Below are 144,179 nucleotides of genomic sequence, written 5' to 3' on the forward strand. Positions count from 1 at the left end.
TGGGTTGGGGGTCTCTGGGCAGAAGCGGCTGACTGGGAGACCGGTGGTCTTTGTCCTTGAGCGCCAAGATGCCATTGGAAGAACTGAGATGCAGGGGCATATGGGCTGGACTGGCCCACAGCCAAGAGGGGTGAGGGAGAGAGGCTCTGGTGGCACCCTGAAGGGTAGAAACTCTTGGTCACTGAGACTCACTTGGCTGGGTTAAGGCTGGCTCAGCTAGCTTGCTTGAGTTGGCAGGCCTTTGTGGCTAGAATGCAGAGAGGTCCTCCAGGAGAGATTAGACAGTGGCTCAGTAATGAAAGGCCTCTTCCACAGTTCTCCACAGTGGGCCCCAATGACACGAGGAAGTCCATGGTTTTAAAAGAAATGTATTGTCATGGCGAAAAGTAGATAAAGCTGTACCCTGTGTCCTCAGGGCAGGCTTGAGGTTAAATACCGTTTGTAAGGAGGAGGGTGTGGGAAGGAATGTTTAATTGGCTATGCCCTCTGGCCTTTAGGTAGCTCATTAATATGGAGGCTCTGAGGCCTGTAGTCATGCCCTCTTCCCATGGAGGGGCGGGTAGGGGTGTTGCCGTATACACACACACACACACACACACACACACACACACACACACACACACACACACACACAACTGAAAGGCACGGATCAATGGAGGTCTTCCTGTCAGGAGCCTGGAGTCTGGGAGCAGGACAAAATGCATGCTATCTCTTGCATGGATACCTGTTGGGTCTCTGGCCATCTCTAGCCACACTCCACCAGACACCAAGCTATTCTTTCAGGGTCTCACATGCTCCTATTCGTAAAAATAATAGGTATTTTTTTTTTCTTTCTGGTCACTGTATGTTTCTATAAACGTTTTTCCTCTGACCTTGTTCTCTAAATGGATATTAGCATCTCTCCCCTTCTTCACCCTTAGCAGATCTGCCTCCTGTGTTGGCAATAAATAGACTCCTTCTCCCTCTGATGGGGGCTGCCTTGTTTTCCTTTCTATCCACAGCTAATCTATAAAGAGAAGTCTCAGTCTTCTCCTCTCTCTTCCAGGTGCACCTTAGCCTCTTGCAGCCTAAGATGCCAGCCACTATTTCTCCATAACCATTATATTGACTTTGAAAATTTACCCACTTGGAACTGTTCATTTTTCTCTGAGTTCTCCCCTCCACAGTTCAATGTCCTCGTGGCCTGGTGTTGTCATATATGTGAAATGGGGAAATAAGTGAACCCACCCCATCTGATATAATAATTACATCTGTGAAATGCTCATAGTCTCCCATAAAGCAAACACTCAGCAAAGGCTTCCTGTTGCAATTGCAGGAGTTACCCTCAAGCCTGGGTGTCTGGAGATGGGTAAGAGATAAACCTAGGAAGGCTCTTCTCAGTTCCTGACAGTCCTGAAGATTTCCAGAATGATTCACTGGGCACCTTTTATGCACTAGACACTAGACATTTCAGTGTAAAGCAACAGAGGGTAGACATGTAGACTGAAAATTTCCCAGGCGCAAAGGACAGTTTTAAGGTCCAAGTGGGCTTCTGGAAATAGGACAATTTCAACGTGACAGAGAACAGGGTGAGAAGAAAAGACACACAAGAGGCAGTAAGAAAGTGAAGCAAGGGCAGGGTGTCTGCCTTTCACTCTGTATTAGAGCATTTTAGGTTTATTCCATAGCAAGGAACCAAATAATATGTTAGCAGAGCAGTGATGTGATCAGACATGTGTCTCTACTGTCTGCTGTCCCAACCCAAATTTACTAAGCAGCCTTGCCTCAAAACTTAACACGGAGAGGGCAATTTTCTGTGCCAACCCAAGCTATTTCATCTAGGAAATAAAAACAGAAAATGAACAGTGAAAGTTTTCCATATTTGCAGAAAAAAAGAAGGCACCTTGATTTGGGGCACTGGCTCTTGAATCACAGAGAGACACTTTATATACATGGGGTTCTTTGAATGACGGCCAGCTCTGGCTTGGCCCTTCTGGATCTTTCTCATATCATTTGTGTGTCTTTTCAGTTCACTTAACTAACAAACATTTATTATGTTAGACACTGCCTAAAGTATCAGGTGGCAACAAAGAATAAAATTGTCTGGATGGCTACGACTCTCTGAGTTAAGTGAACTGTATGGAGATAAAAGAATTGAAACAAAAAAAATAAAATGAGGCAGATTAAGAAAAGCCAGGGTGTCCATTCACCAAAGAATTAAGAGATTAAGAAGACTGGGGGTTGTTTCAAGTGAATGGACAGAACTGCAAAGCCCCCTTTAAGCACAACCTGCAAATTACTGGGGCAAAGTCCCTTCTCTGCACAAGGGCCACAACAGTAGCACCCCTGATTCACAGATGTGAATATATATATATATATATATATATATATATATATATATATGTGTGTGTGTGTGTGTGTACATATATATTTATGATTTATTAAGCTTCTTTTTAACAATGTAGTGTGAGTGTAAATAAAATTAGCCTTATATTTCCACAACAAACAATCACAATCTTAGGTTTTGGAGATTGTGGTGTGTGTTTGGGAGTGTGTGTTGGACAGCATCCCCTAGCTCTGAACACTGCCCACCAGAGTTCTGTTCCTTCTAACCTGTCCCAATAGCTGCCCAAACTGCAAGGAACCTCTTTTTTTTTCTTTTTCCTTGTCACAAAAATAATCCAATTCCATAACCACCTAGCATCACCGAGTGATGTCCTTGGTGATTTTTTTTTTTCACCCTAGTTCTGATTCCAAGGGAAGAATGCCACCTACTGAATCATTTACACCAGCAGCCAGCCCAGCAAAGAGCGAGCACTACTTAACCCTGGTCTGTTCCAAATGCCCTTTGATTATTATTTAGTCCAAAAAAGGGGGAGGGGGTCACTATTTGGGCCGTCAGGAAGTTAGGCTCTGAGCTCTGGGATATCTGATAAACACTTCCACATATTGTCGCTTTTTCATAGATACTATGCCAAGTTTCAACCTCCTCTCTGCCTGTATTTTCCTTTTAATTGCTCTTTCTCCTTCAGAATGCAGCGTCCCTGCAGCTTGCTGCCTGCGAAAGCCAGTGGTGCAAACATGCAAGGTTGCCTGTCCATGCTTGCTGCCCTCCCTGCAAAGCAAAGGCCTGTGGGTTACCCAGACTGGCTTATCTAGCAAGCATTCGACATTGCCCCCGAGGTCGGGCGATGCCACCAGAGCTTCCAAATTTCTCTCACTCCGTTTTCAGTGGAGCAGGGACGGGGTTAGGGGGTGGGGTCCCTTCCGCCGTCCGCTAAAGCGAGGCTAGACAGGCAGACCGCCCTTGCATCACCTTCGAGCGAGCCGCGGTCGCTGCGGCTCTCGCGCTGCAGCTGCGCGGGAAGGGACGCTGGCGGGAGCGAGCGGACAGGCGCGTGGAGCTGCACCGGAGGCCGTGCTGCGTGGCGCACGGCGCGTGGCGAAGCGAGAGCTTCGGACCGGTGGAGGCACCTCGTGAGGTTAGTGGCTCCGGCAGCGACAAGCCCGGGGAGCTCGCTCCCGGCGGCGCGCACGGGCGGCGCGGGGAGGGCGGCGGGGGCGGGGCGGACGCGGAGGGGCGGGGCTGCGTGGACGGGCGGCCGCCCCGAGCGCTTGCTGCAGCCGGAGCAGAGTGCGGCGAGCGCGACGAGCGCGGCGCGGGCGGCGGTCCATGGCCCCGACGGGAGGCGCGCCGCCCGCACCCGCAGCTCGGCGTCCGGCCTGAGCGGACCGCGCGGCGCAGCCATCCGGTTCTTGGCTTGGGCTTGGTTTGCAGATCTTCTTCATGGAAGCGATGTCTCCACAGCAGGATGCTCTAGGGGCGCAGCCGGGGCGCTCCTCCTCGCTGACAGGCATGTCTCGCTTCGCGGGAGGCCCTGGCACCAAGAAGGTGAGGACGCCCGAGCGGGAGGCCCCCATGGGCTCGCTCCTTCCACGGGTGCCTGGTGCTGAAAGGGGTTAACGGCCCCACCGTGGGGTGGGGTGGTCGCCTCCCGGGATCCCCCGCTATCTTCTCTGGTGGGAACGGGTCTCAGAAAAGCCCCTTGCCCCTTCACCTCTGACCGGGGGAGTGCCTCCCTGCGAGCCTCCCGAGGTAGCCTTAACCTGACAGCCGGAGGAAGGTAGGAGGCGGAGGGGAGGGATGATGCGCCCACCCAAGGCCTCCAAGGGGTGTCGGAGATGGGTGCCATGGGCCACACTGCGGGATTCGGAGGTTTGACTCGGCCTAGATCTAGGCTGGCGGTGGGTGGGCAGCTTCCCGAGGTCCCAGCGGGGCGTGGGGGGCTTGACTCAGAGCCACCCCTGAGAGGGGACTTTGCATGAGCCTGTGGGGGCGGTGCCCTTGTTCCCTGACACCCGAAGGACCGGTGCGGGCAACTACTTGTAGCTTTTGCTGGTGGTTGCCTGGTCCACGGTGCAGCGGGAGGATTTCGATGGAGGTCATGTGTCTGCAATAGGTCCCTGGGCAAGTGCACGTGGGCCGCGAGCTTCTGGGCTCCTGGGAATTGATTTGGGTGTTTCTGTAGCCATGTCTGCCCCTCTCCCTTCCTCCAGCACAAAACCTTCCGATATTTGGCCATATTTGTTCCTTACGGTGGTGTCGCCTTCTCTAGCTTCTCTGGAAACAAGTTGGGATGAGAGATCATTCTAGCTCTTCCCTAACAAATAATGTGAAAACGTTGCATTACTATAATTAGAGACTCAAAGGGATACACTGGCTCCCTGCATGTCCGGATTTTATGGCCTTTCATTAATCTTCCCACTAGGATGGTGGGTTGGCTGGAGGTCAAAGAAGAGAGGTGATAGCTGTATGGAAATGTATGTGAGCTCCCAAGGATCTTGGACCTGTCGCAGAGCCCTCTATGGGTGTCTGTGAACTTGATGTATGGGCAGTAGTGGCGGCTCAGCCTTTGATGTATAGAGGCTGATGTTTGCCCTTGTGGGTTTTTTTTTTTCACCCTTCAGAGACAGTGTGTGTGTGCGCGCGCGCGCGCGTGCCTGTGTGTGTGTGTGTGTGTGTGTGTGTGTATGGTGTGTGTGTGTGTGTGTGTGTGTAATCCGGTTTTTCTAAATAAAACGTTAAAATGTCAGGATGTTATTCTTAATTTAGGATGGTAGACGAACACTAGGCAATTGGCATAGATTTAAAGCGTTTTGGTTTCATAAACCTAAGGCATTGGAAAGAATCAAGCATTTGTTTTCTTAAAGACTGTGGCTCCGCCCCTGAGGCTGATTAAGTATGCTAGCAAGGGGCGGAGGGGAGGGGAGGGGAGGGGAGGGGAGGGAAGGGAGCCTTAAAGAGTAGCTTTATGATTTTCAAGCTGCACTTGTCCCATAACGGAAGGGAGGCTGTGTCCTTTTTCCCTATGCTCTGTTGTCTCAGAACAGTCACTATCTCTAGGATGGCGTCCTTCGTTAGAAAACACAAAGAGCTAGTACATTTCCACCTCCATCTCCACTCCCCAAGACTGTTGAGAAAATTGAGTGAAGGATGGCACATTGGCACAATAGTGTTAGCCGTAGTGTGCACTTTCCCATGTTTGTAATTCACAACGCTCGAGCTCCGGGTTATTCATGCCGTCATCTAGGATGGGTTTTCAACACCTTTCTTCAGTCTGCAACGGCTAATCCACCACCCTTCAAAAGCGTCCAAAACTTCTCCACTCAGTCCTGCACAGCTTCCACTGCAGTCCAGGCTGCCCAGTACCCATCTCTAACCTGTGCCTTTGCACAAACTCCCTCTGACACCTCCGTGTCCTTCTGTGACCTGTCTGAATTTAGCAGTACTAGAATGGGTGCTGGTGGTTTTTTTTTTTTTTTTTTTTGAATTGATGATGTTCATTTGCTTACAATTCTGAAGGAAATTCATTTTGCATGCCTAGTAAAACTTTTGATACTTTTCCTTGGTCCCTTCTACTTCTCTCATTCCTTTTCCCTCCTCCTTTTGTATGTTCCTCAGCCTCCTGGGCCTTCATTTTTATACCCTAAGTCAAATTCATTCCTATTTTGAGGAATTGGTGTTATTCCCTTTATGTCTGCCCAAAGAGTTGTTGGTTGGTTTTCCTTTTTTTCATGTTCAAATCTTAGGACTTCTAGAGGGCCCTCCCTCCCTCCCTCCCTCCCTTTCTCCTTCCTGTGTAAATGGAATCCACCTCCTGTCATGCTCCAGGCTTTCTGCTTTATTGGTTGTCCTAGCATTCATTGCACTTGGCATTTTCTCCTCTTCTTGTTTCTTTCCCAATACCTGCCTCCCTCCCAACTGTGTCTTCGCCCTGCCATATAGTAGTTGTTTCATAAGCATTCCTTGGGTCATGACAAGCAAAGAACAGGAGCAATGTGGCCCCTGCCCTTAGAACGTTCTCTTTAAGAGAAGGATCACCAAGCCTTAAGGAAACAGTAAATACTTAGGTTTGCCAGCCTTATGGTCTCTGCTTAAGTTTTCCCCTGCAGCTCTGAAGTAGAACAGACACTATCTAAGTGAGCCGGCTTGACTGTGCTCCAGCAGAGTGTTATGTATAAGAACATGTGGTGGAGGCCAGTGGGATGGCTCATCAGGTAAATGCACTTGATGAGCAAGCTTGAGAGCCTGGTTTTGGTGCCCAGAACCCACGCTAACATAGAAGAGAACTGATTCCACCAAGTTGTCCTGTGACCTCCACACACCATAGCATACAGGTGTGTGTATGTGTATACACATGTACCATATACATCATGCACACATACAAGAACAACAGAATAAACATATCCTGTAGTTTCCTGCCCCCTGGTCTGGAGCATTGTTGTTTTGAGTGAGACCTGGTCAGGTGATGAAGCTTGTTCATCCTCAGGGTCTGGTAGCTGGTAACCACGTGCTTGTCGAGCTCCTGAAATGTGGCTGGTACCCTGAAGATATTAACATCCCTCTTGAAGTTTAACTGATAGACAATAACCTCACATATTTAGAATTTATAAATCTAAGGTTTGATGTATGTATGCACTTAGAAAATATGGATCTTCCCAAGAAGTCACCCATCTGACTTCTGTCTTTATAGACTAAGTATGCATTTTCAGCTTATATAAGTGAAATCTTATTTTTGTTTTTGCCTTCCTTTCACTAGATATAATTTTCAGATCCACCTATTTTTTTTTTTTTTTTTGTATGTGTCTGTGCCTCTCATGGATGAGCTGTAAAGATTGAATATCGTAACATGGGAGTTTCAGATTTTATATGCTTTAGATTTTGAGTTGTTTGGTCATACAAAATGAGATACCTCATGGGTGGCATTCAAGTCTTAATATAAAATTAGTTCACATCTCTTACATGTATAATCTAAAGATAATTTTGTTCATTGTTTTTAGTGCACCTGTATATTGACCTCAACCCATCCCAGGAAATGTGGAATAGAATGTTCTTCTTCTGTCTTATATCAGCAAGCCGAAAGTTTCAGAGTTTGAGGCAGTAATTTTGGATGCCAGGGTTGGGAACTAGGGATGTTGAATCTATAATACACTTATCCATTCATTTGCCATTTATTTATCCATTCATTTGCTTCTTGGCTGTTACAAGTGAAGATGCTGAGAACCTTCATTCACAACTCTGCATTGACCTATGCTTTGCGGGGGAGTGTAAATATTTAAGCATGGATTGGCTGGGTCATATTTAGCCTTGCTTTCCTAAGAACAAAAGTTCTTCATTGGGTGAAATCTAACTTGCTTCTTTAATTTGATTTCATCATAATTAACTTGAATTTAAATTTATATAGTAGTGTTTATTCAGTGGTTGCCATGTTGGATAGCAGGCTTAGAAGGAGAGCTTAAAAACAGTAACAAAACAATTATTAAATTGTGTTATTAAATGGATCATTAAAATTCAATCCCGATTTGAACAAATGCAAGTATTCAGACGCACAATGCATTCTGCACTGAGCTGTTGAAGGGAAGGTCTGTTTAAATTGTCCTTTACCTCTGTAAAGGACAGGACTCATACATTAAAGAGGATTTCAGAAAGTAAGGGTAAAATTAAATCCAGAGGTCCTAGGGTGGGTGTTTTTGAGCAGCTAGCCTGTAGGTACGCAACAGAAGTCAGTCTCGTTGTTTTATAGCTTTATTTATTGTTTTAACCCCCAGAATTACCTAGCTGAAGAGCTCACCTTTATATGCTACACACAAGATACGATGAGTTTTAGAGAAAAATGTAGTCTACTCTAGATGATAGAGTTCGTGTAGTTGAGGGTCTCCAGAAGAACATACAGTAAATTTGTGTAGTGGTCCCTAGAATAGAGCTCTCAAATGCACTTGCAGCATACAGATGACAACTTAAGTTCTTCTGGGATAATGTGTTCTTTGGGGAGGTCCCTATTTGTCCTTCGCGTCCCTGGTACAGTAGAAGCACATATTAGAGCTATGTTGGTGTTAGGAATGGCTTGTGTCAGGCTCCAGCACACTGATCCTTGGCCGATGCTTGATAATTAACAACTTTTTTAAAGGGGGCAGTGGATATTGGGATAGGAAAGAGATTTATAGGCATACCAGTCAAAGTAAAATAATTTGAAAATCGTTGTAGCATCTCAAATGTCACAGCTTCTGTTATGAATTCTACTGTCTCCTCTTTGTGCATTTTAAGGGTCCGGATCTGTTTATAGCATTTGGTGGTAGAATACCACCAGCACCACTACCCTGTGCCAAGAGCTGACTACTTTAACCAAGCCAAGCATATGTGTGGCACTAGGCTTGAATGAAATGTCTTAATAGTAGGCTTTAGTTTTATTCTTCAGTACTGAGAAAAGCAAGCCCGTGCTTAAAACTGTGTCCTACTGAGCCCTTCTCTGGTGTTACTCACAAAGTGAATTGCATAAAACCAACTAGGAAAGATTCTTTGCTCCAGTCACATAGGTCCCTAGGTAATGTTAGGTGAACACTGACTAATAGTGGCCCTTCATGCAGCTACACGAGTCTTCTTATTTTGTCAGCTCACTAGGTGCTGTGCCTAGATGTCTGCCCCTTTCTGGTGTTTCATAGAAGGAAGACAGATTTCAGGAGCTTCTCAGCCAAGCTGAATGTCTGTGCTGATAGTTCAGCCTTGCCTGCTGTTGGAAAGGATATCTGCCTGTAGACTCAAGACTATAGTTTGAAGTTCTGTGTAGATGCACCAAGTCCTGTGTCTCTGATAACTCCACTGTGGAAAGCGATGTGTGGAAAATGCCACTGAAAGTTACATCAGTAAACTAAGAAGACTTGAGTCTGAGTTATTATTATTATTTTTTTAACCATCCAGGGGTGATTCTTCAAATGTAGCCCAATACTGTATTCTAACATAGCAAAAAACTTAACTTTTTGTGGCTCTAAAATTTCATGTTATGATAAAATCAGTTAGATATGAAATGAGGTATCTTTTATCTGCATGCATTTATTTAAAAGTGTGTGTGTGTGTGTGTGTGTGTGTGTGTGTGTGTGTGTGTGTGTTCGTTCACAGGCAGAGGTTAGAACAAGACATTAGAAGTCTTCCTTGATGGCTTTCTGCTACCTTCAGACAGAGTCTCTCACTGATCCCAAAGCCTGCCTTTCTATTGAGCAGACAGACTGGCCAGGCAGGGAGCTCACAGGATCTGCTGGTCCCAATGCCAGGGCTGCACACACAGCTGTGCTCCTCTTTATAGGTGGTTGCTGGGGATCCACACAGGTTCTCATTCCTGCAGCCTAAGCACTTAGCCATTGAGCCGTCTCCCCAGTCCCTGTTAGTTAAATCTGAAGAGTGAGCCTCAGGGATGAAGATGGGAAGTTACAGCACACAACCCATAGATACCTAAAGGTTTTGTGCAGTGGCTGTCATCTGTTCTGAAATAAAGATTGCAGCCAGGCAAGGGTTGCTCCCAGAGACTCCAGCATTCTCTTGAGTTACAAATTAGCAGAGTCTGTGAGACAAACTGCAACACATTTGGTGATTGAAGAGAAGCAAGAAAGCTGGAAAGGAATCCCTTCCTATTAATAACTGAGGAGTCTTGATTTTTTCATGGCCCTTGACCTTCTCAGGATATGTTGGGTTTATTTATTTATTTATTTATTTACTTATTCATTCATTCATTCATTCATCCGTTCATTCATTGTATTGTAAATGCATCACGTGTCTATACCACAGACAACTTACTGGAGACATACAACTCACATTGTTTTTCAACCTTTGTGGACACTAACACTTATTACTATTAAGTACTACCAAAAATAGCTGTATAAAGTCATGTATAGACATAATGGGCATACACTTATACCGTGATATATAGTACTTTGGAGACACACGTGTGTGTATATGTGTGTGTGTGTGTGTATACACATAATTTTGTTACTCAGTGGAGTGTCTTGAAATACACCCCTCATGTCTAAAATACATCTAAAATAAACTTGTACTATAGGAAAAGTCTGCTTTCCCGCTGTTCCTGTTAGGTTTCTCATGTTCAAGATTAGAAATCTGTGAGTCCCTGTCTGTTTAAGACACTTACATAGAGCAGGCTCTCTATGGTAGTCACAACTCTAATGATTGTCTGGAACTAGGGTAGGGTAATCTTTAGTTTTTGTTCCTTTTTAAAAAAAAATTATTTATTGCATCTATGTGGGTACACTGTTCCTGTCTTCAGACACACCAGAAGAGGGCATCAGACCCCATTACAGATGGTTGTGAGCCACCATGTGGTTGCTGGGAATTGCACTCAGGACCTCTGGAAGAGCAGTCAGTGCTCTTAGCCACTGAGCCATTTCTTCAGCCCTTAGTTCTTGTTCTTGTAATGGATGGCTCTGCCACAGTTTTGGAGGCAGGGAAAGCAGAAGGAGTTCCTCAGTGACTTCTGCCTTCCACCCCAATGGTGCTTGTAGGCAACACAGCCCAAGTTATTTTTAAATTTCTCCTCAGCCTTATTTTCTTCAGGACAAGTTTAGCTTAGAAACATCCAGCCAGCAGCAGAGGCAGCCCTGTCAGCACTGTGTGTCAATAGTGAGCTGAGCGGTCCTGACCTAATTTTGACAGACACCTGTCACACGGCATAACTGGACGTAAAAGCTGTTTTTAGATGTCTGGTCACTCAAGAGGACTCTGGGAATGGAAGGTATGTGTCACCACATCAGCTCACGTATCAAGATCTGGAACACCCAACTTCTCCACAGCCTGTGATTTCCTAATTTACCTGGGACCTCATTTACGGCAAAGGGAACCTAGTATTTCCTCTTCCCCACTCTAGTGGCCATTTTATACCTGACCGTGGAGAAGAACACTATGTCTAAGTCCAGCCATATCCTGATGTGTTTCTGTTGATTATAACACCTTTTTCCTCTGAGTGTGGAAAGTGAAAGACTAAGTTATAAGGCAGAGGTTCCCAGTCATTGCAGTATGCCTCATACCATTAAACCCTTGGCCCTCAGACAGGTGGGTATTGGGATAGCCCAACTGTACCTGTGATTATCATAAAGTGTCATGACTGTATGAATTTTGTGTTGGCCATGATGTGAAGAACTGCAGCAGAATCTTGCTCTAAGGCACAGAGCATCTGTGGTGGACCTGTGTGCTTGAGTGCTGCTTTTGAAAGGGAAGCGTGGCCAGAGGTTGAAGCTGGTGGCTTTGATAGAGACCACAGTCCAGCCAGTTCAATAGCCCATGTGATGATAGGACAGCATTGTGGATAGAGGCAGAGGAACAAAGAATATTTAAGGGACACTGTGGTGTTCCCTCATTTATAGGCATTACTGTAAGTCTTGAATGTGTGCCCCAATATCACAGTACTTTTCAGTTCAGGAATTTCTTATACATTCACACAGAGAGATAGGGCAGGAATTAGGTCTTAGGGAGAATCTGAGAAATTATGTCCTGGAAGTAGGGCCCAGTAGGGCTACATTATATAGACTCTTGATTTGTTGTTGTTGTTGTTCAAAGTAATGATATTGAGAAAATAGCCAAGAGTAAAAATGTTTCTATCCGACTGTCAGAAGGAATATTAGTCTTCTCACAGTAGTCTTTATTGTGATGTTTTGTTGAGCTAAATGTTCAGTCTGATTCTGGACAGCACTGTTTATGAACAGATAGAGCATTCTACTTAGTGTAGGCTGAACGGACAATAGCTGGAAGTATCAGCTCACGCAGCTCTCAAAATCTTGTTGTGATAGTAGGATCCAGAAGTAAGGTGCAGGGTTAAAAATAATTCTTTTCCCACTGCAGAGCCAATGTTTTTGAACTATAATTGTGCAGTGGCTTGAGCATGTCTCCACAAATAAATACTGCAGGCATGTGGGGAACTAGAGAGAGAGAGAGAGAGAGAGAGAGAGAGAGAGTTAGAGTTCACTGCTCACCAAATTGCACAGACTCATCACAAAAGGATTAGTAGTCAAATTTGAGCCAGCAAGTTTGTAAACTTGATCCAGTATTTTTATAGCTGTGCAAATCTGTAGGTCTTCAAACGATTCCCTCAAATCTCTCATTTTAACGTTGTTTTGTTAACTTTAAAAGCTCAAGGGTGATGTTAGCACTGTTTCTGTGAAGTTTGAAATATTTGATTTTTTTTATTTCTAAAAAAAAAAAAAAAAAAAAAAAACAGCCACGAAAAGTTGCAGTTCACTTCCGGCTTAAATCTTCCATGCTATCCCTTTCTCTTGATAGTATTTATTTATGTTTACTTTTGGAGAAGACTAAGAACGCCGGATATGGACTCGAGTGTGAGGTGATTAAATCAGGGCCATAGCTCTCGTTGGACATGCAACTAAAATTCTAATGACAACCTCTAGGTACGGGGGCGTTTACATAGACAGGGCTCCCCATATAGACCTTTGAAAAAGCCCTGTGAAGACTTACTACCAAAAGACCTTCTCCACATATAAACATAAACAGAATTTCAAAGAGGTTAAGTGGAGTTACCCTAGACTAGGGAGAAGGACAGCAGTGCCTCTCCCAAACAGTATCAGCTAGCAAATTCCGGTACCAGATAGGTCATTCCCTTTTATGAGCTGTTGATCATTAAGATCCTATAGACACCGTCACCACTACCACCACCCCTAAAAAGACAAAGCATAATGACCATCGCTGTTGCTCCTGGTTACCCTCCAGAAACGTAGTGGTAAGATCGTATTGCCAAAGACACTACATGGTGGAGTCCGAGAGCAAGGAGGAGTGAAGCTGACACTGACCAGGAAGTACTGTTCCTCCTGGCTCACTTTCACAGTGCTGGCGGGTGTTCTGGATACTTCAGAGGACAGAAGCAATCATCAGCTGTGCCCAGCTGTGACCCTTGTAAACTACAATGACAACCGGCCTGACAACACACGCCCACTAGTGAAATTGCGGCATGAGTGTTATGCAGGTAACCAACGATTTTCTGTTTGGATTTAAGGCCTCAGAAATCTCATGCCTGGTTCCTTGAACTGTCCCATGAACTTGTGAATGGGTAAGGCATAGGCTCTAGTAGAAATTCTACTCGCATTATCCTGCTAAGTGGACACACTATCAGACTGTTTTCTAAATGCTCACCCTACAGCAATAAGTTAATGCATGACTCAGCCCTCATCAGAGAACCTTCCTTCTGCAGTAATGACAGTTAGCACAGAGGCCTCCGATGGTCAACATGCAGAGAATGAAAGAATGAAGTAGCCAGCCCAGAATGGGACATCTGTATAATACCCCTTCCTCCCAAGCCTGGGAGATCATCGATTGTAAAAGCCAGAGATGGTAGATGACTGCAGGGAAAAAAAAAAAAAAAAAAAAAAATTCAGGGTTTTCTGGACATGCTACACATGAACTCAGAGCAGCTGTGACTGTATGCACAAGATGAAGCCAGACAAAATCAAATATGGATGGGGTCTTCCTCCCCTCAGAGCTGAGTGGCATCGGATGGCTGCTAGGAGGGTTGGGTCCCTTTTTTTTGAGTTGCTGCCCATCTCCAGCAGGTGGCCCTGCTTCATGAACAGGCAGCGGGGAAGTGGACTCAGTGGGGTTTTTTTGTCTGTTTATTTTTGTTTTGCACGTGAAGGTAGGAGGGAATAGTGTCAGGCAGAGGAAGAAAATAGAGGCAGATTTTATAATGTTTAAAATATTGAAGTTAAATAACTTTTTAAGAGAAGAAAAACACTTCTAATGACACAGCATTATTTTCTAGAAAACACTAGGAAGTGTATATTATTCCTCCCTTTACTGAATATATCTTTTTAAGCAATAAAACACAAAAAATTTCTGGGCCAAAAAAATTGTTTTCTGAGTTGATGAAAAAGCCAGCTTGGTCCTTCAGCTGCCTGTTTATAAATCTATTTCCCTACATAGGTACACTCACCTCCTGCTAGTCCTACGTGTAACCACTCTTACGTAGCTACTTCTGATGACTTGCCATGCAAACACCTAAGGGAGTGGGTGACAGCAAACCCTCACAAGTAGTCAGGCCAGTCCCAGAGTTTCATACAGAGCCGCTGAGCTCCCCACTGCTCCCACACAAACAGCAGTCAGTTTTACATGTCCATGTAGTATGCATTGGGTGGCTGTTAGAAAATTCTAATTTCTGGTTACAAGTCAGTTTGCTGAAACAGAGCCTAGTGGTTTAGTAGAGAGGTAATTAGTTTTTTTTTTTTTTTAATTTTGTTCTTTATTAAACGCACAGTTGAAATACTGTACAGTTCATCTGCTTCAAGTGTACAGTCATTGATTTTTTTGATTGGTTCTTTATGCATTGGTCCTAGGGCACTGTAGCAATATATTTTGTATATAGCTCCTTTCAGCGTGTGTTCACTATCTGCTTCAGTGGTTTAAGTTTCTGAATGAAAGACACACACTCAGCCTTTATATTTTAATATACCTTAAATAGCACATTAGCTTGGCTGGTTCTTAACCTCCACGCAGTTAATCCACCTCCCACTGATAATCCAGAGTTATCACTAAATTCTTTATTCTTCCTTGGCTGCCCTGGGCTCAGTTGGGCAACCCTCTGGGCCACACTCTCCTGGATCCTTCACATGGTTGCTTTACCCCCACCTTCTCCACTCTTCTCAGGCAGAGTGTCTCCTCCCTCACTCGCTCCCAGCATGGTGGCTCTCCTTCCTCTTTGTCACTAGCTGGGGAATCCTAAAAGCCCTGCCTTTGTCTGCCCTGCCCAGCCATTGGCTGCCAGCGTCTTTATTTACCAATCAGAACCTACTAGGGCAGGTTCCCAGAGGCTCCCTGCAGTCACTCTGAGGCAGTTTCTGGGAGCGTGATTAGCATTCATAACACAAGCAGCTACAGGGAGCACTGATTACCTCATCAAGAACCACCACAACTGAGTCATCTCCTGATGCCCTACCTTCCCCAGCTCAGGACAAACACTAGTCTACCATTTGTGTTCTGAACAGCTTCTGTAGTGGAATCCATACTACATGGCTCTTTGTGACTGTTTCCCCTAAATTGGCACGATGTTTTCCAGCTTAAGGCATGCCGTGTCATGGCGCCCATTAGTGCTTCTTTTATTACCAAGTAACATTTCATATGTAGCATGTGACATTGTGCTTACTTATCCTTAAGTGTGGTTGTTTCCATGATTCTGTCATAGATGTTGGTGTGCAAGCCTTGGCATGACCATGCATTTTCGTTTCTCTTGGGGGGGATATACTTCGGCATGAATTGCAGGATCATATGGAAAAAATTGTTTAACCATTGGTGGGACTTCGCACTTTCTTTGACAGTAATGGATCCAACTTGTAATGAGACAGCAGTGTGTAAGAGTCCAGTGTCTCTGTCAACAGCAAACTGTCTTTCTTAGTATTACCATCCCGATGTGGATAAAGCAATAGTTCATTGTGGCATTTATTTCCCTGGTGGCTAATGATGTTGAACAGTTTTTCATGTATGTTCATATCTTTTCAGAAATCATATCTTTCACCTTATTTCCACTTGGGTAATTTGGCCTCTATGACTAAGTTCTAATAGTGATTTATATATTCTAGATATGGGTCACTTAGCATAGGTATAATTTACAAATGGCCTCCATTCTGTGCAAGTATTCAGTGTTAACAGTGCACAGTCTACCGTTCTGGTCTTTTGTTGCTTGTGTTTGCAGTGTTACATGAAGAAGCAACTGTCTGTCTCATTGAAAGTGACCAAAATAGCTTGTATTTTGAAGGATTTTTATATTTACTCATTCAGTTCATCACTTTTGAGTTAATTATTTTGTGGCACGAGCTACAAACCCAACTTCATTTCTTTTCATGTAGTTATCCAGTTATCCTGGCACAGCTTGTTGACAGCTAATAAATTCTTGCTAAATCATTAGACAGGTATTTACCAAGGAGCACGAAGTGATGGTAGCAGGGTGTGTAAAGGATAGCTTCCTGCAGACAGGAGTGCTGCTTCCCGTGTGTGTGCCTCTGTGTGTGTGTCTCTGTGTGTGTGTGTCTGTGTGTGTGTCTGTGTGTGTGTCAATGTGGTAAATGATCCAGCTTAACAATTCCCATGCCCCCCTCTGCTGTTTATTGATTATAGTTTATGCCCATGTCACACTAAGCTTGGGAATACAAAGTTGAGTTTCAATAAATAATTGCTGAAGAAAGCGGGCACATTTGGAAGAGAAGGTAGTCCTGTAAGGCATGACACGGCATGCCTTAAGCTGGAAAACATCGTGCCAATTTAGGGGAAACAGTCACAAAGAGCCATGTAGTATGGATTCCACTACAGAAGCTGTTCAGAACACAAATGGTAGACTAGTGTTTGTCCTGAGCTGGGGAAGGTAGGGCATCAGGAGATGACTCAGTTGTGGTGGTTCTTGATGAGGTAATCAGTGCTCCCTGTACCTGAAAGGGGCAGACGGTGCCACAGCAAAGGCTGTGTAACATTTGCAGAGCATATTGATCGAGGTGGGAACACCGAGAGTCAGATGTCCAGAGGATCCAGCTGATGGCGATGACTTAGGGTGGGAAACATCATTGAAGCTTTGAGTTATTTTAGAAAAACATGAATTACATGCTTTTCATTCTCATCTGCAGTTCTAACCTCTGTCCATTTGGCGTTGGGTGGAATAGTTCTTTGACCTGCCAAGCTAAATATAGCTTCAGAGAGACAGCATAAAAATCAAAGCTTTCATTTCTCCCTAATTTACATCCTATGCTTATCAAGTAAGTGGCTGTTTGCAAAGATGAACAGGTTTGAAAATGTGCTCACTGTTTTCTATTACAGTTTCTTTTAAGAGCTTGTCCTGTTTGGGGATAATGGTGTAGACAGAGAATACTATTTCATGTTCGTTTGGTTTATAGCACACCCAAAATTCTTGTTAATTTTGGAGCTGCTTCACACTGGATAAACGGTACCATATAAAGCTCATTTCTAAAAGATGTATACAATTGATTTTTAATGTATAGTTTGTGCATTTTTTAAAAGGACTACTGCATCTTTTTCTCTTTGATCATCTTAATTTATTTTTAAGATAAAAGATGAGTGTTAAAAAAATATTTCCTTCCCACCTTGCATCCACTGTGATGTCATCTTGCTCTAAACATCAAACACTTGAATCCAGAAAAAAAAAATAAGAAAATAGTAAGAAACTGGATAGTAATTTGTCAGTTAAAAAAGCATACACTATTTGCAGTTTACTTATAAAACTAGGAGCCATAATTAATCTCCAAAGAGCTGTAAACATTGCTGGCCTAGTGCAGCCTGACCTGATGGGCTTGCACTACTGTATGTTTACAGAAGAATCTGTTCTTATTTCCTTCCAACCTGTTCAGTTCCATTTCCTTATAGACAAATAGAAAGTCCAGGTCCTTATTGCCTGAGTGAAGATCAGTGTCTTCAGTTCAGAGCCCCCATAGGCCTTTGGCTTTTACACATAAGCAACAGGATCTGTGGATCTGAATGAAATAACACTGAATTCTTTATCATTTCAGTTATATCCGCCACTCCTGAGACTTTGATTAATTGTGGGCAAAGTGAATCCTGTGAGTCTTAAACAGTTCATCTGATGCTTTTTCTTTTTCTTTCTTTTCGTTTACCAAATCCAGGTAGAATATTAGTTATAATAATGTCAAATGGCCTAAGAACCTGTGTAGTCCATATGTTCTTGTTTCCTGGACAGTAGAAGCCATAGAAGGGATCAAGTTGTCTTGGCTTGTATGACTTTGTTGGCGTAAGGTTTGAGTATAATTCTAAGACTTCAGTCAATAGCAGTATTCTCTCTGAGTTTACTGCATCCCTCTCAGTGTGAGTCTAGCTGAGTGAGGTGGATCGAATATAATCTAATCACTGTGCCTAGGAATGTTCTTTCATGTTGTTTCCATGAAAAATGTATTTAAAAATACAAAGGAATGTGTGTCGCCACTTTTTTTAAAATTACCCATGTTCATTTTTTTAAAAATAACTCTCAGGAAGATGTTCTTAAATCAGGTGGTTTCTTACACATTGGATTATTAAAGAATCCATTTCAGAATCTTGGAAATTCTGTGAAAAAAAATTAGTTCATAGCTTTTGTGAATTTGAAAATATATGTGTATGTGTCTGTGTGTGTATGTGTCTCTGTATGTGATATGGGTTTTGGGGTTTTTGTTTGTTTGGGTTTTGGTGTGTGTGTGTGTGTGTGTGTGTGTCTGTGTGTGTGTCTGTGTGCATGTGTCTGTGTCTCTGTATGTGATATGGGGTTTGGGGTTTTTGTTTGTTTGGGTTTTGGTGTGTGTGTGTCTGTGTCTTGTATGTGTGTGTGTCTGTGTGTGTGTCTCTGTATGTGTGTGTCTGTGTCTCTGTGTGTGTGTCTGTGTGCATGTGTCTGTGTCTGTGTCTCTGTATGTGTGTGTATCTGTGTGTGTCTCTGTGTCTCTGTATGTGTGTGTGTCTGTGTGTGTGTTAAGTTCTTTTCTTTACATTTCAAGGCTCTCTCAATTCTCTCCAAATTTGTCACCAACCCAGAATGTAGAGTTCAGAATTAGAAATCATGTACAAACGAGGAACTACTCTAGGACTGAAGTCGGCTGATAGTGACAGGAAGGGCCCCAGAGGTGACCCCACAGAGGTCAGCTAGTCTTCAAGGTCACACAGGTGGCAAAGGACTCCCTCCAGTAGGAACAGCAGGATTGCTCACATTTCAAATTTTACAATAACAAAAATGAGCAAGGGCAGATGGGGGAAAGGGGGTCAAGGCAAAGCCAGAAGAAATGGAGTCCTGAAGAACAAAAGTCTGAAACAGCTTTGATGATCTTAATAACCTGCACCTTTTTAGTGAAATCAACTCTGTCTTCTCGTCCTGTGGTTGCTCATGCAGAGAGACAGTCATTGCAGCCTTGGGATGTCAGACTGATGTGACTAATGGAAACTGGGAGATGCACTTTGAATGCTGCGGTGTACGAGCTAAGTTGTTGAAATTACTACGGTTGAGAATCTATGTGCTATTCCTGTGAGGAAGGTTCCAAACACACCATGTAGACTTTGTTTCGCTTAGTAGCCTGGAGCCTGTTACTGATTCATTGTCAGCAATGCCTGACCTGGGTATCTGATAGTCTCCATTTCTTAACCCATTTGTTTCCTGGTCTTTGTCGTTCTGTGTAATTGTTTCAGCTTCAGTGTCAAATGTGTTTGAGAGCTGTGAGGACAGAGCATCCACACAGGACAAAGGATTACTGGAGTAGCCCCAGTCATGAGGCCAGAGTGGCAGTGAAAGCAGTGATTTGAGAAATCCCTGTGAACGTGATGAATTTTGGGAGTAAGAATTGTAATAAAGAAGTGTATCATCCAACTAAAGGATAATTCTTCTGCCCCTGTGTTAGTATCTTAAGTTTTATTTACTAGCCAAGAAAGGGTTAATTCTTTTGTGACATACAATAAGATGTTGACCCTTAACCAGCTAGTTAGTTTTGTCTGGTTCCCAAACACGGGCATTCCAAGCTCTTGGGTAAGTCTGAGTTTGGGCCAGGCCGGGAGGAGGATATAGCAGGAAGAGGTACTTTTGTCGTGTGGCCTGAAGTTTAATTGTGGCTGTCTGTGACTCCTGTTAGTTAACCTTACTCACCAGTTTCTAGAATCAGGCTCTCTTAATGTATCCACAGTTGTTAACCTATATGTTCTTTTAATTAGAGAATAATTATCCAGCTAGCTCAGGTGCAATAGATTCTTATTCACCACAAAATTTTCAGTTATTAAAAATACAGAACTTGAAGTAACAAGCCTTACTCCTTATAAATTACCTAAATAGAGAATGAGTTTTTCTTAAAAGTTAAAGAAAGTACCCCTGTGTGTGAATATATGAATATAAAATAAAGAGTTGATTACATGTCTGGTAAGAGTGTTGCTGCGGTGGAGAGATAGCTCAGTGGTTCAGGGTTCTCCATGCTCTTGCAGAGGACTGGGGTTCACTTCTCAGCACCAACTTAATGGCTCACAACCACCTGTAACCCCAGTTCCAGGGGATCTCGGGCCCTCTCTGGCCTCCACCGGTGCTACATGCATATGGTATACAATAGGCTAACAAATACTCATACACATAAAAATAAATAAATCTTGTAAAAACGGGGGACCCTATTCACTATGGTTTGAGCTTTAACTGATTCTTCTTCCCTTCGTTTGACTTCTCCAGATTTAATCTTCCACTGAAGCTTAGTTGAGGACATGTGATCACCATGAAGTGGAGTCAATAGTATATCCCCCAATGATACCTTGGAATATAAATAAAAGGATTCATGTCTATGTAGCCCAATGGTTCTCAACCTGTGGGTCCTGACCCCTTTGGGGCATATCAAATATCCTGTATATTAGATACTTACATTATAGTTCATTAACATCAGCAAGTTACAACTGAGAGGTAGCAATGAAAATAATGTTATGGTCAAGGGTCACCAAAACATGAGAAACTGCAGTAAACTGTCAAGGCCTTAGCGAGGTTGAGAACCACTGACCTCACATTGACCATATAGACAAAAAGATATGATAGGTTTCTTTTTTTTAGTTTAATTCTCTGGCAATAAAAATGGCTTATACCTCACATTGACATTTGTGGTCCTATTTTAAAGGTTGTGGCTTTAGATCCATGAAGGAAGTTGTAGACTCTTTGATGGTCAATGTGAATTTTTGCTGAATTAGATTGAAAACCATCATTTAATTCCTTCACAGGTCATCTTGTCATTACTTTGATTTTTTTCCCCCTCAACAGAAAATGAAAACACTCGCAGAAAGGAGGAGAAGCGCCCCGTCCCTCATCCTGGACAAAGCCTTACAGAAGCGGCCGAGCACCAGGTGAGTACAGGTGTCATGGCTGCCCTGTGCTGGCTGGAGGCTGTGTCATCTGATGAGGTTTTCAGATCTTAGTAACTATGAGGTTGTTTGTCGCACCAGCATCTTCTTCTTGGTGATAGGAATTGTAACCCGTGACATCATTTCCTAAGAGACAGGTAGTTTTAGAGGTAGAGTGTGTACCCAGTTGCTTTAAAACTAAACTGAGTGACTTTCCTACAACACATCTCACAAGTACAAGCACAAAGTGTCAGTGTTTGTCTAGATAAATTAGAAATCCCAGTGTTGAAAACTGAATGTCTGCATTATATGCACAAATGTGCTTGCTTTTGCTCCCAGTGTTGCGCCTCTCCATGGATGTGGTAATCTTTCCCAATTACACTGATGAGTAAACAAACCACAGTAAGATTATTTTCTTTAAAAGGTTGGTGTCGTGGACTTTATTGTAAATTAGCAACAAGGCTGGCTAACTATTATAATGGCCATTTCATTGATTAAGTTTAAATAATTTTCTAGAGGGATTTTTTTAAAAGTCTTTTACAATGTGTATAAATTTAATTGATATTCAAGCACTAATTCAGGGTTTGAGTTTTTCTGGGTGTGCGTGTATGTGTCCGTCCGTCCATCCGTCCGTCCGTCCGTCCGTTCATCCGTCCCATATAGGCATAGCTGCATCTGTGTGCATATGTGTGGGGGCCAGAGGTTTACATTAGGTGTTTGCCCCAATCGCCCTCTCTTCACTGCAGAGAAGTCTCTGAGCCCAGAGTCTCACCAGCCAGTTTGCTCTGCAGTTGCCCTGTCTCTGCCTCCCAGCACTGGCATTAAAATGCAGGCCACCACTGTCATCATCTTCTCATATAAATGCCTGAGATCTGAATTCGGGTCTTCACGCTTGCCTAGGAAGCATTTTATCCAATGACGCATCTTCTTGGCTGATCCTCTTCATTCATTGTAGTGGTATTTTAACTTTGAGATATTCAGAAGGCAGCTATGCTGACTTTCTGCTGAGCTGTAAATCCTTCCATGTAAAGACAGTCTCTGTAGCCTTTGTTTAAAGCTGGAGTTTATCTGTAACCATGCTGCTTTTAGAAGTGGGGGACTGAGGGGGTCATTTAACAAAGAATCTGTATGGTCATGACAGAAGAGTTTGGTGAAAAAGATAAACTTCCAATCCTATTTAATGAAATACTTAAAATACTTTTTTTTTTCTTTTGCAGTTCTCAAACTAATGTCTTTCTGACCTGTGCCTTAAATACATACACTTTAGACATGGGGTTAATCAAGAAAGAGAAACCACTTTTATTCAATGGGTGCCTAATGAAAATTGAATTAGGAAGCTGCTCTTCCAAATAAAAATGCAGCCAAGTACTTCAGTGTCATATGTAAATGACTTTAGATACTTGCTTTAGCATACTTGTGTGTTTGTGTGGGTAAAGGAAAGTGGCCACATCCTGGTTACCTAGGAGGCACAGGAGGAGGTCTTTTAGGGGCAGTAGATGCAGAGAGGAATGTGGTTATCAGTACAACTTTCTCTAGTTCTCTGCATACAAAGATAATTTTTACAGGGTTTTTAATGAAATCTGTTACTGGACAATCGTGGGTTCCAAGTGTAGTCCAGTTGTCAGCTAAAAGAAGCCTTGAGCACAGGGTGGGGAGATAGACATCTTCTTCAAGCCCAGGCATGTATTGACAATAGCATTGGTGTAAGGCACAGACACAAAAATAGCATTTCCTGCCGGTACTAACCTCTAGGGGGCACTTTGGAATTGTGTGGAGGGTCCGATTTTCTCAGAAAATACGGAGATCAGCAAGCACAGCCAGTGTAAGGCAGAATGCAGCCAGTGAAGCAAAGGATGGTCAAGTGCTGGCGTCCCTTTCAAATGTCCCACATGCAGCCTATTTGTGAAGAGAAAAAAAAATGTTGTGTTGTTTATACCTAAGACCTGACTGTTTTATATAGAATCACAGTGTTTTTATTCATTTTAACTGATACTATATTTTCAAGAAATGCAGCTGTGTTGTACAGTGGGAGGTAATTATACTTTGTATCCTTTTGAACAATTTGGGGAAAAAATTATTTGATAGTACCACATTTGTAGGTGCTTATTTCAATGGAGGGCTGCTTATTCTATTGTTCTTAAATTTCAATGTATACATTATAAGCAGATGTAAATAAGTAGGTTTGGGCCCTTGTTGTGTTTTAGTATAGTCATGCTGGAACATGGCCACACTGAAGTACATAATTCATTAATTGCACTATGGTCTTCCTTTTCTTTGTTATTAGGGTTCTGCTTGATATTTTATAACTATGTTTAAATGTCATTTTACAGTACAAAAGGAGAAGTTAAAATAGATGGGTGTGTTTCTGTCAAATAGATGATCCATGTGATAAAAGGGCATCCAGCTTAGTATATCAAAAACCATAAATAGAAAGATGCAGGTCAATGACAGACCGTCCAGATCCAAGCAATCAGAGGGGCAGAAGTTACGGGGCTTTGTTATTATTTGTTTGTTTTTCAGAAAGATCCTGTTTCTTTAAGAAAAGAGATACAGTCTAATTCAATGGTTTTCTAATGCTCTGATCCTATAAAAATGACCCCCCCAACCATAACATTGCTTAAATTGTTATTTTGTAGCAGTAATTTTGCTACAGTCGTAATATAAATATGTCATTTGCAGAATATCCGATATGTAACCCCCTCACAATGGGTCCCAGCACACAAGTGGACACTGCTGGTCTAATTGGACAGTTTTTGTTATGTTTTGTTTTGTTGCCCACAAATCAGGAGGCAAACCACCAGTGCCCAGTTGCATCATACTACTTAAGCTTACTCATTCTTCTCCATCTTTCCTATTGCCAGTTCATTCATTTTGCTAATTCATTATTAATAGCCTTGGCTCTAAAACAAATACTACAAATTGTATTTTCCCACATCAGTACCAGTACCACACTGTCTCTGAACCTTGCTGGCAATGCAAGTACACAAGTGTCTCCTACTACACGCCAACACTACACCTGCTCTCGGATCATTCTGTGCGTCGTTGCAGTGGTCTTCTTAAAGAGTGGTAGGTAAAACCTCCCAAGTGAAGACAACTCACCACTTGGACCCACGTAAAACAAAGGAAACTAAAAGGAGGAAACAGAGATAGATAAGAAACCTGGAGGACACACCCTCCCAAAAGTTACAGAAAGTACAACAAATAAACACACAGAGATTAGACACCTCCACAAGCTCACAACCACTAAACATCGAACACCGAGGATAATTAGAAAACTGAAATCTCAGAAAAAGAGGTCAGGATGCTACTTTTAAGAAGGATCGATGACTATTGAGGGAACTCAAGTAGATGTGTGAAATCAATCCAGGACCAGGACAAGAAAGTTTCCACAGAGGATGAACTGGCCATAAGAAGAAATTCAAAATTATGGAGGAAAATACAGAAAGGAAATTGAGACTCACCAAAGAATCCATGTAAACAAATTCTAAAAATGGAAGACTCGTCAGATAAACGCAGTGGAAAGGAACACCCAGAAACCAGGGACAACCAGGAGATTTCAGAGGTGGAGAGTGTGGTCCCGACAACAGGTCGCTGCAATACGTGTGGAAAGCAGATTGATGGGTACTAGTAGATTCCCAGAACAAAAGAAGAGCAGACCTAACAACTCACGGTGCAGAAGAAATAACATCTAGAGACAGGAACAGTTTATTCAATGAAATTTTAGCAGAACATTTTCCAAACCTAAAGAAAAAAAAATGGATATCCAAACAGATTGGTTCTCAGTCTGTGGATCATGACCCTTTGAGGGGTCAAAAGATCCTTTCACTGGGGTCGCATGTCAGATATCAGACATTCACATTACAATTAATAACAACAAAATTATAGTTATGAAGTAGCAACGAAATAGTTTTATGGCTGGGGGTCAGCACAACAGGCGGAACTGTGTTAAAGGTCGCAGCCTGAGGAAGCCTGAGAACCACTGCACTACCACGTACCATGATTAAAATCTCAAAAACACAAAACAAAGAAACAGTAATTAAAAGCTATAAAGGAAAAATGCCGAGTCACATTCAAACGCAGAAATGGCAGATAACAACAACAAACAAAAAAAATCTCTCCTCAGCATCACCTCTCACCAGAAAAGCATTATTTCACTCCCTGGAAGTGAGTGACCCTCAGCTAAGATCTCTGTATCCAGGAAGGTTAGCCCTTAAAACTGAGAGGAAATGGAAACGGAACAGAAGATAGATACAAATGAAGGTAATTTATCACAGCCAAAACAATACTGCAGAAACGATTTAAAGCAATACTACAAAGAGAAGAATAAAGACAGCGTTATCCGGGATAGCATAGGAAAACAAACATTTCACAAGAGGACTGGCAGAGGAGAGCCAGGAAGGATTCATCCATTCAGCGCAGTGAGCCAGAAAGCCCTTGGTACTAACAGGTAAGGAAGAAGAGAACTGTTGCTCATCCAACCAGAACATGAAGCACAGACACTGCAGGAGATAGCAGAGCCCTCTTAATAATAGCACTGAGCACAAACAACCCTATCCCATTCGTCAAAGGCACACAGTAACTAATTAGATTAAAAAGCAAGACCTCACTGTCTCTTGACTCCAAAAATTACACTTTTCTGGATGGAAGTCAGTCCAGCAAATAAAGCCACGAACAAGCTGCTGTGGCAGCTGTCGTGGTTGGTAAGTGGGCTCCTAAACCACGGATCAGGAATGGCAAAAAAGGGCACTGCATTGTTTGTTTGTTTATCGAGACAGGGCTTCTCTGTGTCACACTGGCTGTTCTGGAACTCACTCTGTAGACCAGGCTAGCTTTGCACTCAGAGATCCACCAGCCTCTGCCTCCCAAGTGCTGGGATTCAAGGAGTGTGCCTCCACTGCCCACATGGAAACGATTCAGCAAGAGTGCATATAAGCAATTTTTATCATTTTTCACATCATGTGTCAGCACTCCCAATTTTCTAAAAGAAACACTGAAAAGCATGAGAGGTCAGCTGAGCCCCAGGGTTGTAACACTGAGGAACTTCTGTACCCAGCTCTCATATTTATATTAGTCTTCCAAACTAAAACTGAACACTCTACAGCTAACATGCCATAGATAGACTGGATTTCGCACAAAGCTAAAGAATGGTCTCTCAGTGAGGGGATACACATTCTTGCCACTGGCCCATGGAACCTTCTCTAAAATAGTTACATTAAAGACCACAAAAGCAATCTCTATCTAATACAAACCAATTAAAGAAATTCCTTGTATCTTATCAGACCATCCTAGAATAAAACTAGAAATCTGCAGTAAGCAAACACACACACACACACACACACTAACACTAACTACACAGCTTGCTGGAGACTAAACAGTACACTTTGACTAAAGAATGAATCATTGAAGAAATCTAGGAGGAAATAGTAAAGCTTCTGAAAGCAAATCAAGATAATAGAAAACCTACCAGAACTTCTGGGACACACAGCCAGGAAACTTCCAGAAGGAATGTGAATAGCTCAGGTGCTCATGTTTAAAAGAAGAAGAAGGAGGGGGAGGTGGAGGGGGAGAGAGGAGAATGAAGAAGGAGAATGTCAGGAGCTATGGTATGGAAACAGGAAGCCAAACACAGATGTGGCAGATGGGGGGAAGGAGTAATAAAGGCTAAAGCAGAGCGGGGTCTTTAGAAAGAGAAATTGGTGGGTCAGAATGCATCTGCAGTTGGGAAACAGAGGGTTGTGAGCTCACCTTCTCCTTTTTAGTCTTGCTATTGAAGTGAGTCTCCCCTGTCAACACTCTCTGTTCTTCAGAAACGATCAGACAGGTCTGTTCCTGGTGCAGTGCGCTGTTTCTTGTGATATAGTCTGGGGGATCACTAGAAGGATTTATTTGTTCTAGTAGTCATGGGCAGGACTGATCTAGTCTAATTTTGATCTTGCAGAATGGCACATCCATTCTTCATTCCAGTTTGACTTGATTTGTTCATTGAATCAACATTGAAGTTACAACTCAGTCTTATATTTGTTCTTGGTGCCTACAGAGCACTGCCTCGTGGGGAGCACTACCTTGTATGGAGCACTGCCTCACGGCGAGCTGCCTCATGGGGAGCACTGCCTCATGGCGAGCTGCCTCATGGGGAGCACTGCCTCATGGCGAGCTGCCTCATGGGAGCACTGCCTCATGGGGAGCACTGCTTGACTAGTGGATGTTGAGTTACTCTTTCTCATCTTGTCCACGGGGATATCAGGCTGTCCTAGGGTATTGTTGCTATATTGGACTGGATGCTTCTTTATCCTGTAAAGCTGAAAGCTAATATTTCCCAGGGTACTTTTGGTGGTTTATGATTGATTTTCCTTTAGAAACATGAACAAAAGGAAGCCCAAAACATTACTTGCCATAGTTGGGAGACTTTATAGTATATACCGAAAGTAAATGAACTGTGAGCTTCCTTTCTGTGCTTGAGCTATGTCTTCCTACAAGCTGTGAGAACTTTGGCAAGCTATTTCTCCTCTTTGGGCCTTATTTTCTTTGTCTATAAAAGTGAGCTAATCTATTAAAATAGCAATTATAATACAATTTAAATGCAGCTAAAATGTAAGCTTTTGTCAAACACATTTATCAATATATAAATAAATATAAATTAACTACATATAAGCCCATTTGGTCCCCTGTCACATGGTACCTTAGCATCTCAGTGATATAGGTATAGACCTTGTCTTTCCAATTTGACTGAGTGACAGGACCATATTTTCTACTCTTAAAAATCTGTGTGTTCAGTGCATACACATTAGTTGGATTAAATACATAATTCCTTTCTTGCCTAGCTGAGTAAAAGCCTGGCTGCCTGAGAAAGAATAGAATGATCGGTACCAGGAAGAACCCCAGGAAGGAAAGAGGGTTCTTGAGTAGTTGAATGTGTGTTAACTTAATGCTTGACTATTTATTACGCCCTCTGATCTGAACTCTAATGAATAAGGGTCCCAAACAGCAAGGTGTCAAATGGGAGGACCAGGGATGAGCAAACAAAGAAGGCAGAGAGCTGAGACCAGGAGGTCTTACATAAGCCATCCACTTATGGCCAGCAAGTTTATTAAGAAATACAGCAGTGTCTATGGGGAAAGTGGCCACAGTCAACAGAAAGCTAAATCCAAGCACACTGGCAAAGAGAACATAGGATACCTTAGACACAGCTGATGACCATGGCCCTTCGGGGGAGAAAGCAGAGGTTCTTGGGGCCAAATCTTGACTCCTTGAAGGCCCCAGCCTCAGCCCAGACCAAATCTTGCCAAGTCTGCTCCTGGGCAAGGACACAGACCTAGCATCCCCTTTGGTTTGTCGTGCCTCTGAGAAAGTCTTGGGTTGGCCTGGCTCCCAATAGTCCTCTGTGTTAGGGGCCAATGCTGTTGGTTCTCCTGTTCACTGTTTCTAATGTAAAAAGACACAGCTATAGATTCTAGTGCCCTGCCCTACTTAACCCTGGTAGAATTCCATATTCTTTCTATACCTGGGAGCGTTTCCTTATCATCAATTATATGGAAGACCTGGGGCTTAGAGGAAGCTGACTCTTTCATGTTCTTTCTAACGCAGCTCTAATTCTATGACTTTTAGTTTTAAAATTTCTCAGTTGCCAAATGTAGCAACACATACCTTTGATCTCAGCTCTCAAGATGTAGAGACAGGAGCATCTGTGAGTTTGAGGCCAGCCTGGTCTGCATAGTATGCATGCTCTAGGCCAGTAAAAGCTGGGTAGTGAGACCCTGTTTCAAAGAAAATCTCTCTCTCTCTCTCTCTCTCTCTCTCTCTCTCTCTCTCTCTCTCTCTGTGTGTGTGTGTGTTATGTGTGTCTGTCTGTGATATATGCATGAATACAGGTGCACACACCTGTGCATGCAAATGAAGACCAGAAGAGAACACTGAGAAGCCAGCTCTATTGCTCTTAACCATATTCCCTTGAGACAGGATCTCTCACTGTACCTGGGACTAGACTACCTGTAATCTCCTCCCCCCTCCCCCCCCCCCACGCACACATACATCCCTGCAGCACTAAGGTAACAGGCTCATGTATGGGACCTTACCTCATTTGGGTTTTAAAAATCTAAATAATTGACCAGGGAGGTAGCTCAGTTGGTAAAGTCCCTCCTTTGCAAACCATACCCAGCACAGTGCACTTATAATCCCAGCTCTCGGGAGATGGAGACATACCAATTCCTGGCGGTTGCTAACCAGCTAGTATAACTGAATTGTCTCGTCGAGCTCTGGGTTCAGTGAGAGACCTTGTCTCAAAAGTAAGGTGGGTGAGGAACACTTGAGGAAGGGAGCCAGCATCAGCCTCTGGCCTCTGCACACATACATGTTGGCATGTGCTCATATGCAAATGCATGCCCGTGTATACACACACACACACACACACACACACACACACGCATGCACGCACACACACTCAGTAACATACAGAATATAAATGGTATGGCTGGTTCTTGCATCTCTCTTACTTTATATATAAACATGTTTTAACATCTTAGATTTTATGAAAAATGTTTCATCTGCATGTATAAAATTGTTTTTATTTACCTCGTGCCCTTTAATACATTTGAGTGCCTCTTAAGTATCTGAGTGTGTGCTGTACTACTGAGAAATACATAGGAATCTTTCAGTGAAAAGGCTTCTGATAGGAATCTTTCAGCTGAACCTTGGTTTCTGTGAGATCTCTGGTCTGTTTTTGTCAGCTGGCTCCGGCAGTGCCCCTCCCCTGGTGACTTCTGTCTCTTTGCAGTCACTGGCTCATCTGGTTTTGTCATTGCATTGAAACTGCACTGTGTCACCAGTAGCATTAACAGAATGTGGTGGCTGTCCTTACTACAATGAGGCTATAAAGATGGACGCCCACTCTGGCTCCCTCTTACGATTTTCTCTGACCACTTGATTTGGGGGCAGCTGAGAAAAAGCCACGCAGTATTAGCCCTGTGGCCGCGACCCCCACCAAGGAAAGACGCCCCCCTCTTTGTGAGGGCAGGAAAATGCTGCTTGTCAGTGGTGCTATTTAAACGTGTTCTCCTCTGAAAAATGTCTTAAATTATTATGTTAATTTCTTGAATAGTTAATGTGCAGAATTATTGAAGCATTTGGTTGTTTCTCTGAGTCGGTTTTTGCCTTTGGAGGGATGTGCCCGTTTTATCCTTAATGATAATATTTTATTTTTAAAACAAAATATGCCTTGATGTTTTTAAGGTGTGTCAGAACTGTCACGATGCCCTTTTCATTCCCGATATTGATAATTTCCCGTCCTGTTTGTTTAGCCAAAGGTAATGTTTTGTTTGTATTTCCTAAGAACCAAGCTTCAGCTCTGCTGCCCTCCCTTCTCTGCTGAGTTCTTTGGGCTTTATTGGTGGTTTGTTGTTGTTGTTTTGTTCAGATTTGTTGAATAGCTGTATATAATAAAGCACACATACCTGCAACATGATGAATTTTAATTTGCTGTACAAGCATGAAGCCAACCCCACAGTCAGATAATGAACAGACATGTGACCTCCAGAGGCTGGGTGTGTGACTCTGTGCCCGCCCTTTCATGGCTCCTCCACCCACATGCAGAGTTTTGTTTTTATTTTGAGATATTAATAAAAGTACTGTACTGCTTTTTAGTACTGAGTAATTTTGGAGTCTGAGCTCACCTTCACTCACCCTTTTTGACTTGCTGATACATAGGAGAGGCATTTCTTCCACACAGCCAATTAATGTTGCTTTGAACATCCGTATGTGAGTATTTACATATTCTTGTATTCTAATGCTTTTATTTTCAAGTAAATATCAACAAGTGTAATATCTGGATTATAAGTTAGATGTATGTTAAAATGTTAAGTTATTTTCCAAAGAAGTTGTGCTTGGGACTGCAAAATGGATTGGTGGGGAAAGGTGCTTGCCACCAAGGCTGTTGACCTGGGTTTGATCCCTGGAACCCACATGGTAGAAGGAAAGAAATAACTCCAGAAAATTGTACTCTGACCTCCACTTTTTCCCCCTGGCAAAAACATATTCCCACAAATACACACACTACACATGCACACACACACACACAAAGAAAAAGCAAAAAAAAAAAAAAAACAAAAAAACAAAAAAAACAAAAAAAAACAAAAAAACAAAAAAACAAAAAAACAAAAAACACAGTAGCTGTACCATTTTTATATTCCCAGTAGCTACATGCATATGTATCCTTGTCAGTGGGGGTATGGTGAGGCTTCTTAATGTTGAGTATTCTTTGTATTGCGTCATTTTCTCTCCTGTTGTTTTAGTTGTGATCTATCTGGTTACTAATAAATAGTGTTAGCGTCTTCTCATCAGCTTATTTAATACCCGTCTCTTCTCTGGTAGAATGCTAGTTTATGTATCTTGATTTTTGATTTCCATTGAATTGTTTGGATTATTGTTGAGTTTTAAGTGTTAAATGTTCCAGTCTGTACTATCCAGTACAATAGCCACTGAAATACTATAGATTCAGTTTTCCCAGTCACACCAGCAGTATTTTAAGACCTTGTGGAAATGTGAACTGTTACTTTATTTTCCAATAAAATAATGTGATTGCCCATGATTCAATGCTGATAGACTGTTTTCAGAATCTCCATGCAGTTCCCTGTATGCTAATCTTTCCCCTGGCATATGCTTTGTGATTTTTTTTTCCCTCTGAACAGAGCTGGCGATTTTCTCCTCATAGCACTGTCCTTGAAAGAGCCAGATTTTAAATTTTAATGAAGTCCAGCTTACTGCTTATTTGTTTTTATACCTTGTTTTTTGTTTTGTTTGTTTGCTTTTTGTTTTTTGTGTTGTTTTTGTTTTTTGCTAGACATAAGGTCAAGATACACTCTTGTGCCTTATTTTAGACATATTTACATTTAGGAAAGTGGTCTACTTTGGGGTATTTCTATGTATCATATACAATGAGACTCAGGATTCGAGTTCATTGCATATGGTTATTCAGTGACTTCCACTGAGCTTTTAAAGAACACTTTCCCTACTCAGTTTTCTTCTTGGTCACACAGTCATTTTGCTGCGTCCCAGACGGATCTCCAACTGTGCTCAGCACCACTCATGCCGAAACCACGCTATCCCAATAATGAGTGCTCTGAAACCTTTTCAAATCCAGGGGTGTGAGTCTCTCAACTTCACTGTTATGGTTTTTTTTTTTTTTCCCTTTGTTTCTGGTTATTTCAGGCCCTATGATCATCCATGTAAATGTGTTAATTTGATTGGCAATTCCAATAAGACTGGGGCTGAGGCAATAGTGAGAGCTTTTCACTGATAGTGCTATAGGCAAAAAGTAACATTTTTATTTCACTTTTGAATGTTTATTGTCTCTACGCAGAAATGTACTTGGCTTTTTATATTGGTCTCATTCTAAAGTATTTCTACATTCACCTATTAGCTTGAGTAAATTTTTGTGGCTTCTGTGGGACTCTGCCACCCATGAACAGAACCCTGTGCTGCTTAACTCTGATCTGAATGCTCTCTGTCTCCTTCTCAGATTCTGATTTCTCTAGTCAGAATCTGCAGTATAGCAGAGAGACATCTCCTCAGAAGCAAGAGGAGAGAGAGAGAGAACATGCCTCCCCTTCCTAAAATGACTTCTGGTGAATGTTCAGATCTATCAGATACATTTTAAGCATCACCATAAGAAGGGTCATATTCCTTTCGTTACTATGTAGCTTACATTGATTTCATGTGAAAACAATTCTATATTCATGAGCAAAGCCTACCATATCATGATATATGCCATTTTTGTGACTCACTGTTGAATTCAATTTGAAGAGTATTTTTAGTGTCTTTAGGTCTGTATTTCTAAAAGATAATTGATCTGGTTTTGTTTTGTTTTGTTTGTTTTCTTGTTTTGTTACCTGCAGTGTCTTTGGCTTTGATACCAAGGTAATGCTAGATTTTGTGAATAACTTGGGAAATAGTCTTTCCTCATTAGTTTTTTGGAAGAGTTTGTGCAGAAGGTAGTATCTCTCTCAAATGTTTGACTTCACCTTTAAATCTGCTTGGGCCTGGAAGTCTGGTTTATGTGTATGTGTGTCATGGAAGTCTGTAGTGATATTAAGTTTCTGTATCAAGAATATTGATATATTAAGGATTTTTTCCATTTCCTCTAAGTTGTCAGTTACATGGTGATATAGTTCCTCATATTATTGTCTTACTCAGTTATTGTCTTTGAAATTTATAGTCACATTCATCAAAATTAATTATGGGTTATGTTGATTATTTTATTTATAAGGTATATTTCATATACATTAACTATGACAGTACTACCTGATTTTTCTTAAACTATACTGTGCCTTCAGGCAACATTTGCATATGATAGTGGCATTAAGAAGTAAAATTTACTAAATTTGCAAACTCTAGGCATTGTCTTTTTCAGTTAAATTCTGAGTATGAACTTCTTGCCATACTGCTTATTTTATCCAAAGGTTTGCCCCCGTACATCTTGGATAAACGTGTGCTTTTTGTTTATTGTATAAAAATGAATTTAGGGTCATGTTTATGCACCTGGGCACTGAAATGGATTAATTACTTTTGGGCTTGGAACCGTCTGGTTTTTATTAAAAGAAAAAGAGATGAAGATGGGAAAATGAGAAGAAGGTCGAGTCTGTGTCTTGACCTCCAGCAAACACTGGGAAGATGGGCTGACTTTGTAGTGGGATGGCCGAGTCGTCACGGTGTGCTGTGTTGGAGCTGCATTTGCTTCTGAACAACAGATCTGAAGAGATCTCCAGTGTAGTCTCCCGTGTAAACACCATCTGATAGACAATGTGGTAGACGTTTATACCCTGTCACTTCAGGGATCACATTAATCTCAGGTCGTCTGACCTGGCCAAGGGGACCTCATATGCTTTATTAAGGTGGTTTTCCTCCTTTGCAATGATCAGTCTATAAGTCGATATTATAACACGTACCAGATTTCCTGTTGATGGGGCAAGATTTTGAATTTCAGATGATTTTCAATGTCTGTAACTTAACTTCTTGTGCCTTCACTATCTGCCACATTCTATAAACCCCCCCCTTTTTTTAAATTTTTACCTCAGTAAACAATAAATATTCTTTAATTATTCTCATCTGTATACAAGAAAGCATCAGTTCATAGAGTTTAAAGGTCAAAGTGCACAACTCATAAATAACAGAGTCGGGATTTAAATTTTGACTATAAATCTCACATTATTGACAATTGTGCTGGATAGTTTTATGTCAACTGGACACAAGCCAGAGTCATCTGAGAGGCGGGAACCTCACTTGAGAAAATACCTGCGTAAGATCAGGCTGCAGGCAAGCCTGTAGGACATGTTCTTAGGGATTGAGGGGGAAGGACTCAGCTCATTGTAGTTGGTGCCATCCCTGGGCTGGTGGCCTTGGGTTCTATTAGAAAGCAGGCTGAGCAAGCCATGGAGAGCAAGCCAGTAAGCAGCACCCCTCCGTGGCCTCTGCATCAGCTCCTGCCTTCAGGTTGTTCCCCTGTTTGAGGAGTTCCTGTCCTAACTTTGTTCAGCGATAGACTGTGATGTTGAAGTGTAAGCCAAATAAACCCTTTGCTCCCAGCTTGCTTTTGGTCACCGTGTTTCATCACACCAGTAGTAACCTGTTGTGGTCATAGAAAAGAATAGACTTCAAACATCTGCCTCGTGTGCAAAGAGGCCCTTGAAAATACCAAGACAAGCCTATGAATGCAAGGTCATGTTGTTCGTCTTTTGTAACCGCAAAGATTTTTCTAAGGTATTGAAGATCACCCGATACTTAACATCGTGAGGTCATTGTGACTAAACTCTTCATAACATCAGCGTGAGGAAGAACATTTTGAGAATAATGGATTTAACATGATGGTTCCTCATAACTGATAGTCAAAAGTAATTTTCAATAAGTGTGAGATCTGGAGGCTGGAGAAATGGCTGTGTGGTCAAGTATGCTCAAATGTCTGGTGCAGAAGACCCGAGTTGTTCCAAGTGCCCCGTCTGTGTGCTTTCTGCTAATGTTTCTACAGTCTTTTGTGCTTCCATACAAATGTTAAGATTGTTTTTTTTTTTCTAGTTCTGCTAAGAATGTCACTGGACATGTAATGTACATTGTACTGATTCTGTACCTTGCCTTCGTTAGCACGGCCCATATACACAGCGGTGATTCTGATACCAGGAGGTCTTCCCCTCAGCTAGTACTGCTTCTGTTTCTTCTCTTGGCACATTGCAGGCTTCCTTGTCGAAGTCGTTCACCTCCTCAGTCAGCCTTATTATGAATGGGCTCTTTCTATTGACTTCGTTCTTACCAGCTTTGTTGTTATATATGAGTCTTGGTATCCTACAGCCTTACTGGAGTATTTACTACATCCAAAGCTTTTATAAAGCTTTTTTGATAATAGAATCATGTCCTATGCAATTTTTGTTGTTTGTTATATCCTTCTGTTTTTTTGTCATTCTATGTAAGACATCAAGCACTATATATATTGAATAAGAATCAAATGTGGAGATGTCCTTTTCTTAATTTTAGATCTGTGGGAAAACGATCTCAATTTCCTCCCATTTAGTAAACAGTGGCTGCTGCTCTTCATCATATTAGCTTTTACTGTGTTGAGATACAGTCCATCTGTCCCTGGTTTCTTCATAACTCTTATTCTGAAGGGCTGTTGAACTTTTTCATAATCTTTTATGCATCTATCAGAATGATCACATGATTTATGTCTTTATTAATATTGTATATTATACTTATTGATTTGATGATGTTGAACCAACTGTGCACTCATAAAATAGAACCAACTTGGCTGTATTGTATGATTTTTTAAAAAAAAATTTTATTATCCTCAGATAATTTACTACCTGAGTCCAATGTGTCTGGATCACATCCATCCTCTCCAGCTACCACCAGATCACTCTGTCCATATACCCTTCCCAGCTTCATGTCTTTCTGCTTTCAAAATTTATTTTTATTCATTTAAAGTGTGTGTGTGTATGTGTGTGTCTGTGTGTCTATGTCTGTGTCTGTGTGTCTGTGTGTGTGTGCCTGTGTGTCTGTGTGTGTGTCTGTGTCTCTGTCTGTGTGTGTCTGTGTATGTGTCTGTGCCTGTGTCTCTGTCTGTGTGTCTATGTATGTGTCTATGTCTCTGTCTGTGTGTCTGTGTGTGTGCCTGTGTCTGTGTGTGTGTCTGTGTGTGTGTGTCTGTGTGTGTGTCTGTGCACATGATGAGGTCCTAGGTATCAAATCCCTCAGAGCTGGAATTATAGGCACTCATGAGCATGGAGACTGAAAACCAGTATTTGATTTTCAGCAGATGAATTCTGGCTCTCAACCACGGAAGCCACCTTCAGCCACTTCCTTTTTATAGTAACTCATTTGGTGCAGTTAGTACTGCCACTTGAATGTTAGTTAGGATGCCAGTGTTGCATGGGTGTAAACATTACAAATCTAGTAAATGATAGCTTAACACATTTTATTAGGGCACCCCTAGACTTAGACACTTACATTGTATGTTTCTAATTTTATTTGATAACTTTTAATATTTTCCCAAAATTTGTATATAGTGGCCTTGTAAAATCATCAGTAAATGAAAGTTTTATGTTAACACAAATTGACATAACTGGTTCCTATAGGCCCATCAGAATTACGCTGTTCAAGATCACTAGAGGTTGCTGCAGTGCTTGGTCTAGTAATGGGCATTCCATTCCCCTTTACTTTTGGCTTGACTTCTCCTTACTTTGTTAGTGTTGCCTTCCTTTCCTGAGTTTTAAATTAGTGCACCCTGGTGCTCATTCCTTGAACCTTCTCCCCATCTATCCTTATTCCTATATGAACCAATATCCTTCTGTAGCTTTAAAGCACCTGTTTTGACAGCTAACTTAGCATGTCAGAAGCCATATTTCTTATCTCTACCTCCACAGAGCTGCTGATGCCAAATCTTAGTTTATCATCAAACTTTCTCAAGCTCTAGCTATGGCTACCTCCACAATAGAACAATTTCTTTACAAGCTATCCATATATGTATATGGATATCCATATATATATATATATATATATCCATATGGATATACATATATGTGTGTATGTATATGTATATATAAACTTAGTGTAATATATATGCATATTACACTAAGTTATATTTATGATATAGTTTAATTCATATATTAGGTATAGCAATATGTTAGCAACAGCTAGTAAGGTGATTATAAAATAATTACAGTGGTACATTATAGTTAAAACTATGTGAATGCAATCTTTCAAAATGTCCTTTGTGCTGTCCTTACATATCTTGTGACATTGTGAGATGATACTGTATCTGTGTGGTACAATGAATGACATGGGCATTGTGACACAGCATCAGGCTGTTACACAAAGGCTACTTGAACACTGCACTGAATTTTCTGACATTAGTCTGAAAAGGAAGGCAAAGTGACTAAAGATACATAGTATGGATCCGAGGTGGAACAGAGTCAGGTTTTATGATACTGCTTAGGATGGCGTGTGGTTTAAACTCAAGAACTATTTATTTCTTGGATTTTTCATATAACTATTTTGGGTCAGGGAACTAAAACTGCATAGCAAAACCATGAAGATGGCGGTGCTTGCCATGAGGTTCCTCCTGCCCTAAGAGGTCCTGTGTGAGCCTGGGGCAGGGAAGTAGATAAAGCTTCTTTCTTGCCAGCCTCATTCTTTCATAAGCATCCAGCTAATTGAATCAACTTATTTACATATTAACTAAATATTGACATTTTGCTATATGTGAGCTGAACATCATAGGCAGCCTCAGTCACAGCCAGTAGCACACCACCTGAAAGGCCTTGTAATCTGTATTCCTTAATCTACTAGTTAGAAGTTGTTATCTGCACACCAAACCACACGCTTATCATGCAACTTGAAAGACTGAGGCATGAGGGTCACTGGAGCTCAAAATCAGCCTGAGCAACATAACATAGCAAGCCTGCCTCAAAAGAATAATTAAAGAAGTTATCGGGTAGCATTTTTAACTTTAGGATATCCAATATCCGTAAGTTACAGACAGAATGACTGAGTAAACTATAATTGTTTTCTTCCTTTCTACATGCCATTCATTATATAGTTATTACCTGAACCAATCTGCTCACATATTGGAGAAATATGTCAACACGGGAACGACCTGGCTTACTGCTCAATCAGCAAACATTCTAACGTGTGGCCCCATCACACTAATCAGTACATGTATAAATTGCTTAAGCAGTTGAATGTGTTTGGTATTCTCTGATTCAGTATGACTGAAATTAATCTTAGTTCATAATGGGGATAGGTGGTATTTTGAAGTCAACAGGCCACATAAAAGTAACAGAATCAGTGTGATGTTTCCTCCAGTCCTCTCCTGAGGCCTACATGCTTCTCCTCATCCTTCCATTTTGCAGTAGAACTGTTCTTGCAACGTTACTGCCTCATTTGAAGTTCTGAAATCCATGTTTCTTTCTGTTAAATGGACTGCATCTTTGAGCATATTCTGTGGTTTAAGACTTTGGATAAGCAGCAGTTCTCAGTCCCTGCATCATTGAACCCTTTGGGGGTAGAACAACCCTTTCACTAGGGTCTCCTAAGAGCACCTGGAAAACAGATGTTTACATTACAGCTCATAAGAGTTACATAGTAGTGGTGAAATAATGTTATGCATGGGGGGAGGGGAGGTCTCCATGACAGGAGGAACTGTGTTAAAGTGCTGCAGCATTAGGAAAGTTGAGAATTGCTGCATTAGAGGTACCAATCACAAAGCTTCTTCTGTCACTAACATCTCATAAGTGCCTTAAACTCTAAGTTGATATTGTTGGACCACTTCTTTGTCAAGGCTATGAAGCTGTGTGCTTTACTCTTAGGAGATACTCTCTCTTGTGTGGGGGGGTCTGACTCTGTTAGTGTAACTGTTTATTGGTGTCAGTCTCTCCCTCACATCCTTCTTCCATCTTGCTACTCTGTTTTACTTATCTGTGCTCCTTCATTTTTTAATATTCATATCATATAATTATTAATGTACTCTATATGATTTATTGATGACTGTAATATAGATAGATACAGCCTACTCTAATCAATGTTTTGCTGATTATAGTGCTCCTTTGTATATTTTTTGCTCTTAAAGGCTCTGCTCATTCTGTTTATTCAAACATTGTCCCATTTGTCCTTCTAAGCCCTTGTCCTAACTTAGTTCATGTTTATTGTAATATTAGCATTATCACTAGGCTCTGTTATCACAATCCAAGACATTTCTCTGTTCATTATGTTGTCTAGTTAATTTGGGTATGTATATGTGTGTGTGTGTGTGTGTGTGTGTGTGTGTACTATCATTTCATAGTATAATTAGTTGTAATTTTTCAGTAATTTGAGTGTGATTTTTATTACAGTGATAAATATTGAGAGGCATCAGCACCTGTTATTTACTCATCAGTAAGACATAAATGCTTTAGACTAGATTTCCAGGTTTTGTTTTATTGCTGAAATGTTCAAGATGGCCACAGATAGACCATAAATTGAGTTTTATTGCGACCGACATGGATGAGTAGCAGTTGTGATTCCACAGCCTCATTTCAACGGCTGTGCTCTTTTGTTTCGAATTACTTCTGGCCTAATTTATTTGGAACAGCTCAGCAGGAATACCACTCAAAGCTGATATAGGCATGTCATAACCAAGTTGAGCTTACTTATTAGACGGTTTACATTCTAAGATCACTGGCACCATGCATTTCAAAGCTTCACTTTGATAAAAATATTAAGTGCAAATTGAAGAATGGAGTCAGAAAGAATGCAGAGATCATTTTAAGGTATCTGTTACAAACTATAGAAGTGGAAAGCCTTACTGTTCAGTGATTACTCAGCTTTTCTTTTTTTTCTTGTATGTCTTGCTGGGCATTGAACCTAGGGCCTGGTGCATTCTAGGCAAGTCAGGGAAATATCCTTTGCCAGTCCTATAATCCTCCTGAATGTCCCTGTTACCAGAACACATAGTTTTGATTGACAGACTTTCTTTTCTTGAGTGCCCTTTCACGTTTATTGATCTGTTTGCCTATCTTTTAAGACTTTGGGTCCTCCAAGAAACTATGCTAACCTATCCAGTCTTGTAGCTTTGCTGGGCCTCAGTACTCTGGGTGTCTGACATGGCACTGGTTTCTTATTGTTTTCTTTTGTCTGATTTCTCTGTTGGATTGCCGACTTCTTGAGGGCAGGAACCCAACTGGATCTGTCTTCCATGAATGAACATGGCAGGTACCCGACAAAGCAAAATTTAACACTATTATATGCATTACATGTTATTCACAATAAATGCTGAATGAGAATATTAAAGAAGCAGAGGACTGAGTGTTCATCATGTAAGAGATGACAGGCAAGACTAATTTAAAATTGAGAATGCTGTCATAGAAGATAGAACATTTGGAATGGGTTGAGAGTTAGGGGATTTTTGAGGAAGTACATTGTGTTCAATAATTATTGAAAGGTAATTGTATACTAGGTAATGTGCCAGGACTTGAGGTTGTATGGATATACTTAGTATACTGATTATCACTTATGAACATAGGTGTTTCCAAAGAAGAGTTGAGAATTTTTTGTTTATCTTACTTTGTAGTATATTGTGTTGGGGGTGTGGGGTCAGCAGTGAACAGATGATACAGCATTGTGTGGAGGTCAGAGGACAGCCAGCCCCAGGTGTCAGTCCTTTCTACCCTGAGGCAGGGCCTTCATTACTAGCCTCAGCAGTGCAGACACAGGGGAATAGGCCAGCCAACATCTGAGGGTCCCTTGTCTCTGCTCCCATCTCACTGAGCGAGTCCTGGTAACACAGATGAGTTCTACCACCCCCAGCTTTCCTTGGGTTCTGGAGATTCAAACTCAGATGCTCATATTTGCACCCCAAGCCCCTTTCCCTACTGAACCATCTCCCCGGCCACTGCTTTGTGATTTAACATGAAGCAACTATCTCTTTCAAACTTAATCTAAAACTCAACTTGATTTTTAGCATAAGCCAACTAGAAAATATTAGGGAATATTGCTATCCCAGGTTTTGGGGAAGTTCCCTGGTTTTAGTAACAAGTAGGCCTTAAGATTCTCTTTGCCATTCAGAAGTAGCTTCATAAAGTCTTTAAAATGGTATGTTCATGCATAAGTCACAGCAGGTTAGTTTTTATACAGTTTGCAGTACTTGTTAAATCAGTTTAGAGCTCTGTTAATTATAACTTGTAGATCTTACTCAGGCTAAATGAACTGTTAACTAGAAGGCTATGATCGTACCCTCCTCCCATTCCTATACTATAAGAGACAAAAATAATCACACCTCTGTTGCACTCAGAATAAAAATAAATACTTCATCATTGTCTGACAATGCATTTTAAGAAAAAAAAAAAAAAAACACCAAAATGGTAATTTTAAAAACACCAAAGTTATGTGTTAGTCCCCTTAGATGAAAGTTTTTAATTAAGTGAGTGCTGAGTGATTTTGATTTTCTTTAGATGTACTATAATATGTATTTTTTTAACCAAGGCTCAGCTTGCTAAGGTCTTGAAGCAATTCTTGTCATACATAAAAAAGTTCAAAATTACAGACAGTAGACAGTAGACTTGCATGTTCCTAAATTCAAAACAGAAAAACAATCTTTCTTTTTTTTTTTTTGAGGGTTCTTCCCAACAGTACCACCAAATACTATTTGAAGGTATATTAACTATGAAGTAAAAAATTTTATTATGTGTGGAAATTCTTTGCTTTCAAAGGTAAACCCTTTTTTGTTTGTTTGGTTGGTTGTGGTGTTTTGTTTTGTTTTGTTTTAAATCGCCTAAGTTAACCCTTGGCCTAAGCTAACCTCAAGCAAATAATGAAAGCTCCTGAGTTGCTTCAGGTTAGTGGCTCTTGTCCTGAATTTCTGCATTTTAGAAGTAAATATTTCAACCAAAGCTTAGAACAAACTATAGCCGGGACAGGACGCTTAATTTTGTATAGCATTGCTAGGACAAGACCTCCTCTGCCCATTCAAGCATTATCTGTGGTTGATTCTGCTGTATAAGGGCTGTGGAGATGTCCTCACCACCTGAGATTGGCTTATGGAAAGGAGATGCCATCCAAAGGGAACCCCCTAGAGAGGAGAATGTGGGAGAGGCGAGGCTGGGGCTGCAGGTGCAGCTGCTGTTGCTGAGAACGTGGAAGTGGGAGAGAGTTCTGCTGCCACTTGGACTCCCATAACAAAAGACTCTTGATTGGCCAGCAGATGCTGGGTGTGCAGAGCAGGCAGGCTAACAATGGCTAAAATGTGCTTATGTGGGGTAATTTTTCTGTCATTGGTGTATAAAATTATATTGAACTCAGCATTAGTTTCAACCTGTAGAGGGTGAAACCACCCAGGGACCCTTACATGGCCCCATACAGTGACTAAGAGGGATGGCCTTTTGGGGGAGGGGGGGAATGATTGCATCTTGATTTGGGAGTTCAGATTTCACAGGTGAATGCATTTGTCAAAACTTAGGGTATATGCACTGGAGATTTGGCCTTGTACATTTCATTGTTGCATAAGTTTTAATTATGAGATTACTGTTAAGTAAACATTTGGGCTCTGATTAATGACACACGTGGTCCAAAGCAGGTAATACTGAAATCCCAGAAAGGAAATGAGCCAATGAATGCTGAGGAAGACAGTGGGATTAGGGCTGTGGGGAACCAGTGCCATAAAACATTCATGCCAATGTCTAGTTCAGTTGGACGGGTATTTATTAGGCAGCTATTTTCGATTTTAAGATTTTTTTTTTTTTCATAATGAAGTTCTAAGAGACAGCTGTGTGCAGAATTAGCACGGAGACCAGAAAAGATACTAAGCTGCTGCTTTAAGAAAAAGAAAAGAAAAGCCCTTGGGTTCCACGTTCATAAACAACTGTCAGCTGCAACTGTAGAAACCTGTCTCGAGGATGCACATTTGACTGACGGCTTTGCCGCCTGTGGTCTCTTTCAGAGACAGCCATTCTGCCAGCATTGACAAGTGTGCATTTCTGTCGTCGCTCATGTGCTCCAGTAGGACTCTGCTGATTGATGGTCCAGTGGAACTTAAAAGAGGCCTGCAGAGGCAGGAGAGGCATCTTTTCCTATTCAACGATCTGTTTGTCGCAGCCAAAATCAAGTAAGTAAAGGGTATACGTTGTGAGTAATTGTTATAAAGCCAAATTTCCTACAACGGAGACCACATTCTCCACTTGGTCTGACCTCCATTAAATGGCTAGTATCTTTTTAAAAGCCTTATTCATCTTTGTACATATATGGATGTTTTTGCCACATGCATGAAGTGCCCAGGAAAGCCAGAAGATGGCGTCCTCCACCTCCACCACCCCACATCCCCAACCCCTAACTGGAGTTAAAGATGGTTGTGAGCCAACATGTTGGTGCTGGGAGCTGAATGAAGCTTGGTCCTTCAGAAGAGCAGCCAGTGTTCTTAGCTACTGAGCCAATTCTCCAGGGCCCAGAGCTAATATCTCGAATGGGGAGCTTGGTTTTTTTAAGTTGTTTATTATAGTGTTAATTTAGGTTCCTGTTTGTTCTACAGGAGGGACGGCAAGAATGTGATGGTCTAATCCTCTGGGGCCTCCACCCTTACAGGAAGGGATATGAGAGCTTGCATCCTTATGTGTGTGAGACAAGTTGATGACAGTGCCCAGCGCTCAGAGCAAAACTTAGGTGCTAGAATAGGAAGTAGAAGATAAGGGGTGTGTTGTGCACATAGTTGGGGTAAAGAATTGTTAAAGCATGAAAAGCAACCAACCATTAAAGACCTTGAGCGGGTGAGCTAAATAAGTAACAAATTCCTCTGAAACATAGCAGTTTAAAACTACCAGCGTTTCGTGCGATCAGGACTCGAGAGAATTAAGTGGGTAGCTTGAGCACAACAGCCCTCCTGACCCTGATGCTTGGCTGGAGGATCCACACACAAGCAGCAGCAGGAGTTTCTCCCTGGCTATTGGCCAGAGATGTTTATTTCCCTTCATTTTCTCTCTCCCAATCGTCCTTCTCACAACATAGTGTTCACAGTGAAAAGTCTTTCAAAACTGATAGCACCGTCGATTCTGACTTGTGCTGTTGGCTACACAGACCAACCCGGGCATGGTGTATCAGGAAGCAGAGAGCATCGCAGGACTCTGGAAGGTTGCAGTCACAAAGCTACACTGGAGAGTCTGGAGTTTAATCTTTAGATTCAATTGAGGAGTGTCATCATGTGATCTCTTCATAAAGAGTAGGTTGTAGGAAAATCAAGAGTAGAAGCAAGGTGATAGACAGGAGGTCACTGCGGTGGCCCTTGGGGGAGACAATGGGGCTTTCACCTGGGGAAAATGGCAGTTAAGGTTATAGACATATTAGGGCTGCTGGGTTTACACCTTAGGGGTACCTAGGAAGATTCTCTTCCCGCCCACCACTAGCTCTCCGGCAGCTAACATAAAGGCTATGGCTGTAGAGACTGCTCCGTTCTGCTTCCTGGCTATTTATAGAACACCAACAAGGATCAGACTGCTTTAACAGATCCATTCTCTACAAAGTGATTTTTCAGTCACTAGAGAAAAATAAACGCTTGTTAAATCCACACTAAGCCATGATGTGTCATAAAAATAAGACTCCGGCCGAGCTAGGTATTAATTTGGCAAAACTAGGTTTAATTGGAGAAGTGTACTTGTGGGAATAAGAGGGAAGCATTTGATAGCACCTGTTAGTAATTAATCCAAAGGCTTCAACTTTCAGAACCATTTTGAGTTGAAGATTATTTCCTCATTGTAAAAGTAGAAACTGAAGTGATGCCCCCATATTGTGAAGTCAGTAACTGGCTGAGCCTCTGTGTGAACTCCCTGCTGTGGGAAGCCTAGGACTACTCCCTCACTCTTCTGGAGGAAGGGCAGGGTGGTAGCCAGATGACTTCATCTGCTGAAATAACTGAGTGTGGCCCTTAGTGTTTAGTTCCCTTTCGTGTAACTCCTTCAAAGTCCTTGAAGGACCAGTATACATCTCACTTGAGCTTCATAACCTCTGTAGTAGATAGCCTTGGGGTGCTCCTGTCCCTGTGCGGAATCTTTGATTTCATTGCAGCCTTTATGTTTGGTTCTGAATGCTAGGAGGTCTGTTCCCCTGGGCTAGGAGATCCATTTCCCTGGGCTAGGAGATCCATTTCCCTGGGCTAAGAGATCTGTTTCCCTGAGCTAGGAGATCCATTTCCCTGAGCTAGGAGATCTGTTTCCCTGGGCTAGGAGATCTGTTTCCCTGGGCATTCCCTTCATAGTTCCCACTGCCCTCTAATTACTTACGTCTCAGAACTACAATACTAAATATATTGTTTAGGTTAAAATATATTGTGCTTCTGGTCAAGGGTCTAAGGAAAATTAGAAATTGCCAAACACAGTCTCAGCCCACTAAAGAACTTAGTGTCTCAGTCCCCAGAGCTGCCTGCTGACTGTCTTAGCCCTCTCCTCTGTTTTTGTTTGGTTTGCTGCTGTTCTCTAGATTAGGCTCTGTTATTCGGTTCCAGTTTTTCAGTGTTTGCATGAATATACTAGAAAATGATTGGGGGAAAAACACTTAAGAAGTGAAATTTAAGGTAATCCGAAGCCACAAAGTCTTAACAACCATTCTATTGAAAGCTTATAAATTTCTCTAACTCCAGGCCCATTTTCAGTATCTCCTAACACAGAAGTACTCAACACTTTATAAATCATGTTTTTGTGTATATGCGTTGAAATAATTTTGAGAGTAAACAAGTTGCAGATATTTTATCACAAGAATAAATTTAAGTTGGGTTTTAATCCTAGTATAGCAGTATTCCACTTATGGAAAAGGTCAGTTTATAGATATTTTCTGCCACTGATGCAGGCATGAGAACTAAGCCTGCCCAAATGTCTCAAGGGCCTGGATAACATTCTGGTACAGTCTGGTGACTCAGGAACTGGAGACAGGAACAATAAGACTTTCTTCACCCACAATGCGTGGAAGCTGCCCTCTCAGGACAAACACAGAACCTCCTGTAAGACTCAAGAAACAAAATAACAACAGCACCTGTTTTTGGTTTCTGTCTCACTAGATATAACAACAATTTTAAGATAAAGAATAAAATAAAGCTAACCGACATGTGGACAGCAAGCTGTGTGGACGAAGTGGGAGAAGGCAACACGAACACTCTGAAGTCCTTTGTCCTGGGCTGGCCCACAGTGAACTTCGTGGCCACTTTCAGGTAAGAGCTGCAGCTTGTCCTAAGTTTGCCAGGGTCAGCTACTGTTAACAATGTCTAGGCCAAAGAGATGAAGTTTTGCCAGCTTCATGCCTAGTGCTTAAGGAAAATATTCAGCTGTGATTATGCATTGAGCAATTCTTCCTTTGCCCATACAAACCTTCCAATGGCTGACTGTTCCTCTGAAGACTATTTGATTAGAATATGTAAAAATTAGTGATAAATACTGGGGATTAGAAGGGCAGTTTACCTTGGGCTAGCCGGTGGTTTTAAAGAAAGTTTTATGGAAACAATTGACAGGAAATTAATTTATGAGATTGTGGAAGAAGAACCGGTGATCCAGGAAGCCTTCATTCTTAATGTCTAGAAGTTTGAAATATTGAGACTGATCAAGTTGATCAGCCTTTTCAAACCAAAAAAAAAAAGCACCTTTACTGTCAATAAACTAGCATAGTTAAGTTTAAATATGGGGTCATTTTGAATAATGTTAGAATAACTTGTTTACTCTCAATTAAAAAAACAGTAGCTTTTTGTTACACAGATAATGTGTCAAAGTACTCTCTCTGTATGCTAGGTTCTGATTTGCTATCTATAGAGATATGGTAATCAGAAGCATATTTATTGTTTTCAAGTGTGTGAATTAGTTTCGTAAGACTCATTCTGAGGCTGGTGTGTGTTTAGAAAATGTATGAATACAGAGTATGTCTTTTAGCCTGACATGGTTATTTGACGGCCTGGCTCAGTGACCAACTCCAGTACCGATTTTCACTTTAAAGATTTTAGTGTTCATCACATGGCACAGGAAGCACCAATCTACTCCAGGCAACATTTTGAAGCTAGACTGCTAAACCTCTGCAAACTGTTTTCTGTAAATCAGGAGCAGGCACGTCAGGCCGTGCCATGCCATGCCCTCTTGTGCACTGAGGACCTGATGCAGGACCTGTTCAGAAGAAGCACATTGTTTCATTTGCTGTATTTCTTCCTTTCTGTGGCAGCTCTCTGTAGATAATGTCCATTCCCAATGTTTAATCTGCTTGGTAAAAGGAAGAAGTAACTTCACACATGGGGGTGACTATGTGTTACCAAGAATCTCCACGCTTTTTAAGAAGGATGAAATGTGCGATCATTTTGCTTGGGAGAGAACCGTGGTTCTTTAACCACTTGATGAAGGTTAATATCCCCAGTAATGTCATGTAAATGCCTCAATTTCCTTTGAAAAAAGCAATTCACTTCTATAATATTTATTTATATCCCCCCCAAACCATAACTCTAATCATAAACGTCTGTCAAATGCTAGAAAAGCCCATTGACTTCCCAGCCTCTACTTCTCAAATATGCCAAAGGAAAACAGACTAAGAAATTACTATAGACCTTCCCTGAGGAGACACAGTCCCCAAAGGCCATGCGTGGCCCTGAGTTGGCTTCTAGAACAGAAAAAAATTTTTTTTCAAAAGAATTGATGAAATCTGAAAAAACAGAAGTCAAGATTTTGGTTGTTAGTGACTGGCAGTCTTGTGACTGTGGTAACAGCAGTACAGAAGATGAAGTGGCTGGCAAATTCCAGGAGTTTACTATTCTCTGTATAACTTTTTGGGAAACAAGATTTTTCCAAGTTAAGTATCTTTCACAAAATTAAAATTATTGAGAAGGTCTGCCTGTAGTATAAAAAAAATGCAATCTTAACAGACTGGCTGTCCTGTAGATAACTGCTTAAAAATCCAGAGCAAAACACAAACAGCAACGACTTGGGGGTTCTGGAGATCCCGTGAGCATTGGAGACTAGGAAGAGGCAATAACTCATGAAAGAAGGCCCAGCAGGTCCCAGCGCTCGGGTGGGTTCCTGTTGTTTTAAGGCTCTTGCTTGTCCTGCTGTGGTACAAGGGGACTTTTGATTTTATAATATGGGTGCTAGAACTTTTTTTCTAAATCAAGATTTTATGTCACCAAATCTAGCAATTTCTTGGGGTGGGGGTATACAAAGGACGGGACTGGAGAGACGGCTCAGTGGTTAGGAATACTTGCTGCTCCTTTAGAGGATCCCAGTTCAGCCTCAAACACCCACATCAGACGGCTCACAACTACTTCTAACTCTACTTCCAGACGACCCGGTGCCAATGCCTCTTCCAGCCCCTGTGGTCTCCCACATACATGTGCCGTATAGCCACACAAGCATGCACACATAAAGTTTTTAAATGAAAAACTGTAAGAAAGATGACGAGGAAGAACTATGAAGATTTTATGTTCCAGTAATGCATAAATATACTTTCTGATTACCAACCTGGAAGTTGTGTGAAGACAGCACCAAGGTTACAACAAATTATAAACATGCAGTAAACATTTTCTGGAACAAGAAATGTGTTTTTCAACTTCTTTTTATTTTTATTTTTTTGTTTGTTTGTTTTTTGTTTTCAAGACAGGGTTTCTTTGTGTAGCCCTGGCTGTCCTGGAACTCACTCTACAGACCAGGCTGGCCTTGAACTCCAAAATCTGCCTGCCTCTGCCTCCCAGATTAAAGGCGTGTGCCACCACTGACCAGCTCCAACTTCTATATAGAGACTAGAAATATTATTTTTTATTATTTTTATTATTTTTTATTATTTTTAAAGTTTATGATGGACAGGATTATATACGAAGAAATCAGATGAATTTTAACTTTAAACATCAAATTAGAAACAATATTTAATTATACATATATCCATATTAATCAAAATGTTTTAGCAATTAAAATAAGTTTGCTTCAAACCAATCTACTAAATTACTGTTTTGCCTTGTGTGTATGAGATGAAAAAAGAAAATGTTTCCTTTCCTGACAATAGACTGGTTTCTGGGCCAAGGCATGTCTTTCCATCTGCCAAAACTCGCTTTGATCTCAGTATTAAGCATACTTTGTGTTTTCAATGAATGGCAATTTAAGCTGAAAAACAGAACTTGGAGAGAATAATTAACCCAGTTTTTCAGGTATAAAAACTGCAGTTTTCAGACAAGTGGCTTGCCCATGATGCTCACTTGCATGTAATTATTTAATTTCCAAATCAGTTATTTGTTCCACTAAGGACCTCCTTTCCCTGTGACCTAATACGACTGGTGAATGAGCAGTAACACATTAAAAAGAATGTGCCTTGGATCCACCTAAGTGGGTTTAATAAAGTGACTCTGGACTGTGTGATCATTCCAAGGGCCTGCAGCATCTTTTAAGCAGTGATATGAAGCTCTCAACATATATGCACAACTACATTTATAGCAGCAGGCTTTGGTATAGTCCCCTGAATAGCAGGCTTTAAAATGTTGATATTAATATTTTATATGGCTTTTTCCTCTTCTGTTTTCTGACTGCAGTTCTCCAGAACAAAAGGACAAATGGCTCTCCCTCCTTCAGAGGTATTTTTCAATTCACATATTTTTAATCTTATTAGCCTGTGGTTAAACCAAACATGTTACTGCAAAATGTGTCCCAGGGGTGCCCCCTCTTCTCTATTTGTCTGCTAAAAATAACCTACTGTTCAGATTGTATACCGGCTAGAACACAGTGTAAATAACATTCTCTCACTACAAGCACTTCTTTCTAGGAAGAACACTGGGGTCTGATTAGATCTCATTAGATAGAAAGAAATCACCAGTGTCTCTCTGATGTCTCCAAGCTCTGGGCTAGTTATTTCTTCATAGAGCATTTCAAGACCCCATGATTGCAAGGTTTTATTCAGAACACCTCAAAAATGTTTATTATCCCTACCATTGACTATACCAAATAAAATGCTCAACATAGGTTTACCACTTACAAGCAGAGTTCTTCCCTCTTCTCTTTTCTCTCCTCTTCCCACCCCATGGATAATCAAGATTTACACCATGCTGAGCAGCTAAATGGGAGTGAGTTCATTATACAGTGTAGTATGTGGTCCGGCACTCACCAACAAGGTGAAGGGCCCGTTCACAGGAGACAGGAAGGCTGTGAGCAAACCGTTAATCATAGGAACCTTCACCTGGCCCCACCTCCAACATCAGTTAACATGGATAGCCCATTTGGTCCGTGCCTAATGTCCTGGGAAAATTTTTCTTCCCTTTCATATAATCTGATTGTGCTGAGTCTTACCTGTATCAAAAAGAAAGAAAGAAAGAAAGAAAGAAAGAAAGAAAGAAAGAAAGAAAGAAAAAAATGAGAAAAGAGAACATGTTGACAGTGTTATCAAAATAGGTTGATTTTTTTTTAATGAGTTATTAGTGAATCCCATTTGACTCTGTGTTGTTTTGGGTTGTTGCATTTGACTAGATACATTGCTCTAGAAAAGGAGAAAGACTACCCGAAGAGCATCCCCCTCAAAATCTTCGCCAAAGACATTGGGAATTGTGCCTATGTAAGTGTTTCTAAGCCAGAAAACTAAATCCCAGGTCCCTGCTTAAGACAGAAAACATTGTGGATGAAAAAGGAGACTGGCAGGCTGACAGACAGACTGTGTGTCCTACAGAAGGCAGGCATTTAGAGGTAACCATGGTGGAGGTGTGCATCTATATGGATCTTTAAATGCATGAAAACCAAATGCTTCAGAGAATGTAGTGAAGGAAATTCATACTAACTGCAATGTTTCACATGTAGCCCTGGATAGAACATTGCTGGTCAGAAATCTCTTCTCAGGGCATGAATATTTGTCTGGATCCTTTCTGGAACAGCTGCAGATGCTTGTAGTAAAGCCATAGGGGGGAATTTGCCATTTGTAGTAATCAACTCTTCCCAACTTGTCAGGTCTTCAATTGGGTGGTTTTGAAAATGTTTTCATTCTTTGAGTTCTTATGAATGAAATCCCTGAGATCAAGGAACAGATCTGGAAGAGATGACATGATCTAGGAATCACTGTGTTTCTATGGTAAACATTAAGCCGTTGGCCTCAGTTATGGATTCTTTGGCTGAAATTATAGCCCAAGAGCTGAGCTTGTTATCAACCATGAACAAGATGGGAATGTGTCTTCTTATGATGCTGTGGGCTGTAGACTCCACAGCAGCTCTCGGTGACAGTCACTGTATGAGTGCAAATGTAGTTCATGAGAGTTCTGTTTTAGTTTTTTTTTGGTTTTTGTTTTTGTTATTTTTTAAGACAGTTAAATATTCTGACCAACTCCTAAGAGCCAAATCTCACTGCTTGAAGAAGATACTCAAAATTTTGGGCTAAGAAACTAGCTATCTGTTTCCTTGAGTAAAACAGAAGAAACTAAGACAAAACAGTCGAAAAGCTACTGTATTTCTGCTTGCTTACAAATGGTGAACTCTTCATTTACGACTACGTTTTTCTATTTCTCTCCCTGCAGTTTAAAACTATAACAGTAATGAACTCAGACACAGCGAGTGAAGTTATCAACATGTCACTACAAATGTTAGGGCTAACTGTAAGTTACCTCACTCTCTTGTCTTCTTTTTGAAACAGGTCCTGCTGTGTAACGCAGGTTGGCCTAGAACCTTGAATGTGATTTCTTTGCCTCTGCCACCTAGATACTCCTTAAACTTTGATTTCAAAATAATACCTGGTAATTTAGATATAAGTATAGTCCCTTCCATTACAACACAACCAATAACAAAGTTACCTTTGCCCCCACCTCCAAATGTAGAAAGCAGGAGAGCTTTTATGTTAGGCAGGACATACCGGTACTGTTCTATTTTAACACCTCTGTGACCCAAAAAACATAATGGATAAAGTAGAACTTTAGAGGAATAATATGCATTTTTAATATGTTCTATATACATACACAAAAAGTCTGGGGAAAGTTGCAGGAGAGAGTTGTAACTTCTGCCACTCCCTCTTCCTGTTCATCACCTCCTTGACCTTCTGATGCCGTTTTTATTCTAAGACTCAATCTCGGGATGATTACCAGTTCTCAAGGCTTTGCTTTGTCATATACTTTTGCATGAATATCGACTGACTTCAAGTCCTGAAGAAGACTGCTGGTTCCTCCTAAGAATTAGTAAATAAAAACACAGCTTTGAATTAGCCATGGATTTGAACCAAGCCTTACTGTGCTCGCCATGTCGGTCTGTCTGGCTTTTAACCTGACCCTTTGTTTTCTGGGATGAGTCTGTGAAATGTTGTTGATGGAAATGATTGGAATATTGAGACTGAGGTCAGAGAGAAGAGAACTGGACAGCTTCTCCCTTGGCCTCCCTGCTGGCACCCACAAAGAGGTCTTCTATTAACTAGGATACTTTAGAAGAATGGAAACTAAGAAAAACATTTGTGAGGTTATTTTTAAACAGATTACAATATGAGCCATCAAGATGGCTCGGCTATACAGGTGCAGGCTGCCGAGCCTGTTGACCCAAGTTCCATCCCCGGGACCCACTTGGTACAAAGAGAGAACTGAACCCTGAAAGTTTTCCTCTGACCTCCACATGTATTCTGTCATGCTGCTGTAGTGTGTGTGTGTCCTTACACATGTGCTTGCACATACACAGAGATAATAAATGTGATGAATATTTAACACTAGGCTGAGGTGTACCAGATGTCACACTATTACTGTGTGTATTAAGATTTGCTCTTAGCCAGTGCTGCTAAGCCTGCTTAATGGCTCCGGGCAACCAAAATCTGGGATAAAATAATCTGATTAGTAAAAGTTAGTAATATGATTGAAATATAACTAAATTTTTTATACAGTGAGTAAAGTTGCTTTTTCTGCATTGATTTCTAACCTGCACAAACATAATGCATAGTTTTAGGATAGGAAGGGAGATGAACTGCTTCATGATGCATTTTCTTAGGCTTCCTTGAAATCCGATCTGCTCAAATTCAAAAGAAAAATAGAAGTTGAGACTATTTAATGATAACCATGCTAAGAGATATTTGACAGTGTTATCTAAAATGTGTTTTTATTAGATTGTTCCTCTCTGTCTAAAGGACAAAGTAGGGACCAAGTGATCATGTGGATGCTCAGTGGCCAGGCACAATCTGTACGACATGTACAGTAGCCAGGATCCTGACTTTTAATTGCAAGTTAAAGCCAGGACAGTGAAATGCTTCTAACAGACTCGAATATTTCTATTCTGGCTGCATATAAAAATTCTGCCTTGTCTCTTCTGGAGGATTCAGCAAAGTCCACATAAATGGTATTTCATTCAAGTGGGATTTATAGTTTTGTTAGATTATAATTCTACTAATGAATAATTTTATTGTTTTCCATGACTGGGCCTATTCTATAGGAGAATTCTTAACCCTTATGTCCCCGGGACTGGATGGAGTTGTTCAAACTGAAGTCAATTCAACCAGCTATCCATTTCCAGAAAGCCTCTTGGTCATTTTGCTCAGATCCCACTGAGCTAGCTAATAGCCAGCCTCTGAGACTTGTCTTGCAGGGGCACATTGGATACTACGTCCAGTGTTCTCTGAGAAGACCAGAGAATCTCAGAGGTTAGGATCAGCCATTTAGAACCAGGAAGTATATTCTTCCTTTGTCAAAAGGCTTTCTTAGACTTTCACACTTTGTGGGCCACTGATAAGAAGGGTCTGATCCCGTTGAAGTTTTCGTATCCTGAGTCAGCTCAGGGACTGTGGGAATGAGAGGACCAACAATGATGGATATCTGTTTCTGAATAGAATATGGCTGTAGGAATAAGTACTATTATCCCCCAAACCAGAGGCACCCATGAATCTAAATTGTGTAAAATGCCCAAACTTTCTCCTCACTCAGGTACCTAACATGAAAGATTTGTTTTGATTTTTAATCCTTTTATCTCAAGGGCTCTGAGAGAGATTACCAACTGTGGGTAAATTCTGGAAAAGAAGCGGCACCGTACCCACTCATTGGTGAGTGTCTGGCAAAGTCTAAGATAACATCGTGTTGCTTTGGCTCTCTAGTCTTAACCCTAAATGTTACTGTATCAAGTGTTCACTATGAAGTAGACAATGGGATCTTTTCTCTCGGGCTGCTAATGATTCCAGCTGGAAAGTACACGTTCTCCTCTTGGCTTCTTTACTTTACAAGCAGATCTTGTCAAGCCTTTTATTGGGGGAATCTTCTTCATGAGAGAGCAGTGTGCGTTATCATTCTTGTTACATGCACATGTCTGGTTTTCAGCATCTTGAGTTGCCTGTTGTCTTTCCTACCCACTGCCCTAATGCCAAGGCTGCCTTTATACACAGAGTACTGTGTATGGGACAGTGGGGAACTGTCACCCACCCCTGACATGTAACATCTGCTCTCTCCCAGAATTCCCTTAGCATCACAAAGGAGGTGACATTAACACATTTTGACTCCGGAGAGTCTTCACTGGCTGGCTTACCAACTAGTATATTCCCCTTTTCTGTTTCTCTAGGACAAATTTCCATTTGTTTTTAGGATTTTTTTTTTTCTTTTTTGCCCATGAGACAATGTCCAGGCTGGCCTGAAATTGAAATCACCATTGTTCTAAGGAATTAATGAGAAGTAAATTTTAACTTACCTTATTTCAACTATTTATTTGAAAATATTTACTGGTTAGTAATTCCACTCTATAAGTAACAGAAATAGGGCAATTAAAATAAATTCTGGTATCTGTTTCAGATCCCCAAATGATAAGCATAGCAAGAGTTGGTTAGCAGTTTTTGAGCACCACCTGCCAGTCGGGTACCGTGCAGCAGCAAGTGTCCGTGCGTCATTTCGTGCAGTCCTTTTCCAGTCAGGTCACTCTGGGTACATGAGTATTTCAAGTGATCTTAGTAACTGAAGCCAAACTTTTCTAGAAAAGGTTTGTATATTCTGCTATTCCATGCTGAGGGCAAAACCACTTTCCTCAGACAGGCTTGGTTTTAAGTGTCATTTATGTAAAAGTGAATAAGCAATAAGAAGATATCGTTTAAAAATGACAAATAATTTCAGTAAGTTAGAACTAAGATAGTCACCCTTAGGTACGGAGACACTTTCAACTTGACTGAAGACCACAACTCTAAACTGTGCAATTAAAAACCTCTGATTTACAAAGCAGTGTGGATTAGCTGGCCATTGTTTAGGGGTTACTTTTGAATTATGCTGTTACAGGGCCCTTCTTGCCTTAATCTTTAGGAGTTTCTGTAATGTGTAAATATCAATAACACATTTGCTTTGTGTGCCTGTGTCAAGTGCAAAGGAAGAGTTTGCTGAGTTACATTCAGGGAGTATAGGTAAAATATACTCTTTGCTTAAAGAATCTGCAGCATGGCAGGATAGAAGGACTGTACCACACCGATGATTTACCTGGAGTACTAGCCAACAAAAACTAGGTTAAGGTCAGATGTCCAGGCTTTAGTTGGTCAATTTGTTGTTACATCTGAACCTGTATTCTGAGCCCACTACACTTTTCTTTAGATTGTTTCCTATGAGTACCAATCTCAGAGAGAAGCAAATCAGACAAACCAGTCCCAGGGGTGCTGAACAACCAATTCTGCAACCAACAATAAGTAAATGTTTTTTGCACAGATGTGCTAGATAACAGGGTGAATCTTTGGGAAATCTGGGGGATGTGAGGGTGAGACATGAGCTCTGTAGCCTAGGTCCTAGCTCACTTTCATGACTGGCACCCAGGCTGACCTCAAACTCACAGCGCTACTTCTGTCTCAGCTTCTCAAGTGTTGAGGTTTCAGACATGAGCCACCACTCCCATGTACTGAGTGTATGTTCAAGAAGGCAAACTTCTGTTGAAGAAGGCTCTATGGGGTGCAAGGGCTCACCAATCAGTTGCTAGGCTATAGTAACTTTTACCAAACAGGCCTCTTTGTCCTTATTTTTAGGCACTCTTAAATATTCTTGATGCAAACCTAGAAAAGGTCAATTATGCAACCCACAAACCGATGTCTACAGTCATTCTAAAGATTCTTTTGAAGATTGTTTCCCTCTTCTTACCCTTCATCTGCTGTGAGACAACCCCTCTGATTTGGTAGAGCCACCTGCAATATGCAGAGGCCCCAGTTGCAGACTGGGTACATGGATCTTTCAGTGAACAAAAGGATTCTTTATCACAGGTGCCCCAGGTGTAAATCACAGTGTGCCCCAGTTTGCAGCACTGGCTGGTGGTGCTCACTCAGCCTGAAGTCTGAATGTGGATTTTCTTCTCGTTGTAGGACATGAGTATCCTTATGGAATTAAAATGAGCCATCTCCGAGACACTGCCCTTCTGACGCAGGGATCGAAAGACTCCGCCAGCCCATCCCAGCTCCAAGAGCCTTTCCTCATGGAGCAGCTACCCCGAGAGATGCAGTGCCAGTTCATCCTGAAACCTTCCCGCCTGGCAACAGCCCAGCAACTGAGTGGTAAGTTGCTTCCACTCCTTCATAGAACCCTCTCTTAAAACAAAAGCTTGCATTCCTGAACTCTAGTTTAATACAAAGGCAAAAGACCCAACTTCCACCTGGATGAACTTGCAAATATGAATTTTCAAAAGGAAAAAAACGGAATTTTGGAAGATGGTTCTGTAAACTAGCAGCAGGCATGACTGACTGACACTCAGAACAAGGGGCAATAATCTGTCCCTTCTTCCCTCGACAGCCTTCCTCCATTAACCTTATGCCCACTGCAGAGTCGAAGGCTCGGCCGATGCTGCAGGTGCTTCAGTGCCCTCTTTGTACTGTAATACACTCCACTGTGTGTTCCCCTCAGTGATCACGTTGTAAAAGGGAGCCTGTCCACAGTGGATGTCAGAAGACTGTGATGCTCTGAGCACGAGGGATCCTGGTCCTGATAACTCTGTGAAGACTAATACGATTTCTGCCGAGGTCTCCCCTTAGCCTACTAATCTGCCATGAATTCCCTGTGAACATAGCTGCTTCACTGCTACCCCTCAGTAAAGGCTGTATTGTGGCAGCTGTGATGTTCAACAGAAGAGCATTTCAATTTGCCCTGACCCAAGCTTGCACTAAAGAGCTCAGTCTGAAGCAAGACTGTGTAAAGAAACAGGAGAAAATTGATACCAAAAAGTCTAAGGGTGACAGGAAATTGATACTGTACTTCTATGTCTGCCTTGGTCAGCTGATCCAGAGAATAGTGACATTGCCTTTTTCAGACAAATAAACTCCAGGAGTAAGATTTAAGAGAGGGTATGGACCTTGAGAGATCAGAGGCCACCCACCCTCCCTCCCTCCACAGGACAGATTATTGGCATCAGCTGGGTGCAGATGAAGTTCTGTGCTGCAGTTACCATAGCATTCGTGAAAAGTGTGACTTCATTTTCCCCATGTCTAACCGTGTTGCTGAATGACCCTGCTTTAAGAAAAAAGTGTGTTCAGTTATCCAAACTTAGAGGGACGTAATAACGAGTACTATTATATAAAAATGTTTTCCTGCTTTAAGTGTTTAACAAACTCAGTTTTCATTCCATCGCATTCTGATGTTTTATTGGGGTAAAGTGTGTAGCTGGTCTGTTGTTGCAACAGCTTTTGCTTCTTATGTTTGTCCCATCTGTAAGCCCATATTCCTGCTCTCACCTTCCAATTCTACTCCATATTCCTCCTTTCCCTCACCTACCAAGTCTACCACTTTCTCACCACATCTCCCGCTTGTGTTTGCCAGCTTCTGTATCCATACATGTCCCGAACCTTACAGTTGTCACAGTCTCTCTTGCAGATGACTTGAGCTGTCTTTCCTTCCCACTCACTTCACTGCATGCCCAGGACAGTCCCATCTCCAGACGACTGCTGAGCACTTTGAAGAAACCGTACAACAGAATGGCAGCTTGGCATCATCTCTAATGACCAACCCCAAATAGGCACTCAGACTGGCTGGGCCATCTGAATCAGCTGCCTTATACCCACCTCCACACACAAGTCAACCCTGCCATTGCCTGATGACCTGGCCCTAGATGTTACACCTCACTGCAGTCAGCAGACACCAGCTGTGCAAATGTACTTAAATTTGTACCAACCCTCATTTTCCCTCCTATAACAGTAAACTGAGTTTGGGAGTCCAAGACTACTTGGGCACATCTTTGGGTCACTTTGAGGTGCTGCTTTGGAGAAATCCTTTATTTTATCCTCTAAAATGAGAAGGCCAGATGCTGGTCTCTATTCTAGCACCCGGAACAGTACTTAGAGAAGCAAAGTAAAGTATTCAGTAAGTATTTCCTGGATGAATGGACTGGCTAAGGGGCCTGTTAGTAGATGAATGAAAAATTCCCATAAGAATTTAGCTGAGCCAAGGGGAATGATATCCTGAGTCTTCTACTTTTAAACTCATGGTTTTCAAGTTCCTTTTCCTTTCATCACACTAATTACTTGGGGTTTAGCCCACTGTCTGTTAACTTGCATTCTCCTGTTTTCTATTAGAAATGAAGATGGCACTTGCATCTTTGATGCTCAGGGTAAATGGGGGCGGAAGAGAATAGTTAAAAGGCCCTGCCCCCAGTCACATGACTCTCCTCCCAGCAGCCATGAGCAAGTGCAGACAGCACCTACTCACTTAGCCTTGTAGTTTCCCAGTATTTGGTATATAGGTTTTTGTGAAGAATGCTGTTTTGGAAATCGCTGGCTTTTTCTGGAAGGGCCCGATAGTACAATATATTGGTCATACAAAGTATTGCCAATAAAATTCTGAACATTTTTATCTGTAGGTAGTTCATTTGATATACATGGTAAGAAAATTATTTAGATGATGTATGAGAAGCAGTCTCCACAAAGTTCTTATTGTTAGAGTTTATAATCGAGCACAATGTCGGTAGATGAGAAGAGTTGAATTTTGGGGAAAAGATATAGCATTTTGCTTATTTAGGATTTGAAGTTCTTGATCGAATCATAGAAATTGGATGCAGGTATTACTTATTGTCTATGATGAAGCTTACCTCAAAACATTTCACATAGCTAAGTGTAAGTAAATACTGATGCCATTATAAAAAATGCAATTTAATTGTGCATATTTCTCTCTTGTGTGGCATTTGTAGAATTTTATTAGATTCTTCTTTTGAAAGCTACCTCTTAGCATTTCAAGTCAATCACCTCAACCACATAGTGACATAGATTTTGAAATGTGGAAATTTCCTTTGTTCTACATCAAAAGTTAGTGAGGAAAGAAAGAAAGAGTAATAGGAGAGAGAGAGAGAGAGAGAGAGAGAGAGAGAGAGAGAGAGAGAGAGAGAGAGAAAAATGATAAAATTGTAAGAATTGTTTCCAGAATGGCTTTACTGTAATAGTTTTATATCTTATATCTTACAATTTTAGAGTAGAGCCAGGTGCAGTGGTACACATCTATAATCCCAGCACTCTAGATTCTGAGGCAGGAGAATTACAAGTTAAGAATGTTACAGTAAAGCTAGATGGTGGTGGCACATGCCTGTAATATCAGCACTCAGGAGGCAGAGGCAGGTGGATCTCTGAGACACCGTGTCAAATGAATAAAACACTACTCAGTCTTCACTCTTCACCCTCTATCACATCTGTATCAGCCTAGCAGCCTGACCTAGACAGTTTCAGCATATAGTGTAATATATTGAATTTGCCTGTATTTGCTAAGTGCACATGATGTATCTCTTAGATCCACAAAACTCAAATTTATGAATTGCTTAGTCCCAGGAAGTAGCTAGTTTACATGCCTGTCATGTAGAAAATAATATCTGATTTGTCAAGGAGATAACAAAAGAAGATAATTTCTTTTTGATAATATTTTATGCTGCCTGGTTAAAAAATAAGCCATAATTAGTTGCAGAAAATTCCTTATCTACATTTCTGAGAGAGGCCTCCTCTAGTTAAGAAAAATATCTCCTTCTCATGAAACTGAGGTCAAAGTGTTAAGAATTGAAGTCTAGGGGCAGGAGAGATGGCTCAGCAGTTAAGAGCACTGGCTGCTCTTCCAGAGGACCCAAGTTCAATTTCCAGCACCCACATTACAGTTCACAACTGTCTGTAACTCCAATTCCAAGAGATCTGATGACACTCTCACACAGACATAGATGCAGGCCAAACACCAAGGCACATAAAAATAAATACATCTTTTTTTTAAATTAAGGAAAGAAGTCTAGCCTAGACTATATTCATAAAATTATGTTGTCCTGCCACCCAAAAGGAGTAGGGGTTGGTTAAAACTGGCTTTAAACACCTAAATTATGAAACCTTACAAATTTTAAGCTTCTTATATTGAGTTCATATTATGAAAGAATCTTTAAATTTTAATCTTAAAGCAGTAAAAAGACAAAAAGACAAAACACTAAAGTAAAAACGTAGTTGAAAATATTTAAAGATTAAAAGTTTCTCTAGATCTAGAAAAAAGTTCCTGAAATTTACCCTTGGGGATAATAGTCTCCAATGAGCGCCGTCTACTGTATTGGAAGGTTCCAGATATAAAAATTAAAATTATTCACACACAGTACCTAAAAAGGTCACTCCCAGCAAGCCTTTGTTCCTTCAAGCAGATCATTACCCCTACTGTGTCTCTTACCTGTAGCCTGTGTAACACCTAAAAGGTCACCTGTGTCACTAGACTGTGAGAACATGCATCCTGAGGCTTTGCTCAGTGTCTGACAAGGCAGAAGGTCAGTAAAGATGAAATGTCATGGTTACATCTGGAGTGAGACCCCGGGTGAGCAGAAGTGTGGTCTGAACCACATCTGCAGGCCGCTGTCCCACGGCTTCACAGACCCAGGGCTAGACTGAAGGCGAATTGAACTTCCTAGAAGATGGTAGGATGCAGAACACCCCTTCGTACCCTGTCAATCTACTGTTCCCCATACAAATGTGCTACTCTAGGGGACAATACTTAGTTGTATGGCCAGAAGAGAATTTCAACTTAAAGCTTTTAGGTTAACAACTGTTATTCTTTATCCATAAAGTTGTATGAATTAATCTTTTTAGTATTAAGTTTTGTCATGTAAACATGGAAAGAATCTAGGAAGGCCAAATTTACACTCAGTTTACTATGTATTTACCCTGTGGTTTTGGTTATTACAATTATTAATTATTATTAGTAGTAACATTGGCAATTACATCTTTTGCATCAGCTTTTGCCATTTAAAAAGAAAGAAGTAGGGCTGGAGAGATGGCTCAGCAGTTAAAAGCACTGACTGCTCTTCCTGAGGTCTTGAGTTCAATTCCCAGCAACCACATGGTGGCTCACAACCATCTGTAATGGGATCTGATGCCCTCTTCTGGTGGGACTGAAAACAGCTATAGTATAGTTATATGCATAAAATAAATGAATAATTCTTAAAACATAAAAAGAAGTATGCATTGAAATGCTGCAAAAAAAAAAAAAAAAAAAAAAAAAAAAAAGCATCAATCTGTTTTTCCTCAGCCCCGGAGAAGCTGACATCTCACACTAATGCACAACAAACAGCATGACTGTCACTAAAGTATTTAGGTACATGACTCAATTTTGACTTTATCCTCCCTTTACATTCATCAGGATAGCTGGGTATGAAACTCGGTGGTAGAACATTCTTACATGTGTGAAAGCTAAAACCAAATATGACAAGTTTGTAAAAATAGATTTAAGATGTACAAACCAGACAAAAATTGGCATTCAGTCTTTACGGATATTTGCATGGCCTGGTGGGCAAATCCCTTCCTGGATCTAAGGAAGGATTGGCCCCCTTTCCTGCTTTGTTCTGTTTGGAAGTTAGGTCACAGCAGGAAGGAAGTACTATATTTGAGCAGAGTGACGATCATCTTTCATGGCTGCACACTTAGGGACAGCTGTCAAACCCGTGGGAAATGGGTTCAAAGAGATGTGCATCATGGTACCATGATGGCTTTAACCCACAACCATGCCCCTAGGTAAATACTTTTTAAAAATTAGCCTAGTAATCCTTTCAACTAGGCCTTTTGACAGATAGGTAACGTCTTGTTCTATTTAAAGTTAAGAAAATGGGAAGATCTAAATGGATGTGGGAAGCTGAAGTTTAAGTAGGCTCCTGACTCCACTGTCAAGAGAACGTGGCACCTCCTTGTGTTTTTTGCTTACGGGAGCATCAGGAAGTATGAGCGATGGTTCATGGTCAAGATGCTGTCGAGTAACACATTGCTCATTCACGTAACAACGTAACATCCCACCATTTGGCTCAAGCAGATTATTTTGAAGAAAGAGCTTCTGTTGAGTTACTTTATAACGAAGTGATTGATACAAGGGATTCTTTGAAATGTGAATTTGGTACTGCTGACCATGTCAACAAAACATCATAGCTGAGTAGAAAGGCTATGTGGCAGTGTTTAATGTCCAGTCCCCTGAACACTCCCGGGAGACAGGCAGTTTCTGGGCATTAAGGCTCTTCAAACCTCAGTTCTGCTGAATCGTCATCAAGTGGTTTCGAATCTGCATCACGAGTGCTTGCTTTAGGTATTAGGCAGAGATGTGAGCTCCTTTTGCCAGTGACACTGTGGCTTGCTCACCCTGCTTTTTCTCCTGTCTGGTAACCCCCTTTACCTTTACCTGCTGTGGCTCCCTCTGTCTTAGTTCCCGAGATCTTTCAGCCAGTCTGTACAGGTCTCTTTCCAGATGTCTCCACCCTACCACCCTGGGCCTTGGAGGGTCTCATCGGTCTACAACATGCTGCCTTAAACACACCTTTTAAATTACATATTGAAAAAGATACATTGAAGATTTTGCAGTTACCAAGAAGGGGAACAAAAAGTAAGATGCCAGCTTCCTGTCTCTGTTCCCGTCCAATGAGACACCAGAACACAAAGCATTCTTTTTTTCTAGAAAAAACAAAAGTAACCCCTCTTCCTTCTCCCTCATTTCTCTTCTATCGTGCCCTCCTCTCCCCCACCTTCTTTTACTCCCTTTTCAACGGCAACCTAATTCACTCTTCCACTTTTTATATGTCTCTCCCTCTTTTAAATTCACAGCATGTGTTGACGTGAAGGACTATCTGCTTCAAGTTGTTATAGTTTAATGAGAAAAGAATGCTTGTTGTACAGTGTTAGGGCTGGAGCTCAGGGCCTGGTGTGAGGCAGGCAGGTGCCCTACAACTGAACATCACCTCCTAGGAAATGTAACCTCTTCCCTATGTTTTAAATCTTAAAGGCAAGACTCAAGTCAGCAAGCAGTGCAGTGACTTACCCCAGAAAGGCGTAGAAGAAACCAAACACCTTAATCTTCCTTAACTTGCCAGATATTTACAATAGACTTTTGTAGCTAGCATTGTTGTTAATGAGGGACCTCCATCTGCACTTCTCTGAGATCTTGTCATAAATAAACTGGAACTCTAGAAATGGGGCTGAATGCGTCACAAGTCTCCATCCTGGTCTTGCTTCTTAGATTCCGGCCAGAAGACATTTAAAAGGAGGCGCTCTATCATCAACTGGGCTTTTTGGCGGGGTTCTAGCACACACCTGGACAACCTGCCCATGTCGCCAACATCCCCTATGCCAGGACAGCTCTTTGGAGTTTCTTTACCAGATATTTGTGAGAACGACAATCTGCCAAAGCCTATCTTGGTGAGTTATTCGGGTCTGTAAAAGAACAAGAATGGGAAAGGCCATTAGTGAAGGGAACATGCTGCAGGGTAAATGTGTCCCCACAGTGGAAAGATTATAAACACCCCCAGATTTAAGCTGAGAACCTCTATCCTTACTTCAAAACCTAAAAGTCAGATTTCATCACTGCAGAATCTTCAGGGAACTGTAGTAAGAAGAGACAATCCAGTTGACCCACTCAAACAAATTAGTGTACTATGTCATCAGACAATCCCCAGATCCAGTCTTCAATTCTGCTGTTCTGAAAGCCTTGTCTGATTGTGTTTTAAGCCTTTAAAAAACTAGTCTCTTTAAATCTTACATATTTAAGCATCAAGAGTTAGTTGTTTGTACACAGAATGTGACAAAAAATAACTGCTGAGTTCATACTGTCTCACTGATAAAATGTCCACTAAGCAGGATTTGTTCCCTGTCCAGTATCCCCACAAGCAGTCTGTCCCAGTGCATGCTGGGAGGGACCTCACTCTGTTGTATATCTGTAAATGCCAGGCACTGTGGCAGATGTTTTATTATCTTGTTTATCCTCCACAGGAAAGTCCGTGGGTACTTATCATCACCCTTACTTTATGAATTTAAAAGTAAAGCACAGACCATAACTCAGATTGTACAGGAAATCAGGGGCACACCTGGTTTCTAGAGCTTCTGGATCACTTGTCTCCACACACCATTGTCTTCTGTCTACTGAATTCAGAGGACGTATAGATAGAAAGCAAAATTGGAGAATACTGAAACTCTCTTCTATGGAGTTTTAAGATTACACTCCTGTTACCTATATACTCAGCAGGCTATACAATAAATCTTGTGATCATACTTTTTCTTGGACCAGGTCCTACACCTCCATGGCCTCTGGTGATAACTACTTTATGTTCTAAAAATGTCATCTGAATTTTTCTAACCATCCATGCCCCTCCAACCCTTCAGTGTATACACCCTGGCCTTCTGACAGACTCAGAAGGCCAGCACCTGCTCCTGTACTGGCGTGTGTAAAGTACAATTTTACTTTATTCCCTTTGCTTCCTCATAGGATATGCTTTCCTTTCTTAACCAAAAAGGCCCCCTCACAAAAGGCATCTTCAGGCAGTCAGCCAACATGAAGTCTTGCAGAGAGCTAAAGGAGAAACTGAATTCTGGAATTGAAGTCCACCTTGACTGTGAATCCATCTTTGTGATAGCATCTGTGTTGAAGGTAGGGAGAGCTTTCCCACTGTGGACCCCATCCTTTAACTCCAGGTGCAAAATCCATTCCATTTATTTCTGTGTGCAAAGAACCGTGATATCATTTAGAATCAATATCTAAAACAAAACCAACCAAACAAAAACGTTTCATGAAGCAACATTGGACTTCGAAGGCTACACCACTAATGTGACACAAACATCAGCTCATGGTCACTCTTACCACGCCAGACATAAAAGCAAACTTGAGTTAAACTGTGTATCACCATCAGAACACACAGACAGTGTTTTACCAAAGCAAACATCCTGCTTTCCGGAGTTCCTCACTCTCGAAGACGTTTTCAAATCCAAACAAGAAGTTTGTGTTTGCCATAATATGGAAAAGAGTCACTGATGCCACCTAAAATCCTATCTGTTCCCTGCACTCTGTTCTAGAGGCAGAGCAGGGATGGCGGGGCCTTCTGCCACCGTTAGAAAGTTCCAACCTTGTCTCTTCGCTGTATTCTTAGAAATGTCCTATGATTTTGGAAAACAAACAAGAAGTGAGTTGTGGGCAGAGCTTTTGAGCATAGTGACAGTCTCTGCAGACTTGCCCAGACTTTATTTCTCAAAGGGTTTATAGTACACTGAGCCAGGGGTAGACAAGGCACCAGTCTCATCTGAGGACCTGAAGCTAAGGAAAATATGGTGGGCAGGGCTTGTCTTCCCCTACCCCAGTGATTGGCTGCAGATAGAGTCGACACCATGATTTGTAAGAACTCATGTGTTTCTTAATGGGCTGTGTCTCAACTCTGCTATGGGCTTTGGCAGAGACAAATACCACTCCAGAGAATGAGCCAGGGCCATCCGATCTGTTGTGCAGGTTTTAATTACTCCTCAATGCAGGATATACCATACAGATACATAGTAAGCTGACCGGGTAGCTATGTCACATACAAACACATACCATCAGCTTTGCCTCATCTCAGAGATCCGTCTCACAGAGGGTCTTGCTCTCCTTAATTTAGGCAGGCACAGCCCATGTTATAGAAACATTCCCTTGCTGTCTACTTCACAGTACCATGCTTCTTAAAATTCTCTGCTAAATTATTGAGATTGTTCCAAAGAAGCATGGCCTTAACTGAGTCGCTCTCCAGTCTGTGCAAAAGCAAGCAAAAGGAAAAAGCACCCGAATGATTGAAGACTCTGGCTAAATGGGCTCCATATAACTGAAGTCTTCTCACTGTGTAACTCTGGTTTTATTCCCATTTATTTCATTTGCTTTTAGGGAGAAAGATAAAGCTTGAGGCCTCATTTCCTTTATTTCATACATAGCCTTCTTTAGAAAATAGTCTGAAGTCATTTAAATATTTCTTTCTTTCTTTCTTTTTTTTTTTTTTTTTTTTTTTTTTACTTACCTAGTTTTGCTTCAATACAACTTTAGCTCTCCAAACTGTGACTGGTCAGAAATTGCTCAGGACAGTATGATCTGGCCCTTCCTCCCTCCAGGGAAGCTCATCAGTCCAGAGACTCATCCCACATGACCCAGAAAGTCCGGTCAGCTTGGGCTCTGATGTTGAAGGGAAGAATTTCATTGAGTACTGCAAGTAATTGTAATTCCGAGTGGGCTCTCCGCCTCCTCAGCTGGGACGGTTGCATTTCATAACCTGTGGTTCCAGCTCTGGGAAGGGTGCACTTCCAGGAGAAGTTATCACTAACCCACTTTTGAAATAACAGATTTCACCCCTGGTAACTCTGCCTGGTAATGTGTGCTGCAGCTGCACCTGATCTGGAATTATGAACAGCAGATTCGGCTTTGGTGGGGATATATCTGGGTCACAAGTGTAGACACTTGTGCATTTATGATTGAATAACAAAATCAGAGAACGGTAGAAGCAGCCAACCTTTCTTACCTCCCCCCCCCCAAAAAAAAAAGTGAAGAAGAGGAGAAAAAATAGGCAACACAGCTTCAGAGGTTTTTAATTATTTTAACATCTGGTTATGGCCGACAGTCCTCCCTGGTCCTTTATTAACTGTCCATGTGACACTTTGTAACAGTTCAGTAATAGCCTCTACTGTGCCGACCTACACTTTACGTTGCCATATATGCCAACGGGGCAAGGGCCTGTCCCCGCCCCAGTGGAACCCAAGAAGTAAGAATTCTACAGAATTTACTGATTTTTCTTACCTTAATATATTACCACAGCTTCTGTAATATAGAAGCATAAGGTTCCACACTGGCTCTTATAAGTGGCAGAGAGAGTGACCACAACTTTAAAATGCCGGATTTTAGACTTCCACCTGTCTCTGTGGCATAAGCAGGTACTTGTGAAGGTAGCCAGCCATGTCACTGAGTTCTCCCTGTCTAATATTGACTGGGTGGGGATGAGACTGTGAACTTGGCCTGGTTGTGCTGTTCCGAAAGGGACACAGACAGGTGTCCAAGAACCAGTGCCCACTGCTCTAAAATGAGGACCAAATTCAGTTCATCTTTTAAGTAAACACCTGTGATTATATCCCGTTTATGCCATAGTCATGTTTTTCTACACCCATCTCCACTTGTGGTCTTAGCAGAAAAGATAACATGAATATGTGCATTTAGTATACACGAGGCACACGATGTTAGGCCTGCCTAGTTCCCAGAACCCATCTATTACATGTTTTCTTCCCTTGAATACATAAGCCCCTTCTTTTCATGGGGAATACAAGAACAACCAAGTACCTTGAGGTCATTGTGCACCAACACTGGAAAATGATGTTCTAAGGTCATAACCACTTGCTTGGTTCATTTCTATATCCCAGATACATCCAGCGTACATAGCACATGGAGGGCTTGGATGAATGATTGCCACATTACAAAGCTCATAGATAACTGGGTACATTTCCTTGAACTTGCTATTTCAAAGAAAGGAGGAGGAAGGATTTGAGGTGGCAGACTGCCAGGTCCCATCATATTAGCTTGCCAAAATGTCTACAGGCCAGAAGCTCCAGCAGAATAGGGTGCCTTTTTAAATTTGTTTCAACAGTAGTCCAGATTTGATTATCCATGTTGGTCCTTAGAAAAATGTCAACTCATGCATGGCTTCCATTCATACAACTCAGTGGAGAATTGATAGGGCTCTTTTTAAAAACACATAATTTGCATAAGAATGATTCAAATATTTGGGTTTTTTCCCCCTTCATCTAGGATTTTCTGAGAAACATCCCAGAAAGTATTTTTTCATCAGATCTGTATGATCACTGGGTCTGTGTAATGGATCAAGGAAATGATGAAGAAAAAATAAATATAATTCAAAGGTAATGATTCAAGTATGAAATATACCTTAAAATACTCATTTAAGCTTTTCTCTTAATATATCAGTATATCAGTTGTCTTTCTCTGATTTTACAATGTGTGTGTGTGTGTGTGTGTGTGTGTGTGTGTACATAACTTACAGAAGTTACTTCTCTCCTTCCACTATGCAGGTTCTAGGAATCAAACTCAGGCTGCCAGGCTAGCCAGCAACAGTCCCTAAAGTTGCTTTTCGTTTCCTTATCCTCTTTCTCAGTACTGGGGATCAAACCTGGGGCCCTGTGCATGTCAGGCGAGCAGTTTACCACTGAGCCATACCCCAAACCTTTTCTCCCCAATCTTACTTTAACATGAAATAATTACATTCTACACCTCTACCTCTATTTATCTGTATCTGATAGGAGCTGAAATTCATTAGCCCACTGGATGCTGGGTCTTCCTGTAGGGGAAGCATCTACCCCCACTAGATGACTCTGTGTCTTCATTGGTGACTAGAGCCATGCAGAGAATATGACCTATCCCCTTCTCTCCAGGAAGCCTGGTAGATATGTGAGATGATGCTGCTGATAACAGTAGAAAACCATTGCTATAAAAAGTATTTGTTGAGTTTGAGAGGAAAGGAGATTTGCAGAGTCTCAGGCCTCATAATAAAGAAAGTAATGCTCAACCCAAGTGCGGTGGCTCATACCTGTAACCTCAGCACTCAGGAGACTGATGCAGGATTATTACTACCAAGTGTAATATCAGCCTTGTCTACAGTGTAAAATAAAAAACAACTACAAAGAACCTGCAGTATTTAAAGGAATCCAGTGAGATTCCATGTAGAATTCATCTCCTCGTGTTCCTATTTCCTACATTGTAAAAGAATATGTAGTGTGCATGAGTGAGCATTATAAAAATGAAATATTCTGGTTTATGAACATCTTGGATCCCAAATATCACTTGTTTAGTTTTAATATGAAATTATGACACTTAAGCAAAAGCGCTTGTCTATTTAGTTTGCATGTATCCATTTATAACAGTACCAGTAAGATGGTCCATACAACCCCCTCAACAACAGATTTCAGAAACCCCAGCTTTTAGTAACTGAGTCAGATGTGCTGATGGGAATGTACAGATAGATACAGAGTGGGCTCTTCTTGTAGGCCAAGGATGCCGACCAGTCAGCTGCCCTTCACTTAGACAGAAGTTATTCCCATAAGCAAGTACCGGATGTGCTGCTGTCAGTTGCTCGCTACAGAAGCAGCCCAAAGGCTTAGCACCCTGACAGAATGGATGACCTGAAAGCCTGTGCTAGATGCTTCATTTCCTACAGAAAACAGCCAAATCATCTTTTGGTTGATTTCAGGGTCTTTGATCTGGAGTCACTGTCAGCAGCCCATTGTACTGAAGAAGGGCTTCTGCTATTTGTGCAATGGGTGTCAGAGTACCTTATTCCTAAAGTTGTAGGTTCTTATATAAAAAGTCACACACACACACACAGAGAGAGAGAGAGAGAGAGAGAGAGAGAGAGAGAGAGAGAGAGAGAGAAATGGAGATGTTCTGGGTGGTAGTAAAAGTAATTTTGGGTGAGTAATCATTTAAAACTCTATCACTTACATAAAAAGTGGGAAACACAAGGGAAATGATGCAGGTTTGACTGACATATGAGAATGAGTGACAAAGAAGACAGATCTGGGGCACAACTGCCTTTGGAACCTGGGTGGGAAGAGAGCCCAGCTCCCAAACCTGGAAGTCTTCATGACTGAGACCTGAGTACTCACCAAGAAAGAGCACTCCCGCCTTGCCGCTCAAAGTAAAGACATACTTTAATCTTGCAAGGAAGCCTCTTGTGGGTTTGCTTGAGAATATTAGAAAATGCTGCAGGAGTTGCTTGAGTTAAAAAAAAAAATATGTCAGACTGCTTTCCTTGGAAGCAGGCAACGTGCTTTACGCATCCTTCTACATTGTCAGTGAGTTATGAAGACAATGAGAGCTGCAAAAAATGACTGCCAGTGCATGCTGCCCACCAGCTATTACTCTTGTACATCTGCACTGTGCTCCTGGTTTGCCTGTTTGGTTTGCATGGTTTCCCATGCAGGTGAAGTGAGGGGTGCTTGTCTTTACAAGTTTCTTAATAAAACGTCCTGCATTTTTCTGTCTTTAGGCTATTAGATCAGCTTCCCAGAGCCAATGTTGTTTTCCTAAGGTATCTGTTTGGGGTATTACACAACATTGAACAACATTCCTTATCTAATCAGATGACTGCATTTAACTTAGCAGTGTGTATCGCTCCAAGCATTCTTTGGCCTCCTGCTTCCTCCAGTCCAGAGCTAGAAAATGAATTTACAAAAAAGGTAATGACATGTTTTCATTCTTATGCCCTGAGCCCTCACTCCCCATTTTGATACATTTGAAATTCACAGTATTCTTAAACACAGTTTCTTAGGTGGGCTAAAGTAGTCTTCCTTATGCAGGTTTATTGACCATTCTGTCCTGGTAGATTATGGCAAGTTGATATCAAATAGAGGGAGAAGGAAAAAAATATATCAGTTGTAAATTAGATTTTCCTTCTCAGGAGGCTGAACAAGTGCCATGAAAGCATCTTAAAAACGAAGGCCTTTGAGTTCAAACATGCCTAAGTTCAATTCTCAGCACCAACATTTGCCAGATACACAGCCCTGAGAGAAGTTCCTTACAGTGATTCCTTTTCCAATGATACAGTAGAGACTGAGATCCCACCCTTGTAGTCCCTGGCTGTTGATCAGGGATTTGAGGCACCAGTTCCCTTCCTTCTCACCATTTCTCAGCTGCTGAGGCAGAGAAACCATTGGTCAATTCTTACTCATCTCAGTGGCAGCACAGAGAACTTATAAAGGCACCTCTCCTCATATGCACCTTAGAGTGTGTAGTAGGGAGCCATGCCAAGACTATTCAGAGATTTCCCAGGTTGCTTTCTTCCTATCCCTCCCCTTCTTTCTGGACCCCTAGAGGAGCCTTCTTTCAAAATTACAACAGCCTGCCCTTTACACAAGACATCCTTGTATGAGTCCTTATTACAGATATTTGATAAACTTGACTAACAGAGTATGTTTCTGCTCCCAAAACACCCTATGGAGAATGCTTGATGCCCTGGTCAGCGCTGGTGATCTAAATCATTAGTGTTACACCAGTGCCACAGATAAGTGTTATCTGCTGACCCAGATTCAGTTGTGTTCCCAGACTGCTCCCTATAGTATTAGCAGTTGGCGTGGGGCTTTTGTATCCCTTCATATACTTTTCCCTATTCTTTTTCATTTTGTGGTTAAGATTAAGATGTATATATGAAATGCAATGTCATGAACAGATTCTGTGGATGATAATGCTTGAATTCTCTCCATTCGGCACAGGTTTCTCTTCTTATACAATTTCTAATTGAAAACTGCTGTAGGGTATTTGGAGAAGAAATCACTTCTCTCTTGGGGGAGCTTTCTGAGAGAAGCAACAGAGAACACACCCCAGGTACTGTGAAGAACTGGGTATCTGTCTGTGAAGATGACGAGGCTGGTTGTCCCAGAGCCTGTGACCCAGTTTGAAACAACTAGCATCTTTGAGGTTGGGGGTGGGGGAGGGTTCTGAATTCACAGACATACTACCTGGATACTATAACTTCCTTACTTCCAATTACTACTATGCTGCCTTCAGTCCATAATTCTGTGCCAGCATGCATCAGTGTTTCATCTATGAAATATAAATAATGTGTAATCTTTACAATAATCGTAAGAGTCAAACAAAGCAATAGCCTAACTTAAAATAGCTTTATAATATAAATTTATAAATTTATAATACAACATATCCATGCTAGAAGACAGATTCTTACTCAGAACCCAGGTCAGCTTGACACCAGTTCATTTATTTTTCATCATTTCTTCATTTTATGACATAGCCCTTGCTTTGAGAAACCCTTACCTTAACAAGTCACTCCACTAGAAATGGGAGGGGGGGCGGGGGGGGGGGGACAGGGAATCTACAAGATTTCCATCTTGGGCAGTAACATTTGGGAAGATGAAAAGACTCCCAAGGTGGCTTGGTGAGGGAAGGGGCTAACCCCACCCACGATCAGGCATGACAACAGGAGTTTAGTTCCCTGTTGCTGAGAACCAACATGGTAGAAGGAAAGAACCAATTTCAGCAAATATTCCTCTGACCTCCTTCCACAAGCATTGGCTTACATGTGTCCCTCCACACACAAACTCTTTAAACTCTTTTAAGGTTTCTCTCTGTCTCGGGGGTAGGAGTTTGAACTCTAGTCATAAAAATGGCAAAGAAGCAGCATGGCTTGCCTTAAAGGCTGGATCTTTAAGAGTGTTAACCATGAATTAATTTCTGCCCACAGATATGTCTTGCTTCCAAATGAACGACTCCTCCTATGACAGCTTAGAGAACGAGCTCAATGAGGATGCTGACGCCCCCTGCAGTGACCTGGTCAAAACACTTGGCCAGGGCAGCAGGAGCATGGACTCTGTCTTAACCCTCAGCGACTATGACCTTGAACAGCCTGAGGTAGAAGGCCTTTTAACCCTGAGCAACTTTGACTTAGATCAGTGTAAAGACGATCACATTCAAATAAAACAACCTCTGGAGCCCAAGCCAGTGAATGTTTTCGTAGCATATAGGAAGGTTTCAATGGGAGAGCATGCTAGGGCCCCAGCTGGCCCGGACACACCCAGCTGCCTGCCTGCAACTGCAGCAGATGCCCCTAAGGTCCTGCGGCGGCACCGGCGCTCCTCGGAACCCAGCATTGAGTGTCTAGACACCAAGCTTTCCTATCTCCGGGAGTTTTACCAGAAAAAGCTACGTAAGTCCAGCTGCGATGCTGTACTCTCTAGAAAGGATGAAGATTACCTGAAGCAGACCCAGCCTCAGAAGAAAGGGGATAAGGTGTGTTTTAAACAGAGTTCAGTGACAGGCACTGATGTCAGCAAGAGAAACACTGCTAATGAAAACATTAGGAAGAAAAGCTTGGCTGGTCATGAAGGAAATCAAGTGACACCTTTCACTAAGTCCAAGCCAGTGGCCATTTCTGTGGCATCTTATAGCCATTCGTCCTCCCAAGACCATTCCAGGAAGCAGCCCTTTGGTGAGGATACATGCAGGGTCTCCCCACCACACATAGCAGACGCCCAGAGGAGCTCCCGGGTACGTCATCGGCGCTGTTCAGAGCCCAGCATAGATGACCAGAACTACAAGCTGTCCTATCTCAGGGGGATCTATTCAAAGAAACAAAATAAAACTAGCTGTGAGGCTGGCCTCTTACATGGAGAAGAGGATTATCTCAAACGGCATAAGTCTTTGCAAATCGAGGGGCAAAAGCTCATTAATCAGAGTTTGGTTATGGGCATTGAGGTGGGCAAGAGCAGCGGCATGCACCAAAGCACTGAGAAGGTTTTGCCCCCAAGACTAAACCTTTGCCCAAGGGCTAGCTATTCAAGCTTATCCTCCCCAGGCACATCCCCATCTGGCTCCTCTGTAAGCTCCCAGGACAGCGCTTTCTCTCAGATCTCTGAACACTCTGTGTTTACGCCCACCGAAACTTCCTCTCCAATAGATTGCACTTTCCAGGCTCAGAGAAAACAGGAAGAGCTTTCTCCAGACTTTGACAGTCCCAGCCTCATTTCTGGAATGCCTGGTCCCTCCACGGGGCAGGCCAGCAGCCACCTAGCTTATTTAAGAAAGGGTACCACAGAGCAGCCGTCGCAAATGCATTCTGTAACTCTTCACCCCAGTGCATGGTTGAGAAGTGGTTTGGTCACTTTAAAAAACTGGTCCCTCAAAAAGAAAACAAAAGCAGCCAGACCAGAAGACAGGAAAGTCTGTTCCCTAAAAGAACCTCTGGAGTTACCGTCATGTGCTTCTGGTACCCCAGAGGCTGACTCTCTACAAGAGAGTCTGGATGACATACACCTACGGGTAGATGAAAGACCTGAACAGACAGCCTGTGGGTTCAGTTCTTATGCCTGTCAGGACTCAGAGCAACACACCAGCTCTCCATTCAGCCTGGCAGAAAGCAGACTCAAGCCTTGTTTGAAGTTGCACGAGGGAGAAGAGAGTGTAGGGCAGTACCCTTGTGATAACCTTTGGGAAGGAGCCTCTTCAAGTCTGGAGACTACAGAGGATGTGGCCAACCCAGGTGCAGAACCTCGACAGTTTGCAATGACGGGGACAGACATTTAACCAAAGACCGTTACCTACAATAAGAACCTGATATCAAAATAATCTTATGTCTTTAAGAACAAGAACTGGGCCAATAAAAACACAGACAGTAATTAGATAACCCCGTTCATAAGACACCTGGGGTAGGTAGCACAAGGACAATCATTGCTAATATGGCAGTTTCTTTGTTGAGATTATGTGGCAAAACTTTGTTGAGACGTTTCATGATCTAAAGTTTTGAAAAGGTTTTCCTATTAAAACATGGGTTAAGTCCTTTTCTGAGCTTCTTGGATACTGACAGAAGGGTAGAGGAAGGAAGTGTCCGTTGTAGACGATGCCTGCTCATGTCAGCAGTCTGAGAGTTCAGGTGTCTTGAGAGGACCAGAGTACCTTAAATGCAGCATCAGTGACCCATAGAGGGGAGTGGCAGAGAGAAACCATCTTTATACTATGGAATAAGTAGGCAAGAAAAGGGGCCACTGAGCTGCTCAGAAAAGCATGTACTAAGGAAATCATGTAAAAACCTGTCCCTGACCCAAGTCAGTGGCCATTTCTGTGGCTGTTCTTAGTCACGTATCTTCACTGGGTCATTTTAAGGACCAGCTAATTGAAAAAGGCAGAGTAGAGAGAACTAGTGGGTAAAGGGCCATGGGTGCTGGGACGGCATAGCCTGTAATCAGGCAGCTGGTTGGGTTTTGTGGTGGTTTTTCTATTAGGGTTGAGCGCATTCACATACATCTTTCAGAAATGAAGATACAAAGACAATGAAGGAAGTGTTTGCCCCTTTTAGTGTCCTTCCCACAATCCCTGTGCAACAAACCTGTGTTCCGGGAATGTAACTTATCCCTACATAAAGGAACCTGCGGACAGCACATGCTCTCGTAGTGCAGAAGAATGGCCACATAAGAACTAGAGAAACTAATCTCGAGGTCAGTTTCCCTGGCTGACTTTAGAGAAACAAGAGATGCTGGTGTTGGTAGCAATGTTCATTCGATTGTATCTTGCTGATATCAGTCTGCAAATGTGTGCAGAGATGTATTCAGATCAGGAAGCTGGGTCCTGCAATACAGGATATCACAGAAAATGGCCACTGGCCACTTAATGGCCAGTTACTGTGTGAAACTTCTCTCTGTAAGTCACACTGTTCTCATTTTGGAAAATGGCAGTTTCCTGCAACAGCACACCCTTCTTGGTTCCACAAGCAGTATTTATTAATATGGCATCTCTGTGGAAAATGTTTCTCTGTAGCCCCTGCTTGTTTGATTATAGTCAGTCAAGAGGAGAAAGGGGACAGCTATTAATTATTCTTTCGTTCTACAGATTGTTATTGATTAGAGATTGGCAGACTATAAGAGATTATTGAGTAGACCACACCACGAAGTTGCCATTGGGCTGTCTCTGATGGCCACTGCCTTTGGATTTAATTGCTGAAGTTCTCTACTTTTTCCAAATAACTTTTAGTTGATAAATATTAAAGTTTAGACCCTGGCAGTTTATCATGGACCTTTGTCCTCTCTCTTTACCTTCAAGGCTACATCAGTAGGTCTCCTTCCCCAGCCAGAATGAAATGGAAGGATACACCCTGAAACAGATGCACATCTTCCTTCATTTGAGACACTCACCTATTAGAAGTTTCCTAGAGTCTATGTGATCTCTTGAATCCCTGTATAAAAAAATACACTCAAAAACTAGCTTATTCCAAATTATTATTCCCACCAGTCACCAGGAAACTCATGGCAGATGTCCCCTTCTCCTAAACATCACATTGTAGGATAAGGATAAGGACTTATCTCAGTATTAAATATTGAAGTGCCACCTACCTCTCAGGCATAGCCTGTTCTCCCTAATCATAATTAATTTTAAAACTCTGTGTCCAATGAGCTCCTACATGACACTCGGCAGTCCCAACAAGATGTAACCAACTACTTGCATACGAAGACTCCTCCATATCTATATGTATCTTTTGTGGTGTAGGTGTATAAAGTTGGCAGGTCAACTCTTCCCTTTAGAGCATACTACTGTCAGAACTGCAAGATGTGAATGAAGATCTTATGGCTTAGATTATCTCTCTGTAAGAAATGTCTCCTAAACAAAATAAAGTGTCCTGGCTTTTCTTCCCTCTGTTCCCACCCCCACCCCCTTTCATAATGGCCAGTAAAAAGTCATCCACCCATTTTGAAGCATAGAAGAAAATAGTTGGTAAGGTTCTCCACCAAGCAGTATGACTCTGTTTCTTTAGATGCTCCCAGGATACTTAATGTGAATAGTCTGTTAATATTGCTGTAAAGTATTGTATGAAGACAGACATGTCATTTTATTAGACTCCATCAATCTATAATATATTAGACTGATTCTTTATCTCAAATGCTATGAGTTTGTATAATATATCTTGACAAATTTTATTACCGTGTTATGTAACAAATGTGTATTTTTGTACCTTGCAGAAACTGCTGCTAACTTTTAAATTGTTTGGTTTTCAAGGCACTGAAAATGGACATGTACACAGTCCATGCTGTCAAATAAAATGCCACCCTGCAGTTAACAGTCCCACAGAGATATACTGACTTCGGAGAGTTCTTTCACTCGGCGAGCCTGAACTCCCTTTGAGTTGACCATTTCATACATAATGAGCTGTGGCCTTAAGTTTTTACTCATAGTTTTTCTAGGGGGAAAAGGAATGAAATTGTTCTTCCTTTTTATATTTTTAAATCTCATTTACCATACAAGTTATGTTTTATACCTAACAGTCCCCCTTTTGTCAGAAATTGTGTTTTTCCATTGTATTACTGGAGTGATGCAGACTAGTTTGTCCACACACCAAAAAAAAAAAAAAAAAAAAAAAAAAAAAAAAAAACAGCTCACTTTGTGTATATGAGATTTTCTTTCACATTTAGGTCATTCTGACAAAAGAACCAAGTTGACTTTAAACACATACCAGGATATCTGTTCTTTGGGGTAATCTGTGTTGTATGACAGTTTCTCATGCCATGACTGTATCTCTGACTTCTTGAGGTTTATCGAGTAATCTCTGTATCAATTTAACCACTGTTTCAAAGGGATTCAGAACCTAGAAAAACTAGATTTGCTCCAGCTAGGTAGAAAGGACAAATTCACTTTCACAAGTGTTACTAATGTAGTGTATTTTTACAATGTACACACACACACACAATTCTCTCCAAAATTTAGAGAAACAAATTTACTTTTAATGAGGACTCAATCTAATGTTAATAAGTATCTTCTTTATAGTCTACTTAGCAGGTCATAACACTGAATCAGAAGGTTTTAATTTGTCAACCCAAGAACAAGCTTCTTCTGTTTTTTTGTTTTTTTTTTTAATTACTCCCAGTAAGTTTTATACTGTGAATAATAAATTTGGGTAAAGCGTTTGCTTCAGTTTCTTTCATTTTGGTCATGAGGTCTTCTCAAAAGCAAAGTTTCCTATGAAAGTAAGAACCACCCCCCCCCCCAGGTTTCTGCTGCCTGCCCTGAGTGCTGCTCTGTCTCTGAGCTAACTTCATGTTACATTGCTACTTTTTTCCTTTTTAAATACAGTAAATACCCTGAGCTTCAACTTTGTACAGTTTGAATTGTTCTGGTAGAATTGGAAGAAGACTCTAAGGTATAATTTGCAAACTTTGGTTTTAAAATCTGTTTACCCATCCCCCACACACCCCACACTATTAGTACTATTAGACTATTGTTCTTTGTGTCCCTGTTAGATAACATCAGGACACATAAACATTTTTTAGATGACATCTTAAGTGTCTTTAGTATTTTTATTTGTTGAAGTAAAAGTAGTGTTTAGATTTTTACCTCACATAGTAAATACAAAATGCAGGTTTGTGGACATTAAGATTTAAATAGTATTTGTTTTATCTGTGCTTTGGATTAACTTAAATTTAGAAATTATCTTTGCAGTCTCTTGTATAAGAACTGAATAAATTGGCTAAAACTTTCTGAAATAATCTGTTACTCGGAGAAAATGTGTACTATAAAGACTTATTCCTTCTCTACCAGATCACAGGGACTGGATTGTTGCTGCCTAGAATTTTCAAGTATAAAGGGAATATTTTATATCTTTACCCCCAAAATGAAATGACTGAGCCTACAATATCAAAATATACAAATGCTGAGGCCATTCCTGCTGGGATAGCACATCAAGTGTGATAGGCAGGCCTTCAGTGAGTCAACTCAAAAAACAGAATCACAAAGATCTCAACAGTCAAGACTTCAGGTAAGGTCATCAATTAGTAACCATCTCCATGAGATTAGTATACAAGAAGAGTCAGAATTGAAAAAAGTCAAGTCTTATCTATTAGAAAAAGTTAAAAATAGAGATCAGCCTTAATGGAATTTTCTCCACAAATACAAAAAAAAAAAAAAAAAAAAAAAAAAAAAAAACAAAAAAACAAAAAACAAAAAACAAAAAAAAAACAAAAAACAAAAAAACCAGCCAAGCCCATAGCACACCTTATACCTGTGCCAGGGTCAGCAGTAGCTACCTGCACCCAGGGCTGTGTAAATGCAGTGTGTGCAGAAAGAATAGAATGAGCTGCAGAGACTGAGACAATTATGATAAACAAGAATGAACTGAGATTCTCCACAAATATCCTAAGGTTACTTGAGGGGCACTACCCTCACCTTGCCTCAGACCACACTAGTGAACTGAGATGAAAGCAGTCTCCTGGTATCCATGCATTGGAATGGGATAAAACAATTTATTCAAAGAGATTATAGCAGAAAAGTCCACAAACCTGGACAGAAAATGGGTAGTCAAACAAGAATTTATAATCCCATCTAAACATAACCAGAGTGCCACTCCTCAGTAAATCATAGTCAATGTGGCAAAACTACCAAGCAAAGAATGTTTATTGCCATAAGAAGAAAATTTCCTCATGTTTACTATGAAATTATCTGTTTTCAATGATAAAAACATGGGATGATGTATTTTGAACCCTCGAAGTATTGGTTTACCCAATATCCATTGGCATACCCAGCAAAAGCATTTAAAATAACTAGAGAAATAAGAACATCTTGAGATAAGTACAAAGAAAGGCAACTCAGTTCAAGCTAGTAACAAAGAAAAGACTTAGAAGAAACTACACACAAAGGTGTCACCCACCAGAACACAAATAATATTTCATGAAAGAAATGAGCAAAGAAAATTTAAGAAGTAATACTGTGGGGAGCCGACAGAAGGCAGCTATCATCCTTGCAGCCATCTTGAGCCATATACACTGACAAGAGAGTTGTTAACAACAGCCTACAACAGCTGAGCACACTCTGATAACATCTTGTTTTAGATACCCAGGATCTTCCCTTGGGTGTGTTAGACTCAAAGGTGTGATTTAGAGATAAGACCTAAGGGCTTGACTTCAGGGTGTGACTTAGAGGCGTGGCTTAGAAGTGAGATATATAAAAGGCAAGAGGCAGACAGGCAATTATTAGTTACTAGGCACTTGGCACTTGGAGGAAGAACTTGGAATTAGACAATAGGCACTTGAGACTCAAGACAGGCAACTAGGATTAGACACTTGTACTTGGAAGAGTACTTAAGACTTGAGACTGGAGGCACTAGGAACTAGGGACTAGGATCTCAAGACTTGGGACTTAGACTAAGAAGAGAGACTGAAGAATAAATGGGATTGAATCACACTCTGTCTGGTCTCCATTCCTCACATCCGTCCTCACTTTCTCTCTTGCTGAACCCTGACCCGAGGACCAGAGCAGCTTGGGGCAGTGCAGGCTAACAAGTTAGCCCTCAAGGCTTTTGGCAGTGTGGGTTCCAACATTGATAGAGTGGTCCCCAACATTTTGGCCCCCAAATGTGGGGTAGAGCAGTTCTCAACATTTTTGGTGCCCAACATGGGGCAGCTCAGGTCGCAACCTAATTCAAGTCCAACAGAGTATACCAGAAAATCCCTAATACCCCTACAAAAATGAAACAAACAAAGACAGTAAAGAGAAATATCAAACTCAATAATGGCATTAAATGCAAATAGCCTCTTCATCATTTAAAGAGTACAGACTGGCTGGAATCAGAAGCACACTACTTTAATTCTCTTACAGAATTAAAGGCCGCCGGGCAGTGGTGGTGCATACCTTTAATCTCAGCACTTGGGAAGCAGAAATAGGCAGATTTCTGAGTTCGAGGCCAGCCTGGTCTACAGAGTGAGTTCCATGACAGCCAGGGCTATACAGAGAAATCCTGTCTCAAAAAAAAAAAAAAAAAAAAAAAAAAAACACCACAAAACCAATGAATTAAAGGCCTTATTTGAGGTGGGGGTGAGAGTTGAAACATGGAAATCAACTAATCAAACTGAAGAGCTCCAAACTCCGGAGACCCTTCCTCAAGTCTTAGGACATTGCGGCCACCCAAAAATCACAAGAAACCATACCTGGATGCAATCAGCAGAGGTTTATTAGGGAAGGAGCCGGCAGTCAAAAAGACAAGCTCTTTAGCTCCAAGAGCAGGGTTTTGGCCCTGAGTGGTGGGTTAAAGGGTCTTTTATAGCATGGGGTGGGGGGAGGAAGGCATTTTCGTGCGCTTACACATGAATGGTTGCATTTTCGAGCACTTACACATGATTGGTTGTTTTACAAATTTTGAACATAGCACTGGGAAGACCAAGGGAGGGGTAACCAAGAACAGTGGAACATTTCAGAGAATCTAGCCCAAATGATCTAGAGTCATGTGAGATCACTCTGCACACTCATTCTTCTCAAAAATGTGGTTTTCACCATGCTATTGTGTCCTATCCTGCCATTTCAGATTACTATCTTTACTTTTTCCGGCTATAGGGCTATAGCCCCACCTAGGTGGTAGCATCTTTATCTATAGTCAGGAATGCCTTCCTGCCTTGGGCGAGGCTTGGGGAATGTAATCCAGCAAGTGTCCTTCACCTGGAATGTGAAGGCCTGAAATCTTATTTTCAGTTCCGAGTTCTGTAAGGCGAAAAATCTACACATATTTCATAAAATGGCCTTTATAATTTTTCACTCTACAAAACAAATGGGAAACAAAAACAAACTTGAATAACTTCTCAAATCTGATACACTTGAAACTCAAACAACTCTGTGACGGTTTGAATATACTTATTCCATGGGGAGTGGCACTATTAGGAGATGTTGCCTTGTTGGAGGAAGTGTGTCACTGTGTAAGCAGATTTTGAGGGCTCCTATGCTCAGACTCCATGCAATGTAGAAGAGACCCTCATCCTGCCTGCCTGCAGAAGAGTCTTTCTTGGTTACCTTTGGATCTAGATGTAGAACTCTCAGCATCATGTCTGCCTGCACCCTGCCATACTTCTTGCCATGATGATAATGGACTGAACTTTTAAAACTGTAAGGCAGACCCAGTTAAATGTTTTCCTTTATAAGACTTGCCTTGGGTTCCCAGTGCTGCGCTGGTGCTCAGAGCACCTAGGGCACCAGCTCTGCACCCAATCCTCCCAAACCCAGAGGAGGCTGTACTCCCAGGAGTTCTAACATGCACAAGAACATAGGATAATAGGATCACAGGATCTCAGGAGCTTGGGCACACCAGGATTTCAGGATCCCACAAGCAGCCTGATTCCCAGGAGCTATCACAACCAGGAACTCAGGATCACAGAGACAGCTGAACTCTGAGAAGTTCCAACATAACAAAGATAAAAGGACAGACAGGCTCCAGTCAGAGACAGTTAGTGAAGGTAGCACTAGAGATAATCAGATGGTGAAAGGCAAGCACAGGAACATAAGTAACAGAAACCAAGGATACTTGGCTTCATCAGAACCTAGTTCTCCCACCATAGCAAGTCCTGAATACCCCATCACATCAGAAAAGCAAGATTCAGATTTAAAATCACTTCTCATGATGATGACAGAGGACTTTAAGAAGGACATAAATAACTGGCCAGGCCAGCTCAGTCAGTCAACAGGTTCTCCAGCACAAAAAAAAAAAAAAAAAAAAAAAAGACAATTAGACAACAGTGTAGCATGACCCCAGCCACTTCTGAGGCTGAAGGCAGGTTTATTTTTTCCCAATTTTCTTTTAAGCCAATTTAATTACATACAAGTATTTAGGTCAGTTCTAGGTTGAGAACCAGCAATACAATAAATGCAAATAGTCAAGGACCAAACAAGGCAATAGACAAAGTCACTTGAACACTCCTGTGATCACTCTCATGATCATTGTTTCTAAGGGCTCATCAGGATGACAAAAATATCTGAGCCTACTTCCCTGTCCTAGCACACAGTCATATTCATGCCTGAGGCCTACTTCTTTGTTCTAGCCTAAGATTTCGATTCCTTATTGCCCTTGGCCAATGTCAGATGTGCCCTCCTCAAAGCCTTGAGCAGCCCTGAAAGACCTTGTTTACCACACTAGACCTAATAATAGGACCTAGGTGGAGTTACCCACCTTGGCTGCAGTACAGCCTGCTACAGGAACTTAGAAGAATAAACTGCCTGCTGAGCTTGCCTTGAGACATCTCCAGCAGTGACCAAGGATGAGTTCCCCCACCCATCTCCAGCTGAACCAAAAGGGGTTTGGTGGTGCTTTCCCTTTAAATTAAGAGCTGAACATTAAACTTTGAGCCTTGTTCAGAGAACTTTGTCTTGGCTCCATGTTTCTCTTGCCCTCCATCCCTTTCTTCATTTCCAGCCCTCCTTTCAGGAAAACCCAGTTGGTCTGTGGCCACAGGCAGCTACAGTCAGATTCCTGCCAAGCAGCCCCAAAATCTCTCCACAAATAACTCCCTCAAAGAAATAAAGGAGAACACAGGTAGACAGGTAGAAGCCCTTAAAGAGGAAACACAAAAATCCCTTAAAGAATTACAAGAAAACACAACCAAACAGGTGAAGGTGTTGGACTCTAAGATCCAAACCAGGGGACGCGCTCCCGCAGAAACACACACCACACACCGACAGGGGATTTGCTGCAAAAACATGAGGTTTAATGATAATATAATGATAATAACCAGTACACTGGGATTCCCTTGAACACAGGCAAAAGGAAGCTAAAGCTAAGAGCAGTTTTTATACAGCTTAAGGGGTGGGCTAGAGAAACAGTGATTAGGCACAATATGATTGGTGGAGCAGTGTGACTTTTAAACTGATTGGTCTTTGGGGAATGAGGTGGCAAGGACCTCCCTTATTTGTAAGTGTCAAGGTTTGGTTCATCCTTCAGAATGTGTTAACATGTGTCTACATGCTCTGGGCCTTTCCCACCCCCAGGTGGGTTCCCTTCCCTGTGGTCTGAGGAATGTTAATCAACCTCTCCCTTCTTCCTCTGAATGTTAATCCAGCAGGTGTCCTCGGACTAAGAAATGTGCTCCTCCTGGGATGTGTCCTTGGGCAGTTAATTTTTTAAGGAATTGAACAAAACCATCCAGGACACAAAAATGGAAGTAGAAACAATAAAGAAATAACAAAGGGAGACTACACAGGAGATAAAAAAAAAAAAAAAAACCTAGGAAATAGATGAGGAATCATGGATGCAAGTATCACCAACAGAATACAAGAGATAGAAGAATCTCAGATGCAGAAGATACCCTAGAAAACAGTGACACAACTGTCATAGAAAATACAAAATGCAAAAAACTCCTAACCCAAAACATTCAGAAAATCCAGGACATTATGAAAAGACCAAACCTAAGGATAATAGGCATAGAAGAAGACCAAGATTCCCAACTTAAAGGGCCGGTAAATATCTTCAACAAAATTATAGAAGAAAACTTCCCAAACCTAAAGAAAGAGGTGCCTATGAACATAGAAGAAGCCTACAGAAATCCAAATAGATTAGATCAGAAAGGAAATACCCCCCCCCCAACACATAATAATCAAAACACCAAATGCAAAAAACAAAGAAACAATATTAAAAGCAGTAAGGGAAAAAGATCAAGTAACTTATAAAGGCAGACCTATCAAAATTACACTAGACTTCTCACCAGAAACTATAAAAGCCAGAAGAGCCTTAGGCAAATGGATGGAACTAGAAAATATCATCATGAATGAGGTAACCCAATCACAAAAGAACACACATGGTGTACACTCATTGATAAGTGGATATTAGCCCAAAAGCTCACAATACCCAAGATATAACTCACAGACCACATGAAGCCCAAGAAAAAAAGATCAAAGTGTGGGTGCTTCAGTCCTTCATAGAAGGAGTAACTCCTGTTAGAAGGAATAAAATACTTTCAGGAGCAAACATGAGACAATGTGTGGAGCAGAGACTGGAGGAGAAACTGTCCAGAAAATGCCTCACCTGGGAATCCATTCCAGGTGCAACCACCATATTCAAATGTGGTTTTCACCATGCTATTGTGTCCTATCCTGCCATTTCAGATTACTATCTTTACTTTTTCCGGCTATAGGGATATAGCCCCACCTAGGTGGTAGCATCTTTATCTGTAGTCAGGAATGCCTTCCTGCCTTGGGCGAGGCTTGGGGAATGTAATCCAGCAAGTGTCCTTCACCTGGAATGTGAAGGCCTGAAATCTTATTTTCAGTTCTGTAAGGCGAAAAATCTACACATATTTCAAAAAATGGCCTTTATAATTTTTCACTCTACAAAACCAGTACTTCTTAAACTGAAGTTGGAAGGGGGAAAGGCTACCAAATTCATTCAACAGAGCAATATTAGTATAATAACAAAACTAGATAAGGAAAATACAGACAAATCTCAGCAAACATAGATGTAACATTTTTTCAACAAAATACTTGCAAATCAAATTCAAGAACATGTCAAGAATATCACATACATCATAAACTAAGTTCATTTAGTCCCTAAACACAAAGCTCACCCAATGTGCTCAAATGTAATATGACATTTTAAGATTTAAGATATAACCTTGTGGTTTCTGTCTTAACAGATGCAGAAAAAGACATCTGACAAAAGTTCAGCTTTCCTTCATGATAAAACACCTGCAGAAACTAGTAACAAAAGAAACACAATAAATTGTATTCAAAAGAAAGCTAGATCTAACATAGTGGTGGGGGAGACAAAATATTTCCTCTAACTCTGACGTGAGACAGGGGTTCCCACTCTCTACTCATTCCATAAAGTACTTTAGACACTTAGCTAATGCAGAAAGACAAGAGAAAAAAAAAATGAAGAAAATACTAATAGGGAAAGGGAAGTCAAATTATACATCAAATAACCCAAGGGCTGCACTAGAACTCTAAAAAATCAGCATAAAAAAAACATTTGTTTTCCCATATAACAGTAACAAACACACTGGAAAATGCTCCAATCACAGTAGCTTAAGACCCTAGGGATAAACAAACTGTCAAGGTGAAAGAGTAAAGAAGTGTAAACTTGAAGACACAGGAAAAAAGTCAAAACCTAGACAATAGGAGGACTTGCCATATTTGTGGCTTGACACAATCTATATCTTAACTATTACTGAAAGATGTCTTTAGAGTCAATGTAGTCATCTGTCAAAGTTCTAATCACGTTCTTCCAAAACAAATATCCTGAACTTCATTATCGGATCACAAAGGACACAAATGTCAAAAGCAAATACCATGGGTGATGATGGAAGTGATACAACACCTGATCTTAAATTATACAGCGGACTCATAGTGACAGCAACAGCATGTGTAAGTCCAGTGGACTAGAACACAGGACCCAAAAAAATCTTTGTCAAAAATTAGGTTGTTATGCTATCAAAATGACATATCATTTAAAGATACAGAATAGAATCTTCACTAAATAACACTGGGAGAAGGAGACACATGCAAAGAATGAAATTAGTTATAGCTGTCTCATCCTGCTCTTTTAAAAATCAAATCAAAGTACATAAAGGATCTTATAAAGCCTGCAATGCTGAAACTTCTAGAGTCAAGTATAGGGATGGTTGTTTAAGATAGCAGCAGCAGTGTGAACTCTTTGAAAATGATTCCAGTAGCACAGAAATTAATTTCCAAATGAGATTACATTACATCAAATTTAAAGGCTTCTTCACAGAAGTAAAAAACAGAGTGAAGAGAAAGCTTACAGAATGAAAAGAAATCTTTGCAACTGTTTCTCAGGGAATTAATATATACCATACATAAAAGAACAGCAAACAGTAAACACAGATCTTCTAGTCCATAAATGGGCTAATAGTTCTCAAAAGAAGAAATAGAAATAGCCAATGATATTTGCAAAAGTGTTGAACATCCATAGCTGTCAGGGAAACATAATTAAAACTACTTTGAGATCTCAGTTATTTCCAGTAAGAACCTAACACAAGAACTATCATATGACCCAGCAGTACCATCCCTGCATGTACACCAAAGGGACTAATTGTTCCCACAGAAACACATGTACACCCATGTTTACTGATACAATATTCACAAGAGCTAGGAAATGAAACCATTCCAGTTATACATCAACATACAAATGGTAGGGGAAACGTAGTGTATATATGCCATAGTATTTTATTCAACATTAAATAAGAAGGAAATCATGACATTTGTGAGGAAATGGATACCACAGGAAATCATTAAGTAAAACTAGTCAGATTCAGAAAAAGATTATCTTTTCCCTTATACATGAATCCTGGACTTTAAATAGATCTTACATTTAATATGCACACACAGATGAAATTTATATAGAAGCATGAGACTTTAAATATCCAAAGTTCTTGAGCAAATATGAATTTCCAAATATAGTGTATATTCAAAATAAAAAAAATCCAGCTTCATATGCCCAAAGAATAGGATAAAGAATGAAAACATAAACTTTAGCTACCTAAAGCGACCAGATTCTTAAAGAAGGTGAGAAGGACATATGTTGGCCAAAATAGACACCTCCTTTAAGAAATGGTACCAGAACAACTAGCTGTTTGCATGTGAATATTGAGACGCTAGTTCACTTTGTACAAAAATCAACTCTGGATAAATCAAACTATATCAAGACCTTTGAAACTACTAGAAGAAAATGTACCAGAGACACCCTCATATGCATGCTGAAGTAATGACTTCTTGGACTGAACTTCAAGTTCTCAGGAAATAACTATAACTGACAACTATAACTGAATCAAATTAAAAATTTCTAAACAGCAAAAGAAAAATTCTACAGAACAAAAGACCCTTGCCAGCTATTTCTCTGTAAAGAGGGAGGTTGATACTCAGTATATATAAGGAATTTTTTAAAAATGAACAGCAATCTAGTTAACCTATGTGCATATTGTATGAACAGATACTTCTCAAGCCATAACAGAAATTTTCCCAAACCCATGGAAATAATGTCCATCTAGGTATAGGAGGCATTTAGAACACCAGATGGACATACTAAAAAAGAACCTCCTGACACCGTAATATGATTAAAACACTCGAGAGCAAAGCATAGTTCCCAGCATCCATGTCAGATGGCTCAAAATGCCTGTAGCCCCTGATCTAGGGGATTTAATGTCCCTTTGGCCTCTTCAGGCATCACATCTGTGGCAGACATTTATTTATTCCACAGGTACATATACATACAAAGATTTTTTTACCTCAAGAAAAATTAACAAAAAAAAATAAGCTACTAAAACAAAAAAGAAAATAAAGATCAGAGCAGACAATGATATAACTAAAGAAAGAAAAAGTATTTTAAAAACTCAGAAAAACTATAGATGGGTTTACTAAAGAAAACCAAAACTGACAATTGTCTACCTATGACTACAGGTGATGGTGATCACACCTGGCTTATACATGGGGTTGGGGATCAGGTTCTCACTCTTGTGGGACACTTTTCCTCTGACACATCTCCCTGCTCCATGGATTCAGTGGTTTGTTTGTTTAGTTTTTGCATCCTTTTGACCAGAAGGAAATAACTTTCTGAATGCCCCCCAATGCTACTTACCATAACACAGTAGTGAACAAGCCTTGGGGATGTCAGCAGTGGGGATACAGAGCGCAGTAATGATTTAATGCATTAGACGTAGAAAGGGCTGAAGTGAACAGTGATGTAGGGAAGGAAGATGAGGCTGACAGGAGCCACAGCCTGAGGAGGAAATCTCTGGTCCGGTGTCCAGGGGGACTCCATGAGGCAAGCAGGGGTTCTGAGGGCATCTAGGGCAAACACATTCCTGGCAATGTGAAGAATGGGAAATTGCCCAGAAGTTTGGAGCACTTGACATGTGTGCAGATGACGGAGAGTAGATCTGACAGCTTAGGTATTTTATGGTCTATTTTTCCTTCTGTTGCTTCCAGGTTGTGTCAAAAGATTAAAAGTATCAACAAAAGCCAGAGCCATCCGAAGTGACCTAAGAAGTCTACTGGCCAACCTCGGATGACCTGTGGAGGCCACATCTGGCAGTTGTTCTGCAATCAGGAAGTAGCAGGGCGTTGTTTCTCCATGCCCCACATTTGTTCCTCACAGTTGCTGCCTAGAAAAGCAGGTCACTCAATGCTTAGAGACTAGCCAGTGGGGGAAATGTATTCAAGTTGAGACCCAGAGACAGCCTTCCATGGGCCTTTCTTAAATGCCAAATCCTCTCCACATCGGGAATCTGAGTTTGTAGGCTTTGGCATCTAGTCCTTTCAAATGCCCTGGTACGTCTCTGGCCTTTTTTTTTTTTTTTTTTTTTTTGTGTGTGTCACAAACTGCTGGTGTCACACATGGACTCAGAGCTGTGGTGATAGACAGAAACCCTTGGTTCTTTAAGGACACAAAAGCAATTCTCAGTCCTAAGCAAGCCAGCCAATGTCTGATTCACCTGGCTCTGAGGAATGCTTGCCTCCCCTCCATATAGTCTCAAGTGCAGGCTACAACCAATGGACAGGTGGCTGGTCTGCATTCAAATCTAAACTGCTGGGCTGGTGCCTGGGAAACAGAGCTGGAGCACTGGGCTTTCACTCTTCCTCCAGCTTAAGGTGTCTGGGTGGGGCATGTCTAAGAACTGGGACCTTTCCACTATCCCTCAGAGGCAAGGTGCTTGGTTCTGAGGGTAAAGGAGCATAAAAAGTGTAATACCGAGTGGCTGACAGGTAGTCCGGGACTCAGAAACCTTTGCATGTTCCTCAGGTTCCCCTTCTCTTTCAGAGTGATCAGCTAAGGTTCTCATTCGCCTCAGTCATAGTCTGTGAATGACTGGTCAGTCTACAACAAAGACTTTCTCTCAGGATCTGAGATTAAGGAAGATGAAGGCAGTAGGCCGCCTATCTGTCTACAGTGGGCATATTGCATAATGATAGCTGTCTGCACGTCTTCCCCGGCAGCTTTGTAACAAAACACCGGGCTACAGCTTCTTATCTTTGCTGTCTTCCTCCTCCACCTCCCATCTTTCCTTCTCCCCCAGATACACAGAGAAAACAACCCCTGCTTTGAAGCCTCACAGATTGGCCCTTTTCCCTTAGCACCCACTGTTTGCTGAACTCACTATTCTGAAAGACCTTTGAGCTGCCCACCCCTCCTCCCACATCTTCAGCCTACCTTCATTTCCTCCTCTAGCAGGTGGCTAGGGAGTCAGGCCTCCAGGTTCATAGGCTCTGAAGGCCCAGCTGGGATGTGACAGAGCCCACATTTGAATACATAAATGGGCATTTTTCCAGTGGTTAGATCAACTCAGAGGAAATTAAAAAACAAGACTTTTCTTAGATTTTCTAAGTCTTTCAGAGGAGAGCACTGGGTTCTTCTGCAGCAATCCAGAAGAAATGGCATTTTCCTATGTATGCTGAAGCATACATAGAAAAACCCCCATCTGCTAGGTCCTAGGTTTAGTGATGGTGGCAGTCAGTCTGCCCCAGCTCCAGACTCTTAGGTCTCATGCTCAGCAGAGGGGTAGAATGGTATAGACAGTCTCCAAGTATCCCAACCTGGGGGAACAAATCATTCCCATCAAAAAATGGCACTGTATTTCACACAATGTTCTCCCATCTGTTTCCTTTGTTTCTTCTGAGAAGGAAGGTGGATAATTTGAAACAAGGGGAGAGAAAACTGTTTTCCTTCCTAATTTCTGCCAGTCCTGTTTTCTCAAAGGCATTTCTACAAAGAGCAGAACTCTCCATGCCACAGCTTGCTGGGATCCCTCAAAGGTGGAAAAATACCCCCCCCCAAATAAATTTTTCAGAGAAAAAAAATTATAAAACTGTTCAGGCTACTGGCAGCGTTGATGCCCTTGACTTTGATCCATGTTTCATTCTGAAAAAATAAACCACTTAAATCATAGAAACGAGATTGTTTGTAGAAAGTATATTTTAGTATTTTTGTACTATGTTTATTTGTTCTTTCAGAATTTTCTAAATGTATGTTTTACAATGAGATTAAAGTAGCTATTAAAGGTGAAAGGAGGAGATGCCTTTGGTTAGCTTGCCTGGAAGCTCCTGTCGGCCCTCTTGGCTGCCACCTTCTCTCCTGAGAGTCATGCAGCCCTCCTACCTGCTCGGAGCTCCACAAGGCTCTCTGTTCCACTGATTAATGTGCCTCAGGTATCTTCCAGAACAGGGTGTCAGCTGGGTGAAGGCTCAGGGGTCAGGTCACTACGACTCTGCCTATGATTCACTTGTCCTTATCTAATTTGGTACTATCTGCCGAAGGCTGCCTATTTACCAGGTCTATGACTACTCAGGCTGGTAGATTTCAACAAAAGCTGCCTGTTTACAATAGTCCATAGCCCTCTGTTTCAGTGTTTTTTCCATAGAGACCCAAGACTTTGTGTTAGCAGGCATGTATGTCAGGCCTATTGCTGATTCTAGGCTTATGGCTGATACCCTGTTCTGAAAGATATCTGTACTCCCCCTGAACACCTATGCTCCTGTGTCATCCCCTTCCCTACATCTTGCATTTTTGTGTTTATAACCCCCATGTTAAAAAGTAAAAATTATGATTTGGTAAAAAAAAAACAACAACAACAACAAAAAACACACACACAGTGTACCCCTGGTTCTGCTGACTTAGCTCCTGACAAATCTATTTTCTTGTTCTTAGAAATACTTTGAATTATAAAACGTTGTTTTGGTTTTTGTTAGTATGCTGGGTAAAATGATTTTTCTTGATCTCATTTTAAACTTCAAAGTTTGTAGTGAGTTAAAATGTCCTTTAACATAATTATAGGTCATATTTATTTTCGTATTGTAAAATGCTAGTTGATCTGTTGAACATTTTAAAAAACTGGATTCCTTTTTGAGAATTTCATATATGAACACTGTATTTGCATAATTTTCCCCTTTCTCTCATTCCTCCCACTTTTCCCAACCACCCATACTTTTAAAATACATCTTATTATTTAATTATTGTTTATATATGTATATGTGTATAAGTATATATGTTTATACAAATATTGATAAATAAAGTGTTTTGAAAAAAAATGTGCCTCAGGGATATTTTTCTAGAAATACAAATACCTATTGAGAGGCAGATTTTCGTTTTCCCATCTTCCCTTCTGCCTTTCCACAACCCTTTAGGGGGAGGGGGAGGGGGAGGGGGAGGGGGAGGGGGAGGGGGAGGGGGAGGGGGAGGGGGAGGGGGAGGGGGAGGGGGAGGGGGAGGGGGAGGGAAAAGATGTTTTTGATCAAGAGTTGCATAGGAATTGTGTAGGATGGAGTGGGATCAGGAAGTGTGAACAGGGTAATGGGCTGTCGTGGGGCTCATTATCACTGACTAAGCTTGTGCCTTCTCAGGGCAGCACTTCTGGACTGTTAAACCCTCAGAAGGTAAAGGTTCCACCTTCCTGTTGCACGCCATTAGATCCTGGACAGCGCCTCTCAGTTGAAAATTAGACAGCTCATCAAGGAAAAGAGCCAATCATCAAAATTCAACGTCTCCTCATCAAATGATAGCATGATATTAAGGAGTTGGTGGTACATCCTGTCATCCCAGAACTCAGGAAGCTATAGCAAGACATTCAAGACCAGTCTCATCATTTTGAAAACAGCCTGAACTATATGATAACCTATACCCTGCCAAAATAAATGCCAATGGACAGACCTGTACCACACTGCCAGACTTGGGGTTGGGAGTTTTGCATAAAGCATATCTAACAAATTTAAAATAAAGAAATACTACACACTGAGTATAGACACAATCCAAATTATGTTCGTAAAAAGATACTTTACCAAAGGAACTAATCTAATGCCCAATAAGCACTTGGGAGACACCCAACATCATCAGTTATAAGACAATGAAAATGTGGGTGAACAATGATTCTCCCAGAAGACATGGGTTTCTAAATGAAAATCCCAGTGCCAGGGTATTGGATAGTCCCATACAACAATGTGTTGGTCAGAAGACCCCAGAGACTCCTCGAACAACACAGGCAATTGCCATTACTTTTGGTTGTCCACCATAACTTGATGGCAAGACCCTATTACTGAAGGCATCACAAAGTTAAATACCTGGAACTGACCTGAAAAATTCTTCCCCACTGGCCTACTTTCAATGTGCCAGGAGGTTCTATGTAGGCTCCTGGAGGAGAAAAGCCATCAGTGATCATACTCAGCAGTGAATCCTGTATGCTACCATATTTAATACCACTCAAGATGTGCCTGTTGGTACAATAACAGTGGCATGACTGTTATGGGGGTAACCAACCACTTTCTGATTATATTTGAAGCCTACTCCACAGGAAGAATCCATGACTATAAGCCTGCTCAAAAGCCAATGACAGATCACAGTCTGGGGGGAGGGGGGTGGGGAAGGGGTTACTACTGTTGATTTGCTAAATGATGTGTTATCAAACTGCTTTCTAAACATTTGTTTATACTCATAGCTTAATATAGAATAACGCTGCTCTCAGCCTTAGGCAGAGAGACTTCTTGTTACAGTGGACAGTGATTAATTCAGAGACTGATAGCAGGTCAAGTTTCTGAGAATGAGTAGCTATTGGGCACTCATCCCTGAATAGGCAATCTCAATCAACCTCCTCAAGGCTTGGGAAACATTTCTTGGAGATGAATATAAAGAACATACTAGCCAAGGGATGGGGAAAGAATGCAGAAATGCTGACATCTGGGCTTGACATGGCCTTTGTCCCCCTGACCTCACAGCAGCTGTGGTCACTTGCATAAGACCTACACATGATCATGCCAGTCAACATTTCAGTTTGGACAAGGAAGGGGACTCGTGAGGCACTTCCTCTAGCTGGGGAGCTATTGACATGAAGGCTGCTGCAGGAAAGAGAGGCATTTTGTGTGGGGAAAGGCTTCTGGCAGACTCCCCATCCTTGTGTGCATGGCCTCATACCCACGAGTGCTCAAGGAAGCACTAATCTGACGTTGGGTCATTTTTACAAAGAAGAAGTAAAGATATGGGGAGGACTTATGGAAGGGTGGGATGCAGGAGGAGAGGCAGGGAGGAATTGGTCATAATCCTTCCAAACAGCTCTACTAACTGAGGACCAAGAATTCAAACATATGAGCCTATGGGAGCCATTCTCATTCAAATCACCACATTCTACTGTTCAATCCACATAAACCTGTAGCCATAGTATAATGCAAAATGCACTCAGTCCAATTCCAAAAGTTCCCCCAGTCTTTCATAGTCTCAACACTGTTTTAAAGTCCAAAGTCTCTTCTGGGACTCAGAGCAATCTCTTAACTGAAATCCTCTGTAAAATTAAAATCAAAAAGCAGATCGCATGCTTTCAACATATGCATTAAAATATGCATTAGTATTCCAAAAGGAAGAAAGGGGAGTACACTGAGAGAATATTGGACCAAAACAAGATTGAAACCCATCAGGACAAACCTCCAAATCCTCTGTCTCCATGTCTGATATCAAATGTTCTTCAGATCTCCAACTCCTTCCTGGTTTGTTAGCCACAACAGGATTCTTTCTCTTGAGCTAGGTCTACCCTCTCTTAGCGGCTTTCCTCAGCAGATATCCCATGACTCTGGCATCTCCAACATCTTGGGGTCTCCAACACAATCCAAATTTCACCTTCACAGCTTTACACAATGGCTTCTCTGGGCCTCCATGCAGGGACACCCCTGCCACAAGCCTGGCCTCAGCACCTTTTCTAAACCATGGGGGAAGATTCCATAACTCTTATCCTATAGTATCCTGGACACCCAATCCAGAACCATATGACTGGAGCTACCAAGTTTTTCTGCTTGCAAGAGCAAAACCTGAACTCTTCCTTGAATTATATTTGCATAAGCTTTCCACTATTGTTTAGGTCCTTGAAATCTCCATCCTTTCCCCTGGTAGAGGGGGAATGGCATAAATTGCAGGATTAGCTGGGCTGCAGGAGTAGCTGGGCTGCAGGAGTAGCTGGGCTGCAGGAGTAGCTGGATGGAGTCTTGCCCTGAGGTTTCAACTCCCTCTATTCTGTTGACCATCAGACATTGCTTTAACATTTTCATCTCCTAGAGCACAAGACTTGACTCTAACATTGCATTTCCTGATGCTCCTTTTCTCCTCAAACCATACTTTTTTATATATCTCTTTGCCTCAGATTGCTCTCTTGCATTGTAAATTTACATAAGAGTATTCACTAATAATGTGGCATAGTCAAAACTAGGCTGTCTTGAAATTCCTCTGCCAGTGATTTTAGTCCAAAACTCTTCAATATAGCCTTGGGTAGTTTCTACGGACAAGAGCAAAACACATTCTATGCCAAAACATCACATGAATGGTCTGTAGCCCAGCTGTTAATACTGTTATTGTTCCCCTCTGATTCTTCTTGACCTGGGCTTCCATGGACCAAACTGCTCTCAGCATGATTGTCTTCCATACTCCCACTAGGATGGCCCATTAAGCCCAACTTACAGCATTTAACCACTTTCCTAATCCAAAGTCAAAAGTCCACATTCCACCAACAAGCAGCATAGTGAAGCCTGTCCCTGATACTGTCTTAGTGATCTATTGCTGTGATGAAGGACCATGCCCAAGCAACTTAGAGAAGAAAACATCTAACTGAGGCTTGCTTATGGTTCATGGCAGAGAGTGTTGTAGCAGTTAGACAAGCATGGTGGTGGAGCTAAGAGTATCTGATCTCCAAGGTGCAAGTCAAGGGGAATGAGGCAGGGGGCAGGGGGGTAGGGGGTAGAGATAGGGGTGTAAGAAGAGATGAGGAGAGAGGGTACTGCCCTGCCATGGGCTTTAGAAACTTCAAAGCCCAACCCCAGGGGCGCACTTTATCCAACAAGGTCATGCTTACTTTAACAAGGCCACACCCCCTAATCCTTCCCAAACAATTGCAGTAGCTGAGGACCAGACATTTAAATATATGATCCTGTAGGGGCCATTCTTATTCAAATCACCATACTCTGTGATTCCATTTATGTCAAGTTCAAGAGCAGAAAACACTTATCTATAACATGGTCTAAACTTCGGGACGGGGGCGCGGGGGTTGTGGGGGGGGGGAGGGAAAGAGTTGCGGCAGGGAATTCTTCTCCCCAAGGAAGTAGGACTGTCTGTGGGGGGAAAAACAGCAAGATGTGTGAGGAATAGTCACATAAACTCTTTGCCAGAGAGAAAGTATGATAGAGATATATCACATCATTCAAATAGCTGAGAGGCTACCTAAAGGTAAAAAAAAATAGAATTTGATTCTTCCAAACAGATGAATTCCAATTCCTGTACACAAATGGGATGGTTTGAATAAGAATAGCCCCCATAGGCTCATATTTGAATACTTACAGTGTATCATTAGGAGGTATGGCCTTGTTGGAGGAAGTGTGTCTCTGGGGAGTGGGTGCTGGAGGTTCAAATGCCCAATCCAGGTCCAGTGTCTTACTGTCTCTTCCTGCTGCCCGTCCATTCTGATGAAGAATTCTCAGCTACATCTCCAGCATCATATCTAAATGTATGGTTCCATGCTTCCCACCATGATGATAATGGACTAAACCTCTGAAACTGTGAGCCAGCCCCAATTAAATGCTTTCCTTTATAAGAGTTGCCTTGGTCATGGTTTGTCTTCACAGCAATAGAATACTGACTAAGACCAGAAACAAGATGTCAGATTTTAACGCAATGTAAAATGACTCTTTGTGTCTCCAGAGTACTCAGTTCACATTCACCCAGCTAATAATTCCTGAACACCTATTGTGTAGTTCAACACTAGAACAAATCACCTGCATACTTAGCCCTGAAAAGTACTCAGTGCAAGACAGTAGGAATGAGTGCAAGTCACTTAAGACAGAGACAGCAAGCAACAAGGGCCAGGTCAGAGGAGAGAGGGATTGCTTCCAATTCCATCTGGGCTATTGAGAACCCTCACTAGTCATTTTATATCCTCTCATTCATTTGGTCCAGTGCTCACGAACTATTCATTGAGCCCCGTTATGTGCTGGGCACTGTTATCAATGCTGGGAATATGACTGAATGAGATCATTTGTCATGTCCTGATGAGAAACAACAAAGGTACATTGTTGTGAAACACTGTCTTATAGGTACGACATCAGCACTACAATCTTGAACTCTCAGCAGCTGCAATTAACTTCACAAAATCAGGCTCACCAACATTCCCCTAAGGAGAAGGGAGAGGTACATGACACTTCATATACACACAGGCACACACACACATGAATTTAAAGGCAGGGCACAGCTCTTGAGGGTAGGGAATGGAAAGGGGTCATGAGGCAGGACCTATAGGCAATTAGTCGTTGCAGGAAAAGAGATAGACATTTTCTTCAGTGGTGTAGATTGTCTGTGCTCGTCTTAAGTAAACTTAAATTTGCTGGAATCAGAAGAGTAGAAGAGAAATAAAGAGTAACAGTGGACATGTACTCCAAATAAATTATCTACATGCATGAAATGCTAGAATGAAACCCATTATTATACACAATCAATACATCCCAGAAACACAAGGTTTGTGCCAGGTGGTGACTGGTACCTCAGATGATGACTGAATTCTTCAGGTATCTATAGACAACACAGGAGACCATTTCCCTCAGCTGCAGTGGTCCCCACCTCACTGGGAAAAATGAGTCCTCAGCAGCCATACTTATGGATCACCACCATGTCTCTCCATCCTGGCCCAGATCAGTTTGAACTCCACTCTAGGACCTTGCTTCACCAGCCATGCAGGCCCCTCTGCTCTCCACCTCTGTGCCTGTCACTCAGTGACTTCCATTCTGTTCACAGAGTTTCACTTTCTCACAGTTCTAAAGCTCCTGGACTATTCTCCCAGTGGGCATTAGGCAAGATCTCATCTGGATTCATCCAGTTATCATCATTTATGACGTCATGAAATTGGCATGATAGAATGACTGTATACCCGTGATCACAGAACCACCACGTATTATGGGACTCTATCAATTACTTCTTGGTAACAAATTCTGACAAAGCGCAACCTAAGAACAGATTTGAGGGAACAGTCTACCATGGTGGAGAAGACATGCCAGCAGGAATTGCTTTTGGCAGGTTGGAGCTTGAATATCAGTGGACCAAAGGCAGAGAAGGGAATGCAGGCACTCAACTGGCTGTATCCTCTTTCCAATTTCACTTAGTTCAGGAACCCAGCCTGTGGAATGGCATACACCATATCCAGAAGTGCCCCTCCCCACTCCAGGTCAATGGTCTCTGGAAACACCCTCACAGATCTTCACCAAAAAAAAATGTTTCAGGTACTTCTTAACCCAATCAAACTGACAAGTTGACCATTGTAGGTTCTTAAGTCTTACCGTAAGTCTTAAGGCAAACATATGCCACCCACACAAGTATTTAATTTTCTTGCCAGACAGCTTAAAACCACTTAGTATTTACCTATATCCCCCCTTTCCCTCTATCACCCTCACCTCCTCACCACGTGCCACGCCTCAGCCCAGTAATCACCTGTTTGCCCATAAAATAGCTTTCTTTCACTGGATTCAAGATCTTAATGGCCCTAAATATTGATGTTCCTAAGACATGTCCTGAGCTCTACTCACCTCTGTTACTTCTTAAAACCAAATACAGCACGTGTTCTGGAGATTTTATCTTCTGGTAAGAATAAAACATCTTGAGATACTGACAACTCAACCCCATCATTTGCATGTGACAAAACTCCATGGAGCTTTGCTCCTGCACAGCATCACAGAGACTGGAGCATGTAAACTGATGGCATCTGGTCAATTCTATGAATTACATCATTGTCCGTGTCTTGCTGGCAACATTGTGCTCATATAAAACACAAGTATTACAAAAATCTGTGAGAAGTGCTGGGGGAAAGTCACTGAACCTTTCTTCACAACTCCTTCCCAGGAGAGCTACACTTTAAGATCAAAATTAAAACCTAAAATAGATACATATGTTTTGAAAAATAAATGCATAGCAAGAAAAGCCTTCAATGACTGTCCACTTTTCAAAAAACAAAAAATACCAATTTATTTGATATACACTCAAGGCCTTACTTTATGAGCCTTTGAAGTCTGTGTCCAGTTCATCATCCTTAGACCTGATATTCATGCTTTAGATGGGTATTGAGAACACACATCATGCTTTAGCCGGGGATTGAGAACACACAATGGACCAAAACACTAGAAATACAGGGTTAATCGAAACAGATAGGTGCCTACGCTGGGACACTTGAAAGAACCAGTTAAGCAATATGCACTTCCCTGCCCTTGTGATCCACCAGGCTATCACACCATTCAATCATAAACAAACATTCCCCCAAGCACTTCCCTGTGCCCTGCTGCAGCTGCACTGGAGCTACTGCTGTGATCCACAAAGCAAGGCCTCTGCCCCAGGAGCCTCACATCAGTGAGAGGTGATCCAAAACCAGATTGGAAAACCCAGGAGGAGGAGATTTAAGGGTGTGATCCCAGGGAGTGGATTAGACTAGTGGACCAAGCAAGCATCCCTCCAGCAGGTGTTCTCTAAACTCATACCTAGATGACAAGAAAGGTCAGTAGACAAAAAGGAGGAAGTGGGTTCAAAGGCTTAAGGAAAATGTTTGACCTCTTTAAGGAGTGGAAAGGTTAATGCCTGAGGCAAAGGAGGTTGAAGAGGTAACAAAAGTGGAGCGAATCACAAAGGACTCTGGGAATCCGGGAAGGCAAGGTTACAACTTGGATGTGGGGCGGGGCGTTGAGAGTAAAAGAAAACAAACTGCAAAGAGTTGGAGGGCGGGGAGTGGGGGTGGGGTGGGGTGGGGGTGGAGCTAGAGTTCAGCTATGCCAGGGATTCAAAAGAGTCTCCATGAGGCCTTGATCTCCTTTGTCCCACTGTTAAGGTTTCTGGTTTATGTCTTGCCTTTCTGACTGGACAGGTGCTGACAGAGCAGAAGGACAGACCCGTGTGTTATTCCTTCGTGTTTCCCTCACGCCTACCAAGGTCATAAATTAATTGCTCATGTCCAGCTTGGAAAGAAAGGAATGTAGATCGAGGAAGGCTCTGGAAAGTAAACGGTATTTGAGGTAAACCACTAAGGATGGGGAAATTAGACACATGGGACTTGGGAGAGTGGAGAGGGCAGTGTGTTGAAAGGGGGAAAAAAGTCAGGGATGTGGGCGATGAGCACCGTGATGCTGGAATCAGCTGGGACTGAGCGTAAGAAAAGGTAAATTGGAAAAACTAGAAAACTGGATTAGGGCGGGATTATGGTCTAAGGATAGAAAGGAGCTACTACCTGTTTTTCAGGAGAGGAATGAGAAAAAAAAAAATTGAATCCTGTAAGAAACTTAAAATGAAGCTGCTCTTTCCCCAGAGCAAAGCAAAGCATGACCTTTCTGAAAGCCTGCATTCACACCGGTACAGAATATTTATCTGTAGACTTACAGCGACAACAAGTCACCACGACTTGTACCAGCTCCATGTGTGCTGCAACAGCTGAGTAGACTGTATGGTAATTTACAGTCACAGGGTCTTCAAGTCCTCGCGGGGCACTGAAAGGGGAGGGGGGAGAGCGTTCTTGCTGTATGCTCAAACCTCAGGAAGTCAAGAGAAAGGAAGCAGAGGTGATCCCTTCAGCTCTTTTATAAGGGTTCTAACTCGGGACACAGGGAAGGGAGTCCGTGATGTCCAGTCCTCTCAGAAGGGCCTCACCGGTTAAAAGTACCCATTCACCTTTAAAGTTCAGCACCTGTGTTTGGGAGGACACGCCCTTGTTTAAGGCGTGGCATTTCCGAAAGCAGAGGGAATGGGTGAAGGTTAGTCCAAAGGCAGTGCGCACCATCCAGAACCTGAGCAAATTGGAAAGGGCTAAGAGGCAACATCAAAAGGCAGACCAGAGGCAGGTGAGAGGCAGGGTGCAAAACAAGCCTGGGTGTGGGGAGGTGTTTGTGTTCCCTTTGCATTTATCTTCTGGTCTCTAGGTGCGGTGATTCCCAGAACTTTACACTGAGGTCACCTCTTGCGCTGGTTGTTTTTCAGTGAAGACGCTCAGCTGTTTTACTCCCTGCCAACTGTTGCTGAGCTCGTTCTCAGTCACAGGGCAACTCTCTCCCACAGTGCTTGGAGCGCTGTTGGCGAAGCGAATTCTCCCTCCAGTTCCTCTCTGCCCTCCACTCTACCATGGATTCCTGCCCTTGTCCATGTATACAGCCTGGGCCTCAAAATAAGGACACGAACTGATTGTTAACATGCACTAGACGGTTTTTATTTTTAACATGCAAAATATGATTTTCTAACATAATTCTATCTTCATAGAAAGTCTCTAAACTAGTCGAAATTATGGTTCCTGTTTAACAGATGACAAAGCTAGTAGGTAGATACATCACAAAGGCATACCTGTATTGCTGAGTGCTTTTATAACCCTAAAGATGTATGAAGGTGTTCATTTAAAACTAGCTCCATGCCGAAGGGTTTGCAACCCCAGAGGAAGAAGAATATCAACCAACCAGACCCCCCAGAGCTCCCAGGGACTAAACCACCAATCAAGGAGTACACATGGAGGGACCCATGGCTCCAGCTACATATGTAGCCGAGGATGGCCTTGTTTGGCATCAATGGGAAGAGAGGCCCTTAATCCTGTGAAGGCTCAATGCCCCAGTGTAGGGGAATGCTAGGGTGGTAAGGCAGGAGTGAGAAGGAAGAAGAAGAAGAAGAAGAAGAAGAAGAAGAAGAAGAAGAGGAGGAGGAGGAGGAGGAGGAGGAGGAGGAGGAGGAGGAGGAGGAGGAGGAGGAGGAGGAGGAGGAGGAGGAGGAGGAGGAGGAGGAGGAGGAGGAGAAGAAAGAAGAAAGAAGAAAGAAGAAAGAAGAAGAACTAGCTCCATATACATTGCTATAGAACCAGCGGAAACCCCTGTCACTCCATCTCTACCTGAAACTACTACCTGAAACTGTTGTGCACTCCTCTATACATGTTTAACCTTCTACCAACACAAAGTTACAGTTTCTAAAATTCACATACTATGACAACAAATGTATCCATTTAATTAACTTATTTTGGACATTTTTTTTTTAGTAAAACACTACATGGGTGGGTGTTTTGTTCTTTTCTAGTGCCTTGTTATTTCAATATACTAGTATTTGAAATATGTGTCATGAAAAATACTTTAAGATACAGACTTAAAAATGGGACTTCTTAGTGTTTGGGTTTTTTTTTTTTTTTTTTTTTTTTTTTTTTTTTTTTTTTTTTTGAAACAGTATCTTATGGCTGGCTTTGAAAATTATTCCCTAGCTGAGGCAGTCTTTGAACTCCTGATCTTGCTGTTTTTTTCTCCTAAGTGTGTGGGGTTAACAGTTGTTTACTCTGGGTGGCGACATGTGAGTGTGATGTGGCATTTATTCTCTACACCTTTGAAATATGTAATAATTAAAATGTCACTTTGAGTTGAAGGGTTGTGATTTTTGCCTGCTGTTGTCAGTGGTTTAAATTAAGACTTAGAATGGAGCAAGATCTGTGAAAACAGAGGATGTCCAGATTAAAATAACCTCAACAGAAATGTACCATTCCAAAAAAAAAAAAAAATCAAATTTACTAGAGATACATTTAAGGTTAAAAATAATTTTTATACACACAAGCTAGAGAGGCATGTTTAGAAATAGTCTTAATATAAAGATGTCAGGTGTGATGAAAAGAGATGGCTTGGAATGGACAAGACAGAAGCATGAAGCCTATGTTTATTTTTGATACACAGAACTTGGCTTCAACTAGCCAGAACTCTATGGTTGTGAGCAACAGAAACTTACTGACTGAAGCAGAAAAAGGAATGTGTTAGAAAGCTGAGGTCAGAGTGGTCAGGGGCTGCAGAGCCAGGATGGGCACCATAAGCAGCTAGAGGACCAGGCAGCAGGGACCAGGAAGAAGTTATGGAAGAAGTTGGCAGAGGCTGAGCCTCCATGGATACAGAGACATGGCCAGGGCCATGAGAAGTACTACTGTTCCCATTAGGCCCCAAACTGGCTGGGCTGAATAAGCCAAAGCTCTTCCTTCCTTCCTTCCTTCTAAAAAACAAGCACACAACCATATTTAGGTAGGGCAGTGTGAAACTGGTTTTCACTGAGCAGCATGGCCAGGGCTGGAGGTTCTCCATCCAAACTAAAGAGTGAAATCACACTTTGCAGAGTCCCCTAAGGTTGCTTGTCTTAGGATTTTACTGCTGTGAACAAGGCAACTTTTATAAAGAAAATATTTAATTGAGGCTGGCTTACAGGTTCAGAGGTTCAGTCCATTATCATCAAGGCAGGAGCATGGCAGTATGAAGGCAGATGTGAGACTAGAAGAGCTGAGAGTTCCACCTCTTAAAGCCCACACCCACAGTGACACATTTCCTCCAAAAGGTCACACCTAGTCCAACAAGGCCACACCTCCAAATAGTGCCACTCTCAGCAGAATTTCACCTTTCAGACACCAGGAAGTCACAAATGGCCCAGGACCCAAGGAAGCCAGAGTGCCACAGTGGATAGCTGTCTTAACTGGAGACTGAACTTTAAAGACATTACTCTGATCATATTTAGCCCTTCATTAACTTTGAATAAAAAAATTTACAAATAATTGAAAAGATTGAGCCAACAACCCTGGACCTCTACTAATTCTGGAAACAATAACACTCATCTAGCTCATGTAACGTTACGGGGGTGTGTGTGTGTGTTGCGTGGGTAGAGTGTGTGTATATGTGTGTGTGCATATCTGTGTTGCGTGTGTATAGTGTGTGTATGTGTGTGTGTGCATATGTGTGTTGCATGTGTGTTGTGTGTGTATGGTGTGTGTGTATGAAGGTGGGTACATGGTGCATGTGGATGTGCATATATGGAAGTCCTCACTGAACCTGGAGTTCCTTGACTGGCTAGGCTGGCTGGACCATATGTGCCAGGGAATTGTCTGTCTCTGCCTTTACCTGTCTTCTGTGCTAGCATTACAGATGCAGGTCATTATTGGCTGTTGTGTCTGTGCTGGGGATCTGAACACAGGTCTTCACTGATACAGCAGTCACTCTACTTAGTGAGGCATCTCCCCGGCTCCTATTTGAGTTTTCTGTGGCATGCATCTAAAGAATGTAGATCATTTCAGATGATTAAAAATGCTTATATTTATCACCAAATACAAAAACTATGAAAGCCAGCCTCTAGACATCTTATCAGAAAATACCATGGGGACTGGGGCTGGAACTCGGTGATAGAGTGCTTGCCAGCATGTTTGTGACCCTAGGTTTAAAACCAAGAATCACCATACTTCATGTAACTGTGCGTGTCTATGTATACACTGAATATATATGTGTGTACACTGAACATATGTGTGTATATGTATATATACATATATGACTATATACATACATATGTCATATACTGAATACATACATGTTGATGTGTATTGGGAAACTATACTGTATATTATTCCCCATTACTACTACAATTACTACATTCATTTTAAAATGCAAAGAAAAAGAATGCCAAGAACAATGGCTCGATGCCTGTAATCCTAGCATTCAAGAGTCAAGGCCAGTCTGGGCTACAGAATGAGACTTGTCTCAAAATGAAGCCCATTTTTTTATGAGAAAAAAGAATATTACTATAATGTAAGCAGGGTTTCTCAATTCTTGACTGTATAAAATAATTAGCATACGTATAAATAAATGTTCTTCCCTGAGAGGGAAGAACTCTAGTTGGCAGATTAATTAACACTTCTTGCTGTTGTCTTGCTAATAAAGGAAAGGCTAGTTTCTTTTTTTATAGAAAGAAGTTGTCAGAGCCAATATGGCCTGAATTCATGACCAGCCTCCTTTGCTTTGGGTACCTTCCCAATTACACACCTTGTTTTAACCCTCTACACAGTGTGCTCATCTGGAAGATGAAATAGATGAACGTCTTAAATAAACACTAACTAAGCATTATCCAGAATTCTAACAAGAATGCCAGACCAGTTTAAGAGTTCAAACCATGAGAGCAAAGCTGACAAGATGGCTCTGTGTGTAAAGGTACTTACTGGCAAGCCTGACTTAGGGAGTTCAATCCCTAAGTCTTCTTGTGAAAGGAAAGACCTGATTCCCGTGAGTTATCCTCTGACCTACACACACACAGACACACACACACACACACACAGACACACACACACACACACACACACACACAGCAGGCATACATACATTCATGTTCTAATACACACATAGATGATAGGTAGATGTTAGGTAGATACATACATATATACATACATACATACATACATACATACATACATAGATGCATAGATACATAGTTGCATAGATAGATACAGGAGCTGAGAGCTACTTTCTCAAGAGCATGCTGAGTCTCTGATCTAAAATTGGGTGAGAAGTAAAACCAATTCCAGAAGTGACAAGATCCATTAGAACTACACAGGAAATCACTACTTCACTTTACCCCTGTTTCAGCTTGACCCCATCCACAAGTGGCAAATTTATATTACACGTTCCTAGTTACCAAGCCAGGAAAAGTGCTGAGAGACGAGATGCCACTGATAACAGACACACACCAATCTCTGCCCTTTGTTCCTCACAGGTTCACGGAAGATGAACTCTATGCAGCAGCCCCCAAAAACAACAGCCTCAAAGTTAGGAGCTGAGGAGCTGCTGTGGGAGCTCAGGCCAAGATGCTTCTCAATGGTAAAACTTTCTCAAATGACAGAACTTGAAACTATGATTCATATGTATCCTATGTTCAGATGCCTCAATAAACTAGTATAAATTAATCAAGTAATTGTTCCTGCATAGGCTTTTGTCTTATGCTGGTGACAATAACTTCTTGGTTATCTATTCCTACATTGGAGTAAACAATAAATATTTGCATCTGAGATGAGCCAGGATTCATCAAACAGTGTCAGGTTCACCAGTACCCTTGATCAAACAGCCATTCCTCAGACACTAATTCAAGAGGACTTCACCTGAAAAGCTTGGCCCAGGCCCATGGTCCTCCCTGGGCTTTCCTCACCCTGCCTACACACTTGGCCCTGGCTATGTCCTTAAATCATGCGCTTCTCTTATGGAGCACGCCTGTTCTCCAACAGCCTTATTCCCCCTCCTCTCTGGGGGAGAGGTGCTGCATTCTTGTGCAGACAGGAGGCATCCCACAGAGCCAGCACGAGTTGGCTGCCCTTTCCCAGAGCACTGAACATCTTGAAGATATTTGTAATTCTACTCTCAACTGGAGGATATAATTCATTGCTTGCTGAATCAAAGCCCACAAGCTGCCAGGGGATTCCAGAGGCCATTTGTGTGATTCCAAAATGTGAAAACAAAAGCGAAAGGTTCAATCCTCATCTTCTTCTCTCCTCTACACACAAATATATGTAATCACAACCAAGTCAAGCGCTCTTGTTCATACAAAAAGACACACCATTCCCTGCCTGTCCCAAGCTTCACACCCCTTGATTTTCAAGGAGCGATGATCCAACTTGTATTTGGGACTACAAATTTTGTGGGTACAAATCAGGTATAAGCCAACTACAAGGTTAAGAGTGAAAGATCATCCTCGGCCAAGGGGATGGAAGCATCCTTGCTCTCCGAGGCAATCCATCATCCTTCAGAGTAAAAGGTGATTAAGAAGGTAGTGAGACTCAGTGGCTTTCTCAGGCTTTGCTTTCCAGTCAAGGTCACAGGGCAGAGCAGCTGTCGAAGACGCCTCAGTGACTAAGCCTGGGGTCATGAGAAAGCAGATTCCTCATCAGCAGGAAAGACTAGAAACTGGATTTTACCTGCCTGTGAGAGGACAGCAGCCACCGACGTGGTCATTGTTGCTTTGGTCTGATTCTTCCTGTATCTCCTTCACATGGAAGTTGAACAAATATACATCACCACCCACATTCAACCTCTCAAGGGGCTGAGAATAGAAGTTGTTATTCCTCTGAACAAATGCTAGCTTGTCTCTACTGAGGTAAGGTTAACTGCAACAAGAACACAAAGAACCCAGATTTGTAACAACAAACAGCAATGTCCTTCCAATATAGTTTGGGTTTGTTTCCTTCTTACCACTTGAAGCTCCTCACTTTTCCATGCCTTCTCTCTGTGTGTGCATGTAAAACACACATGGCATGTGTCTCCTGAAACCCACTGTTGGTCTTTTGCAGGGTGATAAGAAACAGATACATGAGAAAACAGACAAGTGGGAGAACAGATAGAGACTAGATGCATGGTGAAGGTGTGAATGGAGAAATGGAAGTGGAGACGTACAGATGTGTGACCTGATACATGGTTCCACCAGTGGATAATTGAGCAGGCTCGTAGATAGGCCTAAAGACAAATAGATGGACACGGCTGCTCCATGACAGACATGGAGCCTGGCCTTGTAAGTAGGAGTTGGCTCACTACTAACTTAAACAATTTGCATTTAATGACTCAATATTCGTCCCAAACACCTAGAGGTAGGTAGGTCTTACTATTATACATGTTTTACAGATGAATACCATACCAAGCAACATTAAACAAGTCACTCCAGGTGAAAAGCAGAGAGGAAGGGATCAAATATGAGTTCTTCTCTAAGCCTTCAGTCTTAAACCCCAAGCTACAGGGACAAGTATGATGGACTCTGCCTTCTGCCTAGTTTTGCCCACACAGCCCCTCTCTGATCAGTTAAGGGATGCTCTTAACTGAGCCCAAGGCAAAAACACAAACAGGCAACACAAGCTTGTTCAACCCACCTGTCAAGCTCTGCTCATCTCCCAAAGCCACCTGAGGAAAGCCTCAAGTCTGGGGTGCATGGCGGCCACTCATTAGTTTTGTGACTTTGCTCAAGTACTTAACTTCGGTGAGCCTGAATTTTTCGCATCTGCAAATGGGAAACCATTCTGCCTAGTTCACTGCATGGAGTTGTTGAGAGAATGGAAGATGGCTTATTAAATGAAGGTGGTTCTGCCAGAGTCATTGGCAGTATTTATGCATCAAGGCCCCTTAGAAAACATGATCTAATAAGGTGATTCAAGCAGGCTTCCCAAATGCATTACAGATCATTGCTAGGAAATGCTTAGTGCCGCTTGAGTCCAACCAGCCTGAAAGGTTACTCTCCAGGCTCGTGAGTAAACCACTGTTATATCATATTGGGCTGCTAGCCACTTGGTTGGGGGCCAGAACAGCTACAGGCTTGCTCCGTTTAGACTTGGTTTGACCACAATCATATTAAATATTAAATCATCCAGTGGCCATAGCAAAGAAGAAAACTATGTCAGGGGTTAGCTATTCTGTCTTTTGTTGATACTCACAACAATTTCCTAAGTGTTTCAGGCACTCAGTGCTGAGCCTGGGCTTAAAAGAAATGGTATGAAGCCCAAAGAAACTTTGCCCTAGTTTCACTGGAAGTTAAAACTAGGACCTTAGACACAGAAACTGTCGTCATGCTCTCAGTAAGAAAGAGACTGCAGAGGAAGTGCAAGCTTTCTGTTCTTAAGAGGGAGGCAGCTGCCTTTGGGCTGGAATTCAGGTCCTTTGTCACTTTCTACAGTTCATGCCATTGATACCTGGAACTTTCTCCTCCCTTCTCTTTTATTAGGCAACAATGGACCACAAAATCAAACTTCACCAGCAGAGGGACAACTGACATTTGAGCCTTCTCCCTTACTGACAGAAGGGCTTATCTCACCTATATTCTTATACCACTAGAAGATGCCACTGTGATCTAAGTATAAGACAGCAGTCCAGAAGCATCTAGAATGTGAGGCATGCCCAGACAACTGGTTGGGACCCTTTGATCTTGCCCATACGATTTTTATAAGAACCCAGGAGACCGAAGAGACCTGACTGAGTGTTAACAGTTGGATTCTAGACCTCTACCAATTTTTTTCTGTGGAAAAGTGACAATATATTAATATGAAGTGCATGTAAGATGATATTGATGAGGGATAGTTTTCCTTGGTGGGATAATGGCAACAGGTAGGTTGAAGAATGTTTTTATTCTTAAGAGCTGCTTTAAGGGTACTATACCCTGAGGACTGGTTTTCATAGTTCCAAGTGCTGGACAAGCTTCCAAGAGAGAGAGAGGTAACAAAAAATTCTATCTAGCTGTGTCATCTATGAACTACAACAATGACCAGCTTGGTACAATATTCCTAAGGGTACTATAGTGGAACTCATACCTGGTGATAACCAATGCCTCTCTAATTGGAGTTAGAATAAACAGAAGGGGAAATTGTGTCTTGTGTCTGGTCTAAGAAACCTAACCAACCATACAGGGAAGTGAGGTCATGGATCTTCCAGGATATCCTACTGTTGCCACTTTCCTAGAACAGCAAAATTTCTAACTGTGATTCTCATTTTGTTTTTTTTTTTTTTTGTTTGTTTGTTTGTTTGTTTGTTTGAGACAGGGTTTCTCTGTGTAGCCCTGTCTATCCTGGAACTCACTCTGTAGACCAGGCTGGCCTTGAACTCAGAAATCCGCCTGCCTCTGCCTCCCAAGTGCTGGGATTAAAGGCGTGTGGCACCACTTCCCGGCGTGATTCTAAATTCGTATACCCACTAATAAGTTTAGCTATCATCTCTTATTGAGGGGTGGTGGGCTGTGAGAGGCAGCTGGGTATTTGGTCGAGTGCAAGCCTTAAACCCCAAGACCCTAAAGGGACGGTAGGAGTTTGGCCTTGCTCCTGCCGTGGGAACCATGGAGAAGGTCTTCAACTACCAAACACCTCCCCCTGACGACCTCTTTATGTTTGAGCCATGGAGGCCACCAACTCAAGCAAGTTAGCCGAGCCAGCCATGACCCAGCCAAGTGAGTCTCTGTGACCAAGCATCTCATTTCCTATGGGGCGAAGCTGGAGCTCAACTTTTCCTCCTTGCCCATTCGGCTGCTGCAGCACCTGAGAACCCAAGGGCTTGAGACCAGTCAGTTCCCAGCCAGCCACCTCAGCCAGGGGTCTCCCAACCCAAGAGCTCCAACTGTGTTCTCTCCACCCACAAGTGGAACCCTGTGGCTTCCCACAGTCCAATGTCTGCCCAGTGTAGTGTGGAATGAACTCAGTCTAATTCTTGTGCTTCTGCCTCCCTTAGTCACAGCCCCAGCCCATGAGGGAGGCATACACGAGACTCACAATTCAGCCCAACAGGACCCACACCCACGCTCACACGACAGCCCAATACCTACCAGCCCTAGATAGAGAACTACAGGCAACTAAGAAATTCTATAAGCAGGTGACATAGTCTTCTAATAGTATTTTAATTGGGTAATCACCATAGTTGATTATTCAATACCAAGTGGTCAGCCCTGGAATCAAATAAGTATAAGTAATACCAAGTGGAGCAAATAAGCTATATTTATATATCTAGGTGTATATGTGTGACACACTGAGATGTGCACAAGCAGCCTCACACTCGAGCTTCCATAGCCTGGAGCCACTCCTGCATCCATGTCTTCATCACCATGAGGCTGTGTACTCTCAAGCTATGAGCTGAAATAAATCATTCCTCCTTTAAGTTGCTTCTGGCAAGTATTTGGGCATAGTGAAACTAGAAGTACCAAACGCTTAGATTAACATACAGGGTATCAATAAGCATGCTACAGTCTCCCAGACATCCCTCTGTTGGCCCTGATAACTTTTATTCAGGTCAGCCATGCTGATGAGTTTGCCTCTGAGTCTTTTTGAACACATGATAAGGAGCTTGTCAAATCAGAGTAGAAACATCCAAAGATTGGGGGACATCGAGTAAATCTCTGAGGGAGAAGATACCACCTCATGTCAGTTCATTTTACAAAATGACCAGCTGACTTCTGAATATAAGATACAAATGTTTGGGCTTGTAGAAGATGGGAATATACAAGAGTCGGCAGGATGATGAGGTATAAAGGCACAAGCTTGAGTGTGGAGGGAGACAGTTTCAAGTGGGGGTACAAAACCATGAGGGAGACAGAGAACCAGGAATGTTAGGATAGGTGTCTTCCCATTGGATGGAGAAACGCCAACAATAATGGCATAGAGTCTAGGTTGTTACAGGAACCTGCAGTGTGCAGTGGGCTGACTGGGGAGATACTTTCTCACTTTGGCTTAAGATGTTAAAGTTGATCCCCTGAAGCATGTTTGTATATGACATAGCTGTCTCCAGTTACACTTACCATTAGACTCAGATATGAAGGCATATCCTGAAACTCCAGACCATCCTCCGCGGTCTCCAACTCTGTTTTGCTAACAGCCTTGCATCTCTTCATGACCCAGTGGCATTCCTCTAGCCCAAATGACTGAGACTGGGGGAAAAGACCTCGCAGAGAGGAACAAGACAGGTCCTTTCTGTGGCAAAGAATGAAGATTCTGAAAAGGGCCTGGAGGTATCCAGGGTCAGAGGATAGAGAACTTGGACTGGCCCCCGATCCTCCCATGATTGCCCAAGAGAAGCCTAGACCATTACCTCTATATTAAAATTGCCCAGCTACACCAAAATTCCTTTTGCTTTCCTCTAGACCCTGGACAAACAAAGAGAAACAAGGGATAGAGAGAAAGAATGATAGGTAGATGACAGGTAGATAAATTAAATAGAGATAGGTAGCTATACATGGTAGATATAGCTGGTAGTCAAATTAAATAGATGATAGATAGATAGATAGATAGATAGATAGATAGATAGGATAAATATATTTTAGAAATAATAGATTAGATGGATTATATAAATGGCAGCATGTGGGGGAGAGATGACTCAGCAGTTAAGAGCACTGAGTGCTCTTCCAGACGTCCTGAGTTCAATTCACATGGTGGCTCACAACTATCTGTAATGGGATCTGATGCCCTCTTCTGATGTGTCTGAAGACAAGGACAGTGTACTTATCTACATTTAATTAATTAATTAATTAAATAGGCTGTATGTGTTAGGTTAAATTGATTTAGATGATGATAGGTTAAATATATAAGTAAATAACTATAGTGCATATATTAGATTACACAGATGATAGAGGAGCTGGAGACAGTTAAAAATTCATGTTGTTCTTACTCAGAACCAGAATATGATTTCCAGAACCCACATGGAGCAGCTTATAATTGCCTGTAACTCTAACCCCAGAAGATTTAACACCCTCATCTGTCCTCTGCAGATGTATACACAGACACACATACACACACATACACACAAAGTGTTTATGACATAGATGATAGATAGATACATAGATACATAGAAGGTAAATAACAAATGTTCCTGGGCATGAAAAAAAAAATAGCTTAAAATGGGAAGAGAACAGACGATAGCCAAGAAAAAGAAAAGAATGGCTATGAGAGGAGATCATTTGAACCCGGTAGCAAAAGATGAGTCCCTCCTTCCCCATGAAGGAAGTCCCTGAGGACATCCCTTTCTCTTCATCCCTTTTAAGAGAAAAGAGAAAAGGTTCGATAGCAATCTGAGGGTATCAAGAGCATGCCTTCAGAGAAGAAAGTGGTATATGTGAAAAGGCAGACAGGAACACAGAAGGCGGTGTGCTTCCAGTAGGCTGGAACTTACTTCTTCCAAGACAGAACAATGTGCTTGATACTGACTGGCCTTTGAAATTGTGACAAGGGACGTCTAAAAACCTATTATCTTAGTTAGGGTTTCTATTGCTGTGGTAATATACTATGACAAAGGGCAGCTTGGGGAGGGAAGAGTTAAGTTCCCTAGTTACAGTCCATCAGTGAGGGAAGTCAGGGCAGGGACTCAAGGCAGGAGCTGAAGCACAGACTATAAAGGAATGCTGATACCTGGCTTTTCCTCACAGCTTGCTAAGTTTACTTCCTTAAATTATCCAGGGCCATCGGCCAAGGGGTGCACCATCCACAGTGAGCTGGACCCTCCCACATTCCCCCATCAATCACTGACTAAGACAATGCCCCACAGACATGCCCACAGGCCATCTTACAAAGCCACTTTTTTTCAGTTAAGAGTCCCCTTTCCCAAATATGTTCAGATTACCACAAATGTATGTTAATCTAACAGAAACCAATACCTACCGTCCAGTCTGTCTGACAGTTTTACGTCCACACTCAGGTTTAAGCACATGGTACTGAATTCAGTGGGCAGGTTGGTTATAACAGTCAGTGGCAGTAGGGAGGCAAGCAGCCCATGGTGGGTAACATGGCCTTTGTCTGTTGCTAGCTTTTACCTAGCGGTCTGATCTCTTCATGGCTCACCTCCTTTTTGATGCATAATCTCTCTGTTTACTCTTCAGTTTTCACATGATGAAAATGATAAGAATAACTATTCCTCTATAAAGACTTCATTCAAGTGCTCATAGTCACCCAGCCATGGTTTCTGAGTCTTGATTTTTGTTTGGGAAGAGAACCATAGGGTGCTGTCCAGCTGAGGGACTGGCTGTTCTGTATCAAAGAAGTCACTAATTTTAAATGGAGTAAGAACAAGAAGGTGTGTGTGTGTGTGTGTGTGTGTGTGTGTGTGTGTGTGTGTGTATGTGTGTGTGTGTGTGTAAGAGCACTTTACATGGGTGCCTGTGGTATATGTATGTGCTATGTGTGCATGTGTATTGCTACACATACCATAAACATACATGGAGGTCAAAGGACATAAGAAATTCTGTTCTATCATTTTTCACCTTAGTCCCTTGAGACAAAATTAATCTTTCTCCTCTCTCTCTCTCTCTCTCTCTCTCTCTCTCTCTCTCTCTTTCTCTCTCTTTCAAACTGGCAGCCAGCAAGCCCCAGAGATTCTCCAGCCTCCACCCCAATCATGCTGGGTCATATGAGTGTACGTGTATGGCCACACTGTGGTTTTTACATGGATACTGGGGATTCACACTCTGTCCCCATGCTTATGAAGCCAGTGTTTTTACCTACTGAGCTATATCTGTAAACCCAAGAACTAGGTTCTTGTGAAAGAATAGGCTACATATGGTTTTCCCTTTTTCAGCAGTAATTAGAGCTAGGATTACCATAGAAATCACCTCCGTGGGAGCATGCCCATATAGTCGGGCAGAGAAAGGAACAGAAAGCTCTGGCTCAGAAATGGTTATGGTGTATTGTATGAGAGAAGAATCTACTTTCAATTAAGAAAATCAAAAGGAGAAAAAGAAAATTTCAGCCCTTTTAGAAAACCATGCTAGCTTGCCTCACACATGGCTAAAAGCATGAAGAAAGGTATAAACTATACACTGAAGACAGATAATGCTAAAGAGACAGTTGATGTGAGCTTAAGAAGATGCCTTGGTTACTGAGAGCCGGGAGGTTGAGTTCAGGTCCAATCATTGACTGTGTGACTCTGCCAGTCTTTTTCACTGGACCTTCCCAGTCTATAAATAATATGATTAAACGACAAGATCTTTTCTTGCTCTGATATAGTGTGTTTGAATAGCCTGTGTTCTTTGCTAACTATAACTGATGAAAAATCTCCTACATAGGGATTTTACTATCCTAGGGATGACTAGCAACAGAACACCCACAACATGAGCAGAACTGTGTAGGAATCTATAGGCATCTTCAAGACACACCCAGCATATTCACAGAGATGCTACTTGCTGCACTCCGTGCTATCAACAGTACCCGATTCTGTCCCCTTTTTTATTATATTGCCATAACTTGAGTTATGAGTTGAGCCAGGAAAACTCAGTGCACAGCTGCTTCTAAATGAGAGCAAAGCAAAGGAGAAACTCCATGCTGACGTTCCTTGCAAGAAGAAAACATTTTGTGTTTCCAGATTAAAAATAGCAATCAGAGCTACATAGACATCTCTGCAGTTAAGAAAAGTCGCTGCTCTTACAGAGAGCTCCAGTTGGGTTCCCAGTACCTACGTGGAAGTTCACAACCATCTGTAATTCCAATTCTAAGGGACCTGGTACCCTCTTCTGGCCTTTGCAGGCACCAGGCACACATGTGGTACAAGCACAACCCCACATACATAAAATAAGAATAAATAAATAAACAAATATCTTTACTAAAATAGCTATTGGTAGCCACAGGCTTGAATACATGTGTTGTAAAACTCAGTGTGTTCCAGATCAGTGTGCTGCCTCGGGCTCTCGGTGAGGTCCCTTCTTCAGCTCATGTTTGTGTTTTGACAGCCTGCTGTAATTCCAAGCATCCCACTAGCCCTTTGGAACCACTTCTCTGCAAATAAACCTCAGCTTTCTCTAACGGTTCCCCTTTGGCCCATTTGTGATTGACCACCTACCATGGATAATTCCTCTAAGATGAACTCTCCAACATAGGTTCAATGAAATAAAGTTAGCCATTACATTTAACTTGAACAGCTCAGAGCAGAATGTGGTATTGCTGTTTCTATCGTTATTTTCTTTTTCTTTTTAACTAATATACCAAAATTGCATATTTATGAAATGTCTATGATATGTGATCATCTTCTTTGGACTCCCCACTAACCAAACGTTTTGCTTACACATACTGAAAAGGACCTTATAACATTATAAAGAAAGTGCATCCTGGAGCTGGAGAGATGCCTTAGCAGTTAAGAGCATTGGCTGTTCTTTCTGGGGTTCCAGGTTCAATTCTCAGCACTCACATGGCGCTCACAACTGTCTGTAACTCTAGCTCTAAGAGATCTAACATCTCTACACAGATACACATGCAGGCAAAATAACAGTGCACATAAAATAAAAATAATTTTTGTTTTAAAAGGCCAGGTCATAGTGACACATCCCGACCCTTGGAAGGCAGAGGCAGGAAGATCTCTATGAGTTCAAGGCCAGCCTGGTCTACAGAGTAAATTTCAGAACAGCCAGGGCTACACAGAATAACTCTGTCTTTGAGAGAGAGAGAGAGAGAGAGAGAGAGAGAGAGAGAGAGAGAGAGAGAGAACAGAGAAAAAGAAAAAAGAAATGTACACCTCTGGCATGTTGGCCTGGTACCCCTATTCACTTGCACATAATATGATGATGGTGGTGGTGGTGGTGGTGGTGATTTCATATATATGTATACAATATACACACTTAATCTAGTTCTAAGATAACTTTATGTGTTTCTAGACTTGTGATAGATATTAATGAATGTCATAAAAGAACAGAAATTAAGGATCAGATGGTTTAATCTTTCCTCCAAGCATCCTATCTGAAGCTGTCTATTTTCTTATTGGCTATTGCTACAATAAATATTTCCCATTCTTCTTGTAGTGAGTATTAATTTAACCAGTTTGTTGTTCTACCTCATATTTCATCCAATAAGGCCTAGGGTCTAGGGTTATATAATTATCTTCAGACCAAGAGACTTATTTTCTTAAAAGCAAAATGCCATCCATACTTTCAGTGAATCGAATGGCTCTGGGTACAAATCCCAGATTAAATAGATTTCTTGCAAATTATACCCTTCTGCTTCGTGTTAAATTTCTTCTCCTGGATTCACAGAAATGATTAGAAATCACACAGGGGAAAAGCATTCTATCTGTACACGTCCTGAACAGCCCTCTCTGCACCACAAGAGAAGGATGAGGCCTCTGTGAGAAGGACCTGAGTTTCACGTTTCTGCTGAGAATCATGGGAGGTCTAAGCCTTGGCCCTGCAAAGCCTACAGCTTACCAACCTGTTGAGAGAATAGAATCTCTCTTGGATGGCCCTGATGGCTTCAAGTGCTTAGGCTGTGAAGACAGGAGATTCCATTCAAATCTTGAGGTAGAAATCACTATCTGGATGACCTTAGGCAAGTTAGATAAGCCCTCAGCCTTAAATTCATGTCTAAAGTGGGACAGTTCATACTGTTCATATCATAGGCTGCCATAGAATATAATCAAGACAAGAATATATGTAAAATGATATGAGTAATGCCAGTCATGTAAGTGGCCCTTGAGAGATACGTGTGTGTGTGTGTGTGTGCGCGCGCACACATATTTCTTCTTTTTCTCTTGGTTCATCATGTCCTGGATTTGGCTGTCTCTGCCTCTCAAGTATACTTCATTTGTTTGTTTGGGGCCTGGATTTTTGAGAAGGATCACTATAGCCCAGGGACCTGGCCCAAGTGTTAAGAGTCATTCACTACATATAGTGGTGTCCTGTAACCCTGGACAGCCCAACACTGATTTGGGAAGTCATTGTCATAGTTGCGGATATAAGGCTCTCTGAAAAATAAAAACAGTCTAGTTGACTGTGGGGAAAGATAGACTCATAGACCCTCTCCCCTAGATCACCTGATTGCCATGACCAGAGGAGCTCAACTCGGAGAACAGGAAGAAAGCTACAACCCTCTCCACTCTCCATGACCCAAAAGAGTAAACATTTTTCTATTTCTAATAGACATAAAAATACTTGTGCATACTTGTGTGGAGTGCAGTGTGATATTTTGCAGTGTGTGAGCACAGGGCATTGGTAGATTCAAACATTTGCTATTTCTTCAGCAGCATCTAGACTTCCCTCTACAAGTCATTTCAAAATGTAGGATTAATTCCTGTCAATCATGGTTATCCTACTGTGCAGCAGAATATTAAAGTTTCTCATCCCATCCTATTGAAGCCCTGCATCTCTGTGCCCCCAATCTCTACTGGCTACCATCCCACTCTCTACACTCTGTAAAGCCAACTTTAGTGTCCACCTATAAGCGAGAACATGTCATATTTGTCCTTTTCCCTGGGTATCTACCCAATAGCACCACTTGTAGGTCAATATATGGTATACATTTACATCTGTGATCCACATATGGGACAATATTATATTTGTTCTTAATTTTTCCACCCATTTCCTTTCTTGTTCTCTCAACTATCCCCATAGTTTACTTCCTACTATATAGAGCATATATAGTAAATGTTTTTATCACATATACTTAAATCTAGACTTCACATATGAGAGAAAATACCAAATATTTGTCTTTTGAATCTTCTCAGCTCTTTTTAAAACTTTGTTTTGAAACAAGGTCTCAATAACTTGGCCAAGCTAGCCTTCAACTCACATCTCATGTAGACCTGGAACTTTCAATTCTCCTGCCTACAGAACCCCGAGCATCTGGGATTATAGGCCTGTGTTACTGGCCCTTACAACCCAGAATTCTTATAGTTGCTTCTTTTGCTGGCTAGAGCCAGAAAGCTGAGATGGGGACCCAAGGAAGACCCAGCCAGAGCTCTATAAGAGTAGTCACAAACCCAAAAGAGCATAGCCAAGCAGGGCATCATGTGAGTCCCCTCCAATCTCAGAACCATGCCCAGAGGCATCTGAACAAAATGATCAAGAGACCTTGAATGCCTGGTCTGGTAGCTATTCCTCTCTTGATTAGCTGCTCACCGTGATCTTATCATTAATTTTATCAAGTCACCAATAGTTCTCGAAAGGTTATCAATCTTCAATATGGATACCAGAAACCATCCTAAGCATGGAATATGGCATTGCATAGTTTGTAAGTATATTTGGAAGACTGTGATAGCTCTGTAAAGAAGCAGGCTTTCAGAAGCTAAGAAAGATATTAACAAATGGCAGTGAGAGAGAGGCCACCTGTGTCCCTCACACCAAATACTATCGTAAGTGTGAGTGTGCATCACCTTCATAGCTGAGCATACAAAATATTAAGCTGTTTGCTGGTTTGGCTTGCCTGACATGCATTTCTCATTGGGAAAAATGATCACTCTGGATCTAGGGAGAGCCAATTCCTCTTTTCCTTATTTTACATGTGAAGTTCTGTTCCAATTTGCATAATCCTCAAGAAACTACCCAAGTGCCCACCATGCCTCAACTCATGTGTTAATCCACAGGCTCTGGCGAGCCATCTTCTGTGAGTCCCACTGCCCTTGATAGATCGGCTTTGGGGCTGGAGTTATACCAAGAATTTCTCCATTTGCCAGAGTGACTGTTTCCAATTACATGAACCTCTTCAGAAGAAGGTAACTCCTTTTCGAAGGAGTTAAATGCAGCATTTGAAAAAACATAGCTTTGACCTACTGAGTGAGTCCCAGTTAAAGTGAGTTTAAACCCCGACCTACAGTCCCCCTGAATTCCCTCCAAGACAGCAATAGGGTTGCATGCCACACATGTCATTCATGCTTTAATGCCCTGTTGGTCTCATTTGTAGTCTAGATGAGGTTATCTGTGATGGGGAGGATTTTCTGTGGTCACAGTGTCTTAGGTAAACAGCAGGAAACTAGAAGGGAAGAGTAGCTCTTGTATTCCTCTTTGCCATTCAAAGGCAATCTGGCAGTAGAATCCAGATTTGTAGTTCAAGGATATTGAAGTCTTTATGTCAAATAGGCTGATGAGGAGTTTTTAAATGGGGTGAAACTCCCATTTTTTCTTCCTATGCAGAGTCCCTGACCTTTCTACCCCTCCCAGAATCTGTCTCCTTTCCTCCCAGCCTCTGTATGGCTAAACTCAGGAATCTTCCTACAACCTCTACACTTCCCACGCCACCCATGTTTCCATATTGAGATTGTCACATACACTAAGGAGAAGACAGGGAGCTTAGAAGTTTCTGGAAGCCAGAGGCCATGTCTCACCACTCCTGGCTGTCCCTCCAGCTAGGAGGTTCATCCCATTTCACTCTGCTCCTGTTTTACACAGGCCAAGGGCTAAAGTACTGGGGCCAAATTCAATGTCAAGATAATCCTGGATCAGCCTCCCTTTGACTGATGGTTTCCGCCAAGTAGAGTTTTTATTCCATTGCCTAATTGGCTCAAGCCCCATCCTGTCCCTGCTACTCTCTGTCAGTCATCAACTGCTGAAATGGGGAACTCTACCCTGTAAGGGCTCCAAGGGAAGGGGGACTAGGTAGTTACAAAAAAAGAATTCTTAAAGTCTGTATTGGAAATGAATCTTTCCTTTAAAACTTTGATAAGTTTTTGGTTTGTTTGTTTGTTTGTTTGTTTGTTTGATGGGTGGGTAGAACACCAGGTTTTAGCCAGGGCCATGCCATTTTGGTTAAACAATAACTCTTGAAACTAAAGTGATTTAGTTCCCAACACTAAAATAACTTGTTCTAAATTCTCCCCGCCTCCCTGCTCTATTGAACCCCATTGGTGTTCAGTAGATAGTACAAGAGGTGTTTATCAATCAGCTAACATTCGTTAAACCACTACCTACCTTACTTCCCTAGCAATGGCCAACTGGGGGTGAGGGGTGGGGCAAATGCTCAGTCCCTTTTGCCTTTTCCTCTTTTCTGTCCTATAGCAGCTCCATTCTTGCACTGAAGAAGACCCTTCTCAGGCCTTTCCCCACTAATAAAGCCTGTGTTATCTATCACTGAGCCACTCATTCTTTTGTGTGTGTCTTTCCTTCATGGTGACCTTACAGTAAGAAAGAACTCTGTAGGCAGAAGGTGTTGTGAGAAAGGTCCTTAGAGAGGAGAACCTCACAGTTTGATGCAGGACCAGTATATGTGATTGCATGTATCACAGATGATCTGTGAGGTATGATGGGCCCAGGTCAACCATGATGCTACAGAAGAAAGCTGAGCCCTGCCATCTAAATCCCCATTCAATGAAAGGTGGTACACTTCAGACTGGGACTCAGTCTTACATGCTAAAAGAGTCACTGGGAAATTTTAGACAGTGCATCTTCCATCTTGCATCTTCCAAAGATGTTTACTAAAATATACTATGAGAAGCAGAGAACCCCCTGGGAGTCTCATGTAGAGGTGTTAGATACCTTCAGAGCCAAGTTGAGATTGCTGAAGCATCGGCCTCATGGACTGAGCAGCTACAAAGTCCTCAGCATCTTCATTGTGGAGACGACCGTTCTACTGGTTGTGCTCTTCTAGAGAACCTTAATATTTAATAAGCAAGACACCAGGATGTGGTAGGCTACTACAGCTAAGGTTTAGGAAGAGAGACACAGTAGTATCCAGATTGATGGCTTAAGGACTTAGCAGTTAGTTAGTATCACTGTTAATTTGCAGAGCTAATTAATGCCAGAGAGTAGAATGGTTGGCAGAGCACACAGTAAATCTGATTGTGGCCATGTAGATGTTGAGGTTCCTGTAGGGCATACAGGCAGAGATGCCCAGTTGGTAACTGGTTGTCTGAGCTAGGAGTTCAGAAGGATGGTGGTCTGTAGGTTGACCACTAGACTCCAGAATTCTAGCCTGGGCTTCTGTCCTGTTATTCCTTAATGCTCTTTCTCAGTGATTCTAATTAGTTAGAACAGTCTTGGAATCGTATCGATACTATGACCCTTGCTGCCTAAAAACAAACTCCTGTGAAATTCTCCAGCCCCACACAGCTACCTGTTATCTTCAATGTACTGAAAGGAAATGCTTTTTAAACGCTCAGGGATCTTGCATCAGGGAAAAGTGAGATTTCATGCATCCCAGACAATCTGGAAAGAAAATGCTATGGAGGGTTTTGTTTTGTTTTGTTTGTTTGTTTGTTTGTTTGTTTTATGATGGTGTTATTTCAGATGTTCCATAACTTGAAGCAGAAAGAAAGCCATATGCTGGTGAGAGAGAATGAGGGGCTGGTCTAGGGTGGCAGCTCTGGGAACAGAAAAGTTGCATTGGAAGAAGTTGAAAGTAAGAAGCCGGTCCTAGGTGGAGGATGTAGCTCTCTGGGGGTGTGTCCTTGACCACATCGTACCCTAATCCTTCTATCTCCTCTATGATTCCTGGCCATCATGATGTGAGCTTCTCTTCTCTTCTAAGCCATACTAGCCTAGATGGACTTAAGCCTCTGAAGCAATGTCCCAAAGTGAGTCATTCTTCCCACTAAGGCGCCTATGATGTCATTCTTCCTGATAAGGTATCTATGATGTCATTCTTCCCACTAAGGTGCCTATGATGCCATTCTTCCTACTAAGGTGCCTATGATGATGTCATTCTTCCTACTAAGGTGCCTATGTCAGGTATTATGCCCCAGATATGCAAAGTCTAACATATTCAAACCATCAGACTCTTTACTGGGTCATAACTACCTCCAGAGATTTTCACTCACTCTTGCCTGGCAAGATAAAAGCATCAAGGCTTGAAATGAGAAGCAGGGTGTCCTGTGACTTAAAGCATGGTTGATGTAAGTGGATAGGTCCCATACCTGGCTACAGGATGAAAGCAGGTAGGAAAAGCAGCAAGATCCGCAAAGAGAAGAAGTACCTCAGGGCTACCCCAGAACAAACTTTTACGGGACTAACTGTTACTGCTTACACTCGGACTCTACAATACCATTTTTTAAGCATTGTCAAATGAGAAGTGAAAGACAAGAGGCTTTCAGTTAGTTGGAGCCACAAGCATTGGCCCTGACAGTGGATATGAAAGATTCAGTGAACTTTTGAGAGGGTGAAAACTAAGTGCTGGAGAGCTGGCTCAGCGGGTAAGCTGTCCGTGTGTTTACAACTCCTTCAGTTCCAGCACACATCAGGCAGTGCACAGCTGCCTGGAACTCCAGATCCAGGGCATCCAATGCCCTCTTCAGCATAGGCACCTACATGCATCACACACACACACACACACACACACACACACACACACACAAAACATCTTTTTTAAAATGTTGATAAGATAATAAAAAAACTAATAAAGAATGGTTTCAATAGAAAACTATTGGTCACAAATGTCTACCATTTATTTATCCCAAACCATGAGTCAGTTTCTTCTTTAAAACCTGACATCAAAGGGATTGCAATGCCTATTCTACAAATGAGAAGAATGAGACCCAAAGGTGAAGCCTTTACCAAAAAGTGCATTATTCTCTTGATAACCAATTTTGGATCAATAACCACTATTTTAGATCAATGCTGAGAATTTACTTTTTCACATATCATTGCCCGGCAGTCAATAAATTTAGAAAATACTGAATTTAAAGATGGTACACTTTACTCTTGAGACACCCATCTCAGGTGTAACGTGACCTTGACGCCAACAGCTTGAGGAAGATGAGTCTCCTTTAAGCTACTGAGAAATTTGTTTTAATGTGGTGGGAAAAGATATAATGGTCATTTCAGAGACCAGCAGACATTTATGGTGTTAGTGGCAGGCCACCGCTGCCACAGATGTCAGGACTACCCAAATCAGGATGCTCAAGCAGCCAGAGGATGAGTTGTACATTTTGTGATTTAGTGGGTTGCATGGTCAACCTGGACAGACAGGAGATAGCTTTAGTCATATTCCCCAGAGGAGAACTATTTTATTGTTCAGTTCAATCTCTGAAAGAAAAATGATACATGTGACTATACAAGTGGTAGCCTTATGCTTTTTCACCTCAATAGGGTTCAAGGTAAATGGTCAGGTTATAAGCCTAAACTGATCACACTGTGGAGACAATTTTAAAACAGTCCTCCCTGGGTGCCGCCCCAGTCCACTAACCCCAAATCTGCAATATCTGGGATGTGAGGCTCAAGAGCTCATAATTTTTAAAAGCTCCTGTGGGTAATTCCATTGTGTGGCCAGAGTTGAAAACTGTTCTGTTGTTCTTATTCTAGAACATTCTTTCTCTCCTGCCCTGGCCCCCTTACCGCCCCAAGCCCACATGGTCAGCTTTCAAACAGACTTTAAGTCATCATATTTCCATTTTCAGGGCCTGGCACAGAACCTGGCTTGGTACATGGTTGATGGTCTGAGTTTCCAGAAAAGCACCATTGTTCTCTCCTACTTCTCTGGTTTAGTCTAAAACAGTCAGTATAGCAGCAGTTTGAACTTTTAGGGGACAGGGGCCGGACAGCTCCAGGATCCTTCACTCTCTGACTCTCAACATTTGACTGCCATGGGGGAAGGTAGTGACATTTATCATTGACTTCAGAGCCACATGTTACCCCAAAAATACTTTGGGGATTTTTAAGATATAAAACTTATCATTAAGAGTCAGGAAACTTCAGGTTATGGATGCATCAAAGACAAAAATTTCAAAGACCGTAACACAGTGTTGTTTTTAAAGAAGTAATCATCTCAAAAGCTAGAGAGATAGTACTTTAAAAAAAACTATATAGGATAAAATTAAATTTAAAACTCAGCCTAGGGAAAGCTGACATTATTGGTTTGAAATAACTTTGGTCATTGTGTTTAAATTTTGCTCATTTATGAGGCTGGAAACAAAACTGAAAAGGAAACTTCCCTTGACACAGGCCTTTCTACTTCTTCACTTTATATTTATTACACGTGTTGCCTGTTCACAAGCCGGATAAAATATAATCAATTATACTGTATAAAGCAGAAAGAATGGCGAAAGATTAATGAATTCAATCTATTAGTGTTTATTTTGCTTTTCAAGTATGAAGTAACAGGAAGCTAATCTCTTCCACATTGCTGACCGAGTTCACAGAATTGTACATTCTTTGCCTTATTCTTTTCCTCTTTAGTAGCTTTCCTCTCTCCCTTTTGTGCCCCATCTTCTGTCCTGGACCCTTCATTGCCTTCCTGAGACACTGAATAGAGAAGACTCCAGGAGGTCTGATGCTCAAGAGTTGAGCCAGGGGAACATAATAAGCCAGGAAAAATAGGAAAAAATTCAGTGTCCGGTGGAAGACTCAGTCTGGGCAAGAAAACAGACCAGATTAGAAAACAATCAGGCTGGCATTTTCCTGACCAAACAAGCTTGTCTCTCCAGCAGATCTGGCCAACTGGGCAGAACAATCTTTCAGGGAATCAGAGAAGCCAGTGCAAGGGAATTGCCTGGAGGCAGCCATAGGAGCGGAGCATGAAGGGTCTTTCGCAAGAATGGCTGCAGCTACCCCGTGCCTCTCTCATCCAATTGCCAAAACTTCATATTCCCCTACCTGGGAACTAGACCTTTCTTTCCTGGATGAATGACAGAGAGGAAGCTGCTGACTACCGATAAGATCACATCCCAGCTTATGAGATCAGGGCCTTCTAAGAGTTAGAGGAAGGGCGTACAGGAGCCAAACAAGGTTTGGGAAAAGATAAGTCAGTCAAGACCTTGGAGAAGAGTCTGTCTTCTAGGGACCATCCTGGGAACTGAACTGTTGGCATGAGCAGCCCTTAGTCATCTGAAAACGAGACCAAGACTTCACTCGGAAGATAGGAATACAACTGAAATGATGATCATATGAGCAGGAAGCTTGGAATCTCCACTCCACTCCTCTTAGAGACCTCCTCTCTTCGTGCAAAGCTCAGCCCATACAGTGGGTTTCACAGTGACAGCTGTGTGGTAGTGCCTGGCGTTGTCTTGAGCAATTAAGAGAGCAAGATCCAGATTTAGGTGGTCAGATACAAGTATAAGTGACTCTGCTTGCCAGCCTGTGACTATCAGTCATGGCTCAAAGGTCACAAGAGGCTAAACCAACTCTGAATAATTTTACTCTGCAGCAAACTTAGATGGGTCTGCAGGGTGGATGGGTCTGCAGGGTGGATGGGTCTGCAGGGTGGATGGGTCTGCAGGGTGGATGGGTCTGCAGGGTGGATGGGTCTGCAGGGTGGATGGGTCTGCAGGGTGGATGGGTCTGCAGGGTGGATGGGTCTGCAGGGTGGCTAAGAAATCATGCAGGGCAGTAGCTAGTATGCTCTTGGAGTCCATGAAGCAGGAACTTGGCAGCCATCTTGTTCTGCTGCCTTTGTTCCTGTAGAGTCATGAAGCCCCTAATTCATATTGCATCCTTATATTTTGCATAGTTGAGAAATTATATATTTTCAAACTCATGTATCTAGAACTCTTTCCCATAGCCTTAAGGGCTGTCCTGAAGGTCCCAGCATTTACTATTTTGCTGAGACATTAGCCACACCTTCACTTCCTGGACTGCTGTCTGATTATCATGGAGTCATTAACATTACCTGGGAAGACATTCCAGTAGGAATGTAAAAATGGAGGCTCACAGCAGGCACTGTCGCAGGGGCAGGAACCATGTCACTGTCCCCACCAGAGCACACCGGGCTCGGCAAGATTTCTTTAAAACTTTTTGTTTTGTTTATGGGTGGCCAGGGGTGTGTGGGAGTGTAGGTTTGCTGCCCCAGTGTCCTGTAGAAGCTAGAAGACAACTTCAAAAAAAAATCAGTTGTCTTCTTCAACCCTGTGCATCCTGGTATGAAACTCAAGTCCACAGTCTTGGCAGCAACCACCTTTAACTACTGAGCTATCTTATCAGCCCAGGAGAAGACATTTCTTTTTTGTTTTGGTTTGGGTTTGGTTTTGGTTTTGGTTTTGGTTTTGGTTTTCAAGATAGGGTTTCTCTGTATAGCCCTGGCTGTCTTGGAACTCACTCTGTAGAGAAATCTGCCTGCCTCTGCCTCCCAAGTGCTGGGATTAAAGGCATGTGCCACCACTGTCTGGCGAGAAGACATTTCTTAACTTCATAATTTACATGGCAACTTGGGCAATCACACATCCAAGGCATGTGTCTCAACTTGTGTTTTCACAATATAGACATACACAGAAGCACATCTTCACTCTTGAGAGTCCTGCTGACAAGACCTCTCCTCTAACTCTCAGACACCTGACTCTCAGAATACACTAGCATTCACTATGTTCTTCAGGAGCTTGAGTAACGGCACCTACCACTTCCACTCACCTCTCAGAAAAACTGGAAGGAGTAAGCAAACCTTGACACCTCCTTCAGATGCATGTGTGTGCACACACAGCCATGCATGCATGCACACATTTATGTTACACAGTGTCTCTTTTACTCACATCATAAAATATGTGCTACCATATAGTTTGTCTTAGGAGTGCTGACATACATAACTTATTTAAGCAGTTTGTAGACAGACTCAGGGTTTGTGCAGCTGTTCATACTGTTAAAAAGAACTGTTTAGCTCTGGTCATAACAACAAAGATGTTCAATTCTCAGTCTTCCTGTGGAAGCTAAACCAGTCTACCAAAATCTGAGGAATGTTCTCTCTGGGCCATCGGATATCCACATAGCAAATCTGCAGTCAGTCCCTCTCCCACACCTATGTTCCTCACAACCCTCACAAATCCAGGTTCTCTCCAGTGTCCCAAATGCAGGTCAGCCTCCTTGCTATGACTCTGAAAAGCCTTTGTGTTCTGAGTCCTGCTCTCCTCTGCCTGTTCCTTCAGCATTTCTGGTTCAGTTGTTGGTGTGTGTTCAGCAGAGCAATCTTGCTAGGGTCCTCTTCCTAGTCCCTGAAATCTTCAGGGGCTTCATGACCCTGAAGGACATATCCTTTATTGTCACCCCAGCTTTTAACTCAGTGTCTGATCTGAATAGATTCTCCATCTTCTATGACTGAATTAAAGTGTGGGAAGAGTAGATGGCATTGGGGTGGGTGTCACTGAAGATTCTGAGGACTTCTGCTGACTTTCCAGGAACTGCGCTACAAGGCCTCCTTGGGATAGGTGTGGGGAAGAAATCTCTCGGGCGGGGGGGGGGGGGGGGGGGGGGGGAGGGGGAGTCCGGCATCAGGGTCCCGGGCGGGCTTCCCACATCGCCAGTGGAGGGTCCCACATTCACGCAGCTGTCGGTGGGTGGGCCAGCGGTTGCATCGGCAAGGTTCCAGGGTTCCAAAAGCTGGGAATCAGGTGGAGAGATCATGCAACACGTGGAGTCCGGTTTTCCAAAGCTTTATTGTTCATGACATGGTAAATGGACGTAGGTGGTACACGCTACACTAGAACCATCCAGGTGTCTGAGAACTTCCTTCCGTTGTTGACCCGCCGCTGCCCTTCTCCGCTACCTGGCCGGCGCTCCCCGGCTTAAGAGCTGTAATACTTTAGAGCCCGCTGGGCTCCCTGCTACCTAGCCGGCATTCCATGGCTAAACAGAGAGCTGTACTGCTTGGCAACCCGCTGGCTCTCCCTGGAGCCTGCCTGGAACGCCCGGCTGCCTTTCTGTCAGCTAGTCAGCTCCTTATTGGCCCGGCCAGAGCCAGGACCAGTTCAGCGCTGAGAAGAAGCGGGGGCAACACCTAGAGAAGATTGGCCAGCAACGACGGACACCAGAAGCAGCGGCAGGGGCAGGCAATCTCCCCTCCCCGCTCACGCCCTGCCACCAGCCAGGAGACTGCCGCGGGACACTCTTCAGGACCAGGGTCCAACAGATAGGCTTCTTCTTTACAAGAGATTTCATGGTGAAGGACACCAGTGACACATGAAAGGGATTACTGAGGAGTATAGTAGGTTCCCTCTCCCCCCCCACACACCAGCTGAAATTGGTTTGCATCCACAGAGCTCTGAAGCAGAGGCAGGAGGGATGCCTCCCTACTGAGCTTTTCTTTTTAATTGAGATTTATATAATATATTCTCATCAGTTTCCCCTCTTCAATTGTCTCCCAGGTCCTCTCCACCTTCCATCCAGTTCCACACCTGACAAACAGGCAAATTTAAAAAAAACAAAAATACAATAAAATAAAAAGTTAAAAGCGCAAGAAACATACACACAAAAAAAGACAAAAACAAAATTAGAAATTGTAATATGCACACAAACAGTAAGGTTTTTTAAAATGCCCAAAGCAGAATGAGACTTAAAAAAAAAAACTATAAAAACCACCACTGAGTTCATTTTATGTTGGTATCTACTGCTGTGCATGGGACCTGCCTGGAAGGGTGATTCTAGTGAGACTCAATTGGATAAAACTGATTTTTCCTTTCTGAGAAGTTATCACATGGGGATAGGTATTGGTTAGGGATGAGAGCTTGTGTCCACTCATCATTGGGACACCATCTGGCTTATACAGGGTAGCCCCTGTGCATGCCACCACAGTCTCTATGAGTTCACATGTGTGCCGGTTCTGTTACGTCTGAAAATAACTGTTTATTTTGTGTCATCTGTCCCCTTTGGTTGTAGCAATCTTTCTGCCTTTTTTTCTGCAGGGTTCTCTAAGTCCCGAGAGACAGTATTTGATTGAGACATTCTACTTAGGACTGAGTGTTCCAAAATCTCTCACTCTCTGCACACTGTCCAGTTGTGGGTCTCTGTATTTGTTTGCATCTAGTTCAGGAAGAAGCTCCTCTGAAGATGACTAAGCCAGACATTGATCTATGGAACAGTAGAAAGTTATTAGGAGTCATTTTATTGCTGTGTTCCTTTAGAAGAACAACAGTATTTTGTTTTCTTCTAGGCCCATGGCCTATCTAGTCTCAGGTTCTTGGCCAATTAAAGTGTTGGGCTTCCATCTCAAGGAGTGGGCCTTAAATCTAATCAGATAATAGACTATCACCCCGTAACATTTGCACCACTATTATATCAGCATAGAAAGCAGGTAGGTCACTGTTATAGGTCTTAGGGTTTGTAGCTGGGTTAATGGTTACTTTTCTCCTCTGGTAGCATGCACAGTGCCTTCCAGTACCATGAACATTAGTCAGTAAAGATGAAGGCTCTAGTTAGGCACCAGCTGGACTTCTTCGTGTTCAGTGAGATATGTAAGTGTTGTCTTCAGCAATGGGACCTTAACATAAGTTTTTGGAAAACTACTAATAGCCTTGGCAATAGCCTGAGATGTTTGGAGGTTTCTAGTGCTCACATCTTGAACTACAGGCAGAAATCAAAAAGAGTACACTAACCCACACCTCCAAAACTTACCAAACATCACCATTAACTTCCAGGATTAAGCACTGAGATTCTAGAGAGAATGGTGAGACATTTCTCATTCAAACCATCACAAGGAAAAAACAACCCTAAAAAAAAAAGTAGTCAGCTTAGTTAAATAGTTAATGTCTTTAGGTACTGTTTTCAGAACATCATCCTTTGCCCAACATAGGACTGGATCCCTGGAACAAAAGAAAAAGTTTAAAGTCTCAGCTCTCAGAGAATGCAGGGTTCCGTAGAAAGAGCAAGATGTGAAATGCAATACATAAGTAAATAATAAATGAATAAAAACTCCTAGCAACAAAAAAAAAGGATACCAGGAGTACAATGTGACAACCTCCTTTTATGGAGCCACATGTACACCCCACATCCTGCATCTTACTCCAGGCATTTCACAGTCCTTGTTTCATCTGGATCTCCCAGGAGGTCTCTGAGCTGGATGGGTGGGAAAGGAAAGTGGGGTAGCAATGGGAGGCAGAAGGGTGAGCCTGGTGTGCTGGGCAGGGCTAGGTGGTCTCTCTGGCTTAAGTTATATCCCTCTGGGCAGCCTTGGGCCAGTCAGCTCCCCCTATCTTTGGCTGGATGAGGGGCCTGAGCCAATCAATCTTGCAGCCTAGGCAGACCGTGCTGGGGGCCTTGGCGCAGCCCATAATTAATCTGGCTAGCAACAGAACTTATTTTTACACCTCTTCACATTAGTCTCCAAAGACCAGACCTGAATGCAAAGTGAGAAAACATGAATTGATCACAGCTGTGGATCCATGGTAATTAGTGATTCGTGCTGAAAGTGTCAGGTCTGTGGTTGGAAGCCCTGACTTTCTGGCCATGAGCCATTATTAACACAAATTCTGATATGCCTGTTCTTCTCCCTTTGTGTCAGGCCCCATCAGTCACCCCTGCCTACCTTCTGCCCTATAAAAGGTCATCTCAAGTTCCATAATCTGTTTTAGAGTCATTGTATACAAGACCTCTGTTCAAAGCTGCCATGGTCACAGCACACAAAGATCACTGATCTGTGAACAGGCTGAGGTGTAAGACCTGAGAGCTTATAACATGGTCTCTAACACCAGAAGCTGAAGTCAGATGATCTGGGTCCAAATCACAGCACCAACTTGTCTGTTGTGTAACCCAGAGCACCAAAATCACCTCTCTGAACATCTGCCACTTCTTGGTAAGACATAAATAACAGAACCATAATATCAAAAATTCCTTGAACTGAAAGATAGTACTAGTTAGCTTTAACCATCAACTTGACACAGCCTAAAGTGATCCCTGCGAAGAAAGCCTCAACTGAGCAATTCCCTCAGTCAGTTTACCCATGAGCACATCTGTAGGGGATTGTCTTGATTGTTAATTGACATGGAAGGTCCAGCACACTGTGGGTGGTACCATTCCCTGGACAGGTGCTTTTGAAGTAAGTAGCCTTCCTCCATGGCTTCTTCTTCAAGTTCCTGCACCTTTCCTCCTCTGAGTGGCTTCTGGTTATGACATTTTGTCAGGGTCACAGAAATGAAACTAGGACAAGGATCAATTTTTGTAATTGTTTTTCAAACTTGCACAGATTCTTTTTTATAAAGATAGTGCTTGGGAGTGGCAAGCAATCTCAAATTGCTATAAAAAATGTTTATTTGTTACAGGAACTTGCAGAAGAAACCATAGACCACTAACTGAGGACTATACACCAGCAGCATCTACTGCTCTCACCCAGAAAAGCATAGCACCTGGCACAGAATGAGAGTGTTTTCTGCTGTGGTGATTATGAGCCCCTTGTGTGCTTGTAAAAATAAATTACTGGCCTATGAGTTAGCCCATCAATCACATGTACTGGCAGAAAGAAAAATAATCTCCAAAGCAAAATTATTATTTGTTTAGTTATTTACTTTTGACTAGCAGGGCTCTGACTAAACATTATTGCTTAAATTTCTTGGCATTTGTATTCAGAATTAGGTAATCTCTGGACTTGTTTTTAGCAGTCACTGAAGACAATGCCTTTCCTTTCCTAAGGACTCTGGGTTGACAAGGTTGATACAGCTATGGGTGAGTTTCTGTGGGCTGTTCTGTAGGTCAGTTCTCTCTTAACAGTTAAAACCTCTTTAAGCGTGTAACACAAAGGAGCTACAGTGGCCTCTGCCTATGAGCCCCTGGGTTGTTTACTTCTTCACAACGGGCTGAGACCTGTTAGCTCGAAAGTGCTCTGACACTAAACGCAGATTTTTACACATCCAGTTGTTTTTAGTCATAGTCCAAATAAGGAGACTTCTAGCCATTTTGGAGTCTTTCTACTATACCCAGGAAGCTTCATCCAACATCTATAAACCATAGATAAGAAAGACCCGGTGACTACAAATCCCAGAAGCCTCTGTCTCTCTGCTGAGCTCTTTGGCCCAGACTCTTGACGTGTCTCTGACCCCCTTGGGTCTCTTGGGTCTCTTGGGTCTCTGACCCCCTCCCTTGGGAGTTCCCTTTTTGTGCAGTGACACCTGCACTGTAGACTTGCCCAGATACTTTCATGTGGTAAGGTACAGCCTCAAGTGGAACCTGTCAGAGTAGCACTAAATAGACTCTGTGTGTGCTACTGCCACCTGGTGGTCATATCTTTCCTCACTCAGTCCCCAGACCCCAAGATTTGAACTGAAGGAATGAACCAAACGCATGGTCTGGTTTTCAGTGGTTTGAGCTTCAGTCTAAGGCACCTAAGGCCTAGCAGGCTCCTGACACAGCAGTGATAGAAGGAAAACTCTGTAAGGTGCCTTCCCACTTCACAAGGCTAAAATTTAAAATTGGAAAATCTGCCTAAAAGGCCTTTATGTCTCCTGCTGTGTTCCGCACCCCTTCCAAGTCCCCTCGCCCGCAAGAGAGACACGGGAGGCAGTGTTCGGGTAGTTACTACAGCGAGGCTTTATTCTTGTATCAGCTGAAGCGGAAGATCCCAAGCCCGGAAAAGGCACTGCTTATATGCACCCTAGAGTGGTGTGTTCACTTCTGATTGGCTGTTCACTCATCACCCCATTTTACACCCCGGGATGGGCAGTGACTTGGCACGCTTTCGCCTCTTGCACCTGTGCAGTTTAGTTGTTTACTTGTGGGAGCACAGGATGCCAGCGCCATCTTGTAATGACGAATGTTGTCACCGCTCGCTGCGGCTCCCTACATCTCTCCCTTTCTATTTTATTAAGATGGAACAGCCTTTTGCCTATCAAGTGCGGCACCAACTCAGTGAGGGAAAGCAGAGGCCTGATCCCCTGTGCAAAATGAGATATTGTAATGGGTTTCTTCTCTTGTCGTCGTGCAATGAGTAATACTTCCCATACCCATCTCGACGCCTTTTGTCAGGGAAAGGGAGCCTCCACCCTGGGGCGCCACCAGGGGAGGAGGTTTCTTGGCATCAAACCTTTGTGCAATCAGGCATACTTTCAGGAAATCTATCCACACTCATGGAACATTCCCTGTCGAGTACCCACTCGCAAACACCTCTAAATATTCAGGTACACAGTTATTCAGGCAAGGCCTGGCTAGACTTAGGCCTCTCATCGACCCAGTGCAATGGGCTGAACCCTTGGGGTGCATCCACTGAGGGTCTCAGTCATAAGTTACTTTCTTAGCATAGATAGCCAAATTTCAGGGGAAGATCCTTGTTCCAAGGCTACGAGTGCTTGGGTGATAGTGGCCTTGTCATGTTTTTGTTGGGCTCTGAGCTTGCAGACCAACCATAACATGAACACTAATCCACAACATAGAGCTGCACCAAACAGGCCTATCCCCACCCTTTCCTTAAAGAAAGAAAAGGCAGAAGAAATTCAAGAAGAAAGTCCTTTAATGATGGAGGGATCCAGGCGGGTGGAGTTGACAAGAATAATTTCTCTGCGAAGTTGTTCAAGAAGATTACCAAAATTTTCAGACCAATTTCCTGAAAGATATAAGGACAATTTATGAGAGAGATTGGCTGCTTTTGTAAAGTTTTCGTATTGAATGTTGGTAATACACAAAGCTCCGAATTTCCTTTCACAGCCAATTTATGTCAACTGAAATAAGATATCAGTCTTTCCTCAACCAAATCTAGTCTCTGATCGAGTATCATAATACCTCCATTCAATTCTGCTGTGGAGGAAGAGTGGGTAGCCATTGCCTGGCTAACTCTTTCTGCCAAATATTGACAAATTCAGTCATTTGTACTTGGTGAAACATGGCAATAGCTCCAACGGTAGCACTGTCTGCTCCGAGCATAATAGCTGTGACAATGGCTGCCGTTATATCAAAATCTCTCTTCTGTCAAAATAAAGTCAAGGTCCCAGACGTCTGAACGGGGATAGGGATCCATTGTGGTATTCTGGCTATTAGGGCCTGCTTATAGACAAGAGCAGACCAGCACTGGGACATAAAGCAAGTTACATTGGTACAAGTATTAAAGGAGTGGTTGTATAAGATGAAAAGAAATGGAGGATACACACAAACTGGAGTGAGGCATTAATTCTCTCGGTATAGTTAAAGGTATAGGAGAAATTCTGTTTAGCAGAAGCGGCGCCTTTTAAGAAGGCAAGGGCATAGGTTTTGGAAAAGCAGATAGGATAGCCCATCTAAATTCACTGTATATACTAGGAACCCAAGCTTGGAGAATCCATGTAGTGATCAAAAGCATTCATAGGGGAACCCGCTGAGGAATCATCGTCCACAACTGTGAGGCATCGCGTCAGGCATTCCGGCAACCAAAACGGGTTGTCTTCTTCCTGTGGAAAAACACAAACCACTCCCCTGGATCTTATTAAAATAGGATCCAGGCCTTTCCATTGACCAGTCAAAACATCTTTCCATTTTATCATTTCTTTTGGCCTAGTTGGTTCCAGGCAATGGCGATCAGCCGCTGTGTTGCCCTGACTGTCCAAATTCAAAAAATTAAGAGTAAAAAGTGCCAGAGAGACAATAACCCGTGGCACCGTGGGCAGAGCTTCCTCAACTTCTCTTTTTGTTTTATCAAATAAGTTTTAAGGGTACGATGAGCACGCTCAATGATGCCCTGTCCCTGAGGGTTGTAAGGAAGACCCGTCAGGTGTGTCACCTCCATTTGGCGACAAAATTGTTGAAATTTTTGAGAAGTGTAGGCTGGTCCATTGTCAGTTTTAAGGATTTTAGGCTTTCCCCAGGCACTCCAAGCCTCGAGACAATGTTGAATAATATGGGCTGCCTTTTCTCCGGTCAATGGAGAGGCAAACATAACTCCAGAAGAGGTATCAATGGAGACATGCAAATATTGTAATTTGCCAAAGGATGGGATGTGGGTAACATCCATTTGCCAGATCTGTAATGGCCTAATTCCCCGAGGGTTAATTCCTGTATGGGGAATAGGTAGGAATTGACAGCAGTTTTGGCATTGAGTCACGATATCTCTAGCCTCCTTTCTAGTGATGTTAAATCAACATCGTAGCATCTCAGCTGTCACATGAAACCTTTAATGAAAGGCTTTAGCCAAATCCAATTTTGGTGAAAGGGCAATTGCAATCAACTTTGTGGCTCGATCTGCCAGGTCATTTCCACGGGACATAGGTCCTGGTAAGCCTGAGTGAGCCCTAATATGAGTTATAAAGACAGGGAATCTTCGCTTAGCCAGGGTAAGCTGAATCTTTTGAAAAACTTCTACAAGTCTGCTAGATGTCTTAATTAACCCAGCCACTTCTAATGCTTTCACTGCATTAACCACATAGAAGGAATCTAAAACAATATTTAAGGGACCTGGAAAGATTTACAGAACCTCTGACACCACTAAGCATTCCACAATTTGAGGTGAGGTTTCATGGTATTGTTTGGATGTAACCTTATCATTAACCACATAGGCACCTACTCCTGTTTTAGACCCGTCTGCATAAACTACCATTTCATCTGGGAGTGGCTCCTGAGACACAATATGTGGAAATATGATAGCTTGAGTTCAGGCAAATTGCAAGATGGGATGCTTAGGATAATGATTACCTATTTGACCATTGAAGGAAGTAACGAGCACTGCCCAAACATTAGAGGTCACCGTTAATATTTGAACTTGATGGGCAGTATAAGGCACTATCAAAACCTTAGGCTCCCTTCCAAAATGGGTAATGGCTGCTTTTAGTCCACGAAGGGCAAGCTGAGCGACTGAATCTGGATACCATTCAATAATCTTTGCGGGAGAAGCATTGGGATGAATCCATAACAAAGGCCCCTCTTGCCATAAAACAGCGGTGGGTAAGCATCTAGTTTTGAAAACACATAAATCAAAGGTTTTGGTTTCATCTATGCGTTTCAACTGGGCATCTTGTAAAGCATTTTCTACTACTTGTAGAGCACAGCTCGCAGCCGGTGTTAAGGCCCTCGGTGAGGAAATGTTGCGCACCTCTCGAGTCCTCTTCGCCCGCGAATAAGGACATGAGAGACGCAATTCGGGTAGTTACTGCAAAACGAGGCTTTACTCTGAATCAGCAAACGTGGAAAACGCAGAAGGACGGAAGGGCTGAGACACGGAAGGGGCCTAGCTTAAAATACACCCTAGAGTGACGTATTCACTTCTGATTGGTTGTTCGCTCACCACCCAATATTACGCCTCGGGATTGGCAGTGACTTTGGCGGGTTTTCTGCCTTGCAGCTGCGCAGTTACTTGTTTACTGCTGGGAAAACATGAGGCCAGCGCCATCTTGCAATAAAACCACTGACCCCGGCTTCCTACATTTCTCCCTGTTTAAATTATTAAAAAGAAACAGCCTTTTGCCTATTAAACGCAGTACCAATCAAGATTCGAACTCAAGCCCGATCAAGCAAACTCCATCTTGGGGGAATAAGCAATCAAGAGCTTATAGCCCAAAGATTCTCCCTTACCCTTCCAGGTGCGATGGAAACAAGTCCTCTGGGTGCAAGGGCTAAGGGGATGTAAAGAGGAATTGACATCCGTCCCTGTGCAATGGAGTATAGCTCCCAGGAGTGCAAGGGCTGTCAACCTACTATTCAGGTACCACAGCTATTTAGGCAAGGGCTGGCTGGACTTAGACCTCTCACCGACCCAGTGCAATGGGCTGAACCCTTGGGGTGCATTGACTGAGGGTCTCAGTCATCGGCTACTTTCTTAGCCTAGATAGTCAAATTTCAGGGAGAGATGCTTGCTCTAAGACTGCGAGTGCTTGGGCACTAAAGCGGCCTTGTCACGTTTTTGCTGGGCTCTGAGCTTACAGACCAACCATACATGAACACTAATCCACAACATAGGGCTGTACCAAACAGGCCTATTCCCGCTCTTTAGAAAGAAAGAAAGAAAGAAAGAAAGAAAGAAAGAAAGAAAGAAAGAAAGAAAGAAAGAAAAGGCAGAAGAAATTTAAGAAGTAAAATCGCCACGGGAAACAGGGTCCATCTGTGCTCCATCAAGGCTCGAAATCCGGATCTGCAATTGTTGTTGCACCTGGTCCAGCTTCCCATTCCACTTCCCTTTTAAATAAGGAGAAAGATTATGGCTTTAAATGAATGTATCATTCACAAATCTCAGAGGTGTAATACCTGGATGTGGGGTTGCTGACACGCAGCTCATTTGAACCACATCCGTGAGCTGCTCCACATGGGCTTGGAGCAAATCAACTCTGATTGACCAAAGTCTCTTTTAAGTCTCCATAATGATGTACTGGGATGGGCACAAAGGTAGGCACATGCACAACCAAGGCTAGGTCTAGTGATCCATTCCAGCATTGTGCTAAAAAGCATGTAACATTCTTATAATCTAAGATATCAGAATTATTCTGAAAGTTGGATAACATAAAGAAAAATGGGGGGTCTACACACACCAACACCGGTTGTGCAGATGTATTCTTAAACACCTTATTAATTTCAATGTTATCCAAATGGCTAGAGATATTAAATCTTGTAGCCGAAACATTTTGTATTTCAAGAAACATCATTTAACAAAACAAAGGCAGATATACCCTTTTTTTAACATTTTAAACAGTGGCTACAACACATAATTTAATTGTGTTGAAACAGGATAAACTCAAGAAAATACACATATGATTTAATTTAGGACTTGCATCCCTTTGAAAACATCAGAGGTTTAAATCCTCCTATGTTAAGCTTAAGATGAGGTTTTAGCCAAATAATATCTCTTAACAACTTTTAAAAATCACTAAGAGCAAATCAAGATTAAAAGTAAACCATTTTCTTTTTGCATGTACACTCACAAGCCAGAAGATGGCATTAGATCCCCACCACAAATGGTTGTGAGTCACCATGTGGTTGCTGGGAGTTCAGCCTTTATTTTTTAAATTGTAAATCTAGCCTTCTCTCTAGCCCAACTGTCTAAAAATATTGAAAAGACACTGTCTTTGAATCCTTTTTTTGAGTAACAAGTACTCTAAAAAATTTTTAAAGCTCGTTATATCAAAGCAATGGCTTGCAGAAAAATTTTCTTTAAAGAAATCCACTAATAAAGTATCACACAATGAATAATACACACCAAAAGATTTAACCGCTTAATTTTTTGTATCAAAGCAACAACAATATTTGTATATATAAAATGTAAAACAATTAACCATTTTCTGAAGCAATGATTTTTATAATAATATAAAATATTATATTTTATAAATATAAATATCACTTCATGGGCTCTTAAACATTATGAATAAATTTACTACCTGTAAATCTCTCACCTTTACCAGAAATGTAAAGGGAAGGTATAAAACATCTTTTATATAAGCATTTATTGAAATGGCAGCTGGAGAAGGCAAGTTAGGCTGTATAAATCTTAAATTTGAACTTTATTTTGGATTAATTTAATAACCAATCTTTTTTAGTCCAAAGAATATATCGGATAAAAGCCAATCTTATTCTCTAATAATTGTTACACACATTAAAGGAATCCAAAGCATCTCATTTTTAACAACTCCAAATACAAAGGAATTAAAACAACTTGAACCATACTCTATCAGCAGGCACAGCTATACTCATGGAGGGAAGCAGGCATAATTTTAATTTCTCCAGCATAAACATAAGTTTTAGCCCACAGTGGTATACTTATCTCCAAATGGAACTTCAGTATCAGGAGACTCAGAGCTGTAATCTTGCAACCTAGCTTCATTCTTCACAATCTGCACCAGCCACGTAGGGACCCAAATTGAATTGTTTTCACCTGTGGAATAAGCACAAACAGCCCCCCTCCCTGGGCCAGAGCAGGCCCTTAGCCAACCTTGTAGCCTCCTGTTCTCACGAGGAACAATGGCTGCACGGCATTCAGCTGTGGCATTTTCAAAAATCATCTGTTCTATCACTGGCATTGCTTGCTCTAGGCTCGCGGGGCACTCCCCGTGTGCCCGCCGCCCTGCTCCCTTGCTCTGGCTCTGCCTTGTTGCAAGCCGCCACAGGTAGCAGAGCACAGGCGCCCCTGTAATCGGTCTGACCCAGGCACCGCAGTGTCTCTGTTCCCACAGCCCGAGCCGAGAAGCACAACAGGGGACCCTCGAGCCCGAGTGAGCCGATAGCTTTCTTAGTCTTATCTCAGCACGGTTGTTTTTTGTATAGGCAGCTGCCGCCTGCTCTATGCTTTCTTCCTCGGAGCTGCCCAGTTCTATGGAGTCAGGCTCCTTAATGAAGTATAGGGGGGTCCTTTTGACCCCCGCTCTCCCCTTAAGCTTAATGGACTCTGCAGTAGCCCTTGTTCCTTTCGAGTACTCTATATCTCCAGGTTCTCTGACCTGACCTCCAGACCCCTTGGCCTGATGCCAGTTATCACACCCTGGTTCTGGTATGCTAGAGTGGCCCCTTTTCTCACAACACACATAAGTTAAAAACAAATGTAATGCAAGCAAGAGGCTAACTAGTGGAGCGGCAGCGGTGAGTTTAAATCTGCTTGCCACAAACGCCACCCCAGGCATATCTTCCAAAGGTGTACCCCAAAACCTGCAATCTTTTAACCCTCCCCGAGTCTCGGGGGGCCTTCCGCCGTGCCTTGAAATTCCCGGGTTCTTGGCGCCAGCTGTGGCGCACCTCTCGAGTTCCCTTTGCCCGCGAATAAGAACACGAGAGACGCAATTCGGGTAGTTACTGCAAAACGAGGCTTTACTCTGAATCAGCAAACGTGGAAAACGCAGAAGGACGGAAGGGCTGAGACACGGAAGGGGCCTAGCTTAAAATACACCCTAGAGTGACGTATTCACTTCTGATTGGTTGTTCGCTCACCACCCAATATTACGCCTTGGGATTGGCAGTGACTTTGGCGGGTTTTCTGCCTTGCAGCTGCGCAGTTACTTGTTTACTGCTGGGAAAACACGAGGCCAGCGCCATCTTGCAATGGAACCACTGACCCCAGCTTCCTACAGGGAAATATGAGCATCCCCTTCCAAAATATCAAATAAAGGTTTCAGCTCGGCTGAGGGAATTTTTTTAAAAATGGTCTTAACGAATTTATATCACCTAATAATTTCTGAAAATCATTCAAAGTATGCAAATGGTCTCTACAAATCTCCAATTTCTGAGGAATTATCTTTTCTGGATAGATAACTGTCCCTAAAAAGGAGCCAATTTCTGAAAATTTGAACTTTCTCAGTAGCAACATGCAGACCCCACTGTTCCAAGGTGTTTAATAATAAGGGGTATGAGGTCTGTAAAGTAATTAAATCCTTATGACACATAATGTCATCTGTGTAATGGGCCAGCAGCAGAGAGGGAAATTGTTTCTTAATTGTCTTGAGGGCCATTTGTACATACAGCTGACATATAGTGGGGCTGTTGGCCATGCCCTGAGGCAGAACTTTCCACTGATATCTTTTATCAGGTTCAAAATGATTAATAGCAGGTAGTGTAAATGCAAATCTTCGTCTAGCTTGTGAACACAAAGGAATTGAGAAAAAACAATCTTTAATATCTATAATTATGATTTTCCACCGCTTAGGCAAGGCAGTGAGTAAAGGCAAGCCTCGTTGCACAGAGCCAAATAGTTGCATCTGTGCATTGATGGCTCTTAAATCATGTAAAAGTCTCCACTTTTCGGATTTCTTTTTAAAGACAAATATGGGTGTATTCCAGGGAGAGGTAGAAGGTTCTAAATGACCGAGCTGCACTTGTTCTTTAATTAGTCTTGTAGCAGCTTCCAATTTTTCAGAGGATAGGGACCACTGAGGAACCCACATGGCCTCCTCTGTGAGCCAGGGTATGGGCATAGAACCCTCAATGGTAACTAGGGAAAACCCAGGCCTTGTCTTCCTGTGTTTGATTCTTGTGAGACAGGATCTAACCTTCCTTGTTTGTTCTTGCCAAGACCCTTCCCTTCTTTAAATCCCATTCTCTTTATAATGTTCATAGCTTGTGGGGAGTACTCACTGGTCAGAAGTAGCCCTAGGTCTTGTAAGATGTCTCTTCCCCAGAGATTGACAGGGAGAGGAAGCACATAAGGTATAAAACTTCCTGTTTGACCCTCTGGTGTCTGCCAAGTCAACCAGTGAGAACTGACTGCGGGACTGGCCTCATATCCCAATCCTTGTAGGGAGTGGGACGATCGTGTGACAGGCCATGTCTTGGGCCACCAATTAGAAGAAATAATACTTTTATCCGCTCCTGTGTCCAGAATTCCAGTAAAGTTCTTCCCCTCTATTGCTAACTGTAAGGTGGGTCTAGTTTTAAGGTCAACCACCAGATGAGCGAAGTCAGTTCCTAAGGAACAAAGCCTGTGAGCACCTCTAAGCTTCCCAGTGGATGGAAAACAATCATGCAAGCTTGGAAGGACAACCAATTGAACAATCCTGTCCCCAGGGGAGATGGAGAAACGCCTTGTAGGCTAGAACAGAGAACTTGAAGTTCTCCGGTATAATCTTAATCTATTACACCGGGGTGTATCACGAGTCCTTTTAAAGTAAGAGAGGAGCGGTCTAAAATAAGGCCGACACTTCCCCCTGGCAGGGGACCTCTATAATCAACCGGGATAGGCTGCACCCCCGTGTGTGGCATTAGTAGGACTTGGGAGGTGGAACGGAGGTCCACTCCTGCGGAACCCCTTGTGGCTCTGCAGCGAAAAGAGTCCCCTGAGTGTTCAGCAGTGTCCCATATCTTTTGGGACCCTGGGATCTTGGGCCCGTATGTCCGTTTTTTGAAAATTTTTCTTCCTTAATGGCTGAGGGATTTGGAGGGAGGATCTGACCTCTTATATCTCTAACAGAGTGGCAATCCTGAGCCAGATGATAGCCCTTTCCACACCTGGTGCACAGTTTTGATGGTATTTGATTATTTGGGCACTCTTTCTTCATATGTCCCGCCTTTCCACAGGCAAAGCATCGGGCCATTTGTTTTGAAGGGAATTTTCCACGATTCTGACCTTTAAGGAGGACTGCAGCCATTTCTAAGTTTGCTGCTGCAAGTCTGGCATTAGTAAGGGGACCTCCCAAGCCATGGCAGGCTCTCAACCAGTCTTGTAACCCTCTGTTCCTACGAGGGGCAATGACTGTGCAGCATTCTGCTGTAGCATTTTCAAAGACCATTTGTTCTATCAATGGCATCACCTATTCCGGGTCACCAAAAATCCTACCCACTGCCTCGGTCATTCGGGCCACAAAATCAGAAAAAGACTCATTAGATGTCTGAATTATCTTGGACAAATAAAGGTTACTGCCTTCATTCCTAGGGAGAGACTTCCATGCCTTTATTGCAGCTGATGCTATCTGTGCGTAGACCTGCCAGAGATGAGTTGTCTGGTCGTTTGCGTGTACGCCAACTCCAGCCAGCATGTCAAAAGTCCATAATTGTTGACCCTCAATGCTTGCATTAGCCCTGGCTTGTGCTTGTAACTGCTCATGCCAGAGCGCTTTCCATTCCAAATATTGGCCCATATTGGTAAGTACCGCCTTCACTGTGTCCTGCCAGTCTCCTGGCATCATAGCAGCTGCACTTAATCTCTCCACTTGGGATACGGTAAAATTAGCCCCAATTCCATATGCACGTACTGCCTCAGCTAATTCTTTGACCTACCTATACTCTACTGGGGCATGAACACGGGCTCCCTCTGCCCCTTCAAAGACCGGAAATGCCAGCTGTAGCTGTCTCTGATCTCCTGGGCTGAGAAATGAATTAGAGACGCTGCCCCGGTCGTAGGCCGGAGGCAAGGGTGGGGCCGAGGGACTCAAGGTCTTTCTTAGTCTCATCTCAGGACATTTATTTTTTGGTCCATATCTGTTTTGTTCATAGGCGGCTGCCTCTTCCTCTAGGCTTTCTTCCTCTCCTTGAGTTAGATCTTCTTCAGAGCTGCTAAGGTCTATGGCGGCAAGCTCCTTAATGGGGTAAAGGGGGGTCCTTTTGACCTCCACTCTCTCTTCACCAGCCGGTGAAGGGTTCTTATTCTTAACAAGCCCTGAGTAGCCTCTGTTTCTTTTGAGTACTCTCCTTTTTTTACCAGACTCCTGGGTCTGCTTCTTTTCTCCAGGCCTTCTTGCCTGCTTCCCTTTCCCAGGCTCCTTGGCCTTATCTTTTTCCCCAGGCTCCTTGGCCTGATGCCAGCTAACACGCTCTGTTTCTGATACACTGGAGTGGACCTCTTCTAAAACCTCTTGACTTGCATTAATAGCTGTGTTGCAAGCTGGATCTTCACAACACAAATAAGCTAAAAATGAAAGCAACACAAGCAAGAGGCCAACTAGTGCAGTGGCGGCAATGGGTGAAAATCTGCTCGCAACCAAGGCTTCCACCCCAAACATGCCTGTCAGAGACGTACCTCGATCCTGTAGTCTTTTAACCCGCCCCGAGTCTCGGGTGGGTCTCCGCAGCGCCTTGAAGTTCCCGGGTTTCGGCACTAGATGTTCTTGGCTCCTTCCAAGTCCCCTTGCCCTCAAGAGAGACACGGGAGGCAGTGTTCAGGTAGTTACTACAGCGAGGCTTTATTCTTGTATCAGCTGAAGTGGAAGACCCCAAGCCCGGAAAAGGCACTGCTTATATGCACCTTAGAGTGGCATGTTCACTTCTGATTGGCTGTTCACTCATCACCACATATTATGCCCCAGGATGGGCAGTGACTTGGCACGATTTCACCTCTTGCACCTGTGCAGTTTAGTTGTTTACTTGTGGGAGCACCAGATGCCAGCACCATCTTGTAATGGCGAATGTTGTCACCGCTCACTGCGGCTCCCTACACTGCTGGTCCGAGGCAGTGGGCAGACTCCACGCTAATCGTGGCCGTTGTTTCTGTCAGTGAGAAAATGGGTTCTCTACCTCCATGGGCTGTCATGAGGATTGAACGAATTAATGCATATGGTGACACAGTTTCAGACAATACACTGTCACCATAGCATCAACATCCTTTTCTGCATTTCTCCCTCTGAAGGTGCTACCACGGCCTTCATATCAGACCCTATTAGAAAAGAGACATAAACCTGGCAAGCCTTTAGATTGCCTGAAAAACTTTAATGGAAATGTAATGTCTAGTTCTATGAAATTAAGGATGCTAAGAGAGCTCTGAACAATTACACACCAACAAACAGAGCAGCCCAGATAAAAAGGAAAACTTCCTGGAAACACAATACCTACTGAAATATGAAGAAATGAAAAATCCAAATAGACCTACAGCTGGTAAGAAGATTGAGTAACTCATCCAAAGCTCTCCTGAATAATAGGCTTTAGTGCCGATTTATAAAACACTTGACTAAGACCAATCCTTTACAAATATTTCTGCTTCCCCCCAAAATGAAAAAGATATTTTCAACTCATTCCACAAGTCCACCTAAACCAGAAAAAAAGTACAAAAAAATCCTTATAAATATTGTTTTGATGATCCAAACAATTAAAAGATCAAATGAAATTTGTCTGCATATTAAAACTGAGTATTCATCACCAACAAGTAGGAGTTATTCTAAAAATACAAAAGTACCCCACGGTACAAAAGCCAATCAATTCAGTCAATACACCACATTAACAAATAAAGGGAAGGAAAAAAACAAATTATCACTTCAACTGATGCAGTTCAAATCCTTCCATGACTATAAAGCAGTCAGAGGAACTGAAGGAGACCTCCTGAAGCTAGCAAAGGTTTGGTAGGAAATAACATAATTCACAGGATATTGGTGCTGGAGGGCCAGCAACTTGTCCTCCTTGGGTGGGGCATGAGACAAGCGTACCCATTTCATCACGTCTACTAAATATTATATTAAAAGTTTTAGGTAGAACAGTTAGGAACAAAGAGGGATTGAATCAGTGGTAGTGCTCTTGCCTAGTGTGTGCAAGCCTTTGTGTTTAAACCTTAGCACCACGAGAACAAGAGGGGAAGAGTGAGAATTGGAAAGAAAAGGAAGTAGGGAGGAAGTGAGGGAAAGAGAGAGAGAGATCAGTTGTGTGTTTAAGACAATATAATCTAATATGTATAAAGTAATGTAGCATTAAAGCAAACACTCATGACAATTATAACTAATAGCCCAGCATAATTATAACTCACT

At 42.2% G+C, this 144,179-nt stretch overlaps 1 protein-coding gene across 1 annotated transcript; it reads left to right on the forward strand.

Annotated features, from left to right (window-relative positions):
* Positions 1-3,590: 3,590 nt before the first annotated feature.
* Arhgap20 (Rho GTPase activating protein 20) lies at positions 3,591-77,716 on the forward strand. The gene is made up of 15 exons (XM_076925183.1): positions 3,591-3,871; positions 21,072-21,154; positions 43,095-43,259; positions 46,191-46,340; positions 49,674-49,715; positions 50,602-50,686; positions 51,633-51,710; positions 54,049-54,115; positions 56,384-56,572; positions 63,498-63,676; positions 64,740-64,901; positions 68,055-68,164; positions 70,306-70,495; positions 71,528-71,639; positions 72,514-77,716. Exons 1-15 carry the CDS (start codon positions 3,767-3,769, stop codon positions 74,349-74,351), a joined length of 3,555 nt encoding a protein of 1,184 aa, XP_076781298.1. The 5' UTR covers positions 3,591-3,766; the 3' UTR covers positions 74,352-77,716.
* Positions 77,717-144,179: the final 66,463 nt, after the last annotated feature.

Source organism: Arvicanthis niloticus, chromosome 26 (genome assembly GCF_011762505.2).
Source record: "Arvicanthis niloticus isolate mArvNil1 chromosome 26, mArvNil1.pat.X, whole genome shotgun sequence".
Taxonomy (NCBI): Eukaryota; Metazoa; Chordata; class Mammalia; order Rodentia; family Muridae; genus Arvicanthis; species Arvicanthis niloticus.

Bases quoted from the DNA above. Each gene is read 5' to 3' on its own strand.
- Arhgap20 (XM_076925183.1), top strand. From the start codon at position 3,767: ATGGAAGCGATGTCTCCACAGCAGGATGCTCTAGGGGCGCAGCCGGGG. The intron at 3,872-21,071 runs GTGAGGACGCCC...CCCCCTCAACAG, and splicing joins GAGGCCCTGGCACCAAGAAG to AAAATGAAAACACTCGCAGA. The intron at 50,687-51,632 runs GTAAGTGTTTCT...CTCTCCCTGCAG, and splicing joins ACATTGGGAATTGTGCCTAT to TTTAAAACTATAACAGTAAT.